The sequence below is a fragment of the Ostrea edulis genome, chromosome 1, assembly GCF_947568905.1.
Source record: "Ostrea edulis chromosome 1, xbOstEdul1.1, whole genome shotgun sequence".
Taxonomy (NCBI): Eukaryota; Metazoa; Mollusca; class Bivalvia; order Ostreida; family Ostreidae; genus Ostrea; species Ostrea edulis.
This window is the reverse complement of record NC_079164.1, coordinates 24,400,561-24,527,363: the sequence shown is the minus strand read 5'-3', so window position 1 is coordinate 24,527,363 and position 126,803 is coordinate 24,400,561. Positions and strand designations below refer to the sequence as shown.

Below are 126,803 nucleotides of genomic sequence, written 5' to 3'. Positions count from 1 at the left end.
CGGAAAGGTCTTGTCACAAGGAATACTGGTGACATAAAAAGTTAGCTTCAAGCCCTGTATATAGGGAGTAAAAGATGCTTCATTTACCTCCCCTACTAGATGCTCTCTGTGATCTGCTGGATCTGGTAAAAACAATGAATCTCCACTTTCTTCTGAATGCTTCTCACAGAGGAGCTTTGATATTGTTTTCCTTTTCCAGATAGAGTCCGTTTCTTGAATCTGAAGACAAATATGACACCATTTTAACATGTCTCAGTAGTCCTTAAAAATTCCATTAATTAATTCATCACTAAATGTTTTAACCTCTAATTGGAAATGATTTCATATTTGAGTCTTTGCAGGGGTTTTCCTACCATTTTCAAACTGGGTCCAGAGTCCGTAGAATTGGGAAAATTGTCACATAAAATGTTCAAATTGGGAAAGTATGAAAAGTATTAATTACTTTGTGCTTAGATACGTATAAATAAAAGAGAAGAAAAAAATGTTTTCACTCAGCAAAACATGATATATATTCATAGCAAAATCTGTGTCAGAGATCTCATTCCTTTCTGTCTAAAAAAAATTCTAATTATGTCTCCCCTCTTCCAGGGGGAGACATAGTTTTTGTACTTCATCTGTCTTTCTGTCTGTCACAAAATCTTGTGAACACTTCTCCTATATGGCTTATAGGATAGTCTTGAAACTTTGTGCAATGCTTCATTCTCATTTGTAGATGTGCATATTGGTGGGACAGGATGATCCAATTATTTTCCTTAAAGTTATAGTGGATCTAACAGGGGTGGAAGAACAGTGTCATTGTTACATAAGGGTCCAGCAAATGAAAAGACCCAGTCCATATTGAAAATTCCCTCTAATTAGATAACAGCTAAACTATAAGCTGATTTTCATGGTGTACAAAATGCATACCTTAAACTCTGGATATTTCAAGACAGTCCTCAAGGAAACTATTGTGAGGTAGTCCATCTTCTTGGAAGGCTGTAGTGATTGTCTTTTTTTTGTGTCTAGCTGAATTCTGCTGAAAGAATTTATTAGTCTCACTATCAACCTTGCCATGCATTAATTTTTTTAAAGACCACACCTGTAATCAAAATCAAAGCATTACTTGTTTCTAAATATATACATCAGTATCATCACCAACAAAGACAGCCTTGTCTTGAAACACAAGCTTAGTATAACATGAAACCAATCATTACAATGACCAATGTTTCAAATTTATTTATATTAACAGTCCTTGACCAGTCGAATTTGATCAATATTTTCATTAGTTTGTCACTATGAAGATACCGTAATTTTCCAACTCAGTCTCAGATAGACATACACGGAGAAAATTTGTGGCTGGATCGGGAATTGAACCTAGGGACCTCTGTGTAAGATTTTACCAGTTGGTGCCATGACTACTCTTGTCCTGCCAGGGTTGAAATGAATCTGGGTTGTGTGTCTTCGACGGCAAAAACAAATTAAAGGGAGGAATTTAGTAGTTAGGGCTACACGGACCGTGGATATCGACCTGGATAGCTCAGTGGTTAGAGCACCTGACTAGTAATGCAGGGATCCTAGGTTCGACTCCTGGTCCAGCCAAATATTTTCTCCTCCCCTATACTGCATTCCGTGACGTAACTTGCGCAGTGTTAAGTTTATACGTGTATCAAATTAAAAATCTAGGCCCACTGGCCTTCATTGTGGAATGAATAGTAGGATTGTTACATATAATGTCCGAAATTACAAACGTTCACAGAAAATACCAAAGATATGACCGAAATTAAAAATTATTGAAGTCGTCAAAGGAGGGACCAACATTTTTAATGTGAATATGATAGTAAATGTCATGTATTACTGAGGTAATTTTAGCTCCTCTCTCGGTAATTTTTGTCATTTTTTTGGTAATTTCTGTAAATGGTACCGTAGTAGGCTAGTTTTGGTCATTCCTGCGCTGCGGAATGACTTACCACGTGCCCTGGCCTTGTGCTTGTTTAGCCTATATTGAATATACTTACCGATCTTGCAAAAATCTTTTGATTCCCGGGCAATATGGTACTAATATCTCATGTTTTATAAATTAATATACCTCGCGGACACTACTAAAGACAGAGATATTTCCGGCAACAACGGTCTCTTCGTAGATATGTTTGGTCTATCGTCCCGCTTTCCCATATTTGATATTTTCTATCTTTTTTTGCGCAAGAGTTAGCCTATTTTAAGTACAACTTAACAGATGAAATACAGGGGCAATTAACTCATTGTATAGGGGCAGGTAACTCGTGGTCGCCGCCCTGCAAGCGGTACCAAATAGCGTTAACCTAACTGGATACAGTTTTTCCGGGAGTAGGTGGGTGGTTATGATATATGGTGATCAGGATCAATTGGACAAAATGTCTGACAATGAGTCTGAGAAAAAATATTTGGAAAAAAGTCAGCCGTAAGTAAAGTGGGACATACTGCCTTATATAGGCGAGTCGGTCGATCTACCACATACTTAGACAGGCGAGTCGGTCGGTCTATCACACATTGTGAAACGGATACGTCATACTTCGTAGGCTCATGTACATCGATGTACAGATGACCCCTACTACTCAGCGGGTCAGTATTTGCAAGGTCAAGGTCGTCACCATGCCAGATAGAACTAACTGGGGAATGCTAAACACCTAGTGCACATAGGAGACATATTTGAAGCCCTATAAAATCTGTAAAATCCAGGAGCTTCCGGGGGCTTCGCCCCCAGACCCCCTGCCCCACAAAGTTGCGGCCCCCTGACCTCAATTCGTGGATCCGCCCTTGACTTTTATTTACGACAATCAGCTTCGATAAGGTGAAAGCAAGGAAAACTATGTACTGTAGAACTACGTATAATATTGAATAGTCAAATATTTCTTGGATCTTGGGTTTGATCACCGATGGCCAGTTAGCGCAGTTGGTAGAGCACATGACTAAAGATTAAGGGGCCCGGGTTCAATCCCGGTCTGGTCCGTTGCATCCCCCCCCCCTTCCTGTTACAAGTGTAAACTGGAATTTGGGAGAAGAGGATATTTACAAACATCTTTTCTTAGCCATGATACATTTGGACAGGTATCGGTTTAAAGTACATATTAGTAATTAGATGCATATGTTTCATATTTGTTATTAATGACAATTTCATTTTAGGATTACATTGTGTCAATTAGCGACAAAGAAATACAGGTTTTTGATTTTGAATGTTAATGAGTAGCGAAAATAGACCAATAGAAAAACACCTACTTCCAATACCTGGCCGCATGAACGGAACCATTCCCCGAGCCCTGAGTCATTATATAAGAGTTAATCATTAGGCGGTAATTAATACCACACACAACATTGCATGACTATAGAAATTAAGGTTAATGCTTAATATGCATGGATTAAAAGAAAAATGCAAATATGATAGTGGGAACATGGACCAGTCATATGTGATTTCATATCGTTAAATTCATTTTTATACTGTTTACACATTTGAATTCATTGTTTTCAGATATGAACAGCGCACGTGTAAGCTTATAAATTCTCCTTTGATTGGTGTAGGTGTAAGAGGGAAATATGTCGCTTCTGATTTGATACATCAAGGCCAAATAAAGATTGCAATTTTTTTTTTAAATCCTGAAACCAAAGAGATATTGTAGAGCAGATATGACTGTTTGGTTCCTCGTCATATACAATGCAACATAGCAGTGACGGATTTGTAGTGACGCCCCCTTTCATACGCCCGTCAAAAATGTTCGGACCTTGTAGGCAAAATACAAAATGAGTTTTAAGTTCCAGGATCTTACAACTTGGTATATTTGATCACCATGGTGATTTACATACTCCAGAGGCTAAAGATCAAGGTCGTAGTATCACTTAATAGGAAAACCTTGTATACAGACCGAACCTTTGGGGCTAGGACTGTCAAACTTGGTACACATACACCTTATGCAAAGCGGAGGATGCCTAGTATTTGTCAAAGTCAAAGTCGTAGTATCACTTAGTAGAAAAACCTTGTTTTCGTTACGGATACAGATATTGCCCTGAAATTTAGTCACGATTTTCCTCTCTGAGGAATATAAGTTCACTTTGCATTTCAGCTGAATTGTTGCACCATAACCTACTTTAGGGGTTAAAGTAGGTCAAACAGTTATCCTGATTTATTTTCGTTATGAATAAAGGTATTGCCCTGAAAATTTGTCACAAACTCATAATGAATTTACATTTCAACTTGATTGGTGTACCGTCACTTTAGGGCTAAAAGTAGGGGTATGTTGTACCGTCTGCGGTACTCCTGTTTATTACACACATATCTCAAAGTTACCCATTAATCACCTTTTCAATGGCCCTAATTAATCAATTTTAAATCTTATACAATTAAAGTACCGCTCAGAATTCACCAGTTTGTTTCATTGCAATATTCCTCTGGGACGAGCTTCTGAAACCCGTGCACACATAATTATTTCGTCTTTAATTGTTGTCACCCTTTGGAAAATCTTGGATCCGCCAATGTAAAGTTATTATAAAACATAGAGATGGCAAATGCATGTGTATATATGTACATGTATATTATGTATTAGAGATAGAGGCGTGGTTGCGGAACACAGTGGGACATTATGATATTTGATACATTCTATCAGCTTCACGTAGATTTATTTTGATTAACTGTCGGGTATCAAGGCTCCATGAGCTGTGTATGAACTATTGCCATTCCCCAGTGCCTGGTAGTTACTGTTGATTCCGAGATAGAAACTCCGGGCAATGACCTCTAATGGACTTAGCAAGCTGTTTTTGTACAATCCTATCCAAAAGGCTGCTCAACATCCATTCAAAGTTGAGAATACATAAAGGTTGGCTTAGTTTAAAACATTATTCGGTGTTTTGTTCGTGATTCAGAAATGTAAAGTGAATACAAGAATGTTAGGTTGAAAGAGTGTGAAATTGAATAGTTTTATCAAATGTTTTGCTTTAAGTATGTGCATGTCTATGGGTGGAGTGCAATGCCTCAGCAAACTGCTGATGAATAGACTTGTGGATTCTGCCATTGTCTGTCGATTTAGACAATAGGAACCTGAAACTTTGTACCAGAACGACCGCCTGCAAGGGTCACAGACCGATTTGCATTTTTTTTTTTTAGATTGTCAAGATTTAAATTTTGTTTTTAAAAAAGATAATACAGGGGATAAGCCCTAGGTGGTCGGTTAGCGTGAATTATTGCAACAAGAATGCATGCAAAATTGTTCCTTAATTGTTGTTCCGCATTCGTTAATAAAAATTCAAATTAGATTACATTGATGTCTTTGAAATGTGATTTATAGAATGATGCATAAAGCAATATAGATTCCCTTCAAACTTTATGTCATGTAGGAAATGCATGTCGGGAATAAGTAATTGCTTTTTCTCAACAGTTTATGCTCAAAGGTCCTTATAATATCAAAAACTGTGCGAGGTCCTTATAATATCAAAAGCTGTACAATTTTATTTGGAAAACTGTATGCTAGACCGAAGCTTCTTTGCTGAAGATATATAATTTTATCTGTATCCCATACTTGTTTACTATCATTTTCCCCTTTAAATGTTTAATTTGCGGATCAGAGGGATGAAATGATTGATGTATCAAAGTGTCCTCGAAAGCCGACAGTAATGATTTCTTTGGGAACAAACAAAACATCATTTGAAAACACGTAGACCGAGTAGGGCGATTTTTTGTAAAACATAGGCAAACCAGCTAATAATATGTATATTGTATTACATGCACAAACGATGTGTCAGGCTTTTTTTTCTGTCGATCCTTTCATCGAACTGAAAAATGTTATTACTATGCAAATTTTTAGAGGGGCGCAGCGGAAGTGTTGATTTACTACATTGTACCCTTTGTTTCTTAGATAAGTTTCGCCTTTATCCTCGTGCATTGCTACAGCCAAGTTTTAACTATTTCCCGTATATTGCTACGACCAAGTTTTGACTATTTCCCGTGCATTGCTACAGTCAAGTTTTGACTTTTTTTCGTGCATTCTACAGTCAAGTTTTGACTATTTCCTGTGCATTGCTACAGTCAATTTTTGACTATTTCCCGCGCATTGCTACAGGCAAGTTTTGATTATTTCCCATACCTTGCTACAGCCAAGTTTTGACTATTTCCCGTGCATTGCTACGACCAAGTTTTAACCATTTCCCGTATATTGCTACGACCAAGTTTTGACTATTTCCCGTGCATTGCTACAATCAAGTTTTGACTATTTCCCGTGCATTGCTACAGTCAAGTTTTGACTATTTCCCATGCATTGCTACGTCCAAGTTTTGACTATTTCCCGTGCATTTTTTCAGCCAAGTTTTGACCATTTCCCGAGCATTGCTACAGTCAAGTTTTGACTATTTTCAGTGCATTACTACAGACAATTTTTGACTATTTCCCTCGCATTGCTACAGTCAAGTTTTGACTATTTCCCTCGCATTGCTACAGTCAAGTTTTGACTATTTCCCGCGCATTGCTACGTCCAAGTTTTGACTATTTCCCGCGCATTGCTACGTCCAAGTTTTTACTATTTCCCGCGCATTGCTACGTCCAAGTTTTGACTAATTCCAGTGCATTGCTACAGCCAAGTTTTGTCTTTATTCTCCTTCATTACTTCGTCCAGATTTAGGCCCTACCACCATTATAGTGGTTATCTTAATAATGGAAGCCTTGGTTTAGGGAAGCTCAAACCATGACCTTCCAGGCAAGTATTTTACCTCATATTTGAAGGTCGAAAGTTTAGATATAAGAACATAATGAATAAAACTCTTTAGTAGCATTGTCTCCTCAAAAACAACAAGAGTATAACTGTCAGATCAATATGCAAATATCTTCATATATCGTAGATTCATGTTTCTTCAAACTATGGCTCCGTATGTGATGTTGGAGTTTTACAATGTAATTTATTCCAATGTAATTTGTTAGAATAATATCCAAGAATCCTTTCATACTGCATAAATTGTGTTCGAATCAAGGACACCGTGTGTCACAACAAAGGGTCCTCCACTTCATTTCTCTGTGCGATCAAGGCAACTCTGATTAGCGTGCATTTTTTGTTCTTTTGGAGATGGTGTATGGTCGTTGACACTACAGCCTTGACGTTCTTAAAAAAATCAAACTTGACAAAAAGACGATGATTTGAAGCAACAACATGTTTATGGTTCTGGTTTATAGGTAGCCGATGAGGTCTGCGTCCTCTGATCTGCAATGATATAATGACTTGGGACAGTTGCATATAAAATCATCATAATTACGCGTTTACAGCATGCTAACTGCGCATTTTCTTCCTCAATAGAACGCAGCTTGATCAAAAGACTTACTTAAGATATTTACAACAAAAGCAGTCTTCTAGTAATGGATTTATTAAAAGTACCAATAAGTACATGTCAAGAAAAGATCCAGCAACGAATACAACAATGCTTTAAATTGAATATTACCTCCTTAGTGTTTTTAATCTAAATAAATTTTTCCACAATTTTTTTTCGTTCTAATCGACAGGAATTCTATTCTCACGATCAGTCAAGGTGTAATCAGTCGAACATCTCTATCAAACGATTAATGAAAATATTTATAAATCACATGGAAAGATTTTGTGTCTCTGGTCAATATGCCTTAAATTAATGAAATATTTCTATTTGCAATATTTGTGTGTGTTCTAGAATTCAGTGATGTTGGGATAAGCCTTTGTTCTGTTTGTGTGGTTTGTGCCTTAAACAAGCCGTAGGTGGCGAAAAACTGAGAGTTTTATGACAATATTGGGATTAAGGCTTTAGAAAACCTTAAATGGAACCACATACCACCAAACGTTTGACCTCGATAGAGGATAGAAAGGTCACTCAAAGACCATCAACATCGAGTTCAGTAGGTCAAAACTGCTTTATAATTTCGTATCTTACATTTCCTTACCTTACTCTCCGAAATGAATTTGAGGTAGAGTTGTTTGGAAAAAAACAACTGTGTAATGCTGTTCAATTTAGTAATGCCATATGTCAGCGTTTTCACCAAGCAATATCTACTAAGAGGGTACGCTAACCTTTAAGAAGTGCATATGAATTATTAATGCTTAAATCAGACACTTATGTGTGTCAGTGTAGCATGGACAAAGGTATCGTGTAGACTGTACTACATTATGTATACAGCAGATTATTAAACAATGCATTGACAAAAATGTAGGCCGCTGGTTGCTGTCACGTGATCGACCATATCGTGTACGAAAGTGTTTCTGCGTGTAACATGCTACATGTACATTTAATTTACTATGTGTTTGTAGTTTTAGCTAGTTAGAACAATTTGATCTGTAGTGATTCTTTGGCTGCCTGACGACCAATATGCAACTTAATTAATACTGTATACGTATTTCTATATAATTCTTTTTTCCAACTATCGTGTGTTTCTTTTCAAATCAAGTCACAATAATGTGGATTACATTCATGTATTAATTACTGTTAGAGAATTTGTTCCTCTTTATATACATTAAAAATCAGACTACATGTACCAGGTGACTTGTTTTTATACAGAGGAAACAATTGTAACATTAAGGATTGTTGAATCCAGGCCATCAACGTCTCGAGTCATCTTCCCAAGATTCCCACGATAAACGTTTATGTGGAGCGGAGCGGATCAGAACCCCTTGACTTGGGAAGATGGTCTCGAGTCGAACTCAACGACTGTTTCTGACTCAAATCTGAGGACTTTTCTCAAATTGCAGAGTTGAATTCAATAAAATGTGCCACGAAATTTGAGTCTTACCCAAGTTGAGAAAATGCTTGGAATGTTGTTACTCTGCTGAGTTGAGTAAGATAAACGTTCGTGGCACACTTATAAAAAAATTATTTTACTCAACTCAAATTTGAGTTGAATAAAATCTAACATTCGTGCCCCCGAGATCAGCTAAATGTGAATAAGAAGACAAATCCTTCCAATCTTACTCCCTATAAATCTATCTTTATTTCTTCATGTCTGCTTTCTTTCTTAAAAAATAGAGCTACAATGAAACATTGAATATTGTACTTAGATAAGCATATGTATACTTGTACTTTTGAAATAAGATATTATTGTATACCTCTTCAAAAAAAAAAAATAAAAAAAAATAAGATGATGTTTTCCGCGAGCCTCTTATTAAGCTCAGCTGAGGATTGAAACATGCATAATCACGACTTAATCTATCAATTCCAGTCCGTTTTAGAATTTTATCACACTCCTTGTGAATAGTTAACCTATTTAAAAATCGTTCATTGATACACAAGGCAGAAAAAGGGAGACTTGTGGTCGTTGTTTTCTCTCCAGAGACCCAATTTGATAGTGGTGGACTTTAAGGTTATTGATAGAAAATTTGAATTGTACGTTGGTAATTCATTTTTCAAAGAATTTCTTGTATGCCAAACAGGTTAATCAGATATGGGTGTAGTTTGTGAAATGATTATACCTATCTGTTAAATTCCCTGGTTATCCACGATACTAAGCACTGTTTTCACAATTTCTTTACTGAATGTTTGAATATGTCTGTGGACCAGCTGTGGACGCTCTCGTCTATTCTTTCTATCTACCCAAGCTTGCCTTGGATGCCCAAAAAAATAATCTCAAACTTAAGAATTTTCTGTTATTTGAGCAGTCAAAAATTTGAGTAAAATCTCAGACTTAAGAAGTCCAAGTTTCAACTTAAATTTCTTTCGAGAAATCCGGGTCAGTCATAACTATCAACCTAATGCATTTCTAACTAGTAAAATTTCAACTTTCAAAAACGTATCGCGTGTAACGTGTAGTATTAACGCCGTAAGTTATACAATCTGGCCGCAAACTTAAAAACAATTTGAAAATATATATGTGTTTGCATTTCTATTCTCAATCTATGTACGGCAAAATCACACATCATTTCAGTTTAGATACAAAACTCTTCCTGATCATGTAGGTTATCAGGGGCGGATCCAAGAAATTTTAAAAGAGGGCGAGGGTTGCGAGGTAAGATGGTATATTTTCTACAGAACCCCAAAATGGCCAAATATGACCATTTTGTTAAAGAAAATAAGACTCCTCTAGATCCGCCATTGAATCGGATGAAATGAATATCTAATGTTGGCAACTGTTTTTTAGTACTCGCAGAACCGTACCCATACAACAAGTACATTTCGTATTGAAAAAATGACACCGTCCTATATTTCAAGTCAAACCTTGCAATATTTGATTTTTTTCCATTTGTATGACAACTAAATAACTTTTCATTCGTATTCTATATTTTTTTCCCATTTGCATTGTATATTTTTTTTAATTTATATTGTATATTGTCCATTTGTATTGTAAATTTTTCACTTGTATTGTATAATTTTTCTTTTGTATTGTATAAGATTTCATTTGTATTGTATATGAAGAATTGTGTACTTTGATTCGTTATGAAGGACTTGATTTGTCAAGATTTACTGTATCGTGTTGAAAACGAGCGAGAAATCACAGGATAAACTGGTCCCCTATTTCCATGCAGGACTATATAGCTAAATACAAGGTTAACAAGCGAGGGAAAGCTCAGTCAATCAATCAATCAATGCTTTATTCTCATAAACGTACAGTCATACATTACAGACAGGAGGTTGGAAAATACAGAATACTGCATATACGACATGTACAGGAAATAAATATTTTTATATTACTATTTATATAGTTTCAGTAGAATGAATCTACGTTAGAAATAAATTTCATTTTTGAAAATAAATGAGGTATGAACTGCGATGTTTCACGCTGGTATACTTCATGAAGCGCATTGGCATTTCCTGCAAAATGTGCCTGCAGTTCATACTCTCATGCAATTTTCAAAACTAAAATTCAGTTTGTATATTTACATTCTACATGTACTTTCACTTCAGTCGGAATTCCCAGTCATTGAAATAGACGTAGATCTACTTTGTTTATCAAGCTTCATACACGTATTGTTCACAACTGCAGCACATTCATGAGGAAATGGCTATCACTACAATTTGTAGAAGAAAAAATGAATCCAATACTGGAACTGTCAATATTTATAGGTAAACAATAGCATGGAAAAGATATAGTATGTGGTTTGGTAATCGAACTGTGATTTAAACCAATGAAATCCTTCGAAAACAATCCCTCGGATACAATACAAATGAAACATTATACAATGAAAATGAAAAATAAATGTTTAGAATAAAATGAAAAATATACAGTACAAATTAAATATTATACAATATAAAAGAAAAAGATATACGATAAGAATGGACAATATACAATATGGAAGATTTAACAATACAAATAAATATCATTTCAATACAAATAAATATCATTTCAATACAAATGGAAAAGATGAAATATTGCAGCGTTTGACTTATGCTAGTCTTGTTTGACTATACCCGCTACGTTTCCTTGCTATGTGTATGTTTCTTGGATATAAAAACCTATTGTTATCGTTGTTTTGTCACATTTCTCATCTTATTCAATGAAAGTGTATAATTACAATGTTAATTTTTATCTATGAAAAATCTTCTAAATGCAATTGCCACATACCAGTATATGTTTTAGTAACTGATACACTGTGTATATGTATATGAATTCGCTGTGCCTTCTATTACATACATGTATGTAATTACATGTACATGTAAAATATAAATGTTGCGTGTTTGTGGAGTTATCGGGGGGGGGGGGGGGGGGGGGGGGGGTCCTCACCATATAAAGAATACATGCACTAGACTGTATACTGACTGTTTTCTTCGGTACATGTATATGTACGTTGCATGACCTGCTTGATGGTGTCTGTGGAACCTTATTCAATGGTATCAAGTACCTGAGAAATTGTTAATCAAATACGTGTCAGTGAAATGAAATTGAAACGTCGGTAATAGTTTCAGGAAACACCGAGCGTCATTGGCGGGGCTTTTATTTCATTGAATCTACGTCATAAGAATGAAGAATGCCCCCCAATTGCTCTTATTAAAACCGTGAAGACAAACATTGACACCGGGCAACAGTTCCCCAATGTTTGTTTAAAGTGCCTTATTTTGGTGAACTTTTATTCTTTGCTCCGTGATATACTTAAAGTGTGAAGAATTAAAAATAGCATGCAAGTATGTGTGGAATCTCTCAAGTTCAAAGAAGTCTTTTGTATTGAGATATTGACCTATAAGCACATGTACATATAAAAAACAAGATTTTATCTGCTGGATTAACTTCTAATGAAAATATTATCTTTTTTTGTCTTCTTATTAGTTGCATGATGTTGAGTAAACTTGAATTACACTCCAGACAGACGGTATTACATGTATGTTTCACAACCATTAGTTAAGTAGCATTTTCTCAAACTGTTGAAATAAACGACATGTTACTCAGACACATATCGGGTAGAAAGAGTTCGTGGAATTTCTCAGCTGATTATTAAGTGATAGTGGCAGCACTTACCTTACAAACAATATAATTAAAGCTTTGTTGCGTGGTATTGTGACGGACAAAACAAGCTTTCTATAATCGCCCTCTGGCGTACCTTTTTTGTTACTGAGTCCCGTGAAAACAACTCAACTCAAAAAGCAATTCAAGCCGGATTAATAGTCTATTAACATTACCGAAGATTACGACACCAGTCATTCATACCCACGAAGTCCTGTTCTAAACACGAACCTGTAAATTGTAAGTACATGTACTTCGTCTTCTTTAAGTATATTGATGTACATTTGATAAGCCATGATTCCTGGTATCGTAAATAATGTTGATTAATATATTTAAGTTTATTCCAAAAGAATGGACTCGCAGAGGTTAGGATACATGTACATATGAAGTCAAAACAAAAAGAAATTAAGACACCTACATGTACGTGTGTCTCTATAATGGAAATAGATTTACATATATCAGTGAGGGATTTAAGGGGGCGCAGCCAGCACCCCCACCCTAAAATTTTCAAATTTTCAAACCGCTGTCTCTTGTTTGAGAAATGTAAACGATAAAAGAAGCAATAATGTCTTTCACTCTCGGAGATAAAAATGATAAAATCTTTTTATGTATTGAAATTTATTGAGAGAACTTATATTTTTTCCAAAAACCCTTAAAATTTGCATCATTTTATTAATTCTACCTTATTAGAATTGACAGAATATTTGTAAGAATGACTACATAGGAGACATATTTTTTAAGCCCTGTACATGTAAAATCCAGGAGTTTCTGGGGGCTTTGTCCCCTGAGCCCCCACCAGGACTTCGCCCTGCACCCACTGGGGCCTCAAGGCGTCCCCAGGACCCCCTGTCTCATAAAATTGCCCCCCCCCCCCGTCCTCCATTCCTGGATCCGCCCTGTATATATTGTATATGTACATATAATGCAGTTTCTATGTTATGTGGTATGATCATGTATATTATTAAATGAAAAACTGCTCAGTTTGTCTGTATTATGAAGATGTAGAAATGAGAGATAACATTTCGGCCCAGACACTTCAGCTCACAAGTTGGATACCCGGTTCTACCTGATCGAACATGGACGGTCATTTTGGGTGACCTTTTGAATTAGAATACTTCACTTTGCCATAGAGATAAATGCATTAAATTGATAAGGGGGGGGGGGGGTCTGAGAAAAGCTTTTTTTTATTATTATTTATGTGTGATATGATTTACTGTGATAAAGCTTTTTAGAGTAAATAACAGTAGGGAAGAGTGTTTCAAATTTGATTTCATATTTCGAATTTCATATTGTTTTACAAATGTCGCATTGGGTGGGGCATTCATTTCCTATGGACATATTTCTAGTTATTTTTATACATATATCTTTATTTTGTCAATCCTTTTAGAATAAATTCGGTTAAATCTGTTGTTAATATTAATATATGACCTTGAAATGCAATGTAACGCGAATAAGAAGCTTATATTCGACATCACTAGGTAATACCTCTCCCTCTGGTAGGTGAGGTGTGGAACATTTGTAAAAAACCGCGATATCCCGGAACGGTTAACATAATACCCAAATAGGATAATTCAGGATTCGACATTTTTGTTGACATTTTAACAAAAGTACCACAATACTGCCTTACTTATGTCTTCATTATCAATAAAACATTTAAATATGAGTCAGAAGATGTTACGATTTTTGGGGGAAATTTCTGTTTTGAAATTCAGGAATCAGAATGGATTTTTTGAATTACCTAAAGAATACCAGATTAAAGCCATAATCTTCTTATGGTTTCGTTTTTCATCTTGGTGCTGAAATGTTTAACCAGTTGTTATCCTGATAAAATGAATAGAAATTAAAGTTGGAGGAGATTTGACGTAACATTTCTGATGAAGCATTGCGTAACGACGACTACCAAAAACTGTCCTTACTTTCAGTTTTGTTTTAGAAGTCCCATTTGACGGTACATGTAATTAAGAAAAATCTGCACCAAGTCTTATGTATGATGCTTGGAGAACATTTGTGATTCTGTTACTTCGATTAACAATTCACTGTTGTATGTACCTTATTACAAGTATTGCTGGATTTTCCCCTTATTAGTCCAGTGTATGACAACAGCTAGAAATTTAAGTAATTTATAAACACCAACAGCAAAACAAATAAATGAAAAAATGTAGATCAATTAAAATTATCCATGCCAGATGAGATCTAATTAGGGTTTAATTTAATTTAAACAATATTTTATTATGAATAACATAATAAGGATTAGGCAGCAGGCAATGCCTATATAAGCCTTCTCCTTTAAGGTACAAGGTAAAGTCCACATAATTAGGGTTCGAGTTTTCAAACATGGAAATGAATCTTTCATAACAAAATCTAGTTGTACGGTAACATATCACGGGCTATACTGTAAGAACATTGCACTGGGTAATTGATTGAGACTGTGTCATATTCACGAAACTGTCGGAATTTTGGCAAACCTACATTTTACTTATCTCAACATGAAGTGGGCTTCAAATCAATACCCCAATGACCTTATTCCAAATCACAATACAACGCTGTAAATTGTTTCGTGATTGGCAAATTAAAGTGTTGAAATGTGTAAAATTCTCGTTAAATGATTTCATGTACCAGTATATTTCATAAACATCCTTAATAATGCATCACAATTTAAAATATATAACGATTTCATATCATATATGTAAATTGCATGTGATTATGAAATATTTTGCTAACATATCTGATAAAATATCCCCCATTGCAAATGTTTTACAATATCCTTTTACTGCTATTGTTAATATGGAAATGCATCTGATGGGAACGCGAAGCCTTTGTTGATTCTAAGTGAAACGAATCCGTATTGATTAGTTCTGGATTTTTTTTTCAGGGATTGTACACAGAAATTCTAACCTGAATTCCAAGTATTCGCTACCTGTGAAAACTGCGAGTGATCAGTAAGGAGCGACAGGTAACTCCGCCTCCAATCCAACGGAGTGGAAAAAGTTTATTCACTAGAAATGACTGATATAGTATTTGTAAAGACCGATTTACGAGACTTGGAACAATATCAAATCGCGCCGCTCTATAGGTAACTTAATTGTAAAAACGTTTGGATCGAAGCGGCAGTTTACTATTTGACGAGTACAGAGCAGGTGTGTTTTACACCAGCACGTGCGAATATCAGTGACATATTCTTGAGCAACTTTTATTTGTTTTGTGTATGAGGACAATATCTGTGTGAATAACTTGTAAAATATTGGATTTTATTAACAATTTCATATCTATTATCTAGTTCATCATGTCTCGATTCTTCGGAAAAAGCAAGGAAAAGGACAAGACCCAGAAATTCTATGTTGAGTTCTTGGGATGGGTTGAGAGCCGGGGACTGGTGGGTGAGAAATACACCCGACCGATTGTGGATGACCTCAGGAGAAAACATCAAAAATGGAGGAATGCTCCAAAACTCACACTACAGGTCAGTAAAAGCGAACTGAAAATATCTCAAGATGTTACCGAGAAGAGCAAAAAGAAGTCCAAAACTATTAAATTTCCCATCATTCCGGTTGAGGATGTCACGTTCGTTTCACAAGCAAGGCATCCACTTACTGGCCAACCAGATGATATTGTCGCCTGCATCTACCTCGGTTACCTCCCCAGGACCAAACGTAGCGTACACGTGCACGTCTACAGATTTGACTCGGCGCAGACGGCTACCAAATACGTTGGGATGCTGCAAGGTGTGATGGGAATGGATGAAGACCGACTCAGACAGGTGGAATTTAGTTTGATTGCCCGTGGGGAAATTGAGGATCCTATCAACACCGCATACGTGTATCGACCCCGATCAAGCCCAAGGGATCCCGGAATCGGATCGTCCGATGGAATGAGTGAACCAAGAACGGATTCAGCCCCAGATTCCACGGCTGCTAGTACATGCAGCACTAACTCTTTCCCCTCAGACGAAATTGAACCCGATCTTATTAGTTTGCGTGACCAAATGCCTTTTGAATCCGTTACTGATGAACTTAGACAAAAGTTGAACGTGTCAATGAAAGAGGGGAAACCTTTGTTGTTACCACCTAAAGACTATGACACCATTCGACGAAAGCAAGGAGACTTAAATAATGTTGACAACAGAAGATGCTTAAATTCTAGCATTGTTGGCAACATGCCCTGGTCGTCTCCGCGTTCTCGAAATGTCTCAGACGAAAGCGGAATCGGAATGGAAACTCCTTCACCATCAGAGGAACAAAGGAAATTCGCAGATTTTGATTTTGATGAAAATCGTGAAAATTCTCCACCTTCAAGTGCTAGAAGCTACAGAGATGAATTTGTGTACCCCCCTCAGTCTGCCAGGAGCCCAATGGTTACCAGAGATCACCAGGCATTACTACGACAACCATCTTTCTCATCAGCATACAGCAGCCAAAGTTACCGCAGCGGGTCTTCCTCTCATTCCAACAGTTTCATAGAAAAAGACAATAGCACAATGTATACAGGCAAACGATTGGACGTGGAGATTCCTCCAGCGGACTATGATGCAGATGACGTCGTTGTCATAGAAAAGAGCATACGAAGAGCCCCAGATATGACAGCTAGCATGCCTGCCAGCATGTTCCCGCAGGATAGGCCAGAATACGCTTTTATTGACAAGAAAAGAGCAACCTCTACGAATACTCCACCGCAATTTTCGGAAATATACTCGCCTCGTGGAGTTGAACACCGGGTGCGGCGGGTAAATTCGATGTACAAATGACATGTTACACCCTTTAACTTGTATTCTCATCATAAGTGTTGGGATTAATTTACGCTGGCAAACTCTCCCGTGGGTTCAAGCGGATGCCGAAGTTTCGCCATCTCACTGCCGGAACAGAAGGCGCGTTCAGCTGAATGTGGAAGGAAGCAGAATCTGTGATAGTTCGTGAGGACATTGTTATTTGACAGGTGATGAGAGTTGTTTGGTGTCTTAATTACCTGTATGATGTAATTGTCCAATATTTCCTCTGGCCAGGTTGTCGCATAGCATAATACAGTAAACATTGAGCAAGATGACACGAGATCTAAATTTCTTTTCATTGATAAAAAAAAATAAGCCTATGGGGAAGGCAACATTTTTCAGTAATTTGTTTATTGACATAATATCAAATGTCAGAAATGGTGCAATGTTTGTCAATGATTGTTTATTCTACCTTTTGTTTTCATGCATTGACAGTAAGCAGTGGCTTCAAAGTATCATGAATTCTTACTTCTTTGGTCTATATTTCAAAATACCTTTAATATCTTGTAATATGCTTTATTCATTCAATTGCATGTGGTAGTACTTTAACTAATCTACTTAGTTGGACGGTTTTTGTGGTTCAAACCAAATTCCATAACTAAGCTTTATTGTAGACTCTCTCAATTGCTGTGAATGTCCAGTGTAAAAAAATAAATAAATAGGGTTCCAGTCCGTGGCTAGTGTGCCGTGTCCCATCCATTATCATAATGTATAATCTGATCCTTGCACATGTCTATCAGAACTGAAAAGTAACAACAGACACATTTCAGTTTTACTGGTAAATTTGGCAAAGTTTTTCGAAGATAATAGGAAAGAGTATCAATATTACCGGGAAAACAATGGGCAGGTGCGCGATTAGGTTATCCATGGCCGTGTTGTTACGCTCGAAGAACACCCAAAAGTGTTAAGTGATCGAAGTCTAGATTCTTTAAGATTGTATTTTTCTATCTTCTTTGCAATTATGAATTCTATCTCTTTGGGCTATATCTACAAGAATGCATTGTATTGATTTTAAGTTGGAAATTCTCCAGAGTATTCCTATTCAGCAGGGACACCATCTTTAAAACACGTAACCAAGAAACGACACGCTACACTTCCCGCAATATACAAAAAAAATAAATAAATGTATTCTGATCTTTTTTTGAGTTTGGCAACCATTTGATATTAATGATTTTCATTACCATATACCTTTTGGTCTTTATCAAATCAAGGTTCTCTGATTGATTTACGATTTCCATGGTTCCCGTCAATTGAGGGCGACACGGTGCGCTTTGATTTTTAATCGCCACTATTTTCTTTACTTTCTCGGCAAATCCTTGTCGTCTACAAACTTATGATACAGGTGTGATTTATGACAATATCAATTGATTAGGATTGTTTATTAGGGCATTATGAGACTCGCTATCTTCATGATTTCTTGACAAAAGGGTCTTTTAATTAGGACTTGCGCCAATAAATCGACAGTTTTTGATAATTAAAGTGATAACCACAACAGGTGCTCGATGATAAATTGTGTGTACATGCCTTTTCGCTATAGGTGATTGTGACCAGATGATTATTTTTGTCTTTTTCTTTGTACGAGGCACAAATGACAATTATTCGGTAAAAAAGCAATGAATCATTATTTTCTCATTATATACAAATATACGCAGCATATGACTATTTATCCTCATCTAGATACGGGTACTCCCAGTTCCATTTCTTTTCTCTTATTTGTGTGTGATTATCCTGATGAAAAAAGAACGGCTTTGAGTATGCAATCAAAACTATCTATGTGTGCATTTGTTCTTGCCATGTGTAGTATTCTAACAATCCGGAAATGCTCCGTCATGGAGTTAAAATGTGCACAGACAACCCTGGGATTCCCGGGTAACTTACACGTACATGTTTTATAGATTCTAACACTTCAGTGACGTAATAGCAAATTGTTTCTAGTTAAATGTTGCAACGACAACGTACTGGGTACGACTCTTCAATGTTCACTGTCAAGACTAACATAAGCTGCCATATTTGTTTCTAGTACAATGTAGTAGAACTGGCATTAAAAGCACTGTTCAGGGTGAATACACTTTGAAAAGAAATTGTCTTTAGAAACAATGGGTTGACTTGCATTTATCAAATGCCGTGTACATTTGCTGTCTTGTATATATCTATTTATCATATGGTCATGTACATGATCATTGTAAATGAAACTGAACAGCGAGTTTATTACGATGTATCAAAAGAAATGTTTTGTTTATAAAAATGCATGTTATTTTATTTTTTGTACAAAATAAAAAGTTATTTATATTTCAAACTCTGTTATAGTTTTATGAAGTTAAATTTAAATAAAGGAAGTGGATGAAAGCAAAAATCGACGGAGGACAGTGTGCGAGAGTATGGAAACAGAATAGGATACAAAGCCAGCTCAGAATGCTGCTATATTCACAGCCAAAAAAAATAATAATAATAAAAATGAACAACTTCAATTTCATAACATTCAATATCGAGATGCAAATTTTGTGTGCCGAATTCAAAGTTTAGGTGAACATCAATCGATTTCTGAACACCGATATTTGAGGTTTGTGTGCCAAATGCAGGTGATTAGGAAAATGCATTCAGAGCAAGAAATGCTTCATCGTGTAGAAAATGAAAGAAGCTAATGAGGCGCATATACATAAACATTAAAAGAAAATATTACGATTGTATATGTTTGCTTAAATCTGAATATGGCACGCATTGTTAGTCCTGAGTAAATTCCTTGCGGGAAGTTGTATATGCAAAGTGCCAATTACAACATTGTACAATTCGTGGACGTTAAACAGACTAGGAGATCATATAATGCACATTTAAAGCCTCATAAAACTAATTGAAGTTAAAGCATAATGCATGCGGTTAAGCATGTCGATTTTTCGGATTAACAAGTTCAATGAGATTCACAGACCCCTTGAGGATTACCCAGATTATCATGTACAAACTGGGTCATCGCCATGTCAAATCTTTCCTGTGGTCCGTTTCATGGAAACCACAGAAATTGGCAACATATGGCCATAAAGCCCTTTTAACTGTCTCTGACGCTAATCTGAAAAGAATACAAAGAATGCAATATTACTAATTCATTTGGGTTCAAATTAATCTACAACACGTTTCCCCTTTAATATTCGTGCACGTGTATATACGTGATACTTTATATACATGTATGTACATACATTATCAATGTCAAATGCATGCATGTATCATCACGTGTCTGCATGTATTTTGCGTGTAATTTTATACTACCTGACCATCTATAATCATCATGCAATATGGATCGTAAAAATCAGCTCTGATATGGGTATATTGTGTCGTCTCGTGTATTACAGATGCATACGTATGCAATTAATACATTTTCAATCTTTAGATTAGAAATGTATCTATAAGCACACCAGAGAACGGTTTTATGTACGAAATATCAGGTCTGCGCCATTACGGAAAGGAAAGGTCAATAACAGAATCCATGATGGATGACAATGCTCTGTATAGTGGGATATGTTGGTATTTATCATGATAAAAACATCTGAATGCACATGCTGTTCTTCAGGAATTCGACCACACCACTGAGTTATGCAATCCTGTACAGAATATGCATTTACTATCATCTATATGATAAGTTGAGGTGGTGACTGCACAGTCGTGCCTGGATTACAAACACGTATATTCCGTTTTATGAAATAGGTGGAAAAAATGAATGTATAGGGTGTGAGGAATTTAACTGTGACGTACTTCCAGTAAAGATTCGGAAATGTTCAAGGTCGATTTGGTGGGATCCTACAGACCATGAATTTAATTAACATTTTCTTTGCCCATCAAGAATTTTGTACGCAGTGTTGATGATTGTTATAAAAGTGATACTTAATTAATATCAAACCATTTAATTTTCTTGCTTTCATCCGTTGCAGCTTTAATTGTTTTGGTCAAATAGACATATACTTTTCCAAATAAACAGTAGATAATACTTTGTTGGTGATTTGAACTTTCAAATTCAACATAGGTGTTTACGTATCCAGAACTTGAAAAAAAAAATTAATCTTCTATTCTTGTGTAAATGTGTTTTTTTTTTCAACAACAGCTATGTGTCAACGAACTCCTTTTAAAGTATTATTGTGTTTAGGAAAGATTTGCGAATGTGTGAAGATAAAAAGAATTATCGGACACGGACCGAATACCATTAGCGTGTGGGGACCCCATAACTATTGCTTCTAGGTACATTTATATATACAACCTATCATTGGGTCAAATGCTGTCTGACTTGTTTCATAACGATTGTTAGGCCGTTCTTGGCACACTGATTTTGACTACGCATAACTCCGTTAACATGATCAAGATATAGGGCTCACGGCGAGTGTGACCGGTCGACAGGGGGTGCTTACGCCTCCTAGGCACCTGATCCCACTTCTGGTATATCCAGGGGTCCGTGTTTTGCCCAACTCTCTATTTTGTGTTGCTTATAGGAGTTATGAGATTGATCACTGTTCGTTACCATCACCTTTCATGTATTAAGTGTTAAAAAATCAAAGTTGGGTAATATGTGGAAATATTTTCATTGTGCCTTAATTTACGTAATAATATTCGTATATTGCATTCACTGTCTATAGAATCACCACTGTTATATATCATGTCATACTATTGTTTACCTGTACTTTAATTGTATAATGTATGTCATAAGACGTACGTCTTGAGCAATAAAAGAACATGATATACATTAGTTTACCTGTCAAGGAGTTGTCGTTCTTTGATACAGCAGGTGAATACATAGCTGCAGAACTGTAGCTCTCGGGAACAATATTGGGGCAAATCTGAGAGCTACGGATCCACCCCTTATAAAAACCCTGCAATTTACGGCGCAGAGAAAATGCGCACAGTTGGGGCGTTATATCGCTGTATTCATGCATCGTCATCTGAAACATTTAATATCACAAACTTCCTAACATATTTTCCTACTATATTTGTGTACAAACTTACATGTACCTTCAATCATTCATTAAAACTCCTTGCGAACCGAAAATTCACAGCTTCAAATGATTTCGTTTGTTGACGTAACCTTGTTGGGTAGCCAGTTAAATCGATCCCGGTTCATTTCCATACTCATATAATCTTTTTAAAACAATGTACATGTATATATATATATATGACTAAAATTCCTACAAATATTTACATTAAACATTTTGGATGGAATAATCTCAGTTCGGTTATATAATAATCATTTTTAAAAGGTTTGATTATTGACTTTCATTAGTCTGGTCCCCATCCCAGCCACTCGGGTATTTTATTACACTCCGCTATTAGTGGAGGGACGGGGACCAGACTATAAGGTTTCAAAACATACCACGATTATAACTTTTCAATGGGCAAAAGGAATTACTTTTTTTATTTTTTATTTTATTAATTATTCATGTTTATGATAAATGAAGACCGAATACATTCATCGCAAAGGATATTAAGAACAGATACAAATTCAACGAGGTTCGCATTGACTGGCTACCTAACATGGCTACGTCAACAAAAGAAATTATTTGAAGTAGTGAGATTTCGGGTTGAGTATTTTCAAAAATGAAATCTATTTTCTATATTTACATTCTACTTTCACCCAGCCGTTAAAATAGACGTACTATATTTATCAAAATTCATACGCGCATTGTTCACAACTGCAACGCATTCATGAGGAAATGGCTGTCATTACAATTTGTAATGGCATCAAAGGCAAAAACATTGGAAATGTGAATTTTATAACATATATTATACATGTAGTCGTATAAAACAGTATAATTCGTCCTTGTTTCAAACGATTTCAAATAATATACTTGCATTTTACTGTAATAATACCTTATTATATGAATTATCGGAATTCGCGTTTTCGACGACCCGTTTTTGATAAATAAGATTTTATATTCTCAAACATACATTTATAATTTCCCCTATAATGACCTAGCCTCAACATTGTAACTAGAAATGACTGGTTTTGCATCCTCTGATCAGACACGGGTAGGATTACAGGTCTAACCCCTTTGCTAATTCAGTTTTTGTTGTTCTCCTATTACTCAAAACAATCACGTGTCTAACCCCTTGCCAAACATTCTTGAACAATAGTTCAGTAGTTTCAAATGTCAGTAAACAAGATAATCAGGGGACCTTGATCACTAATTTCTTTAGCACATTTATAAATGTGCAGCACTAGCTTATATGAAGGTCTTAAAAATGGTGCAATTATACTGAAACAGGCTTAAGAGAGCAATCAGCGGTTGGCAGCTTTATAAGGATAGCTGTTTCTGTGAAATGGTCCCAACACTCACAAAACAACGCAAATCAAAATATTCTTTTAAATCATGTGTAAATGTGTGTGAATCACAAAGAAATAAATCTTTGAAAATTTGAAATCATATATGATATGAATGACGTGTTAGCGTGTGGTTTTTCGATTACTGACGACATTTAGTCATCAATAGATTAAGTGTAAAGATATTGAACAGATCAATAACGATCGATCACCATTTCTTGATTTCCGACATGTAGAATACTTTATACAAAACGACATACAGAAAATACAACCATTTCACAAATTTTTATTTCCCTGTCCTTTTGACCTCTGTTTTCGAAAGAGATTTTGTAAGAACATTGACCACATGGAAACCTTCCTATACTTGGAGTTAAGAGTACTTAGAGCGAGTAGAGAATCGTGAGACAGGTTAATACCTGCTGATACTTTTCACGTGCACAACAATCACGTGTGCAACAAAACGTTTGTTGTTGTGGATACCTTATTTTTCGCTTTGACAAAACCGCCATTTTCCCTATTGTTACGTGTATTAAGCACTGTCCGTAATATCATGTGAAGAGTCATCACGTGGTTATTTATCAAGCCCTCTCGGCAGTTTCTGGCGTTAAATTCCCGACCCTGGCGGCCGGGGACGATCCCCCACCGAAGACAGTGTCAGGCGGGGAGTTTGACTGGGGCGGTACATCTGTCTGAAATTAGTTCGAAATCACGTCACTTGACGGAGAAACTTAAATTACAATGTAACCATATGTTTAAGAATCTGTGCACTGCTTTCTTTTCCGAAACAAATTTTTGTATCTATCATGTTGATGACACATTAATTATAATGCAATATATGATGTACAATTTAGATCGTACACAAGTTCTAAATTTATGACACAAAATGATATTGTACTGATAAATGGCAGAATTACGAATACCGTACCAGTTATAAACATACCGACAAATCTCGAGTTCGTCGTTAGCATTGGATTGTTGTAAACGAATGTTATTGGATTCTTGTAGATTAATTCTCATTAACTTTTGTAGATAAATGTCATTTAATTCTTGTTTAATGAATATCATTGAATTCTTGTAGATAACGTTGAATTCTGTAGGTGAAGTCATTTAACACTTGTAGACGAATGTAATTGATTTCTCACAGAATACCGAAGATGAATGTCAATGAATTCTTGTAGATGAATATCATCGAATCCCTGTAGACGAATATTATTGAAAGTTTATATAGATGATTGTCATTGAATTATTGTAGATGAATATCATCGAATTATTGTAGATTCTTGTAGATGAACATCACTTAAATCTTGTAGATGAATATCATTGAATTCTCGTTGATAAATGTCACTTAGATGTCATTGAAATTGATCTAATGAAAATTGAATGCAGTAAAAACGCACAAGCACTGTAGATCGAGAAAGGGTATCAGTTTTAGCTCACCTGAGCTGAAAGCTCAAGTGAGCTTTTCTGATCGCCTGTTGTCCGTCGTCTGTCTGTCTGTCCGTCTGTAAACTTTTTACATTTTCGACTTCTCCTCCAGAACCACTGGGCCATTTTCAACCAAACTTGGCAGAAAGCATCCTTAAGTGACGGAATTTCAAGTTTTTCAAATAAAAGGCCATGACCCCTTCAAAGGGGGAGATAATAAAAAAAAAATGAAAAAAAATAGGGTGGGTTCATTTACAAATCTTTTTCTCAAGAACCACTGGGCCAGAAGAGCTGAAATTTACATGAACACTGCCTGACATAATACAGATTCAAGTTTGTCAAAATCAAGACTCCCGAGGTAGGGTGGGGCCACAATCGGGTATCACAGTTTTGTATACAAATATATGGGTTACATCTTTGAAATCTTATCAAAACCCACTGGGCCAGGAAAGTACAAATTTACATGACAACTTCCTGACATAATGCTGATTCAAGTTTGTTAAAATCATGGCCCCGGGGGTAGGGTGGGACCACAATAAGACATCACAGTTTTACATACAAATATATAGGGAAATCATTAAAAATCTTTTTCTGAAGAATCACTGGGCCAGAAAAGTTTACATTTACATTAAAGGTTCCTGACATAATGCAGATTCAAGTCTGTGAAAAGCATGCCCCCCTTCTGGCGGGGGACGGGTGGGGCCACAATAGTGGATCAAAGTTTTACATGCAAATATATAGGGAAAATCATTAAAAATCTTTTTCTGAAGAATCACTGGGCCAGAAAAGTTTACATTTACATTAAAGGTTCCTGACATAATGCAGATTCAAGTTTGTGAAAATCATGCCCCCTTCTGGCGGGGGACGGATGGGGCCACAATAGGGGATCAAAGTTTATACAGAGAAAAATCTTTAAAAATCTTCTTGTCAAGAACCATTAGGTCAGAGAAGTTTACATTTACATGAAAGCTTCCTGACATAGTGAAGATTCAAGTTTGTAAAAGTCATGACCCCCGGGAGTAGGTTGAGGCCACAATAGGGATTAAAGTTTGACATACGAATATATATAGGGAACATCTTTGAATATGTGCCAAGGTAACTCAGGTAAGTGATGTGGCTCATGGGCCTCTTGTTTGGTTGGTTCAGGAGCTTTTGGAAAGCACATGCTCGAGGTCCTGTTCTGTAGGAGGAGAGAAGGAATTAAGTAAGTCAAATTGGTTAGTTGGTTATTATCTCATAGCAAAAACAGGTATATTAATGATGTGTGAATTGTTTTGTTTTTTTCCAGAAAATATTACCAAACACTTAATTTCTATGTTATGCATATTCTGAATAAGATAAAGGTGTTGAGGAAAGAATTCATATTCCCCACAAGAACAGTAATTTCTATTTTGGATGTTCAAACATGACTGTAGACCTATTAAGAACTATATTATCCTCCTCTCTTTCTATCTACACAAAATCTGATCAAAAATATTAACTTAATGTATTTCTGACATGTAGAAGTTTAACTTTCAATCATATTAAACATATACAATTTATTATGCACATGTTCTTAAAAGAAGTGCATGTAAGTACTTACTTATATGTACTTAGCTTATTCTGTTGAGGTCATCAGACAAGTTTGACACCCCCACCTGTGTGTACACCCCGCCCTCTGTACCCCCCCCCCCCTCTCCCTGTGAGATAGGCGTGGTGATTAGATGATAATCGTCTCTGAAAATTTCCCGTCTAATGGGGATAATAACAGTACTTCATAATCCTAACAAATCAATATCATGATATATTAAAATTCCAACGGCGACTAGATAAAATACATGAAAGATTTCTAGATCTGTGGCTTGTTCCTGAAAATAAAGAAAAGTGACATTGGAGATGCTTATGAAGTTTAATCTTTGATAAAAATCAAGATTATCTCGATATCCGCGATCTTGGTGACATCGCAATGATACTGGGTACGTAGTTTGAAATGTAATAATTTACCGTTAAAATCTTTATCTGTCCAATGAGACAGCCTCTGAACTTTAAATGATATTTATTAACTCGTACACGGTAGATTTTACCCACTAAACAGATTAAAAACAATTACAGCCGGCTACCGATAAACGAGAAGACTAAATATTGGTTAGAAATCAATAATGGTTGATATGATCGATCTAAGTACACATTGCATAAGAATTGTCATCACAAAGACTGCACGAAATGAACCCCATTAGTGTCTTTATTTTGTCAGTAAGAAGCAGGTCCGTTTGATGGGAATAGGTCTCTATCACACAAAGAAGGAATGTTTCTCAAACCTACCACCATCATTTGTCTTACCATGATTTCTGTGATTGATGACGTGTAAGTACCAATATTCATGAGACAAGTTTTAAAATGTTAAATTTTCATGGCATTTATATCGAGGATGTCTTCACATGATACTTATGGTCTGAAAATATTTTATTGTATTAAAAGTACGAATGGGTTGGAAACTAGTTCCTATTACTTTTGAGTTCCTCTCCACAAATATTCTGTACACAATCGTCGTAAAGTTGGGAAAAGTAGTATATGAAAGGCGAAGACCACGAACAGTGATCAATCTCATAACTCCTATAAGCAATACAAAATAGAGTTGGGCGAACACGGACCCCTGGATATACCAGAGGCGGGATCAGGTGCCTAGGAGGAGTAAGCATCCCCTGTCGACCGGTCACACCCGCCGTGAACCCTATATCCCGATCATGTAAACGGAGTTATCCCCAGTCAAAATCAGTGTGCCAAGAACGGCTTATTGATTGATATATACATGTAAATATTATCGGAAATAAAAGAGTTGAACATTTACATGTACATACTAAAGAATCTTCCTTTTTATATATATAGGACAAAATGCGTACATTCACACCATTCGGTAATGCCAGGTTCCCCAAAAGGATAATACGGTATCAACTCTTTCCAATTTACTACAATGTTAGCAGGTTAGAGAAAATCGTGTCTTTCAAGAAGCATATAAAAATTTGACCTTGACCTATTTCTGACTATTGACGTTTTATGGATGCAGATTTGGCATAACAAATGTAGTCTGAATCACGCCTTATTACAAGAAAATCACCAAGAGTTGACCTAGAAAATCCGTAATTCATTCTGGGGGATAATAGTAGACACATGTGGATTTCTGACCGCATATTCAGATAGTACTTTAAGCGAAGTTTTGCTCGTTAAGGTAGATTAGCCTATTTAAATGGGGATCAGCCTGCAAATGGGATCTAAGTCCTACTTCTGATACAAGGGAGACATTGTTTTTATGTAACATCGCAGAGACGGGGCTGCTCTGTGGGACCAAGCCCAACTTATCCTGAAAAAGTCAAGGGATTGTCCCAATCGCCTTTCAGTAAGCCGAAATTCCCAGACCAGTGCCAAATGAATGCGCAAACTCTTAGTTTGTGGCGGTCAAACACTGAAGAATCGGACTGAAAACAAACAACACATGTACATGTAACAGTGAATCAGCTGATTGTTGTTTGGAGATTGTTGTGTCTACATCTATGATGGCGGACGATTTGGATTAAATATTTGTCTTGCTTACCATTAAATAACAGTAGAAGGTTGTCACCTGATAGCAAACCTTCGTAAATGTCTTTCTTGGACCCCAGTACAATCGTGTAACCCTGCACAAAACTCTAATTTATTCATGTTGCTAAGTAATATTTTCATCGTTGAGAGTTTTAGTTTGCTAAATTATATGTTTGAATCAGTTTGGTTATGATTGCCCAAGGGAACAGTATGAAGATGGAGTAAACTAATATACATGAATAATTCATTTCCACAGAGCAAAGAATTCACCGTCATTAGGAGATTTTTGAACGATATTTAAAAAAGAAATCCTTAATGAACACATAATTCTATTACGGAAAACATCATCGGTTACATCTTCATAGAAGCGATATGAAATTTTATGTATATGTACGCAATACAAAATGTTTGATAATTGAAAATTGTCCAATTTTGTGTATTCAATTTCTTCAATAAAATCTCAGTGACGCACCCAAATTTTACGTTTGTAGTTGTTCGTTCATTGCCCCTGGCTTAGTGCTCTCATTTGCCGACACATTGCAAGGAGAACCAAGAACTCGCTGTGTTATATACAGATGCTTTACAACCATCTTCAAAACGTTTGACAGGTGTAAATATACATATTACCCACAAAAGCGCACGGGAATATTTTGATTCCATTCATTCATGGTTTTGTAGACCTCAGGTCTTTCATATAAAGTGGCGCAATTATTACACCAATTATTCACAGTGAACAGAATGCGAATTTCTTTCTAAATATTTGAGCAAGGACAACCGTATTGATACAAATTAATTGGTTAAAAATATTTCAAGAGGGTTTTAAATCATTTTTGAGCATTAATTGCATGTTTTTGGTCTTTCTAATAATCTAATGGACACAAATGTAGTGTCCCCTCGACGAGGAACTGGTCAAAAGCGTAATAATTACCATATGGTTCTAGACACTGCAGTGTCGGCTCAAAACGGATCATTTTCTCACAGCTTTGTTAATGCAAATATTTTCATTTGCCAAAATCAACAATGCTTATACAGGTAAAGTAGGTAAAGAGAGAAAATATCGGAGAACATTAAGAAATTCCAGCAGGTCACTTACGAAAGCGTGAAATGAATTTTCTTTACTTGGCATTTAATCAAAAGGTTCACCATCCCATTTGGCGCTTCGTTGACATTTTGCATACACCTGCATATTTCCGATGACTTTTGGCAATCTATAACCAAATATAACAAACACGACACTCTATTGTATGGTTGACCTTGCTGTGAATTGATAATATTTGTTGATAATAATGCACAGGTTCATCTTGCGCTTTGATGCACATGTTACAAACTCACGTTAATACACAGATGTAATATGCAAATTGAGTACAGTAGTTTAATTCGATGTCTATAAACACGTGAAATCTGTGTTAATTAATGGGAAATTAAAATCGGCTGTTGTCACGAATGTTTTAAAGAACATCAAAGTCTTTTCAATACCGTCCACAGTATAATGGTTTTGCATAGGGTACATATTTTTAACCATAATTCATTAAGATATTGTTGTGTTATACTAATTAATCTTTGAATATACGTCAGCTGCACGGACAATTAAACCTTGCCATTGATGAGAATGGATATAAAAGTTCATTAACCACATATGAATATATCTCGACAATCGGTTAAAAGCCTGCAAATTTTGTACTCTCCATTCACAAAGTCTGGGGCTGGCGACATTAGAATCAGGATAGATGTCGGCACCACAGTATGCTCACATTGACTTTCTTTCTCTCCATTCATGCTTTCTTACAAAAAGATTATACCATTTACTGACGACCGGTGGATTTCAAAGGATTAAATCATCCTTAATTCTTCATCAATAGCTTTCATGTAAACATTATCTTTTGACTGATTTTTATCAAGCGATATTTCAAACACGACAACCGACCTCAAACTGAAAAAAAAAACCTATCTGGCATTAAAATTAATTCGCCTATTTCATCATTTCATCAAGCATTTCATGTATTTGTGCGTTTGTATTTTAAATTTTTTAAAAATCAATTTGAAATTCTATACGAATGACTACATGTTACTCGGGTGGTCCTGGTCTTTGCATAGGTTATTCTGGTTTAGTTAACAATGTCACCATTATTTACAGATTGATACAATCCTATTTTTAATGAGGTGTTAAAAGGAAAATGGACATAAAGTATTCTGTATTATTTGATCATACATTTCGCATTAAATATGCAACGTTTGTTATCCCAAGAGGCCAAAGGAATTTCTCAGTTTCCGGTTCAAAGATGATTTCCTTTAAAAAAATGGTGAGAGTGGAGTTTTACCTCGCGTTTTTGTCTGATTATATGATAACAAATGAGCGGTTGAGGGCTTAATGTTGCAAAACCAATACAATTATTACCAGAATGTTAAGCATCTAACTCGCTCTGGTGGTCTTCATGATACTTTCTAATAAATACTTTAGCGATAGACCAATAAGTACATGTAGCATTATCTACCTTGGTACACATTTCATTATCTGTAAACACATACATGTACTTGTTCTAGAAATTGAATATTTCTAGCATTCCATTATTTTAAATCTTGAATTTAAGTACAGGTATATTTTTTCAATCTCGTTCCAAATGTCGTCATCATCCTTATGGATTTTTTCACCATTGGATAAGACGTTAGGAATGATAAAGGTAAGAAGAGATAGGTGTATTTCTAGGTAGACACCTGAAATCATTTCATTTTACACTGATTTTGACTACGGATAACTCCGTTTATCTGATCAAGATACAGGGCTCACGGTGGGTGTGACCGATCGACAGGGGATGCTTACTCCTCCTAGACACCTAATCCCACCTCTTGTATATCCAGGGATCCGTGTTTGCTCATTTCGCTATTTTGTATTGCTTATAGGAGTTATGATATTGATCGCTGTTCGTTATCTTCACCTTTCATTTTACAGTTGTCTTTTCAATGTGTCGATGTAGCATTTCAAGCTATTGGTGGCATACTGAATGAATACAACAATGACAGCTTCCGTTGCTCTAATACATGCATGTACCGTACACGTGAATCATCGTTGTTAATTACCTGTACGTGTGTTTTCTTTATAAACCATACGTGTAGGGTTTTAATTCGCGATATCAGTATCACCATGTCACATGTACTATATTGCATAACTATGGGGAAAATATGCATGAAAATCTTTGTCATCGCGTATTTAGTGTAATTAATCTGCGGGTGTAAATTTCCACGTGTACGATATCATTCAGGATGGACAGGTTTAATATTGCGCATTATCTAATGTATTCAGATGAGGTTTTCGCAATTTTGTCTTTGGTTTAATCCTCTTGGGATCTGAAAAGTTTCCCATTTCTTAATGGAGAGGTTTTTGTGTATTGAGAGTAGCAGTAGTTTACACAAGTATTCCACCGTGCTGTGAGCGAGTCAATATTGACCGTGCCCTAAATATTTGGTGTACTTTAACTCCAAAGTTCCATTCACAAAATTAACAATTATCAATCTCTAAGTGGGGATTTAAAACCGCAACACTTGTTGTCAGCGACCTCTTGGTTACCATTCATAAATGGGGGTTTGGTACGCAGTAATTGAGATAAAATGAGAGAAAGAAAGATGGAGGGGGGTGGGTCTCAAACGAATCCGCTGTCAATAGTAATTCATTGGACGCAGTTATCATCTATCTAGGCTTTAAGAGATATTTCAAAGTAGAAGATACATATATATATATATATATATATATATATATATATATATATATATATAAAAGAAAACGTATATATGAAATATGTTTTAACTCTAGAATTTGACTGTAGAACGGTTTAAATGTTTTTCTAAAAATTAGGTACGGAATAAATTATGTAAACTTCTGATTCAGATATCAGTTGTGTAAATCGTTCTACAGAAAATTTCAGCAATCCTTGTATAAAGAATTCTGAATAGGAAATGCTGTAGTAGATGTGTACGTCATCAATGTTTGGTTCGAGTCAAATCCTTTTTTACAACGCACAATGCAAAAGAGTTGTGTTATATTTGTCAAAAGTTACATATCTAGACTTCAAAAGTAAAACGATTTAAATATTTTTGATGAATTAGACTTTTAATTAATGAAAACTCCAATGAAATAAAGAATATACATTTGCATGCACAATGCATCTGCAACATATTTCCCATACACAGATATAGAAACATTTTATTACTTAAAAATGTCACTCTCGGTCCTAAAACCTTTCGTAAACTTTTCAATGATTAGTACTCCAACAGATTCTAGAGTTGTCTCTCTTTCATAATCGAGATGAGGATTTCCCCCCGAACAATTTTGAATTGTCTTTCTTAACCTGACTTTGGCTACTGAAATATTTTATTTTAGAATGTCATAGAATGCTTCATTTTGCTGTCTTTGTGGGATTTTCTATCATTTGGTCAAACAACAATGTAAATCGGTCATTAAAGGGGCATAGACAGAACTAAATATGAATGTATCAGATTTTAATGTTTACAATGCTCAACTAAGGTATTTCTAATGGTCAGCAAAAAATTGAATGTCAGTTGTTGGGTTACAAGTGAGATACAGCACTCACAATTTTTTGTTATGTAAACAATGTTTTTGTTTATAACTCGAGTCATAAGACACCACATATTCCCCGATATCTGCTTCGTACATATTTTGCCGCTAATATTAATTTTCCGTAAAATATCTAACAACTCAACTGTATGACAAACGGGTTGATTACAGGTTCTACATCGTCAACTTCCCATATTTATGTAGCAATATTTAATTATCACCTGTATAAGGTGTTTATGGGGAAAGAGTACCAATTCATTTCCCATAGACTTTGGCCCTCTCACTAATTAACTATATTAATTTTAAACAAATGACTGCAAACATTTCAAAGTTCATTCCAAGTGCTGATTAAAAAACGACAAAAATTATATAGGGTCCCGTTGCTTTTATAGGCCAGATTTGTACTTTTTAACAACACATAGCAATCTGCAGTAAATTACACCCTTCATTGTAAGCACACCCCTACCATGATAATTTCCTCAGGCATTTCTCGATTTTGTGCGATAATTTTTCATCCTGACAATTATTTAAACCTCTATAATATTTCTTTCAATTCCAAATAATTTTACTCGTGATATTAGTTAATCACTCAACACCTAGCTAGTCATTTATACATCCGCTCAATCTTGGGGTAAACTGCGTCCGGGTTACACATCCGGGGGTTTGGTACTCTCATTCCTTATATCTCTCAACTGATTCGATACGCAAAAGCTTGTTCTGCTTATGATCAGTTTTTAAATAGAGGCAGACTATTAATAAACAAGTTGATGTCACAGGGGTTTCAACAGTCTCGTTTCAAGTAGGCATTTCGCAAATTCTTTGGTCGTTATAACGATGTAGTTTGTCAATACATGTACAATCTGTCATTGGGTCAAATGCTGTCTGACGTGTTTCATACCGATTGTTAGTCCGTTCTTGGCACACTGATTTTTACTACGGTTTGCTTCGTTTACCTAATTAAAGCATAGGGCTCACGGCGGGTGTGACCGGTCGACAGGTGATGCTTACTCCTCCTAGGCACTTGATCCCATCTCTGGTATATCCAGGGGTCTGTGATTGCTCAACTCTCTTTATGGGAGTTATGAGATTGATCATTGTTCGTCATCTTCACCTTTCACATACATTGCTTGATAGGAAATATCACATTTAAAACAAAATGAAATGTGACATGCACTAGAAACTGTTTAACTGAATTCATATTTAACTTGTAATTGAAAAAAAACCCGGCTTTATACGACACTTTTACTACATGTAGTATATTTAACCTACGTAAACAAAAAGATGAGCCGAGCCTTGTTTACATAACAAAGAATTGTGAGCTCAGTATCGTAAGTGCAGAGTTAGGAGAAGAGGATTGATCGAAGTGTAGAGTTAGGAGAAGAGGATCAATCGTAAGTGCAGAGTTAGTAGAAGAGGATCAATCGTAAGTGTAGTTAGGGAAAGAGGATTAATCGTAAGTGCAGAGTTAGTAGAAGAGGATCAATCGTAAGTGCAGAGTTAAGACAAGAGGATCGATCGTAAGTGCAGAATTAGGAGAAGAGGATCGATCGTAAGTGCAGAGTCAGGAGAAGAGGATGGATCGTAAGTGTAGAGTTAGGAGAAGAGGATGGATCGTAAGTGTAGAGTTAGAAGAAGAGGGTCAATCGTAAGTGTAGAGTTAGAAGTTAGAAGTGTACACAGCAAGGGGGATTCGTAGATTTCCAAATTCAAGAACTACAGATAAATGTTTTTATAGTTATACCCGCACTTTCTAAAGAAAGTTCGGGTTGTTACCCTGGTCTGTCCATCCGTCCGTCTGTCACACTTTCTTCTTCCTCAAACTGCTCTCTCTCTCTCTCTCTCTCTCTCTCTCTCTCTCTCTCTCTCTCTCTCTCTCTCTCTCTTTTCCATGGTAGGCAGTTGAAACTGTATGTAGTGAAAATGTAAGTTTAAACAATGAATTCAGTCGTGTTTTGAAGATTTGGTATATCGAGGTTTGGCTTTAAATACGTACAGTACTTTGTTTTAATAGCGTTAGGCGTAGTTGTCAAATTACTGAGTCAACTTCTCCATCCCCTTTTGGAACTGAGGATGCAATGACATAGCCAAATCACACTGTGGCTTCTTTGCTAGTTAAACATTATAGGATTCAGCGATATAAAGGGGAGGGGGGTGTTCCAGAAATCCAAAATAAAATAAAAAAAATAACGAATTGATAAAAATACTATAGTAAATATACGTGTATAATCCAGTGCTAGTTAATCTTTTATTTAACTTGTACATTAAAAATAATTGCCTACAAATATTAGCAGTATCATATATATATTTTTAAAAACTACAAAGATGTCCCACAGAAAGGGAGGGGGGTGCCAATCCCCGGATTCCCCTCTGGATTCGCCATTTGGACGGAGAGTATATTTAAAGGCAAACACTTACGTACGGGTATTACTGTCTCATGACAGCATCTAGTTTTATAATGTGAAAATGACTCGTTTTAACTTTCATCAGCAATGTTTGTGTAACATCTGATTGAATACTTATCCACACGATTTAAAATGTCCAAGAAAAATATGTCACGTGTGTCTCCTATGCAGACTTTACACCAGATATCCTGGATCCACCACACCAGCAATTGTCTTAATATGGCAAACGGGTAAAAAAAAATTTGAAAGTCATCGGAGAATACATCTGATAAAATTAAATTTCATTTTTCTTCCGCTTGCTTCCAAAAACATCAATAGCCATACTCTATTTATAGAATTGGGTAATCAATCAATTAATCAGGTTAAACTCGAATTGGAGTAAGCCTTTTTATGGATATTGATAGAAAACATGAGACAGGGAAGATAACTTTCATCTTATGTGCAAAACCTGCACCCATAGCACATGCGCTTTGGGCACTTCCTTTTCAATCTTCCGTCAAGCTACAAAATTCAACATTCCTCCTCCCAATTTGTTATTTTAAGTAAATCATCTTTTCTGTCTAAACAAATTAGTGTTGTTGCTTTCTGTTGTTGGTTGATGGGTTGTTGTTTTTTTTCAGTCAGAAACTTGCTGTCTCTCGACCTTCCAGGGGATAGTCCATCCGCGTCATAGATCTTCTTGTGAATGTTGTTGACACGGACTTTGTGCTGGCCGAATTTTGCCGGAAGCGTGATTCCCCAGGGTCTGTGGCTTCTATCATTGTATCTTTGTGTTGAAAAAGTCGATGTAGATCACCGTCTTTGTAACATAGACCATTCCTATTAATTTACTTATCGCCAGTCACTTATCATTGCATATCATTGCACCTATTCATCATTGTTTATCATTTATTCATTATTCATCTTGGGTGCTTCCTGGTATCATTATTCTCATCTTGCGTATTAGTTGATAAAGTCATGACAGACACTACCAATCAACGTCAGGCTATTTTGTTGACACAATGTTTGTAGCTGCTGCTAATGAAACGTCTAAAATTGTGTGGGATACATACAAGGAAATCCGAATCAATGGCGATGAGCTATATAGCTACTACTAATATATTTATTAGTCATTTTCTACTCTCTGTAATCTTCGAGAGGACCACTTAAGAGATACTACTATATGTACGTACATGTATGTTAGTATCTCACAAGTGGTCATCTCAAAAGCTTACACAAAGTAGAAAATGACTATTGAGAACGACTAACGAAGTTGATCGGCGGGAAATCATATAATTTGGAAAACTTAATGGATTTATTTTTTTCATTGGGTGCAGAGGGGGATTTATACATAAGATCTGTATATGCTATCCGCGCTTCAGATGCCTAAGACTATTGCTTTGAAGAGAGTAAAACACACAACAGGAAAACATTTATTTATTTTTTTGCAAATGCTTCTCGACCAATCAGATTCGAGTACTTTTAACATGAAAGTATATTCAACATGAAATAGCTTTAAAAAAAACCCAACAAAAACAACCCCCCACACCCACATATAATGTCTAAGATTTCAAAATTAAGGATTATCTCCCTCATGCATAGCTCTTATCCTTAGACGAATTTGGCTCCACTTTTTTGGCACGCTGTTTTTTGCTATATTTAGCTCTATTACTTCAGAGTTATTTCGGATTTCAAACATTTCGGTTGAGCATCACTGAAGAGACATTATTTGTCGAAATGCGCATCTGGTGCATCAAAATTGGTACCGTATAAGTTTTACACTCTAAGAGTACAGTACTAGTATGCCCCCATTGTTGATGAATGACCTTTGGTATATTAGGTAATTCAGAAGAAGTAATAATAGTGCATATCTGTATTTCTAATTTTAGATGTTTTGGTGGGGTTTTTTCAGTCAACGAGCGCTTTCGTCTCAATGTAGAGTACTTGAGAGAGAGAAAATAACAACAAAACATGAAAAACAAACAAACAAACAAAAACTCCGATAGACCCAGTCAGATTTATGTAGGTACACTTGAAAACTTGCAAAAAAATTACAAGAAAAATGACCACTGTCTTATTTACTGCGCTCTATGCACATCTTAAGAGTTAATTCAAATGTTTCATACAAATCAAACAAGACTTCAATTTCAAAAATTACATCGAATGAATTCAAAAATGTCCCTATCAAGAGAACAGTTTTTATGTATAGCTTGCTTCAAACCGTCCGTGTGATGTCGTAAAATATCCATTCCTATCAACCCACGATTGAATTCGCTGTTGATTGCGCATGTTTCCCTCCAGGTTTCATTCTTTTGATAATAAAGTCCAGATTTAGACCTTTAGCAATCAGTTCTCCTTAATAGGGAACCGATTGAAACCGAGAATTTTACTGCATTTTTCTCCGCAGATTTAGATTGAATTACTTCAATTCATTTAGTTGTTTACAGCGATTACGGGCTACATGGCGTGAAAATAGCCGTGAAACAGAGAGCTTCCTCTCTGATAACAATAGAGAACAATCACAGCTCTACAGACAGAAGATTTCTGCTTGTGTTCAATCCTCGATTTTGATTGATTTTTCACCTAACAATTTCGCAGTCACACCAGACATCACGACATTCCCTCAGTCGCCTGTTCCCATCTCGCCACGTAACGTTCTGAAGTTTTATATGACTGATTCATGCCTATCACACTTAGTTAATCTGGTATGTTTTTTCTCATTTCTTCAATTTTATGTTAATGGATTCGTATTTACACACAGTATGGATTCACATATATCGTTGTCTTATTTCATTTTTTTTTCAGCCAGTTTGGGTGTCATAATACAAGGAAAACTATATGGAAATGGTATGTATAATATTTAGATCAAATCTAAGGATAAAAGATCTCTGTAATGTAAGTGTTCTTGTATTTACAGTATCTACGTGCAATAAATTTGCCTACTTTTTATAAAATGAAAAAAAAAAAAGAAGTTTTTTTTGTCAATCTTCTTTTAAAGGGTGAATGATTTTGAGACAGTGTAAAAACTTGTTGCGATGGCGACGCAAATATTCAGTTTCATTTCCAATTCCTCAAGTAACCCTTGATGTAAAATTTCGGAAGTTTCTTTGAATTCTTTTGATATTAAGTACATATATATGTAAATAGAGATACAGAGTGTTGAACATAGAGATAATGTGAAGCCATTAAAACACCATTAGTATCATAAATAGATATCTCCTATCTTATATACACAAGAGAATTTTTAACCGATTTGTGCATGTGCAAGATTATTGTTATTTGATGTCATTTCAAACTCGTTTATGGGTTGTATTTGAAAACAGAATAGACAACCGTGTTACTGAAATCAATTTATCTTTAATTTATTGCCCGAGTAGGCGAGTCAAATATTCCTCATTTTAGTGTAAATTGCAAGTTGATGGATGTATGTCTATATTTAAATTTTATTTATAAGTTTCATTTATACATACAATTCGATGAGAGATATTTTACACCTAAATGCATTTTTATAAAATTGAGGAGTGAATAATGACATATCATCCTAATATATTTGAATCATTTGATGCTGTACCATGATGAGAGTTATAGAATGGGTTCTATGATACACTGTCTTTGCATTATCCATCATAAAACTTGATCAATGTGTAACATATTATAAACTTAAGAGTCACCTTAGCAGGCCTTATTCCCTGTACGTATTACATCAAATGGCCACGTTAACAGGAGGATTCTATTACTTATAGAGATAAATGACTTGTGTGTGCTGCTGCAATGGTTACCACGTACGAGGGTATTTAAATCGTAAGAATTGTAGAAGTATCTTCAGAGACTGTTTAGAATGGTCAAAATGCGTGACTCCGACTCTGAAGGACAGGAAGATGTGTGTGTGTGTGTGTGTGTGTGTGTGTGGGGGTAGGGGGGCGTGCATGCGTTGTGGTTTTGACAGACGGACTGACACAATTTTTAGTTTTAAAACAGAACTACACCCGACCTGCTGAACAGAGTAAATTGTTTTGATTTTGTGAGTGGCACCTTATTGCACAAGAGGAAGTTACAAATCATCAACCTATCCCCTCACTACGGCATTCTTAATCGTCACCCTATCCCCTCACTACGGCATTCTTAATCGCACGAAATCGTCACCCTATCCCCTCACTACGGCATTCTTAATCGCACGAAATCGTCACCCTATCCCCTCACTACAGCATTCTTAATCATCACCCTATCCCCTCACTACGGCATTCTTAATCGTCACCCTATCCCCTCACTACGGCATTCTTAATCGCACGAAATCGTCACCCTATCCCCTCACTACAGCATTCTTAATCATCACCCTATCCCCTCACTACGGCATTCTTAATCGTCACCCTATCCCCTCACTACGGCATTCTTAATCGTCACCCTATCCCCTCACTACGGCATTCTTAATCGCACGAAATCGTCACCCTATCCCCTCACTACGTCATTCTTAATCGCACGAAATCGTCACCCTATCCCCTCACTACAGCATTCTTAATCATCACCCTATCCCCTCACTACGGCATTCTTAATCGCACGAAATCGTCACCCTATCCCATCAATACGGTATTCTTAATCGTCACTCTATCCCCTCAATACGGCATTCTTAATCACCACCCTATCCCCTCACTACGGCATTCTTAATCATCACCCTATCCCCTCACTACGACATTCTTAATCATCACCCTATCCCCTCACTACGGCATTCTTAATCATCACCCTATCCCCTCACTACGGCATTCTTAATCGCACGAAATCGTCACCCTATCCCCTACGGCATTCTTAATCGCGCGAAATTTATTTACGCGTAATTTTGCAATCCATCTATCATGAATTCAGAAGTTACGCTTTTGTTATTCATTTCTTTCATTTCAATATCAATCATCACTAATGATTTCATTGATTTATGGCTTTGGAATACATGTAGCTTATAACGATTTCATATAATTGTTGCGATTTGATACATTAAGACGATTTCGCGGAAGTGTACACATAATTCCGTTATAGGGACTCCTCTTCCCCGCCTTTTTTCTGCGGAACTCGTGTTATATCGAGCTTCCGAAGTCCTGATTCTGCCTTTCATTTGTTTTACTTATGCATATGCGTCATGTTTAGCAGACGACCATGTCTGGCCTTGGGGAAGGAAGCAGATGACGGGGTGATGCATATATTTACAGTCACCTGATAATTTACATTCAGAACACGCGTGCGTTAGCTGCATATTGTATGCACATTTTATCGCCTAGGACAGATATTTTTGAGAATGTTTCACGAAGACAAAGAATCAAGTGTTTTCCAATCATCTATATTCCTGTATTATAATTCAGTCAGTCATGACCATTGTGAACTGAGAACATATTGATCTTAAATTAAAAACAAAAAGTCTTTTCTAGTACAACTGTAAAAAAAAAAAATGAATTGCTCAATATCTGATTAATTGATTTACTTTCCGATTATTACTTCAATATGATTTGGATGAAATTCCTCAAAACCATGCTTCAGTTTTCGACACATTTGGTATCCCAGTCGCTGGGTCGAATGAATATGAGTTACCGTACCTAAACTGGATTCCTAAACTACATAAAAACCCTTACAAACAAAGATACATCGCTGGATCCAGTAAGTGCTCTACCAGGTCAGTATCTTTGCTCCTCACGAAAATATTAACAGCTATGAAGGAGAAACTTCAAACTTACTGTGCGACTACATATGCCAGAAGTTGTGTAAATCAAAGGTGGATTCTAAAAAATTCTAAAGAATTTTTAGCTACCGTATATACTCGCCTATAAGTCGGATTTTTGGGAGTCAATTTTTGGCCCCAAACCTTATGTCCGACTTATAGGCGCGCCCTAAGAAGATTGGTATTTTTCTGGGCGGCGAAATGTAGTGTTTTTTAAACAACTCTGACGATTATCATGGAATACCACACAAATGATTATTGTTCACAAATATCTAGACATATTGTATTGTTTGTGTATTTTAAAATCATGTATAAAGTACAAGTATTTACATATTTTTATCTAGTTAAAACTAATTTACATACCAATAACTAATACTTTCAATTCAACTAATCTATCATTTATCTTTAAAATTGAATTACGAACTCGATTTAATATTGAAATATTCATATGTATACCGGCTGAAATATATTTCATAACAGATTGAATATTGTTAACAGATAATTTAGATCATCATTCTTGACTCTTAAAAACTCTATTGTTGATACAATGAATTATACGGAATCTCACAATAACAGTTTGCACGAGGCGCGTGCCACTAAGTAAACACGGTGTCAGGTACTGGTAATTAGACCATAATTGCTTAGGTAACAAGGGATCATTGCCCATAATAGAACAAGGGTTGCGTTTAAACCCCAAATAGATATGGCTTGGATATTGAGCAGATCATATTTATTAATTTCTCGAAATATTTGTTGAAACATAGGTAAAAACACTAGAGCATTGACTTGAAATTTTCAACCGAATCTGACAAAAATTTGTACCGACTTATAAGCGGGTCAATGGCAAATTCCTACAAAATAACCTTAAAAAATACAACCGACTTATAGGCAGACCGACTTATAGGCGAGTATATACGGTAACTTGAAATTGCAAAACTTTTCTCAGATCAACAACATCAAAATCTATGACTTTTCAACACTTTACACGACAATTTCTCACGATAAATTAAAGACTAGACTTTTTGAAATCATAGACAGTTGCTTCTTCAACAAAAATGGAAAACGGAAATATTCATATCTAGTGATCAGTCATCCTAAAAATTACTTTTTAAACACCACTCTGATTCCACGCACAAGTACTCTGAAGTTGAAATAAAAAATATGCTAGAGTTTCTCATTGACAATATCTTCGTGGTCTTTGGTGATCAGGTCTTCCAACAGTCTGCCGGAATTCCCATGGGCACGAATTGTGCTCCTTCGTTAGCTGACCTGTTTTTATATTCATATGAAGCAGAATTTATTCAGAAACTTCTACGTGAGAAGAAAATCTCTTGCTGTGGCCTTCAATTCGACATTTAGATATATTGACGATGTTTTATCTAAAACAATAATAACTTTCATTCATATGTCGATTCGATATATCCCTGCGAGCTCGAAATAAAAGACACCACAGAGTCGTCCACTTCTGCTTCATACTTAGATATTTTATTGAAAGTAGATATTAACGGCAAACTAACGACTCAACTTTATAACAAACGGGATGATTTCAGCTTCTCCATCGTCAACTTCCAATATTTATGTAGCAATACATGTATTCCATTATCAACTGCATATGAAGTTCATATCTCTCAACTGATTCGATATGCAAGAGCTTGTTCTGCGTATGGTCAGTATTTTAATCGAGGCAAGATACTGACAAACTAGTTGATGGTAATGGGGTTTCAACAGTCTCGTTTAAAGTCAGCATTTCGCAAATTCTATGGTCGTTATAACGATCCACTTTGCCAATACAACCTATCATTGGGTCAAATGCTGTCTGACGTGTTTCATACCGATTGTTAGACCGTTCGTGGCACACTAATTTTGACTACGGATAACTCCGTTTACCTGATCAAGATATAGGGCTCACGGCGGGTGTGACAGGTCGACAGGAGATGCTTACTCCTCCTAGGCACCCGATCCCATCTCTGGTATGTCCAGGGGTCCGTGTTTGCCCAACTACTGTATCTATTTTGTATTGCTTATGGGATTTATGAGATTGATCACTGTTCGTTATCTTCACCTTTCATCTTACGAAATACCTGCTCGAAATTTCCCAATTTTATCAGATTGTAGGAGGTACAGTATTGCGATCGATCCTGGTAGGGGCAGTGAACCTCCAACACATAATCGCTTTTGAAACATTTAACAAAAAAAGGTTACTTTGTGCCGCAATGGGTGCAACACCCCCTTATTGAAAATTTACTTGATCCGCCTCTGTAGTGGTAGATCTAGGATATCACGGTATTTATATTGAAAATTTAAAGTTAAGATAATGATACACGAGTTGAATTTGAAAAGGGAAGGAGGAATCAGCAAAATTGGACAGCTTATGACTGCATTTATGTTTAACAGTCAATCCCCCACAGGGAATATAACCAACCATATGCCCAGAATATTACATTATATTCCAGGTTTTATTGTATTTATCATTCAACTAAACATAATTCATAAATGTTTTATCATCTTAACGTTCCCTGGGTTTCAACTAGAATTTATAAACCAAATACAGTGAATCATGTGCCTGACTTCATTTCAAGCATATTGATTGTTCGTGTTTATTTATTCTGGATGTATCCACACTATGTAATTTCTATCACATTAAAGTGTCATGAAATTAAAAGATCTGATCTGTGAAAGAAAACATCCCTGGAATTTTCATTATACCAGTCTGGATAAAGAGAGTAAATTGGGTGTTAACTGGCTATTATTGTTCTGAGTTTATTGCCATATATTCTGCATAAAATTGTCTGATCAGGCGATCTTTGGCCGATGTAAGCTTTTTAATAGCCAGCTGCAAGCTGATGGCATACCGTGAGCGCAAATAAACAAAGAAAGGGCTCAACGCCATCCGATCTAGTTGCTGCAGACTGGTAGCAATTCATGGTACGGGACGATATCGTCCGTTGTAGTTGCTGCAGTCTGATAGCAACTTCTAGTACTAGACCGTACTGTATGTTTTGGTTGCTGCACTCTGATAGCAACTTCTAGTACTAGACAGTACTGTCTGTTTTGGTTGCTACAGTCTGACAGCAACTTCTAGTACAGTGTACTAGACAGTACTGTCCGTTTTGGTTGCTGCAGTCTGATAGCAACTTCCAGTACATTGTACTAGACAGTACAGTCCGTTTTGGTTGCTGCAGTCTGATGGCAACTTCTAGTACAGTGTACTAGACAGTACTGTCTGTTTTGGTTGCTGCAGTCTGATAGCAACTTCTAGTACTAGACAGTACTGTCCGTTTTGGTTGCTGCAGTCTGATAGCAACTTCTAGTACTAGACAGTACTGTCCGTTTTGGTTGCTGCAGTCTGATAGCAACTTCTAGTACTAGACAGTACTGTCCGTTTTGGTTGCTGCAGTCTGATAGCAACTTCTAGTACTAGACAGTACTGTCCGTTTTGGTTGCTGCAGTCTGATAGCAACTTCTAGTACTAGACAGCTGTATTGTTCGCTTTGGTAACTGCAGACTGTACCAACTTTTTATACTGAATAGTACTATATTTGACATCGAGAACCATTGAAAGTGACTCACCAGAGATACCATGTTTTCCAGAAGACTGCTCGTTATCACTGCATGTTCTTGATTTATCATCATTACATTGTTTTACGGTTTAAGTATATCGTCAAGAGATGGAGAAAGATCGTTTCCAAAATTATTGCACCAACAATATAAAGTCTTTCTGTAAAATAGAATACCGGGTATATAAAATGGTGCATGTTGTATTCAAAGAAAGGAGGATTTAAAGTGTTAGTACTGGAGTACGTTTTTTTCATTATGTATGAATTCGGCGTAGTGCACATTCCAATCCTAATGGCATTATGTATGTACCAGGTTTAATACAGACCCTAGGGGCATCTATTTTTTTTTAAGCTGACATGCGCTAAGGTTTCCAACTTAATAAATAATTTGGCCTAATGCACTTAAAATGTACATACAACTGAGGATTGTGAGTTCATTATGCGTCCTCATCGACCTTTTCACAGGCGGCTGGTGAATGTTCGCTACAGGTCGTTAGGAGTTTGGTTTTTCAATATTTACATTCCAATATGATTTTGCTATGAAAAATTTTAAGATGTGCAGTGGTTCACATGAAGAAAAAAAAAACCCAATTGGATCGTAATTCCACTCTACACAATTCAGAAAGCGTTGATTTTACAATTATGCCAATCCGACCAACTACGTTGAGAAAGTATATACATGACCATTCCATGACTGTTCCAACATGTTGGCTGACGAGCACGGGGGATTCTAAGAAATGGGATTTTACGATTAATCATATTTAAATTTGATGGTAATATAAGCATTAGGTGTTTATTTTTTAACATCTTTTGTGCTGAAAATATTTAACGATATGCAGACTGCAAATACCCTAACTCTGATGTATAGAAACAATTAAACGCAAATTCCTAAATATTATGAAAGATTACGAACACAACATTTGGGAATATTTGTCACGCTCTCACCAAAAATATATCTGTGTAATAAAATTACGAATAAATGCGGGTACCGGTACCTGTAAAGTGCGAAACGAAATCGAAACGAAATCTACCGAAACAAAACGAAACCCACCGAAACGAAACGAAACCTATCGAAACGAAACGAAACCTACTGTAACGAAACGAAACAGATTGTATAACCGAACTCTCTTTTAATTATAATAATTAAAAATGGTGTATCAGGCCTCTGTGAAAGTTACCACTTATAAATAAAATTCGCCTCCCCTTTGATGTAGGCTTTCTGCTTGACTGATACAAAGTTTTAAAAGTTGGAAGGGGGGGGGGGGGGGGGGTGAGTAAGCACAAAGTACATATCCGAAGTTTCGTTTCGGTGGGTTTCGTTTCGTTACGGTAGATTTCGTTTCTTTTCGTTTCGATCTTTACAGGTTCCCAATAAATGCAATCTTGATCAGTTGGTGAGAAATGAGCCAAATGCAAATTTAAGACAGTGGGGTCAAGGTCATACAAAAGGTCAAGTTAAAAAACCCATTGGGTCAAATGCTGTCTGACGTATTTCATACCGATTGTTAGGTCGTTCTTGGCACACTGATTTTGACTGCGGATAACTACGTTCACCTGATCAGGATAAAGGGCATTCTCTACCCAGAGTCCCGTGCTCTCCTCGCACTACACCTCTGTCAACGGTTTTTTACAGAAATCTTGTAAAAGTTTCTAATATGCAACATTTATGTTTTTGACTAAATATTTAGTCATATTATGAAATGCTTTTGGTACAATTAAATTGATGCTTACTGTAAATTGTTTAAAATCGCCGTTTTCTGATCCTAAATTTGGAACTACTTCGTAATATGCGCATGAATGTAGGACATTCACATGGTGGAGATTTAAATGTAAACATGGAATCAATAGTAAGAGAGGCTGTACAAATACGATAAATATGAAAAGAGCCTGATGTATCACCTGTTGCCAGAACTTTTAAATGGAAAGGAAACCAAAAATGATTGTTTATATCATGTGATTATATTGTCACGTGATTTCAAGCGTTGACAGAGGTGTATGTGAAGCTTGCGTAACGCGCCCTCTGGTGAGAGAATGGATAAAGGGCTCACGGCGGGTGTGACCGGTCGACAGGGGATGTTTACTCCTCCTAAGCACCTGATCCCACCTCTGGTGTGTCCAGGGGTCCGTGTTTGCCCAACTATCTATATTGTATTGCTTATCGGAGTTATGAGATTGATCACTGTTCCTTAACTTCACCTTTCATGTACATGTACCATGATCTCACCGTTCAAGATATTTCTGGATGTGAAATTTGATGAAGATACATGTAATTCCAAGGTCAGAACGAAAAGCGGAGAAGTAGGAGGAAAGAGCTATGAGAAATACACTGTACGCCGTATTCTTTGGTTATCAGCGTAGGAATAAAAAGCATGTATTTGTTTTTATTTAGCTATATAAGTTATACGCTTTCTGCAAATTATGCAATTTAACCCAATGGGATTTATAAGTAATCTTGTTAATTTCCTATTTAATAATGTATTCTCCGAGTCGGATAGGGATATAGACAGTCAGACGGAATTAAACATGGTAGAGGAAACACGTTTGAGCAATAGAAGGCGAGTTAAATTTTATGTTTAACATGAAATCATCATTCAGTACGACTATATACCGTACATGTAACTCCCATGATGTTTCTAATAATATTTTTCTCGCTCTCTTGCGCACAACCACCATGAACGTCACACCTTCATAAATATGCACTAGAAAAGTACAATTTTCTCCTTACATTCAGTAGAACAGTACTCCTTCAATACCCGTATATAATTTGTCGAAATTGTCAAATCGTATGATTTTTTCATAGTTGGCAACATTTATTGGAACAGTTATATTTCTCTCACAATATTTATAAGAATAATTACATGCATATCACTTTTACAATATCCATAGGAATAGTTACATATATATAACTCTTACCATAATTATAGGAATAGCTATATAACTCTTACCATAATTATAGGAATAGCTATATTACTCGTACAATAATTATAGGAATAGCTATATAACTCTTACAATAATTATAGGAATAGCTATATTACTCTTACCATAAATTATAGGAATAGCTATTTATAACTCTTACAATAATTATAGGAATAGCTATATTACTCTTACAATAATTATAGGAATAGCTATATTACTCTTACCATAAATTATAGGAATAGCTATTTATAACTCTTACAATAATTATAGGAATAGCTATATTACTCTTACCATAAATTATAGGAATAGCTATATAACTCTTACAATAATTATAGGAATAGCTAAATGACTCTTACAATAATTATAGGAATAGCTATATAGATATAACTCTTACAATAATTATAGGAATAGCTATATTACTCTTACCATAATTTATAGGAATAGCTATTTATAACTCTTACAATAATTATAGGAATAGCTATAGTAGACATTAACGGCAAACTAACAACTCAACTGTATGACAAACGGGATAATTTTAGCTTCTCCATCGTCAACTTCCCATATTTATGTAGCAATATTCCATTATCACCTGCATATGGTGTTTATATATCTCAACTGATTCGATATGCAAGAGCTTGTTCTGGGTATAGTCAGTTTTTAAATCGAGGTAAGCTACTGACAAACAAGTTGATGGTACAGGGATTTCAACAGTCTCGATTGAAGTCAGCATTTCGCAAATTCTATGGTCGTTATAACGATCTAGTTCGTCAATACAACCTCGCATTGGGTCAAATGCTGTCTGACGTGTTTCATACCGATTATTAAGCCGTTCTTGGCACACTGATTTTGACTGCGGATAACTCCGTTTACCTGATTAGTGGTGAGAGAATGGATAAAGGGCTCACGGCGGGTGTGACCGGTCAACAGGGGATGCTTACTCCTCCTAGGCACCTGATCCCACCTCTGGTGTGTCCAGGGGTCCGTGTTTGCCCAACTATCTATTTTGTATTGCTTGTAGGAGTTATGAGATTGATCACTGTTCGTTATCTTCACCTTACAATAATTATAGGAATAGCTATATAACTCTTACAATAATTATAGGAATAGCTATATAACTCTTACAATAATTATAGGAATAGCTATATAACTCTTACAATAATTATAGGAATAGCTATATAACTCTTACATTAATTATAGGAATAGCTATATAACTCTTACCAAGAGATGAAGGTGTTCTTTGCAGTTAATTCAGAAATGAGTTAATTAAGGCAAAGCTATTGAAGTGAATTCAGAAACACAACATGCTACTATGTTTTCGGACACCGTGTATTCCTGTTTTATTGGAAACTCTTACCTTGTGTCCAGCGTGTGTTTATGATACGTCACAGTTTTATATTGGATTTGGATTATACGAGGAATAACACAACCATTATTACAACAAACTTTAATCGCCAGGGCGCCTCAAGCCCGTGACATAACGCTACCCTTTGTAAAAAGACTTGTAAATATTGGACAGACGGGTTTACATGAAAATCTTATTCAATTCAACATGTAACGGTGGCACTTCAGTATTATCAGATGACATTAACTGAAATGAAAAAATAATAATCACTCAGGCAGGTTAGAGATTACATGTGAATCACAAACAGCTTTTCGTGGACTGTGGAACTCTTTTGTGTAATCGACAGGTAGATTTAATCGACACTCCAATCAGCCAGTTCCCCTAAACAGTAATCAGCTGATCCATGCTTCAACATTTTTTTCACGCTTCGCTTGTCATTCAAACGTAAACATTTAAGTGGCGGTTTGGCGCTGTTTCAGGTGTTGTAAGATGTGACGAAATGGTATACAACTGGTTGGCAAGGAAGAATAGCCGCAGCTTTCGTAAGTACTTGTTCTTCCTTGGTTTTAAGGTTAATTAAATATCTCTTGCATCGCAGATGATGACGTGAAGTATCGAGGTAACATGTAATCTAATAGTAATTCTCTGATGGCTAAGTTCGATAAATGAACAGTCGTATATTGCCAACGGCGTTTATTAAAATCATACAATATTGTTCAATATATTTTGTTTTTCCGAGTCAATGTCAATAAAATGGAAGGGAGATATTAAAAATATTCAACGTGCAGTGGCCATGATTCTCATTACAAAGTGTTGTTTTCTGAGATCGTAATATGCCATTTTAAAAATAAAATTGTCATTCCTAAACTGTAGCTGCATTCATTATCTTGGTTTTAGTTTTGCGATGCATTAGGCGTTGGTTATGTATTATAATTTATTTTTTTAAGTTGTTTGTTACGTAATCACTGTGGATATTAATCACGATTTGTGGAATACAGAATTAACCGCACAGAACTGTGGTAGAATTTTAGATGGATGGTCGTTTTCTCCAATAAAACCGGTCTATGTCATACAATGCTGAAACTTACGGTTAAGATAGCATATTTGTGTTTTCTGAAATAACTTGTACTATGCTATACAATGTTGAAATCAATGGTTAAGATTTAAAGTTACCATCTATTGATCATTTATCCGTCATTTACTGGTTTGATAAGACAATACAACATATCAAGCTTTAATGAACTTTTTACGACATCGTGGAAAAGGTAAAGAACAACCTGATAAATCCCATAAATAATTCAAAATTGGGAACAGGACAAACGCCGATCCCTGGAAACACCAGAGGTGGGATCAGATGCATAGAAGGAGTAGATATTCCCTGTTGACCGGTCACACCGGCCATGAGCCCTCTGTCTTGATCAGGAGTAATCCGTAGTCAAAATCAGTATGCAAAGAACGGCCTGGTAACGGATAAGAAGCTACGTAACGGTTAAACATTCAGTTCTAATGTAGATAGAATACACGTGGCCATACGTGGTTGTCCTGATACCTATATGTTATCCCCAACTTTATAAAATTCATTGGATTTTGGGGTCCCTTGCACGAGTCAAAATTAGTAAGCACTGTCAGCATACATACCTGTATCACGTGACGTGTATAGTGGCTGAGCTGTCGTGGACCAGTGCCTCGACGAGATAGGAAATTCCTTCTTGGACCATCAATGTTAACCAACATGTACATCTACATGTAGTTAAGATATTAATTTGTTCGACGATTAATTCATTTGGAATGGTGTTTTTTTTGTGTGTTTTTTTTGTTGTTTTTTTGGTTGTTTTTTTGTTTTTTGTTTTTTTTTTTGTTCTCTTAGACTTTTTAAAAAAAAAAATTATGAATACATGTAACAATTTAAGGTGTACAAAAACCATATCAGTTTTGAAAAGCTAGTACTTCAATAGAATTTCTATAGACATATTTTTTGGATTTGCTTCATAAATATTACAGGTGTATTTACTGTAAGGCTCTCAGCTGCATATCCGCAAAGAAAAATACCACAACAGCCACATTAAGCATATTCAATATTATTTTGGTACTCTTCCAAAATAATGATTATATCGGAATGCAGAATAATCCTTTAAAAAGTTGATCGACTTCATGGCAATTTTTGAATAATTTACTCGCCAGATTTGGGTACATGTATTACGCATATGGATTCAAATGAAACTCTTTGGCTTAGTCTAATTGCAGTAATACTCCAAACATTCTTATTTCAAGTGTTGCACAGTTAATAAGGAGTCATAAAAACTACAGTATATATACCTAAGTCTAGTCAATAAATACATTTGTAGACATTGTGTCCATAAGTTTTTTTCAAAAGCAAAATGTTCAGACATTTATATATGGTTGGGTTAGATACATGGCCTTCCTACTAGCTAGCTTTGGCTAGTAGGTTAACCCTTTATCCTCTATTATGGTCTCCCTACTAGTTCTAGGTTTCACTCTTTATCCTCGGTTGTCCTCGGCAGAATCCGTTACATTGCTGCTCACGTTTGGGTCCCGGGTACTCTTTGGCGCGTTCGATCTTCAGTTGAGACTGCCTCCGTTGCATCAGCTCTGACTAGTGGATTAACCCTTTAGCTTGATCGATAGAAGACTAGTCTATGGTGCCAGGGGTCTCGGGATCGGTAGAACACTGGTCTGTGGTGCCAGGGGTCCCGGGATCGGTAGAAGACTGGTCTGTGGTGCCAGGGGTCCTGGGATCGGTAGAAGACTGGTCTGTGGTGCCAGGGGTCCTGGGATCGGTAGAACACTGGTCTGTGGTGCTAGGGGTCCCGGGATCGGTAAAACACTGGTATGTGGTGCCAGGGGTCCCGGGATCGGTAGAACACTGGTCTGTGGTGCCAGGGGTCCTGGGATCGGTAGAAGACTGGTCTGTGGTGCCAGGAGTCCTGGGTTCGATCTCCAACAGACATATACTTGACTCTGGGTACATATAGGAGAAAACGTCAAGTTCTAAGGCAATTCATAAATCTATGACAAATTGTACTATTTCTAAATCATTTCCTGATATACGGTTAGGCATTGTCAAAGAACCAAACATAAATAAATGGACACAATAAATTAAAAAAAGACGTGAGACTATGACTTTTAGTTTATGAAATTCTGTTCTAGAAATATCTTTCTTTTTTAAGTTGCACATTCGTCCACCACTGTTTTTGTATTTTGTCACCATTATTTCATTAGTAAAGCAAATCTAAGTATTGATCATGAATATCCATATTGTGCTAATAAAGCGGAACGATGTGCAATAAATTGAATGACACTCAGTATGATAATTTTACCTGCACAACTTCCATTTGCTCAATGGAAATCAAAATATGATAATTTAACTCTTACATGTATATTTCCATTTCCTCCATAAGATGCTTGAATACTCGCTTATACGTATGTGAAATTGACAGAACAGCAATAATACTAGATATCGGTTTTAACTGTTAAACACAAGGATCTCTTTCTATGCAGTGTTTGCATTGTTTAATCCCCGTTTTCTCTGGCCCCGGTGGGGGTGGGGGTGGGGGGACATTGTTTTATTGTGGAATAAAACCAAAAGTAGTTTAATGTGGAGGGATTGAGCACAATATATAGTATTCTCTTTAGAGAAGTCGAGAGGCATAGCCTTCATCGACTTCTCTTCGCAAGCATTCATGTTTTGATTCTGGAAAACGTGTAAATGCCGGAGTCGGTGACGGTTAATGCTTCGACCGACGTTTCGACTCGGATGTGCCTAAGCACTAAACAAGTTGTTTTCAAACATTTAACAGCAATGCACAAAACTGTCACAAGGAAATCAACACTTACTTGCTTTTAATCCATTTTCAACATGCCCCTGTCCCGGGTTTAAATCACAACTTTGATTACGTCAGCCTGCTTTTCTCTTAACTGGTCCCCTGTTGTGACAGCTCCCAAGACCAGTTAACGTAAACCCGGGACAGAGGACGGGTTGAAAATGGATTAAAAGCAAGTAAGTATTGATTTCTTTGTGACAGTTTTGTGCGTTACTGTTAAATGTTTGAAAACAACTTGCCTATTGCGTAAATTTAGGCACATCTGAATCGAAACGTGGGTCGAAGCATAAACCATCACCGACTCCGGCATTTACACGTTTTCCAGAATCAAAACATGAATGCTTGCGAAGAGAAGTCGATGTAGGCTATGCCTCTCGACTTCTCTAAAGAGAATAAATATATAGTTGAAATGCTTGTATTGCATCTCTAACATGTATCTGTGGCAAATAAAACAATGCTTATTAGATAGTATTTTATCTATGCCATCTTGGTCTCCCGCTTCATCATGCTGGATTTGGCGACGTGTCCGCATTCTTGACTGTCTAATGTCCAACGGGGTGGACAAAATGCGCATATCTCCAACAAAATCGCTCTCGTTTTCCCATCTTAACAAAAGATGAGTATTCTATGCAGCTTTTCAGTGATGTGAACTCTTGAACCTTTTTATATGACAATATTCGAATTTTCATCTCTCACTATTCATGATAATTTGGTCATACTTTCAGTTTTATGACGGACCGCTGACGACCCATGAAAACAACATTAGAAACCCACTTTTGCCTGAGATTTATACTTCTTATCTTGAAAAATTCTAATTTTCATAAACGTCATCCCTTTATTTTTAAATTATTTATGTTGAAGTTCTAGATCTTTTTTTTTTAAATCCGTCCATGTTGGCCATTCCTCAACAAACAAGAGATTTATTGAGACATTTCGCTGCTTTGAAGTTCCTTTAAACTAAATGAAAAAATAAATAGGATGTTGACATTGTATTGTATTTCAACAAGTCTATCGAATTTCAATTAAAAACGTGGAAAACGGACAGCGTCCTGTGTGTTTGGCGATTCCACCTCATGTGATGAATAATAGTCTTGCTCAAAAGTTGTTCAGAAAGTAATTTTAGATATCAAAATCTTTTGCGAACAGTAAAATATCCTTTAGGTGCTTCAGCCGGATTTAAAAGTAGATAAACAAACAAATCAGAGCCATTAAATGATTTTTTCACATTCAAATATTTAAATCCGTTTAATAAATGCATGTACTCTACTCGTGATATAGAGATATGTCATTCCCCTAGGATTGATATTACATGATATAGCATGCAATATTGATTTTTAGAGGGATAGTAAGGGTCCTTTTCATGTCGAGGTGGTCCAGCTTTATACTGTTGATTGAAGATCTGTCAGATATTTTTGGTTGACAGGATGTGGCCCACATGCTGGAAAACTACCCAGCCTATCTCCTGCGCATGTCCACTCAAAGTCAATATTTTAAATTTTAAAAAAAAATACTGTTTACTCAGTCCCATCAGTGAATGATTAGTACAGAAGCCCTGATCGCGAGTGTGGTATACATTATCTATTGAAACTGATGGATAGAAGGAATTTAAAATTCAATTTTTGGAGGCGTTATAGATTTCAACGAGTAAACGATTTTCACGCCTTCATGTTGCATTAAATTTAGAACAACTGGGCGAACTCCGGATATTGATATTGCTGTCCGGAATAAATGATGCTCCTTTCGCAGTAAGATTAACTTTATAAACCATCTCCACCAAATGCTAACACACTTAACACTTGCAAATTCTTGTGCTAACCAAATGACATCATCAAAGGAGATTTTCGAGAAATTTCTTTAGGTTTTTTTGCCGCATCATACACGCCCATGTGTTAGACTTCAATTATCAACAAGATTTTAATGACGAACCACGCAAGATGTTTATGTTCTTACAAATTCTAACATCACAGAGGTGTTTAATCGCAACATGGCTCAACACTCAGTTTAAAAAGAACTAGACCAGTGGGACCAGTAGCTTACACTTTTATTAGACCTGGCCTGGAGGTTATAAAACCTTTTCCTTTTTTATACTCCAACTCAGCCATATTCGTTTTGAGTACAACTCTGAGCAAGCTTTGGAAAAATACTCGAAAACCCTTGAGCATGTACTCCATTTGAGTGTGAGAATGATTTTATAAAAGTTTTATAACCTTCACTTTTGAGTATGAGTACGAGCACATGTTCGAGTTTGAAAACCTCCTCAAAAAGTTTTATAACCTCTAGGCCTGACCCCCCCTCTCTCTCTTTCTCTCTCTCTCTCTCTCTCTCTCTCTCTCTCTCTCTCTCTCTCTCTCTCTCTCTCTCTCTCTCTCTCTCTCAACTTCTGTAGTAAAAATTATGGTATTCTTTTATGACAAATTTTCATTCCCTTACAATTGTTCACATTTTAATAACAATTATTCATCTTTTCAATCAAACTTTATAGTTTCAACAGTCTCGTTTAAAATCAGCATTTTGCAAATTCTATGGTCGTCATAACGATCTAGTTTGCCAATACAGCCTATCATTGGGTCAAAGACTGTCTGACATGTTTCATGCCGATTATTAGGTCGCACACTGATTTTGACTACGGATAAATCCGTTTACCTGATCAAGGTATACGCGGGTGTGACCTGATCCCATCTCTGGTATGTCCAGGGGTCCGTGTTTGCCGAACTCGCTATTTTGTATTGCTTATAGGAGTTGTGAGATTGATCACTGTTCGTTATCTTCACCTTTCATTTTATGATATGTGGTCAAACTATTATACAGTATTTACAGGATTTTACCTATGTTCCTTTCTAACACAGTTGTACTACTGTGCAAGAATAATTTTCATGAAAATTGGAGCAATTCAAACCTGTTTTCTTTGTTTCATTACTTCATTACTGGTCTTTAAAAAATAATATTTTAATAAACACACTGCAAATCTCCTTTCTTCCTTTTGATAAAGAGGTTTTAATCGTGGTATTGATATGGGGAACAATGGATTTTGATTAGCACAAATACCATTAATATTTAAGGTCATACTTGTGAAGAAAATCATATACAATAGGATTCAGGATACTGCGTTTGTAAGGATATCCTTTTCAGCATATTTCGATAATGAAAACAAAAAGATACACTCTTTAAAGTTGTTGCTAAAGACGGCAAGCTTTTTTTTTTAAACTATTGTCATCAGAATGATGAGTATGCCTGTATCTTTTTAGAATGAAATACGAGATGATTTTTTTCAGAATAAAACAGCCTATCATATTAAAAAGATCTGTGCTATATTCATTCTGATTGTTGCACATGGGTGTGTTCGCCTTCTTTTAATAATAGCCTTTATGTATCCAGGATTATACAAATTAGCATAACACTAGTTTTCATTGCTTCTGAGTTAAAACACGCTGCTTTTCATTTCTTTGATGGTACCCTTATTTCCGCCCGAAAAAGCGACATTGTCATTGTAGACAAATTAATATCGGGAATCGGTAGAAATTGGTAGAAATGTATAATAAAAAACAACAACAACAACAAACCAACTAAAAAATATATACCAGTATATTATCTGTCAATTCCATTTATATTCGATCGGAAACTTTTAAGGAAACCGGTATTAAATCCAAACTTATTCTTACAGATTTCTTTATTGTTTTTGAATGAATAGAATACCGCACAGCTGTTGTCGTAAAGAAAATTACTGGTAATATGCCACCAGAGGGCGTAGTACATGTACAACTCTGGGTAGACTGTCGAAATTTATTGAAAACAAAAGCGAAAAACTGCATGCGATAAGTACTGTAAATTAAAGAGTTACTGTGAACGTGGATTTCGGTTTTATAGTTAAACCTGTAATAACTGATCCGACCAGTCGGGCTACAAGCTCTACATTCGGATGTGCGTTAGTGTTGAGCTCTAGGATTCACAATTATGGAGGATGCACGAACTATGTGTCAACAAAATGTATATAAGTATTCTATACGTACGTATCTGGCATATGTATATCGTAAATGTGACTGGTTCCTATACTGTGTCACCAAGACAACATTGAAATTTGCATGCACTATATGTAGATTGTAAAATACTTTAATAAGTCACATGACGTTTGAAGTATTGTTTCTTGTTGATGTGTAAATGAATATCAATTTCATTTAACATTGGTACAAAATATTTCCATCCAAATATAGTAACACGTGTTTATAAAATGCAAAATCACATATTTTCTGCGTCTTTATCAGTTTATAACATTTTGTAACCCAATGTAATGGGTTTTTTTTTAAGTGGGCGAGAAAAATGCACCCACATATTTATGAACTATAAAATCTGGTTTGAAACCTTAGAGGCCTTTATGTCATAGATTCATTAAGAAGAAACAAGTAGGCGTTCCTTGGTGTAAAACTATACCGAGTGTGGAATGGATGTGCAAATACAGTTGCTTATATGCATATGATTTTGTATTCTAATTATAACAAGACCTGTTAATCATGGAATTTTATTTATACTTTTGAGCTTTGCACGTGCATGCAAGTACAATTTAAACTATTTAATTAATCAGCTGACAGAAATATACCGATTAAATGCTGTTCATTGGAAAACGGTTTTTAACAAGGCATTGATGGATGAAACATATACAGGCAAGAGAATTATACATTTAAAAAGAATCAACCAACCTCAAAAACACGAAATCTGAAAAAGGTCTAGTAACTAATCGACAGCCATTTGATTTCACCACTCATAGGGAAATTTAAAGTTTTTTGGGGGTATATTAAGGGAAGGAAATTAGCCATAAATCAATCAAATGTTCAAAGATAGGTCTTTCGCTTTCTGTATAGTTATGGTTTAAACCGTTTTGGATCAACAAGTCGATATTAAAAGCAAAATTCCTCAGCAGATTGATATTTTCGAATATGATATTTAACTTTAGCATACCTGCATTAAAACCTTTAGAATATACACATGAAAAGTATTTATCATGACAGGCTCTGTAAACGAATGTGTTTGAAAATTAAAACAAGGGAATGAGTTGAAAGTGGTAATGAATTATCGTGTATTGTAAACTTTTGAGCCACACTGTATGACTCTTATGAACAGACCACCCTAATGAGACGGGTACCATTATTCTATTATACTGGAAAGTGTTAATCGAGACGATAATTATAACGTTCGAAATAGCTGAATCCGCCCACTTATAGACCTGTACAGATCGGGGAATTCGATGTTTAGATGAATTGAATAAAACATATTTTTATTGACAAAAGAGCCAAAAGGATTGGACACAAGTTCTTTTTTTTTTTTTAAAAAAGATTTAAATAGTCCCCTCCTTGATAAAATATGTATAAATAGCCATACACTTGTGTATTTGTACGTTTTCTTATTTCCTACATATGAGATACAAATATACAGATGTTTGAATCACTGGTAGATATATGTATTAAGTTTACACGTGATAATGAAATTATTGTGTTTGTTTGAAGATTACACACTGATGTAAAAAAAAAAAAATAAAAAAAATTGAACTGTGCTAGATAGTTTAATATTTTGATCTACAAAGTCTCATCCCAAATGACTACATGCACATCTATCATATGCAAGACAAAAGGTTATCCAAAGGTTATCATTTTTTACCAAAACAAAACAAACAAATTTTTTTTAAATTAGTGTGCATCTTCTAGAAGTCCATACGAACACTTTGGGTCTGAGATAATGTTAATGTTTTGATAGTTCGCACTTGTAGTGCACATTTTAGAAAATTATTAATTGTGAAAAAAATGACCTTGAGTTCCTTTTTAAATGTTTTTCATCGGATTGCGATGCAATGACCCGTTAGTGTATTTTTTTTCCTAGTGATTAAATGACCCACTTCAATACGAGCTGAGAACAAAGACCAATTCTTCTTGCTTTCTTTTCTAGATCTTGATACGTAAGGTACTTATTTTTCAGTGCCCCGGCGGGTTTTATTGCAGGGTGTCCCCACAGGAATTCAAAGCTTGACAGACAGATGACAAAAAGAGCCAGGTCATTCAGACTATCTACAATTCCATAAAAACACAGATTTCCTCACGATAGTCTTTCAGAAATTGACTTTTATCATTGAAATCAAACAAACGGTTCAGCACGGAACTTTTGACATGAAATTGTCGTTTTATTTCCCGATCAACAGAAACAAGACTTGACCTACTGGTGTGCACTCATCGCATTTTAAAGTCTTAAAGATAAAGTACATTTTAAAGGGAAATTTCTAACAGGGCCGTAAGTAGGGTTCTAAATCAGGGGAGGCAGGGGATTGGGGGCCGCCGATTGACTTTACGACTGAAAATGACACTTTTTAAATCCCAATTTATCATGTTTGTGTTTCATTTGTACTATGTAAAGAATCGTAATATGGTGTCAAAGACAAAGGTGCTTGTCTTCATTTTAAACATATATCCTATAATATAACATTTATATAATTTTATTTTCTTTTTTGCCAAAAAATCAGACGAGGCAGTTGCCTCGTCTGCCTCATCGGCAGTTACGGCCCTGTCTAAGTAAACTCGTGAAATTCCACGCAGTTTTTAAATTTGCCATCCACGCGGTAGGCCTTTGTAATCGTTGCGCCAATTCAATACCGGTTTAACCTGTACTACAGGTTAAAAATAAAATAGCATTTTGGAAATCGAAAGCGAAAATAAGCTTAATACTTACGCAAGTTATGAACTATTGTGATTTTGTTATTCTGTATGCATACAATAAACACGCGTTATTTCCTTATGAATTTTGAAATACAGTAATGTCACGATTTTTTGATTTAATGAAAAAAGTCTGCTGTTGATAGTTTGACCATAATACCCCTTTCTAACAGCTGTTCGAAATACATGTATCATTTCAACTCTGGTAATATGTAAAATGTTAAATTCCCAAGATGGAAATGAAATTCATTTCGCACGTGAGACAGGATTTTATTTTATTTTTAAATAATTTTCATATACGCCATTTTTTTTTTTTTACGTTCATGCTTCACTCTCTTAGAATGCCAACCTGGTAATGTTTTGCATATTACAATACGATTCTGTGTGTGAAATGCACGAAGGTCTTGACCTGATAATAACACTGGAGATATAATGCGCATGCGAATATGACGTTTTCTATGCGTCAAAAACTAGACACCAAAGCATGCATAGTGCTATTATTTCTTCTTAGAGGACATGTGAATGGAATGGCTTAGTCTCTGTTAGGTTTGCAGACAAGAGTGCACGAAATTTAGCAGTATGGAATGGGTGCTGATTGGCTATGTAAATAAATCCACCTCTGGTTCACGTTATTATAATTGAGTGTGTACTTATTGGTCAATCCGTTAAAAAGAATGATTGGACAGTTTCGAAATGTTGACACCGAGTAATAATAAACTGGACGGTTCTGTTGCTTTGCTAAATCCCATGTACAATGTAAGAGAGGTAAAACATGACATACGTGCAATTATATAAAAGGCTGTTCTAAGTAAATAATTACCTTAATGCTAATAATTGCCACATCTACCGCGTACAAAAGTAAGCTTAAAGTTCCACAAAAGTCAGATTGGCTAGGTTCCTTCACCGGCAATGGTGAGTCTCCATATGAGTTAAACAGTGGGACGTTAAACAATATAAAATCAATCAATCAATCAATCTAGTGCATTTTTCTTAATAAAGCTCCTGATGAAAAGGCCTACGACTGACCTCAATTAAAAATAAAACTGAAAAAAATATACCTTGCATGATCTAATGTTATTTTTTTTATTAGAGATTACAAATGGGGTCATTTTCTGGATAAAGCTTCATTGACATGTACAATACGGATGAAATGTCTTTATCACATATTTTCAATGAAGTATTTTAACGAGGTAATTGTATTTCGTGAACTAGGTTGGTAACTAAGAATCGGCTCAGCAACCCAGACTTCTTATTGTCTGTAATGACAGTACACTATTAATGTCCCGGTCCTGCGCACTCCAGAAATACTGTTAGACTGACTGACACAGCGGCAGAGGTTTCGACCTTTTAAAGCCTCATCAGTTCGGGGTCCATTTTGTATTTGTTATTGCACATACAAATAGGATCTTCTTGATTAAGGTTCTCCCTAATTTAAACTGGTTTGATCTGTTCTAAAGTCCAGTGTGTAACTTTCTGTAATAAGTTAATGGTTTATGCTATACGTAAAATGCGCGTCTTCATTTCAAGGCTGTAGCTCTCAAATAATGAAAATCAAATCAAAACAACACCAAAATTTCCAAGAAATGTAATGATTTGTCTAGACATGATTGATTGGAGTAGAAATGAAAAAAGAAGAAAGTAGTTAATACATGTATATTACTTTTATTTCCAGTCATCATTGTGAATCAACATTCTTTTTTCCCCATTATTATTTTCATTCATTTGAAGTTGAGTTTTGCATTTGACATGGTTCCTTTATGTTCATGAAAGGAAGACAAACATTTTCACATATAACACGCAATGCATACTTGCTACAAAGGATTGCAAACTAGAATAAGAATTCAAACCAGATTGATATAGAAAGAACCTTGGTGAAAACAACTATTTTCCTATCAAAATACATTTTGTGAGGATTGGACTTTTGCATAAAATGGTTTCATCGAAATTCTACAAGCTGCTGTAAGTGGTTGAATAAAACGTTATACAGATAATTAGAATTAAGGACATATGCGACGTTTTTTCAATCGTGTATAATTTTTCGTGACATTCCACGTACAATTCACTTGCGCGTTATCTCGTTTCTACAAAAAATCTTGGGTTATATGTTTATTTTAGATTCATCACATTTTTGGAACAATCGGGAATCCAACCCGGAACCCTTGCATTTCTAGTTAGGTGATCTAACCACTGAGCTACCCAGGCCGTTATACAAAGTATGATAATACATGTATTACCACAATATGAAATTTCAACCTACGCGTATTTCAGAAATCATACAAGAACTCTTCATATTGAGGAGATAAAAAAATGATTTTAGAGAAAATGTCGGAAACGTCGCGTATGTTCTTAATACAAAGATAATTAGATTAAGATCGATGAACGTCAAAGTGCAATGCCACTTGCTGACATCTTTTAAAATGCAAGTTACGATAAGATATTGATTTTGTGTAACCAAGCCAAAAACAAAATGATAAGGTAAATCAAAAGCAAATAAAAATGAAAGAAACACCCCCCATCCCCAAAAACCAGAAACAAACAAACAACAACAACCCCTCCCTCCCCCCCCCCCCCAAAAAAAACGGTAAAAAAAAAACCCAGTGAGGTTAGATTTTTTTTTTTTTTTTTTTGCAAACATGTAAATCATGATTCTATGTTCCATGTGCAAGTTCATTTTTTATTTTCATGACTACGTCCAAATACTGGCCAACCAGATACAGAGATTTATACCGGTGTATTGAGGGGGTGACATTGACCAAGCCTTAACAGCATCAGAAACAGAATACATACATTGATTTCTATTAGGTTGCAAAAAAACCCACCAAAAAACGCTTGTTTCAGCTTTTTAATGTAGCCAATAGGTATGGAGTTCTCTTTTTATTCCCATTGAAAGAGGTCAATATACACATGTATAATTAAACATCGGTGGATAATTCATCAGCCTACAGTTGGTGGATTTTGAAAAGCGACAAAACATAATTTTATAATAAAAGAACACGTATTTTATTTTGCAAAATGGCATCCAGAGCTGGATTTTGTTTCACTCCCTTTATTGCAAAGCTAACACTTATTTGACTGTTGACAATGTATAAATCGCCTTAGCGAGCAGGTATTTGATAAAAACCCACGTAAAAGCTCTGCCCAATGAAGCGAGTCCTTGCTACTGCCTCGCAAGACTGGAAAGTAAAGACTGAATGTTAATTTTATTTCTTGCATAAATTGACGAACAGTAGTGAATTTTCTCGCTTCACTGACTTGTGATTTTCCTTTCGAAAAAGGACTTTAATATTGATCAATAATGTCAGTCCCACTGTGAAAACCACACGTGTTGGAAAACATATACCTCTGGCACAGGACGGTTCAAGGTGTATTTGTTATTAGGTAATTTTCAGTAACGTTGAACAATAGCATGCGGACATATTTGCATTCTTCCTCACGGAAATACACACTGTGGCCCAAAGTGAACCTCCTCCGCAAGTGTAAGGGTAGCTCTACCTTTTCTGTCAATCAAAAGCTGTTATCCGGATTTAATTCAAAACCGGTTTTGATGAATTTCAAAACTGTGCTATTTATTTCTAGATCATAGACTGTTGTGGCGAGATGTCTTTGTCGAAAGATGAGCAGAGTGTTTATTTGTCTTATAAATATCTTTACAGAGTCTGACTGTAAGAAGACGGGACTTATTGGAGAGCCGTGTTTCTCGTAGTTAGATCCCATCGTGTCCTTGGTGTCGTTGTTTGGACAGGAAAATATAGAAGCATCGACGGATCATTTCACATCTGCGACAAAAGTTTGAAAATATAGGAATGGATAAAAATATTATGAAAAAAAAGGCCTGGTACCTTGGAACATGGCGTCAAAGTGTTCTAGCGGACAATGTGATCAAACAAATTCAGCAGCTGGTGGCCAGAAAGAAGGGAAACTCGGTAAAACTGTGCATGGCCAGGGACGGGATCCGTGTTTTTGTGTCAAATCTGCTTCAGGGTAAGGTGCTATTTGATCACATACCCTTCACTGACTTGTATTTTATGACTGTTAATCAACATAACCCTCAATGTTTACTGGTGATTGCGAAAGACCCAAGATACAAGTATAGAATTATCGCGTACCGCTGCGAAAATGCTCTAGATGCTGGGATTTTTATACAGCATTATAAGGATATACGAAAGTCTGTTTCGTCAGTGGAGGGATATAACATCGAACTGAAAAGGTCAAACGAAGGAAACTGGACTCTGAGGTCTAAACAACAGGAGGAAGACAAAAGGCAATTGAAAACAATTGTTAACATGCGGACACCGACTGTGCAACAGAATGGAAATGTACAAACCGCAGACACTAAGGTATCAGTCATGAATGGAGACTCCAAATCAGATGGAAATAAAAACACGGCAATGATAATTCAGACTCGCGTCGAAAATTCGCCACCATCTCCAAGAACTAAAGTTACCTTGGAAAAGATTTACCGAAAGGGTAAAACTCAAAACAATATCGGAATTCAAGCTGCCGGAACTGGAGTGGAGCGGTATTCTGACAATGTGTCCGAAACATCTGAGTCAAACCAATCATTTCAGAATGAACTAAATTACTTATCTACTGAGCTGCGAGAAATAAAGTTCATGCTAGAGAAATCCACAGGAATAAGCGCTGAAGTCTATCATGACAGGAATGGGAAGGAAATTCGGACTGAATCCGCGGAGACAGAAACAGAAGTGCAAGTTATCAAGGCATTGGAACCAATAGATGCCATTGTCAAAGACGAAGAGGAGGAAGAGGAGGTCAAACTGAGAGAAGTTCACAACGACGACGACGACAGCCAGAAGATCCGCGTGTCCGTGCCCGACTATCGTAGTCTCGGAGTGCAGGCATCATCAAAAACTCTACCCCCACCACCAGAAAAGCGCTCTGCAACACTGCCAGCTTCCTTCAGAGAGACACAACCAGACGGACCAGAATTGCTACGCGCAAGTACGACAAATTACCAGTCTTGGAGGGACGATGTGGTACTTCGTGGTCGAATAGGTCGATCTGCAAGGCCAAGGACCGCCTTATATAGCACCAGCAGTTATACAAGTACAGATGGAAGCATGCAGGGAAGTTTACGGGGGGCTCCCAATGGCGTCCATGTTCATTTCGATCAACCGGTTCCAAAAGGATCCGTTGTATACAGAAAGAAAGCAATATCCACAACTGTTCAGAAGCCTATCGAGAAGGTTTACCAGCGTCCACATTCCGTTCATTCCTCCAGTCGCCCTTACGTTGTGCACCATCATCACCATCATGGGGTACCAGTTTATCAGACGACCGTACCAACCACACTCGACCTTAATCAAAATAAGGTGAACGGGGTAGTGATGACGAATGGGCATTCTCCCAGCTCGCCTCGATCGTCCAGTGGATTCTTCATCCGAACATGAGTGTTTCGTAACTGCTTGCACCTATCTGTAAACAGTGCGCATAACCTTCGATCTTACATGTGATCTATTTAAAAACAAGAACGCTTTTGAAAGGACTGTGCATTATAAACTCATTATCGATGTACACCGAGCATAGTTCATGTATTAACTAGTATTTACACATGTGGTGAGATAATGCACATTGTGTTTTTGTGTGATCTTACTGTCGCTGAAATATGTTATTGGAATTTTAGCTGTGCAGATACATTGCCGGGACTTTTGTGGCCAGTCGTGTGTTTACATTCTGATATTCGATATTAAAACCAAAACGGGCATTCACCCTTTATGATTCTTGGTGGTTTCGTTACTTGTACATTCGGGCCTCCTTTAAAGGTGCATACAATTTGTAAATGTTTGTGTACACACACTGCTGGTAGACTTGCTGTTTGTGACTGTCTTTTCATACCAAGAGAGATGTGATATTGTTCATATAAAGATATTTGTATATTGTTTGGACTCCGCAGGTGAATGGCCACTTGCTGGGTAAAGATTAACCAAGATTTTGCCAAATCATGCTTTACTATACGAATTGTACAAATGTAACTTACTACGCTGAATAGAATTTAGTTATATCGCTATGAGTTGTAGTGCAAAATAGGATATACTATAATTTACTATACAACAAGTTACCCTATAAATATGCCAGCATGTAGTATGTGGCTGTTGTTTTTCTTACTAAAGTCCTATAAATCTTGTGAGAAGAGGATTGGGTTCTTTGGAAGCATTAAAATTCCAACAACAGAAGATTTTTATTCCTAATTCGTTAGCTAATAAGCTTATTGCTAATACACATGCCCACTATTGGCACTCCATAAACTTTAATTCATTTGATTTTAAACATACACTCTCGTGATATCTGATGAAAATATTATCAAAATGTGTACATGTACATTTATTGCAAATTGCTTTGATTTTGTAATCTTGATATAACATAATCTGTACTCAAATATATTGGGGTTTTTCACATGTGCGGAAGATTTACATTAAATTCGTACTTAAGACAACATAATGTGTTAATTTCCAGTGTAATGCATGACAAGGTGATAAATATTTTATTAGTCACCATTTTGACATTGTTCTCATATCTGAATTATCAGCAGGTGAAAATTATTCTTCAGGTACATGAATTATTACACTGTGTGATGTGCATATGAAATGAGAAGTTCATTACTCAAACCTTATGATGAACAAATTGTTTTGGTATCTATGAATATTAAACCAAAGAACAAGTTTGTAGGCACTTGCTACAAATTTTTCTACCTCCTATTGAGTTTAAAGTTTTACAGTTTTTGACAAATTTTGAGAATGTTTCAACGTTTCCTTACTGCAGAGTATTTATTGATAAGTTATTTATCAATATGATATAATTTTTAATTAATGTGCGAAGAGTTTCTCTATATGACAAAGCTCTCAAAACAAATACCCGGTAAACACTAATAATTTGATCAATGTTGTCATTTGTACATGCTTTGTATATTCACATTTTGAACAGAAATATTTGAAAACAAAGAAGTTTGATTTGTTTGTAGCAAGTGTCCTCAAGCAGAATTTGGATTTCATTCAAATTTTAACAAAAGAAGGTTGGATGACCGACAAGAGTTCATTAAAGTTTTGGAGCAATCTGTAGATTAGAGGTGTTTTTCAATCCGTAGGGTGGTTTACCAGAAGGGTGGGTATTGGTTTACTACTTGCTACCATCACTGATCATGTCCGTTGTGTATATACCCCGGTATAATGAATAATAGTACATGTATTTGCACTAGCTCTGAATAGAAAGTCTAGTCTCTTGATATATTTCAACAGCAAAACGATTGTAAACTTTCTAGAATAGATATCTGATGGCCTTGATAGCCCTGTACACGACTTTCAGTCTTCAAATGGATAAAAATATCTGCTCTCACTCTGCTGAGTATTGTCACAATATCATGATAACCTCTCATTACAATATGAGATGAAGCTACACGTCAAATAGAAATCGATACAATGCAGTACCTGTTCCCTAATTCTGCCAGATAATTGACGTAGACACAGAAATTGGGTGAACAATCGTGTTTGGTTCGATCTTTATGTACATGTACCTCTTCATCAGAAGCCATGGACACAATCAGACCTTTCAAATTTCATCGCAGGGGCATAAGCTCAAGGAGCACAAGCGATATGATGTGTGAATATCTAAATATTCCTGTTATTTTTACCCGAAACGGTGGATGCAGCAGGACTCATTTTACCTCACCTGAGCTGAAAGTATTCTGATCACCTTTTGTCTGTCCGAAAACTTTTCACATTTTCATCTTCTCTAGAACCACTGGACCAATTTCTATCAAATGTGGTACAAATCATTCATGGGTGAAGGAGATTATAGTTTGTTTAAATGAAGTGGCATGCCCCTTCAAAGGGGAGATAATAACGAAAATGTAAAAATACGATGGGGTCATTTAAATTTTTTTCTAAGAACCAGAGTTAGAAAAGTTTAAATTTACATGAAAGCTTCCTGACATCCTGACATAGTGCAGATTCAAGTCTGTTAAAATTATGCCCCCCCCCCCCGGGGTAGGGTGGGGCCACAATATGGGATCAAAGTTTTACTTGCAAATATATAGGGATAATCTTTAAAATTCTTCTTCTCAAGAACCACCGGGCCAGAAAAATTCAAATTTACTTGAAAGCTTTCTGACATCGTGAAGATTCAAGTCTGTAAAAATAATGATCCCCGGGTGTAGAGTGGGGCCACGATAGGGGATCCAAGTTTTACATGCGAAGATATATGGGAAATCTTTAGATATCTTCTTCACAAAAGTCACTGGGCAAGAAAAGTGGAAATTTACATGAAAACTTCCTGGCATAAGTAGATCAAAGTTTATACAAATCATGGTTGCCGGGGTTAGGGTGGGGCCACATTAGGGGAGCAAAGTATCATATGCTGATATATTGGAAAAATCTTTAGAAATATCTCTTGAACTTCTTAAAGCTTGGGCTTTCCTGTTTTGTATATAAATTCTTTACGGAAAGACCTTTCATGTAATACAATGGTTAGTGTGATCTTGTGCCCTACTTTTAACTAGAGACTGCTTTTATGAAAACACAAATGTCTCCCCAGCACCCCCAAATTGGAAGTGCTCCAAATGAAACCTCCTCCCTTTAATGTACTGCATGGTATGGAGGACAAAGCATGAGCTGGAACATAGACAATATGAACTCCGATAAGTCACATTGGAGAAGTGTTCACAAACTATTTTACACCCTCCATCCCTCAGATCTACTATAACTTTAAGGTCAACAATTGGATCCTCCTCTCCCTGCAAAATGCACATCTACAAATGGCATTGAAGTATCGTACAAAATTTCAAGACTATCGGATAAGCCATTTAGGAGGAGAAGCATTCACAAGCTATTTTAACATCCTCCACCCCTCTTAGATCCACTACAACTTTTACGAAATAATTGGATCCTCCTGTCCCAACAATATGCACATCTACAATTGGCAATGAAGCATTGTACAAAGTTTCAAATATATCCAATAAGCCATATAGGAGGGAAAGTGTTCACAAACTATTTCACATCCCCCACCCCTCTTAGATCCACTATAACTTTTACGAAAATGATTGGATCATCCTGTCCCGACAATATGCATATTTAGAAATGGCAACGAAGCAATGAACAAAGTTTCAAATCTATCCAATAAGCAATATAGGAGAGAAGTGTTCACAATCTATTTTACATCCTCCACCCCTCTTAGATCCACTATCACTTTTAGAAAAATAATTGGATCCTTCTGTCCCGACAATATGCACATCTACAATTGTTAATGAAGCATTGTACAAAGTTTCAAGTCTATCCAATAAGCCATATAGGAGTAGAAGCGTTCACAAGATTTTGTGACAGACAGACGGACGGACGAACGGACAGAAAGTACAAAAACAATATGTCTCTCTCTGAAAGAGGGAGACATAATAAAATCTGATAATAAAAATTTGACCTATTCATTATGACATGAACTATTTAAGGTAGATCTTTCATATTATGTATGTATATTTCTTATTGCAAGACCTTTCATTTCATATCATGACCTTTGACCTTGAACATGAAGTTTGACCTATTTTTAAGAAAACATAACCTATCAAATATACCCGGAACTATTTTAGGTAGGGCTTTCATTATTTGTATATAGATTCTTTCTGGCAAAACCTTGTACACACTGATGTTTGATCATTTTGTTTGTAGATTCTTTATGGTGAGACCTTATCATTTCGTGAAGTTTGACCTTGTGACCTTGACCTTTGAGTCGGACCTGGACCTACTTTTCTAATATCTGACCTATTCAATAATCTGAACAATTTATCTTTTATATTTTGTACAATAATTTCTTATGGCAAGACCTTTTATTTCATACTATGACCTTTGAATTTGACCTACTATTAAGAAAAAGTAACCCGTTAAATATCTTCGGAACTATTCAAGATAGGACTTTCATATTTTGTATATAAATTCTTTTTGATAAGACTTTGATACAATCGTATATGATCTTGTGATCTTGATCTACTTTCTTAAAAACCTGACCTATCAATATCTCCTGAACTAATTAAGGTAAAACTTTCATATTTTGTATATACATTCTTCATGGCAAGACTTTGTTATACTTCGGCCTTTGACTTCGCGACCTTCACTTGGAAATTTGATTTACTTTCAATAAAAATCTGAACTACATGTATTAAATATCTCCTGAAGTATTTAAGATCGAGCTTTCATATTTTGTTTATAGATTTCTTATGGCAAGATATCATACAATGATCTATGACCTTGTGACCTTGGTCTTATCCTGAACAAGCAAGATCATGTTAGTCATATTGGTTGGTTGTATAATGTTTAACGTCCCGCTCGAGATGGAGACGTCACCATTGCCTGTGAAGGGCTGTAAAATTTATACCCATGCTCGGCGCTTAAGGCCTTTAAGCAGAAAGGAATACCTGCTGTGATACGGGGCCTAGGTTTTTGCAGGCTGATTCGAAGGACCGCACCATTTAGTCGCTTCTTACAACAAGCATGGGGTACTGAGGACCTATTCTAACCCGGATCACCACGGGACTGGTCATATTGATGTTGATGCATCTCTGTGCTATGTGCATTCATTTTCAGTTATGTTGTAATCCTTTGGGACGAGGTTGGGCCTTTAATAAAGGTTGACAAAAACTCTTTCAAAAATAACAACAGCTGAACAACGGCAGGGCCAAGGTGACTCGGGTGAGCGATGTGATCAACGGGCCTCTTGTTACTGATAACCTGAATACATTAAGATACCATTAAAACCCTTAATTTTCACCTATTTCTTGTGAAAAGGTATTCGAGGAGACTCGATACACTGCAAGAAAAAATACCAGAGCTAATTTTGAGGGATCGTATTTAGAGGTTTGTATATAGAACAATGGCCTTCACGGTTCAGACTCGGAGATAAACAGCATCAAATTACCCAAATCGTACACGAAAAGACGTTTACAAGAGCAATACACCACTGTCCATCTGCTCTGTACACGCTGAGTGAGCTAATAAGCTGTGCACAAGATATGACATTCACTTCATAAAACGGACGGGATCAAAGAATATTGATAATATATTGTAACAGATTTCATGCATTTTCGTTGAATGCAAAATTTCTACTAAGAAGAAGCGAAATTATAGGACTTGCACGAAGAGGCGATTTAGTTCCCACTGAACTTAATTGAATCCTCACACAGCGGGTTTGAGCTTTCATATGAAGAACAACAATACAAGTCCAATTTTAAACCCGTTGAACCTTTTTTCCACCCCTGACTCATCAGATAGAATCTCTTTTCTTAAGTGTCAGCACACCCCTTCCCAAAATGTTCCAGTCAGCATCGACAGGTGGTCTCATATAATGGCCAGTCAAGATAAATACTGGACCTACAGGCTCAAGGTAGGCAACAAAACAAAAGCACGTGCGGATAATTTGAAAGATAAACAATTTGTTAAACTTCAAAGCAGTGGGTTTCTTCTAAATTATCCATAGACACCTTGATAGACGATATTAGTGCTACTTGAGTTATCCACATTCTTTTTGTTTTCAGGACCATCATTAAACCTTCACTGATACATGCTGAAATAGACGATATATTGAAACAATATTTTGCTTTTTCAGAACGAAAGGAAATGCATGCTAAGCTTCGTTTATAAATATGCAATGCATTTAGTGGTTTTGTTAAACCACTCCGTTCTCTGTGGCTTCAGTGCATTTGGAATTTAAAGTTTCTTAAATGCCATAAATCTGTTACACCTGCTGCCGCACCTTCTAGTCTGTCAAACAGGTCAAATCGTGGTCAACTATCATTATAAACTTTTCCATCTTTGAAAATAGATGTACTCCACGTTGGTTTATGTACAATGTACCATTTGCAAGAAAAGAAAATTGCTTATTTGTACATGGTTTCCAAACAATGTATATGTATATTGCACTAAAAATGGCACGTATCAAATGAAACGTATCGATAGAACACGAGCTTGTACATAGTAATGTTGATGAGCGCTAATTTATAGAGAACAAAAATGAACTGCAGATAAACACATGCAACGATGATATATAATTTATTTCCTACTGGAAAAAAAATGTGCTCATGATGTAAACCCAGGGTCCCTTATCAACAAATTTTATTCGATGGAAACATGCTTAATTTATTTTATCATTTTGTCAAATTCGTATGAGTCTCAAACTGCCATCTACCGGTCAGCACCAGCCCAACATGTGTGTATGCATACAAATATCCTTGTCTAAAAATGTCAAAGAATTTTGCCAAGACCCATCGGGAAATATTCTTTTAAATTTTGACGAAGTTCATGTTTATTTTTTCACTCAATGTAACTGTTCATTTCATATCACAAATGTTGCCCAAAATGAGACCATTCTAGTATATATATGTTACGCTCAAGTGAGCTTTTCTGATCGCCTGTTGTCTGTCCGTCTGTAATTTTTTCACATTTTCATCTTCTTCTCCAGAACCATAAATTTCAACCAAACTTGGCAAAAAGCATTCTTGGGTGAACGGCATTCAAATTTGTCCAATTGGAGGGCCATGCCCCCTTCAAAGGGGCGATAATCACAAAAATAGGGTGGGGTCATTTAAACATTTTCTCGAGAACCACTGGACCAGAAGAGCTGAAATTTACATGAAAGCTTTCTGACATAGTGCAGAATCAAATATCTTAAAACCATGATCCACCGGTGGGGGAGGGGGGGGGGGGGGGTAGGTTTGGGCCACAATATGGGATCAAAGTTATACATGCGAAAGTATAGGTAAAATATTTGAAAATCTTTTGAAGAACCACTAGGTCAGGAAAGTACAAATTTACATGAAAGCTTCCCGACATAGTGCAGATTCAAGGTTGTTAACATCTTGCTCCCCGGGGTAGGATCGGGCCACAATAGGGGATCAAAGTTTTACATACAAATATATAGGGAAAATCTTTAAAAATCTTTTCATTTACATGAAAGCTTCCTGACATAGTGCATATTTAAGTTTGTTAAGATAATGGTCCCCGGGATAGGATGGGGCAAATGGGTTAAATCCATGATCCCCCGAGGGCGGTGAGGAGGAGGGGGGCACAATAGGGGATCAAAGTTTTAGACGCGAATATCTTCTTTTCAAAAACTACTGGGCCAGGAAAGTGGAAATTTACATGAAAGCTTCCTAACATAGTACAGATTCAAGTTTGTTTAAATCATGGCCCCCGGGGGCAGGATGGGGCCACAAGGGGGGATCAAAGTTTTACATAGAAATATATAGGGAAAATCTTTAAAAATCTTCTCAAAAACAACTGGGCCAAGAAAGTGGAAATTTACACGAAAGCTTCCTAATATAGTACAGGTTGAAGTTTGTTAAAATCATGGCCCCCCGAGGATAGGATGGGGCCACAATAGGGGATCAAAGTTTTACATACAAATATATAGAGAAAATCTTCTCGAGAACCACTGGGCCAGAAAAGTTTATATTTACATGAAAGCTCCCTGACATAGTGCAGATTCAAGTTTGTAAAAATCATGGCCCCCGGGAGTAGATTGGGGCCACAATAGGGATCAAAGTTTTACATGCGAACATAAAGGGAAAATTTTTATATGTGAGCCAAGGTGACTCAGATGAGCGATGTGGCCCATGGACCTCATGTTGATGGTGGATATGAAAAATCACGATCTTTGTGTTCCTGCTATTCACCTGAAATTCCCGGTGTTGCCTCATTGCTGTTCAGCTGTTATGTCGTGAATCAGTAACCTGTACATGTATCTCCACATTTCCCAGTCTTTTGTCTTCATAAAGTGAAACAGCAATCTAACAAATCATTGCCGTCACCGCTAGCAACTTTATCACACTGTTCAGATCTGTAAGTATATTTTGGACTAAGCCGTAGATGACAGAACCTAATCGCATTTCATGAATAGTTTATGAATTGCAAATGCAGGCACTTTGACCATTTTTTGCTCTGTTTATTTCAAATAGTTTTTGTAGTGACAATAAAAAAAATTGCTGTCAAGAATTCAAGCTGTCCCTCCTAAATGGTCATGAACCTTGTTTTTAAAACGTTACCACAAGTGATGTATACTAGTTAAGATGTAAACTATAATGTTACAAAGGTCATAAAATTGTCCAACTTAGGTCATAAATTTTCCAAGATGAAAAACAAGTAGACTTATATCATTCCAACCTCTGTAATCTTTATCATGATCCCTCGGTGTGGAATTTCTAATTAATGAGAAAGGGCGAAATGAAATTAATTAATGAAGAATCTCGGCTAATTTAGCCCGGTCTACATGTAGAAAGTGTGACTTTTCAATGTAGTGACTGTTTGGATGTTTCGGTTGTTTTTGGTTACTTTTTTATCACTTGTTTTCTCTCCTCTCTTTTTTTCGAAGTTTTTGAAATAAACTTTTTCTTCTCCTTTTATATTACTTTCTGCTAAACAGAAATAATAAAAGCATATTTTAAAACATCAAGCTGTGCATTTTCAGTGGCTCGATCTAAAAATATTATCGACACTATTGAATACAAATGCCCTGGTAGGGGTGACAACAGGTGCCAATATATCTAATATTGTAGAATTATACAGCGATAAATAATGTCCTTCTGATATCCCGTGTGTCATCTAAATGATCGGCTTACCTCATATCTAAACATAAATAGGACCCACAGATATGAAACAGTCGGCCAAAGAATGGCGACCAGTCGCTGACCCTGGGTATTTAGATATAAACTTTATAGCTCTGTTAAATGAAAAATAATCGTCCGGTGAAAATGTATAAATTTCTTTTCATTTGATTTTTACCGGCTTAAGCCGGAACGTCTAACACGGGTTTAAGGACCTGTTTCAGACTTGTTTTCATTGTGTTTGATATTTTGACGGAAACCCGGAAAATCGGACATGTCAAGGATTCAGTAGTTTCTGCGTTGTTGTCTTCGTGTATGTTTATACAAAGACTTCTGTTGTTTTCATACCCCTATAACAAACAGTCTAGATACAGAAATTATTTAGAACAGTGGGATCCACCACTCTTATGACGCAGTACAGGAAATGCCCTAAATAAGATGTAATTGGTCATATCTGACAATTTGTTCCTTACTGCTAAATTTGGAAATCTGTAACACATGTACAGAAATAGAGACAAGTAAAGTGACGTTCTAAATTAATTATTAAATTAATAAATTCTAAATTAAAGTTTAGAATTAAAGAATGGAATTGGACAGACGAGTTCCTCTTATGAGTGTCTAGAGCACGACAATTATGGACAGTACAATATATATTTCCGTTGTAAAGATGATTGAAATCTCACAGAATTTCATCAGGTACGCTATTATTATTCACTGTTTGTCGCATGTTTACAAAGGTTTGTATCAAATCAAGCATTGGGAATATGACATGAAAACTCTGGTTTGAACAAACTTTATTGTACATTCTTCTACATGAATGACATTGAATTCTAGTAGAAGAATATCATTGATTGATTGATTGATTAAATATTGTTTAACGTCCCTTTCGATAACCTATCACTCATACATGTATGGAGACGTCACCATTGTCGGTGGCTTGACTTATTTCCCTCTCTCCCTGTAGAGAATAGGACCGTGTACAATTCCTCTCCATTCTGTCCTTCGTTCTGCTACCATGCTTGTCTCTGTCTAGGTCTTGAATCCAATTTCATTTCTCTCTTTCTCTACTGTTCTTCTCCATGTTTCTTTGGGTCTGCTTCTCTTTTGCTTTCCTTCAGGAGTTCATGTGAGTGCTATCCTAGCGTACTTGTTCTTGTCCATTCTCAAAACGTGTCCTATCCATTTCCACCTCCTTTTCCTTACAATACTACTATAAATGGCTCTATTCCGGCTCTTTCCCCTCACAGTCACGTTTCGTACCTTTTGAGGCCAGTAAATCCGCAGGATCCTCCTTAGGCTCTTGTGTAGGAAGGTATCTAGGACATTGCCTGCGAAGGGCTGTAAAATTTAGGCCTATGATCGGCGCTTATGGCCATTGAGAGAGGATGGGATCTGTATCGTGCCACACCTGCTGTGACACGGGGCCTTGGTTTTTGCGGTCCCATCCGAAGGACCGCCCCATTTAGTCGTCCCTTACGACAGACAAGGGGTACTGAGGACATATTCTAACCCGGATTCCCACGATTGTCATTGAATATTGATATATGACGTTTTATTTTAAATTTTCGTAGATGAATGTCAGTAAATACTAGTATGTCGGTGAATATCATTGAATTCTTATAGATGAATATCATTAAATTCTTGAAGATGTTTATCATTAAATTCTTGTAGATGTTTTCGTATGGATGTATGTTATTGCATTCTTGCAGATGAATAATATTGAATTTTCGTACATGAATATCAGTGAATTCTAGTAAGGCAATGGCATTCAATTCTTGTAGATGATATCAAAGAGTTATATGAGCTATGGATGAACCTCTGTGAAACCGCACTGGTACTGCTTTAATTAATACATGTGTACGAGATCGAGAGAGGGCACTTGTTTTGTGTGTGTGTGTGTGTGTGTGTGTGTGTGTGTGTGTGTGTGTGTGTGTGTGTGTGTGTGTGTGTGTTTTGTTGTTTTTTTTGCTGCATTGTTTAGTTGTTGTCATCTCATGGCAAAATATATGCACTGTATTAACAATATATGAATTGTGCATTCTGAAAATATTATTAAACAATTAATATTTAGCAGATACATAATATTTACGCATCAAATTTACACATGAAAGTTCCAATACACATACAAAAACAAAAGTGAGGGAAGTAGAGGGAGTAGGAATGAGGCTGAATAGCAAGAAGTGCAAGACATTGAGGATGAATGGGAAGAGAGGCAAGAAAAGGTGGAAGACGTGGGAGGTTTTGTTTACCTGGGAGCAATATTAACAACATCAGTCAGTTTTTAAATCGAGGTAAGCTACTGACAAACAAGTTGATGGTACAGGGATTTCAACAGTCTCGATTGAAGTCAGCATTTCGCAAATTCTATGGTCGTTATAACGATCTAGTTCGTCAATACAACCTCGCATTGGGTCAAATGCTGTCTGACGTGTTTCATACCGATTGTTGAGCCGTTCTTGGCACACTGATTTTGACTGCGGATAACTCCGTTTACCTGATCAGGATATGGGGCTTACGGCGGGTGTGACCGGTCAACAGGGGATGCTTACTCCTCCTAGGCACCTGATCCCACCTCTGGTGTGTCCAGGGGTCCGTGTTTGCCCAACTATCTATTTTGTATTGCTTGTAGGAGTTATGAGATTGATCACTGTTCGTTATCTTCACCTTGCATCAGGAGGAGGATCACAAAACATCAAGAGCAGGGCATACAATGCAAGGACAGTACATGGGAGGCTCGGGGGTGGGGGTGGGTGGGGGGTATGAAGTGGAGCAAACATAGGAGTTAGAACGAAGGTCAAGCTATTCAAGGTCAAGCTATTCAACTCGCTAGAGAAGTCAGTGCTGCTACATGGAAGCGAAACGTGAAAGGTGACAAACACAGAGAAGAAACCAGATCAATTTCAGTTCAAATGCTTGCGGACGACCCTGGGGATAAAGTGACAGCAGATGGTGATGATGACAAACAGGGAAGTGGCAGACAGGGTGGACATGAATGCAATAAGCGTTAATCTGAGGAAATGGCGATGGAACTCGATAGGACATGCTATGAAGGGTAGGTGACAATAAATGTGAGACGGCGAAGGGAAAAGAACATGAGGAAGACCGAAAGCAACATCGAGAAGGAATAAGTCTAGGAAGCAGAAATAATTCTTGGGTGGAGAAGTTGGAATGAGGTCAAGATAGTAACAAGAGGCACAGGGTGGTTTGAAAAGAGTGTCGCGGCCTTATGCGACTCTTGGCGTTGAGAAAACTAAGTGCTAGGTAATATTTAGGTTATGATTTATAATTATGTTGGAGAAGAAAAAATAATGATAAAAACATCCATTGTAAACACACAGGACTGTTAATAATAGTGTCCCTTTAATCTACTTGACATTATTATCTTGTGTGAATGGTTGCTTCGTTAATTATTTGTCCTGTCGATATTTTTTCACTCATATTGAGACGTCGCTAGTTGTAGGTGAAGTACCGCAAAGTTAGACCTATGCTTAGCGCTCACGTCCGTAGCAGTGAGGGTTTTGAACGAATCAAAGCCTGTCGCGACACTGGACCTCGATTTTCAAGGTCATCTCAGAAAGACCACTGATTCTCACTTCTAATTGCCGAGCGTTTGGTGAAGGGGCAATCACTACCTACATGTTATGATGTACATGTAAAAGTGATATAAATTCATGGTTATCTACCTTCCATTTACGTGGATCTATTCAAGACAGCATAACCACATGGGAGGAATTTGTTGGAAAATAACCCCCGAGGCCGAGAGAGCGTTTTCAAAAATAATAGTGAGACACGAAGGTCGACTTTTTTTTTATTTGCTTTTGTTTCTATTTCCGAACAATATCTTGAGACTGGGGGATATAGGTCGAGAGAATGTTTTTAAAAATAAAACCGTAGCAATGTTCTTATTTCCGAACAATATCTTTGTTACAGGTACAGTTCCTTTTAGCTGACTTACATATGTATAAATTTTACCCAGCTGACTTACATAAGTATAAATTTTACCCAGCTGACTTACATAAGTATAAATTTTACCCAGCTGACTTACAAAAGTATAAATTTTACCCAGCTGATTTACATAAGTATAAATTTTACCCAGCTGACTTACATAAGTATAAATTTTACCCAGCTGACTTACATAAGTATAAATTTTACCCAGCTGACTTACATAAGTATAAAGTTTACCCAGCTGACTTACATAAGTATAAATTTTACCCAGCTGACTTACATAAGTATAAATTTTACCCAGCTGACATACATACGTATAAATTTTACCCACGGCTTACATGTATATCTAGATTACGTTCACTTTGTTTATTTCTCTACACTGTAAATCAGTTTAAGAGAATAAAGATATTGTCATTGTCAATAAACCTCTTGATACAAGAATGATGCTGGTCACTCTCTAGTTTAAGGTCCCACGTCTCTTCCTTTACACGCTTTATCTCTCTTTTTACTAGTGAGTGCCTGTTAGGTCACCCTCTGCTCTTGGATTCGTTCTTCTATAGCTTCTTTCTAAATCATAAAAAATGGATTGCATGAATTCATTGAAATTTCTATTTGTAATGAGCACATACAATGTACTATTAACCCTCTAAAACAATGCATACAACTTTCTATAGATAAGCAACTTGCACAGTGCACGAAAGTATTGTATGTAAGTAGTTAGACTGGTTTCATCGTCAGTCCGAGTATTCCATCACGTTGTTTTCTTTACATTAATTTTACGCAATACCACGAACAGATTTTTCTATGATTGACAGAACACAGGCCCTTAAGTATAGGAAGAAGCATCCTCCCTACCTCGCGCGCGCGCACACACACAAACCAATTGACACACAAACGTCACCACCTCGTGGGAGAGGGACACTGAACCAGAACAGGCCCGTTATCGACTGATTTCGTGTACTTGACTTTTGCATACTCTAAGGGCAGAATTAGAAGCATGTCGAAAATATTTTTATATAAAATAAACTAAACCAATAGGCATTTTGGAATGTTTCCTTTTAATTGGAATAGCTTAGCATTAATGGACTATGCCTATTGTAATTATTAAATGTGCTTTACAAAAATGTATTCCGGGATAATTTTGCTAATACCATGGGTGTCATTCACCTGACAGGATAGATATTAACCTCTTACAAAAATTATAGTGGAAAAAAAATGTTTTGAAGTTCCTAAAAGTTTTGTGTAAAAATTGGAAACATTACTCCTAGCTGTAGGAAATTTGAATCCCGTGTTTTGTATATCAACAAATGTAGGGCTTCATTCATTAATTCCCTATGAAAATAAAAATTGTTTTATCCGAGAATAAGTAGAGTATATTCTATAAATCACCGGCGTGCACTGTCAAGCATCTTCTCGCATTTTACCTTGTTCTGTCGCAACTTTTCCATCTCCAAGCGAAGAATTTGGAAATGATACTTGTATGTACATGTATCGAAAATAGTTTCAGATTGGATTCTATGAAATAAAACTATCAGTTTTGCATTTACTTATTTTTAAAAAATGAGAAATTGAAAATCACTAGTATTTCATCGTGCATAGTCGTGTCGCGCTTTTCAAAGAGAGGTAACTCAATTTAAATTTTCATACCAGTTTGTGTAACGTAGATAGAGTTACCCATCTTGTTTACACACGGATTCTCGTGAGACTCGCAATATGAGGGCAGACGATAAGATACATCTTACCTGTGTTGTGAGGAAAAAAGTGTCCTTCACATTTACCTCCCCCATAAACGTGGCAATCGGTGTGGGGAAATGGTCCTGTTGATATTTTCTCTGATAAACATTTTTTCACAATTCACAATTCGAAAGTAATGAATAAACTTTGAAAGGTGTTTAGTTTACATAATTTTGCGCTGATTGCCTTTACAATAAGATTGTATAGATTGTGTGTAACACTGTGGGGACGTCATCACGAAACATGGCAAATAATAATAAGAAAGAAAGGCAGAGCAACCCAGCAACCCTTGTGTTGTGCTAAGGTATTACACACACGAGTTTACTTTCAAACATCAAGAAATCTTTATCCGACAAATCAAAAACTTTTTCAATGTAAAGAAAATTACACCCTTCATATCAGTATGTAACTGGTATTATCCTCCGAGGGTGCCAAATGACACTCACACAAAAATCCCACTGTGTAGATGTATGTTTAAATCAAAGTAGAAGAGTTGTTATTTCATTTCAATGAAAATTTCTGTTTTGAAAAAAGAACGTGATTATCATACCATATTCAAATGATACATGTACAAAGCATTTAGAAGGTCATTTTCTTAAACAACAGGTTCTTTTTAAATTTCTATTATTCATGTAATTATAAAATAAGTTTTTTCAACAACAACAAAAAAAATAAAAAGAACTATCCTATGTGCACTACATACATGTATTAGACTCCTAAATTCTCTGTAAATATCGGATTGTTTATGTTACAATCAAAATGGATTTTAAAATAATGTTTTCAATTCTTTCCTCTATATAGGTGTCTGCAAATGCTCCCTTTTTAATGTAATGTATGAATACTACACACAAGGTTTTGGACCATGTCTGAAATATCGGGCTGCTAATCAGTCGGTAAAAACATAATAGAACGTTTCTGGTTCACGAGTTCCAGGTCCGGAGTATAAATATTACATTTTTTGTCGGAATATAATAAGCTAACTAATGACATTTACTTCAAAATGATGGATGACCACTTTCTACTGCATTTTACCCCGCAGGACTATATCCCAACAAATGACAGCATTAAATCATCGAGCAACAAAATATCTGCGTATTGTTCATACAATCAATCAATAATACATATCGATTTCGCTACCTACTCTTTCGTGACGGGAAAACAGCTTGTTTGTCAAACGACCAGCGGTGGCAGTGAGACAATTATTTGTCGGGGTTTTGTTCAATTTCCTTAAATTCAAAAGGAGATAATTTCCATTCTTTAAGTGCCATGCCTGGCTGATCGTGAAGTTGTCTAAATATAGTCTACTCCAAGCGCAAAACCGGTTCTGAAAAGATTTGCATAGCGTGTCATATTTACGGTCGGACCCTTTTGCATAACAATACCTGGAAAGGTAAGGTTAGGGGATATTTAGGATAATTCCTCGGAATGACCACTCTGCTGTGATTTGTCGTGTGGAACTGTGACAGTTTGTTTATTTACTGTAGGATTAACAATATATTCGGCGTTTAAAGACTTACAGACACAACAGGAACAGAAAGTTTGACAAATGGTTCCAGATTGGTGCTCCGCGTAAACACAGGTATGGTTTTTACATATTTAACTGAAACGAATTACGTGCGCCATCCGATCGCCGTTTACTTCACGGGTGAAGTGAGCCGTACACATGAAACTCCCCCTTTATTCATAAAAATTCAGACAGAGTCACTGTATATCAAATATCGTCACGGACTGTGTGAGAATTTTAGTTTGTGAATTTCATTCCTTCCTCTTAACCGTGTGCTTTTTTTTTTTTTGTTAACCTTAGATCAACAAAATGGTCATTCAACGGGAGGAACAGGTGCTCGTTCGGAAACGGGTTCTGTACATCGGAAGCTCCGTCCCCATGGAGACTACAGAGGGTCTGGAGGCCGTTCAGCAGCCCCTTCGTGACAGATATCCAGTCGGCGACAACGCCCAAATCCAGGGTATCGACACATGGATTAGTATTTTGCCATCTGGATTACAAATTCAATACGTTAAAGACTCGAACACTGTTATACTGTTTCCTATATATGCCTTGACATTATGTGCAGGAGTCCGACAGGTGCGCTCCGTTAATGGTGCAACGGGAGAGATGACGTCAAAATTTGTTTCGCTAACGTCACAACAGGCAAATGGTTCGTATACCAAGAATCCTGCCGTCTTCACAGCAATTACTCGCAGGACAAAGGGGAAAAAAGTGTTGGAATGCCATGGTTTCTTATGTGCAAGTGATCAAGATGCTTTGGAATTAGTGAAAGCAACCAAGTTTGTTGATGCTAAACACAAGCAATCAGGAAACAAAAGCAACCGTAACTCGTTTGTAGCGCCGTCTCAAACACAAATTCCACAAAGTACCCGAATTGAACCGGCTATCAACGGAGGTATTCCAAACGGGATTAATGGAAATGGTAGTGTCAGAAAAACTGATTTTGGTGCACCAGGACAGGGTGAAGTGCGTCTTCAAAGCGGCGAAGCGGTTGAAAATGTCAGAGATGCTGCTCCGGAATTCTACGACCCAGTCCCAACCCAGGGATACTTCTACAGCGGTACTAATACTGAGGTAAAAAAATACAACCTCGAAAAAATAGGTGAAAAAGCTTACTCTGACATTGGACCTTCAAGAACACCTCGCCCGATGCCCCAGCGTCCACAGCACCCTACTATTTCGGGGCGAGGTGGACCTGTGCCACCACCAATGGTCATCCCTGGTCCTCGTATTAGGGGTCCACCTGGGAGACCCCCCGTTATGATGCCAAGTCGACCCATGATGGTCGGTCCCAGACCAAGATTCTTTTCACCACCGCCTCTGATGCGGAGACCAATGTATGGTCCTCCACCACAAATGCGCATGCCACCCGGAGCAATGATGTATGGTCCACCACCGCCGCCTATATATGTCAGGAGACCGAAACAACGTCAGCGATCCGGAAGTCGATCTAGCTCTTCATCCCGAAAGTCCAACGCTGAAAAAGAACCAGATGAAACTGCCCCTAAGAAAATGGCAAATGGGGATTCGGATTCCGGTAGTGATATTTCTGGATATAGACCACCCACTCCACCCCGCGATTATGAGATGAATCTCGAGGACAAGAAACGGGAGCGTTTGAGTAGACGTGATATGCACGACCGCAGACATCGTCGTAGTCGATCTCCTGACAACCAAAGTCCGCCTAGAATGATGTATCAAGGATATCCACCAACCCCTTATATCCATCCCGTGTACGGTCCCATTTATCCAACACCCTTTGGCTATGGGAGGTCAAGGTCAGTCCCACCTCCGATGCGATATCCTACTAACGTGAAACCAAAGAAAAAGGGGAAAAAGAGCAAGAAGAAAAATCGCGATCACGGCCCTCCCATGGAAAATGGAATGACGGGTTACAATTCTGAAGTACCCATTGGCGCCTACCCACCACCTGGAGAATTTGATTCTCAGCTTCGTAGGCCACGCGACTTCCGGCGAGAGGAGAACCAGTTTTTGAATGAAAAGTCGTTTTCTAAGAGTATGCAACAGCAGCATCGTGCATCTAAAGGCAGGTCAGGCGAAGACTACTACCCTTCAGCATATGAACTGAACACCGCGCTGAATGAGGACACACGTCAACTGGAGTCGGAATTCATTTACTAATTCGTGTTTTTGGTGATATTAAAGTGAAGTTTTATAGCATGGATATATTAAACAAAACACGATACTGCTAGCATTATCATTCAAATCAGTTTTGTATAAAGTTCATATTTTATTTTATTGACACTTTATTTTGTGCAATGTCGTTATGCTTCAGTTGTGCCCCGATTATGGCTGAATTCTTTCTGGTATCAAGATAATGTTTGGTTTTTTTTATTTTTTATTTCTGATGTCGCAATTTCAAGTGTGGAATTTTTTGACATTAGATTAACTGGGGAGGGATATTGAATGTCTACACTCTTTTAACAGCAAGCGGTCTTTGTTCATGTTTTAAATGTAGTGCCTTGAGTCATTTATCACCCATCTCTGCCATCGAGCGTGTGTATATACATCGCATAGTTGTGTGTGTGATATTTTTACAACACATGCCATACTTTGAAAGCATTCTTGAAGCATTGTATCAAATAATCATTCCATATCTTGTTAAATTGTTATTCATCCAAATCTTGGAAGTTCTCTATATGTCTATAAGCTGTGTAAGTTTATCCAATCACTGTTTTAATGTATACAGACGCAAAGTGAATTTATGTACATACCAGTGTTTTCATTATATTCGACCTGATGTATGCTAATTAATTTTATAGAGTGGCTTACTTCTAATGCTCCACGATATATAACTGAGACAGTTGTCACTAAAGACTTGAGATTTTGCGAGGCCATTTACCTCAACTAGAACAATTCGTTACAGTGACATTATATTACACAATTCTGAGTAATGATATTACACCGATATCAAATAGTTGTATATCTGAACAGACTGTGAGTTACAAGCCATATAGACATATAGTTATAGGATTATAGCAGATGTCATTAAATGATGTACATACAGCAATTTTTCCTTGTGCTTTTTGTATAGAACACAATGATAAATGTAGTTATCCGGCGTTCCGTATGACTTGGTGTTATTTTGTTTCATGTACAGATGTATAAGGTTTTGGTCTTCCTTTTTAATATTTTGTTGTGTTCTCTGCTGTTCAGCACACCAAACTTTGCGATTTGTTAGTATGAATTCACGGGTACAAATTCAACCATTCCCCTAGCTGGTTCACTTTGATACAACGAAATAGCTTGGATTCGGTATTTCCTTTTATTCATCCTCGCGTGAACTGGGGGGGGGGGGGGGGTGGTTTTGGCTGATTTTCCCTCTTTTTATATTATTTTCATAGCTAATGTTGTTTTCTACTTTTTTGTGAGAATACTTAGGTTATGGTGTATTGTTTCTTACAGGCTTTGAAAATGAAGGAAAAGTGTGTCCACTTATTCACAAATTTTCTTGGTCTGTTGTGGACTATTTTATTATTTATGTAAACGGTGTACTTTCCATTTATAATATAGCATCGTGTTTTTAAAGGGCTGGATGTTGGTCTGGGTGGTGTTTTTTCTACCATGGTTATACACACATCAAACATTGGTTTAGGAGAGGGATAATTAAACAATTTCTTTTGGATCCTTTACTGAATAGTCTATTTATTTTACCGACAGCCGGGAAATAGACCGTAGAACTTTTATGTATGTAACTATCTTGTGGTAATGAAAACTTTTGCTTTACGTTATTTAGCGGGAAAATTTAATTATTCTTTAGTAAAATCATCGAGAGAGAAATTGAATTCCCCATGGGACTAAATATAATGTCTTAATCCATTGCAGGTATGTTTATTCATGTACCCGTGAGGCATTTTCTTTTGAAACATTGTGGCGATGTGTTACGTGTGAAGCTTGGCTAACATTGCATAATGCCCAAACAATCACCCCCTCCAAAAACAAAAAAAAAAAGAATTGCAAAATGTTACGAAATAGTCACTCTCAATAGTCTGTGTCCGTAAATGTAGAGATTAAGGGAACACAATGAAGGTGCTGCTGGCTATAATTGGGTGGGTGTCAACCGCGGGTAACAGGTGACTGCTTTCAGGTTTATATCTAGAGATCAATCGTTGACGCGAGCCTCTAATTTTCGAGGTACCATCTCTTTGTAAAACCCAAAATGTAGTCATTATACCCTTCAAAGCACGGTCCATGTACGTGGGCCCATGCTCAGGGTTTCAGTTAATTGTATGATATAGATGTCGGGTTTATCACTGCACTCCCGGGAACAAATGCGAAATCTATCGCACATACTGGACTCGATCGCGTATGACGAGACATTTTGCAGAAAGTCATTCAGATCATTTGTTCAATTGCTGGATCCACCATCAAAATATCATATATATATATATATATATATATATATATAAAATATCATATATATATCTGTGTGTGTAATGTCTACATTAAGTGTCCATATGGTGACATAAATAGAAATCAATAAACACCAGATAACGTCTCATTTCGTCGAAACACAGTTCTGTGATAGGTGTTTGTGATCGACTATCGACATTCTATAATAAATCTGCCCTATTCATATATCGGTCGTTCTGTACAGTCAATGTAATTGTCCATGACCAGATTTCCGATCGAAGATTTGTAAATCGGATATAATCTTCACAGACAGTTTTTCCCCCCTATAATAATCGAAAGTATATGGATTTATTTTGTTTGAGAGTAATGCGTCGAAAGATTTCAATTTAACATGCATCAAATCACATGAAGCTAATTTAGTCTTATTTTGTGTCACAAAATATTTTTTTTAGTTGAATGTGATCCCCTTCACCAGTAGTTTCTGTAACATTCACCATTGTCTCTGTATCAGCAAAGTTCAAGTTGTAGAGTAGATGTACCGTGGCAAAAGTGGGATGTTGTTGTCATCTGTCCGGGTTCATCAAGTCTCACCATCAATACACGGAGTGGTTTGTACATTAGTTCTGCTTTACGGCAAGATCAGACTATTTGGGTATCTGTACGTGATGGCCCCCGGACTGATACAATGACAGTCAAGATTGCCGCCGTGTTGAATGCGATATTTAAAACCACACAACACCTCTGGATATAGGAATATGCGTGGTTGACTCGGTAATTGTGATATATTACGGTTTATTAAATTAAATGCGAGTCTATCAGCTTGTGGTCTACATTGTAAAGCCAATGGCGTGACAATAATTGACAGCTTTCTCATCTTGACCACAGCCAGTGCTGGTTTATTTTCTCTTAATATGCTATAGGTGTATAGGATTTGGGAATATTTTTATGACATTCAAAGAAATTGGCACGCTTTTGTCTTTAGTACTTTCAAAATTCCATGCTTTTCTCTACAGCCATGTTAAATGTGCAGATAAGTACGCTTTATATACAATTATATACGTTACGACCCAGATCTATAAAATATCAACCTCAGTAGATTTTGCGCTACACATCTTACAAAATATACCAACTTTTGAATGCACCAGTAGAAGTACAAGGTTTGTCCAAAGTATGACGAAGCTTTGTATAATTAGAACTCGGGTACTTCATGTATAGTGAGAACTCGAGTACTTCATGTATAGTGAGAACTCGAGTACTTCATGTATAGTGAGAACTCGGGTACTTCATGTATAATTAGAACTCGGGTACTTTTTGCACAAATAGTGAGAACTCGGGTACTTCATGTATAGTGAGAACTCGAGTACTTCATGTATAGTGAGAACTCGGGTACTTCATGTATAGTGAGAACTCGAGTACTTCATGTATAGTGAGAACTCGAGTACTTCTTGTATAGTGAGAACTCGAGTACTTCATGTATAGTGAGAACTCGAGTACTTCATGTATAGTGAGAACTCGAGTACTTCTTGTATAGTGAGAACTCGAGTACTTCATGTATAGTGAGAACTCGAGTACTTCTTGTATAGTGAGAACTCGGGTACTTCTTGTATAGTGAGAACTCGAGTACTTCTTGTATAGTGAGAACTCGAGTACTTCTTGTATAGTGAGAACTCGGGTACTTCTTGTATAGTGAGAACTCGAGTACTTCATGTATAGTGAGAACTCGAGTACTTCATGTATAGTGAGAACTCGGGTACTTCTTGTATAGTGAGAACTCGGGTACTTCTTGTATAGTGAGAACTCGGGTACTTCATGTATAGTGAGAACTCGAGTACTTCATGTATATTGAGAACTCGAGTACTTCATGTATAGTGAGAACTCGGGTACTTCATGTATAATTAGAACTCGGGTACTTTTTGCACAAATAGTGAGAACTCGGGTACTTCATGTATAGTGGGAATTTGGGTACTTTCTGTATGGTAGAGTTTTGGTAATTTTTAACATCGCATCTGTACATTCATCATTCACAACATATGATATATTGTACGGGTGGTGTTTTTTCACAGAGAAGATCGTCATTACAGAGTGTACATACACGAAGGTTTCATTATGTTACTTTTTCATCTCATTAATTTTTCCAAAATTTAAATGTACGAGAGGTTATTGTTTGGCACAATGGTTGTGGAGTAGCTGTTGATGGGGGGAAAAAAGCTGATCACGCGGAACGTCAGCCAGTTCTGAATTGGTTATGGAAGTCACAAATCACGAATTGTACTGACTTATGACTCTCTAGTTGTATACATTTTTCTGTCGAATGGAGACCCTACATGAACCGGAGATTGATTGTATATTGTTTAACGTCTCTATGGAGACGTCGTGAATGGCTGCAAATGGTCTGTAGGTCTCGTTTGGTTTCACTTTCTTTTTACTACTTCCAGGTACAACAACGTTTGGAACATATGCAGTCATAACAGCGAGTCAGCGCTAATATGTAATTTGGTATAATTCCAATGTTATTTATTACAATTGTTTTGATTGGACAAAAATAAAGCTGAACAAGGGTTTATACATCAATAAACCCGAAAATGCGATGTATTCATACACGCCTGAAAACAAATAACATAGTGCGGGGAAACTATTCAAATTTTTGCAATTGTTAATAAAGTGAATGAATTGGAATTATAAGAATAAAACATTCTTTTTGAAGAATTTATCGATGTGTAAACTCCGGACATTTTACTCACAAACTTAACATAAGTGTTTCGCATATATATATATATATATATATATATATATATATATATATATATATATCGATTTTAATTGAATACAGTCAACCATCGTTATATGCATGTGTTTAAAAACACATTACGCACAATAATGTCCATCACTCTCTTTGCGCTTGCACAAATGATGACAAAGCATGTTATGTAGACACACATCTAATATAATATAAACCTGAAGATGTGGAAATATTGAAGGGCGGCAGAAGGACATGAAAACTTAATTTTTGTGCAGTAAGACTTTGAACATAATTTCAGTCGCATTACGCTATTCCCCAATTATGAGTTGAATACATTGGTCGAAAGCAGCAACATTTGTACGTCCTTGTGCATGTCATCAGGGAATAGTGTTTCGCATATCTGCATTGTGTAATGGGTAACCTAAACTTCTGAGAATTGTTTACCGAGACGAAGTAAACAATTATGTCCGTTTGCTTTGTGTGCCTTTTTAACTTCCTGTTTCAGGATTGTCAGATGTTTTGGCGATTAAATTCTTGAATCTAATTTTTAGCAATTTGGATATATTTGAGATCCATATCAGCTGCAGCTAGAAGGGTTGGCTCTATGAAAGCAAATAAAAGCAATCTTCGATATATCTAACGCACACAAAGGCGTTTACTTAGCATGCAGTGGGTTATGAAGCATCGGTACTTGATTCTGTCACGAAATGTGGATAAAATAGAGCAAATGAAATGAAATAAGATATCAGGTGGCAATCATGTCTGTCATACATAATGTAAAGGGGACAGTGTTCCAGGGTCTCAACAATATTTCAGATTGGGCAATGTAAAATGAGACGCCATAGGGGTACAGTTACATTATTTGCATTAGGTTTTTAAAAAGGAAATTGGCATGGTTGCTCAATATCAGCGGTATATGATAGGTATATTTTTCTACCGATAAATGACCCGTATGTACATGTATATCATTCTTGATACTGATTGTCATTTTCTTCTCTTGTAACTACAAAACAGAGACTGTACACACATGTATAATAATAATAATAACGGGTATGATAAAGAGTCATGAACTCAGAACATTCGAATGAAATGGTGAAGGTACGGATGGGATCACTCTGAGAATTCCTATAAAGAATAAAATGTAGGGCAAACACGGACCCCTAGACACACCAGAAGTGGGATCAGATGCCTAGGATGATTAAGCATTCCTTGTCGACCGGGTATAGAATAACGTATCGATATTTTCTTCCTTCAAGAAGAAGGGGTTTGATTTCATTTCCTTGTTTATCTCTCTTGTTCTCAGTTATGTGTGGATTTTCAAAATGTTTTGTTTCTAAAGTTGACCTACAAGTACGAGAGAGGTTTGGTGTATATCTAAAAGGAGAGATCTGGGCGTGGATCCAGGAGTTAGCCGATCAGCCTTGGAGGTATGCAGTCTCTAGATAGTCTTGTACCATGTTGGTTTTAGTTACCACGTTAAGAGTTCGACAACGCCTACTTATTCACATTACGGAGCTTAAGAATACTTGATTCTTCAAAACCTGTTTGCGAGTAGTTTTTCTGGTCTGTGCACTAGACTGTCTATTGTGACATTATGAAGTGTGAAGAACTATAGAAGATTTTTTAAATGATGTTTTGAATAAAGTACACAATGTATTGTACAGATAAAACTCTATCAATCTACATAGAAGTTGTAATCAATATGTAAATTCGATACAATACACTCTTTTTGTACTTGCTTTTCTTTTTTAAAATCTCTCTAGATATGATTCTATGTCGAACCCAAATTCAGCCGCCAGACTAAGGATGCGCCATTTGTATGTCCTTAACATTCTGGCTGTCAATGAACAGCGATAATGCAATGTCAAAGTATCCAAAATGTTCTACTGTCACTTTCAGTTAACTTAATTGACCCGTTATAACTATCATCATCCAATTTACAGCTTTATTTTTTGTGTATTACGTACTCCATCAGAATTGAAGTATCGAGGTCCGAATTTCGACAATTTTTTTCCCACCTTGTAAAAACGTTGTTAAATCATCGGACGTACGTATTTATGAGGCTGCACGGCATGGCATACGTTACTTCACCTGTTTCAACAAGAACTATTTGATTTTAAATCGGTGTTTACAAACAACATTCACTCGGCCTTTTCAAGTCACAGTCACGTGATCATGGGGCTAGTTATAGACGCGAATTTATGCGTTCCCGCTACTTTTTCTTTTTTAAAATAATCTTTTCACTGTTTTCTTTTACATGCAAATGTTTTCAAACATGTAATTAAGGGAAAGTTAATAACTTTCAAAACTAATTGATCTGCTTTAAAGTAATTCTGTACAAAAATAATACATGAACATCGGATCATACAGCTTTAATGTACTTTATGAAATGATTCAGGTGTATGATGTTTCCAATCGACTGTCGTTTTATACAGGGCATACCAACATCTGTTACATATAAATTTATTTTCATTGATTGAATGTGTTTTCTTCCCGCCACCCACTCATATTTTCCATGCTCTCGATTTTAAAAATATTATGACCGTCTACCGTCGAAATTATCGAAAGTCTTGGCACAGTATTACTTCTGAGGAGAAATGCACAGGATTCTGTGAAAAAAATCAGAGAATTGTTATGGAATTGTAAATTATTGTATCATCATCACAATGAAAAGCACTTTTAACACCCTCGGAACATCTCCGATTTACCCATTATTTCTACAATCCCCTTCATTCGCATGAAAGGTGAAGATGATGAACAGCGATCAATTTCATAAATCCTATAAGCAATACAAAATAATGAGTTGGGCAAACAGGGACCCCTGGATATACCAGAAATGGGATCAGGTGCCTAGGGGAGTAAGCATCCCCTATGGGCGGGTCGCACCCGCATCTGAAATTTCGTGCATAAAAGCAGAAAGTATTGGTCAGACATCTCTTATGGTATACAGAGTGTACATATTTTCTCATTCAATGGAATGTCATGTCATCTCCCTGTCTCTGAGGAAATTTTTTTACTAATATTTTATGTACGAAATTTCGTATATATTTTCCATATTTCACCGGTAAAGAATTTATATATTTCTCCACTCAAAACAGAACAGTTTCCTTTTTTTGAATTAAAATAGTATGATTGAAATTGTAAAGGCAAAATATGGTATTATGTAGATTGTAGAATGTTCTTTTCCTGAAACATGATTGGTTTTCTTTAATAAGATTTGACTTCCTCGTAAGTTCAGCTCAAACCAATTGCCTGCAATCAAAGTAAAACGTTTACCTAGGGAACTAAGTATAGATATCGGGCAATAATTTGCGGGGAACACACCATTTGGATCACCTTTGTTCTTCTACATCAGTGCTACATGTACTATGCGTATTGTTAAAAATCATGTTTAAAAAACTTCTTAAATACAGGTTAAAGATTGACATTGTATTTGAAATATGCTCATTTACAATAAGATCACAACCTGCGGCTCTAACATTTTTAAGTTTTCTAACAGCCGCTGTTACCTCTTCTTCATTAATTTCACAATTTAAAATCAGTTTTGTTTGCATTGTTAATATCAGTACAAATGTCAGCGTCAGTCATATTTACACAATTATCAATACCAAATTCCTTCATAACCTGTAAATAATAGTACATATCATTAATACCAATCCCGTTGGAATCCGAGTGAGAATAGGTCCTCAGTACCCCTTGCTTGTCTTAAGAGACTACTAAATGGGGCGGCCCTTCGGATGAGACCACCAAACCGAGGTCCCGTGTCACAGCAGGTGTGGCACGATAAAGATCCCTCCCTGCTCAAAGGCCGTAAGCGCCGAGCATAAGCCTAAATTTTGCAGCCCTTTTTCGGCATTGGTGACATCTCCATATGAGTGAAAGATTTTCGAGAGGGACGTTAAACAATATACAACCAACCCACCATCCAACCATCAATACCAACAGCACATTTTCTATGTTTTCTTGATGCATTCAAACTTTTCCAATAATCTTTTTGGGTTCGTGAATGGCAATCGAACCCTATGTAGTTCATGGTTTTACATATTCGTGAAACTACCAGTATATCAAATGACAAAGTTAAGCATCTTTAAATTTTACTTAAGTATAGTTTACACTGGTAAAATATAAGTAAACCACCGTTAACAGGTGTCAACCACTGCCGTTTATAAGTACAATGTATTAAGCAATTTACAATTTAAACACAACAGGTATTAAACGCGTTAAACATTATAGTTTACATACATTAAACATTACAGTTTACAGATATTAAACATTACAGTTTACAGCTGATATTAAACATTACAGTTTACAGATATTAAACACTAAAGTTTACAGATATTAAACATTACAGTTTACAGATATTAAACACTAAAGTTTACAGATGTTGAACATTACAATTTACAAATCTTAAACAAGCATAACAATTTACAGGTATGATAAAATGTAAATTAATGCTGTTAACTTTAGTTTACGAAATACTTATTCTAGTAGTTCACAGTTGAGAAACCTGCTTTATACCATGCAGTGGCGGCTAGTTTAAATGACTGTCCAGTCTCCCGGATATTTCCATATCAAACTGTTCCGGAATTTTTCAGGTATTCAGTTAAGGTCGGATTTCGAATTGTGAATACTCTTACCACATTCAATAGTATTGCACAAAAATTATGGGACATTAAACTTCTTTTTAAAAAACAAATACGTGAGGGTATGAAATGTGACGCTTCACGTCGGGATACTTTTATTAAAAGGTGTGAAGGGTTGTAGTTTCCACCCTCATGTATTTTTGAATATGAAGTTTATTTCATATATTTACATGTAGATTCTACTTTCATTTCTCAGTCGTTATAATCGACGCACTATATTTATACTCCTCCTAGGGATCTGGCCCTACCTCTTGTATGTCCAGGGTTCCGTGTTTACCCTTCTCATAATTTTGTATTCTTTGTAGGGATTATGGGATTGATCGCTGTTTTTCATCAAGATTCATACGCGCATTGTTCACAACTGCAACACATTCATGAGGGAATGGCTTTCATTACAGTTTGTAAAGATATCAAAGCCAAAAACATTGGGAATGTAAAAAAAAAAAAAAAAAAGAACTCTAATTTCAAATGGCCTTCCCCAGCAAAACATACGTTTTTAAAAATTCTCGCCCAATTTTCCGCAACAGACGTTGCATCTGTACATCGTGACTATAGTGAATACTGTGTTAAGACCAATGTAGAAAACGATTGGTAATCTACGTGAAGGTAAGATGAAATGACAAATGCGTTTGCAGAATAATATATTAAGAACACAAAACGTTTCATTAGAATTAAAAATGAATTTAATTAAGTGACTTCAAGTTTTACCATTTTGAAATCTACAAGTTGATAGATCGTGAACCTGATAGATAACCTGGGTCACATAGTGCACGCTTTTAGCAGTAGACATGGCGATTAACACTGTGAATATTAAACAACTGGTCTTATTATACTAAAATAGCTCTATTCATAACCACATTTCCTTGAGTTTACTTTACAAGAACCGCTGAATCAGCGTACTTGCGATTTCAAATATATGCTGGTTAAAACGGTCTCAGACTGATACAATAATGATGAAGGGTACTTGAATTTCCATGAATAATTCAGAGAACGAATTAGTTTGATGGTGTACTATTTCCCTCTACCAGCTATAGGTAGAGACTTGAATTGAGTTTATAAAATCAAAACTTGCATGCAAATGATCGTATGTTTGTTGTTGAATTGAGTTTATAAATTAAGACTTGAATACAGAGGATGGTATGTTTGTTGTAGAATTGAGTTTATAACATTATAGCTGCAGAACTAGCTCTCTGAAAAAATATTGGGACGGAACAGAGGAGTTATGTTTGTTGTAGAATTGAGTGAATAAAATTAAAACTTGAATACAGAGGATGGTATGTTTGTTGTCGTGATGACCCGGAGGTTATGGGTGTTAAAGCTCAGTATTTCGACATCAACATTCTTTAAAGAAACAAAAATTTAAAATGGACACACCTGATATATCAAGAAAAGAGCCTGAGTCATTTGAGTGTATTTAGGGAACACCCTAGCCAGATCGATTTCGCAAACGCCAATAATTTCTTCCACAAGGTCACAAATATCCAAGTCGGGTGGTATGATCCTAAACTTCATTGCTTTGAGCAATGTTACATTTGGGATAGTGATACTTCAGATATTATCCACAAAGGTTAATATACCGTGGCCATGCCACCGTATTTCTCAGTGACATGGAAAGAAAGATTTGTCTGGCCTGAATTGCCATTGAGAATTTTTGTAGTTTGTAATTAGAAAAGCGTGCGTCACGAGGTGATGAGCTGGGTTAAAAACCTATCAGGTATTCATATATGCCTGGAAGGTTTAGTACGGTGAAAAGAGGAATAACCCCTACTGATTACGCCCAGTGTTTGTAGTACCGGAACAACTATATATTTATCTGTCTATCTATGTATCAAACTAAAATGTAATAATGTTCAATATCTTGTAGATTCTTTTATGACTACACCTTATTGTTTTTATGTAAAAGGAAAATTGTTATATTATCATAGCAAACAACTGTGTAAACATATTTATATTGATTGTGTCAGGGGAGACCACTCATTCATCAGATTGAGGGATTTTATCAGGGGAGACCACTCATTTATCAGATTGAGGGATTTTATCAGGGGAGACCACTCATTTATCCGATCGAGGGATCTAAGAGAACTCAAGATTGTTTATAAGTTTGCGCATTGTGATCTCCCATTATGTTTTATGAATATACATATATGTACTGTCATTCGATAAATGACAAATTTTCCACCCAAAATTTATATTTCTTTGGTTTCTTCCCTTACTACGGTAGCCGGCTAGATCAGGTTCTGACCTTCAATTCCTTATTTTTAACCATAATGAGTATTCCTAAAATTGCAATTATCATTTGACCTTCAAAACTTTCAAACTATGTTAAAACATTATTAGAAATCATTACATGTACAGATTTATATAGGTCTCTCTCTCTCTCTCTCTCTCTCTCTCTCTCTCTCTCTCTCTCTCTCTCTCTCTCTCTCTCTCTCTCTCTCTCTCTCTCTCATATTCTGGTTTCGTTTAAGGGGGTGATAAAAGGGGGGAAATGTATTGACCTTGAAAACTAGTATATCATAAGTATATCATCTTTAGACTTCTAAACTATGACAAAACATTATTTTAATATTCAGGTACGGATTCATATAGCTCTCAATATTTTGATAAAGGAATTTCAGGATTGCGGCTTTTTGTTTAACCTTGAAAAAAGGACAAATTTAAACGTATTGAGCTTGAAAACTAATACAGCATCTTTTTATTAGACTTCTTATTCACTCACCTTTTGGATTGATTTTAGTGCGAGATTCATTTGTTTATCAATTGGTTGTGTTGACTTTGTATTTTAATCAAGATTATTTGATTTTATATCAAATAGTCAACTATCAATTTAGTACAGGTTTCCACCCGGGCTGTCACCCTGGGCGTATCTTAGTAATTATACTACAACGGTATTACCTTACGACTACGTTATGGTACGACTATGCTACGGTATAAGTTAATTAACAACAAACAGTCCCCGGATGTCGCTCTCTTTTTCAGAATCCACCGAACAAGGAAGACGTTTTTCCTCAACCCACCCACCCATTATATTATTAGGGCATAATTCTACTATCTGCTTTGCTGCTTTCTTTTCTTTCTTTTTTTTTACATTGCAGAATACCACGTGCCCATCCTAGCGGAGAAGAATGGAACGCAAGCCATACCATGCGAACTATGAATGTCATAGCTACCTTTCAGTGCCTCAGACTCTTGTCAAAACCATTTTCTGCAGGGAATATACATTATTATTTTTATTTTTTGTTGTTGCTTCTATGGGATCAATTAAGTGCCAAAGCTAACCACAAAAACAAAGTATACTTGATTGTCGCAATTCAGGGTTTGGGGGGGGGGGGGGGATTGGGGGATACCGTAGTGTAGACTGGGATCAAGTGGCCCCATAACCTGGTGGTCTCCCCACCCTGCATACAAAGCACGGGGGGGTGGCTCAAAGTAACAAATGTGTAGTTGTGCAAATATGGTAACAATCGTGTGTCATGGCCTGCCAGGGCTGGTCCCACCTCCACCTCGTTCAAGCGGGGGGAGGCCACAGTCTGGTAAATGTAAAACCAGGTGGCGCTGGAAACAGGGAGAAGGGCGGTCCCACTTACACTGGTCCAGAACGCGGTAATCGTTCGTATCAGGCACTTGTGCTTACACTCGGCCTCCTTTGTGCCCATACTGCCTTGATACAATTGTATGTATCCCCCTGTCCCCCACAAAAATTGCGGCCTTTTCCATCCACTTGCAAGCCTTGTTCCATTCCATGTGTTGTATCGTGTAAATTGTGCTGTTGTACCTTTTGAAGCATCAATAAAATCATGTTCATATTCACAGGTGTTATCATTTCAAGGCAATGCTAATGCATTAAACAGGCTTGGATCCGACTTGTCCATCGGGCCGCATTTGGTTCAAAGATCGCCATATACTTTGCGCATGTCAAAAACAGTGCTTGAGCGTGCCCGAACAATCGGGCATGTGTTGCGGAATGCCTATCTCACTGGATCTAATAATTAATCATGTTCTTGCAGTAATCATATTATTATTTTTCGTTGTCGGCACTTTTTACCATATCCGAATCACACAGTGGTACGAATTACCAAATTTGTTTTTAATTAAAAAGTTGTATGGTCCGAATTTCGACAATTATTTTCCACCTTGTAAAACCACTGTTAAACTTTCTCACGCACGTATTCATGTGGCTGTACGACATGTTATACATTATTTCACCTGTTTTAACCAGAATTATTAGATTTACAAACAACCCTCACTCGGTCTTTTCAAGTAATAGTCACGTGTTCAGGTCAAACTTTCTGATCATCGGTGGTCTTATCTGTGTAAAGCTGTGTATTTTGTTACAACAGTACCGTGCTATAAGTTTAAAGCTGTATGACCCGATGTTCATGCATTATTTTGTACATAGTTACTTTAAAGCAGATTAATTACTTTACAAAGTTATGAACTTTCCCTTAATTGCATGCTTGAAAACATCTGCATATAGAAGAAAACAGTGAGAATATTATTTAGAAAGTAAATATAGTGTGGTACATATATAAATCATCCGGAAAACCTCGGGCCTTTCACCCAAAGCACGGTGTATTCGGTGAAAGGCCAGAAGTGTTCCAGATAGCGCATAAATTATACAGTGTTAGACGTCTATAAATAGCCCCACGCGGGAATCCCAACATGATGTATTAACTCAGACGCAACTGTCTAGTTTTAAGGTTGAAAGAGCATAAAACAACGAATTACTAAGAGGTATTTGATATTTTTATTTCTATTAAACTTATGGCACGGTACTGTTGTAACAAAATACACAGTTTTACACAGATAAGACCACCGATGATTTGAAAGTTTGAACTGGTCACGTGACTGACACTTGAAAATGGCAGAGTGACGCGGTTGTTTGTAAACACCGATTTGGAATTAAATAATTTTGGTTAAAACAGGTGAAATAATGTATGACATGTCATACAGACTAATAACTACATACGTGCGATGGTTTAATAGCGATTTTACGAGATGGAAAAAAATGTTGTAATTCGGACCATACAGCTTTAAGATAAATAAGACTATCAAATACCTCTTAGTAATTCGTTGTTTTACGCTTTTTCAGCCTTGTGTTTGATTTACACACGTCATATTGGGATTCCCCTAACCCGCGTGGGACTATTTATAAACGCCTAACAGACAATGTATAATTTATGTGTACCCGCTACTATTTACTTTTTAAATGATCTTCTCACTGTTTTCTTTTGCATGCAAATGTTTTCAAGCATGTAATTAAGGGAAAGTTAATAACTTTGAAAACTAATTAATCTGCTTTAAAGTAATTATGCACAAAAATGATGTATGGACATCGAATTGTGATGATGTATTATTTTGAAGTGTTTTTAAACTTAAAATAATCTAAAACTAAGTATTGATATACCAATTAAATACTTGTAAATAAATAATACAAATTTATTACTTATATAAAATACATGTACATATTACTAACCAGCACTGCACGTTTCTATTACTGAAGTATAACCAGAGTTATCTTTCTTTAGAATAAGAGTTGTTTTTAGTGTTTTATTCATTCAAGACAAGTATAGGCAGAGGACTAGTTTAGAGGTCAGTAGTCTTTGATTGGTCACTGTAAGTATTCCTGGAATTTTATTGGAAGGTCTTGAAGGTCAAAGTTCTTGAGAGTTTTATTCTGTAAATTTAAATCACTTTGAAGTTAGCTGTCAGAGAGATTGCCAGTGCTACATAATTGCCATTATTTAAGAATTGAAGGAAATCGGACAATCTTTTGAAGACCTTGAAAGTAAGTTCTTTCTTTGATAATTTCCATTAACAATTCTAGAGTATGAATGGAAGTATGAAAATGATGAGTTATAGTTATACATGTATGTATGAGAAAGAGAGTAGTGATCTAATATAAATGTATCAATAGTTTTTAAAGTAAATTACACTGATATAGAATTAATGCTATGTATCGGTAGATATGATAATATCAGCCTTGATGTAAGACATTATTATATATGTTTACATAAAGAGTGAATGTGTGTATTACTATATACAGGTCTGATGTGTTGTAAATACACCATGGACATGGTTCCAATTCTTTCTTTTGCCAGAATCCACAATTCGGTAACTATTGTAATTATTGCTTATGATATTGTATATTAGCATTGTATATATATTCATAATTGAGATTTATTATATTCAATCTATTTTGCTTGAGTAAAATAGAAGTTATTCTATTACATAGTGCAGATTAATTCAGTGTAATGAAATTATTTTATTACCTATGATAAATGTAAGATATTTAGATTTTATCATAACAATGTGATAATTTATTTATGTTGATACTGTAATTGATATGTTGTTGTATGTTTTGTAGAGTATATATACATATTATATTCATCTTCAAGATCGCAAATATAGAACCTAATGAAAAAATCAACTGTGTTGTGTCTGCATTAAATACCACACGGTTACAGAATCATACAGCTTTGATAACTCAAAATCATTATCTTTCCACCATTTTATTTTACAGTGACGTTCTTTTGGAACTTTTCTCTCTAACTTTGTCTAATTTTTATAATTTTGAAAAAAATATTTCTATTATCATCCCGACCCGATGATGGTACCAACTCTCAAATCATCATCATCTGTAGACACGCTTGTAACGAAAACGTAGTTCCACCCTCCTGTGACGTCATAAGATTTCGCAGAGTCAATGATTTAAAAAGATTTATGCTTGACAGAAACATAAATTTCGTTGGAGTCTTTTTCAATAGTTATTGTAAAAAATCTTGTTGACCATAAGATATTTCAAAAGTCTAACTTATATATGAATAATCAATCGTATGTTTCAAAATATCGAATCCAAGGGCAATAACTCTGTTTTCATTAAATCATTTATCAAGTCCAGTATGCGATAGATTTCCTTTATTTTACAAACAATTTGTATATTTTTTAAAGAAACACTTTCATGAAATTGTTATGAATAATATTATATCATTTTGACCAGTTTTCTTTTGGTGAAATTTTGATAATGCTGTTTAAGGAAAATTGCAATTTTCTGACGTTGATAACCAGGAGGTCGTGAGTTCGAGTCCCACTCGTGTGAAACCTAGGTAGTGATTGCTTCTTCGTCAAATATTCAGCATTTAGAAGTGATGATCACGCATCCTTCAGATATCTACATATATTGTAAATTAACAAATTTTGCCAATAAACTCCGAAAAGCTTGCACCTTTAATATTGTTTTATGTGGGAGGTGAAGTCCGTAAGCTATGATATCGTAAAATTAATTAAAAACCTACTTTCGTTTTCGATAAACTACCCTGAAATAGCAAAAATGAGAGCAAAGTGGCGGACACGCTTCAAGGCCAAATGGCGGATCTAAGCCAGTTTTCTTTCCTTTTTTATGACAACTTCAGTGTTTGTCTCAGATAAAATCATGCAAAACAGTCCACCAGCACACGTGACCAATCCTTGTGATATCGTGCATGGAGAATCACCTATGAGTGCTATCTCAATTTACAAAATATTTCAATGAAATATCCATGAATGTTATTTTTATACAGCGCCACCTATTTAAGGCATATTGGTCTCAATTACCAAGCCAAAATACAGCATTTTCACTATTTCCGATACCTGAAATCTAGATAACTGAGACAGACAGTCCAGTTCTGGACAGACTACGAAAAGTGGCGGATCTAAGCCAGTTTTCTGTCGTTTTGTTTAATGACAACTTAAGATAATAGGATATGAAGTAAATCCGTTGTTTATCGCTGCTTGAAAAAGGTAGGAAGGGGGACTGTAAAATTGTTCAACCAATTGTTATTTTATATAAGGACATGGAAATTACTGAATTTCTGAGTATTTAAATATTCCCTCTTTAATCAGAGACGGTTAATCATTCATAATCAATGCGATACATTCTGGCGTTCTTATCAATGTGTTAAGACGTCTCGAAAGGGAACTGGTGTTTTCTAGTTGTGTACAAATTTGCATGACATTGAATTTTACTCATATCCGAGTGAAATACTTTACAGAAGGAATGTGACTTCTAAGGGAGCTACAAACCAAAAGGTTTACATCTCAATAAAATTATTTCAGCTTTCGTGAAGACTACACAGCAGCGTGTAAGTCTATACTTATATTGAGAAGTATTCGACATTGCTTTACGCACAACAATAGAAAACACAAATAGACTATAAATCAAAACACATATAGGGTATATAGACTTATCTCTTGTTTGTATACCATTCAATATTAATGTTTGTAAGACCGCATTCTTTACTACAACACGAACGCTAGTGTTGCCCGGATGCAGCGGCATTTTCGTCAATAATGCACACTGTTCACACGAAAGATGAAAAAATAAGTGACAAACTTGCGAAAACATGTTTGATATTGAAAGATAACAAATTATCTCAACATAAAAACCCTCTCAGTAGCTGCACTACCTCAAGGGCTTACCGGATAGTTGTTTTAGCCAAATAAAATTTCTTGCATATGTTTTGAGAACATTTATAGAGAATAAAAATGTTACTGTTTATATGATTCAGTTTCTTGTTAGATTTTTCAAAGTGTCGGGAAAAAAATGTCGATACTACGGTATTCTAGGAATAAGATAAAACAAAAACCTCTATCAAATGTACATACAAAAAAAAAAACTACGTATGTACTGATAATAAAGAAAATCGCTTTAAAAAACAGCCTGTAAATTTACACATTTTCTTTCCGAAAGGAGCCGAGTGCTGACCACGTGGCTGTCCTATTTGTATACCTCGTGCTATTTTCCCAGCAATTCTTTGATCTGTGCATTAGTGTCTTATACAAGATCTAGCATAATGAATTTAGTCTGATAGGTCCTTGCTCCTATATCTACAGTCGATGAACTCGGTCTCATAACTTACCGATGCCATTGTTTTCTTTCCGACCACTCTTTAGATTGATTGATTGTATTTGTTTAACGTCCTTCTCGAGAATTTTTTACTCATATGGAGATGTCACCATTGCCAGTGAAGGGCTGCAAAATTTAAGCCTATACTCGGCGCTTACGGCTTTTGATTAGGGAGGGATCTTTATCGTGTAACACCTGCTGTGATACGAGACCTCGGTTTTTTCGCGGTCTCATCCGAAAGACCGTCCCATTTAGTCACCTCTTACGACAGGCAAGGGGTACTGAGGACCTATTCTAAACCGGGTCCCCACGAGAGGACTATGTAAAAGAAAACGCACACAATGCATATATTATATACAGATGTCGGAGAGCTAAATTAGTCAAGAATGAACTAAAATTTCGACCCATTTCAAATTTCAAAGGTGTACTTGCAGAAATTATTATATATCGCCATTATGAGATACATAAATCATGTTAGTCTGGAAACAAAAAGAAAAACTTTCAGTAAGTACATTGTATGAACCTTTAACTCTCTAGGATACCATGTCATAAGTAATAAACAAATTACACACAAATCTCCCGCTCATAGGTTTCCATGTACCAAAAGGAAATCGTATTTAAAAGGAATCATTATGGTTCAGATAAAGCAGCTGAACACAATATTTTGTATCAAAGTAAGCTAAATCTCTACAATGGTGGTCCAGATGGCACTATCCACATAAAGAGATTTTACATATTTCGACAAAACATTCACCATTTAATCAGATATGTATGCTTCCTTAATCATCTCTGCTTTGCACTAGCTACTGTAAACAATTTCCGCTGTAATTCAATTCAATTCAAATTATGGATCTCATCACCATTATGCAATTATATGCAGAGATATAACAAACAAAAAGCTGTTACATATACATTGATAAATGATACGTGTGTGTAAACGAGTATTTATCTAGTAAAAACAAAAACAAAAAACAAAAACAACCGTGTTCGGAAGTATGGACATTCTATAGGTAGGAGAGCACATTTTATTTATTTTCTTAATGAAATTACAGAGTATTTTATTGTTGGACATGATTTGTTTAAAAGTAAAGACATTTGTAATTTTTATTTGTTTAGGTGATAAAAATTTCATTCTTTGCTTTTGTATTGCATTACAGTTGAGTACATAATGAAATTCATCTCCAATCTCTTGTAAATTACAGCAGGTATGTATGTTGTAGCTGCAGAACTGTAGCTCTCTGAAGCTACGTATGTTGTGGATCTACATTTTGCACAAATCCAATCAAATATCGTAGAAAATTGTTGAAAATCCATACAATATAAAATATGAACACAAGAAATCACACGATTTTAAATTGTTACTGGTACAATGAAAAAAATAACTGAATACTAACTCTCTCGTAATCAACAATACGAACAAATTACCAAATGTTTTCGGGTTCCGTTAATTTGTGCAATAATTACACTGGTTAGACTTTGAAGAGACACTGAACTAATTTGTACAATAATTAGTAAAGGTCAGAGGAACGTAATAGACCATAACCTGCCGGAAGAAAAACGAAACGCCTGGGAAACATTTCATCAATTATACATTTACTGCCCAGATACACAAAACTGATTACAAACAAAATCAATGGTAAAACCCAGTCTTCCCTGGGTTGGATGCAACATAACCTAGAATGGGCAACATGTGGTAGCCACACAATGAGGGGTAATATAATAGGCCTTAAGATCAACTGGAAATTCTCATTTGTGAACATTAGCAGGCCTATTTAAAGTCAGATGAATTTTTCGTGGTTCAAAGGCAAAAAGAAGGAAAATAAACAACCAAAACGGAAGATCCGGGTGGCTTTTAGAGATCGTCATGGTGAAACCGGAAGGCACATTGGGATTCCATTTTTCGAACCGTCAGTGGGGTGTGATACTCCGCGCCCAAGAGGTACGACGGGTTTTCTTTGTTTTCTATAAGTATTGTGATGGAATCAGGTTTAGTTTAAAATTTTAGTCCGTATAAATAAATTTGTAGTCAACATCTATATAAATCACACATTATATCATAGATTACTTTCGAAGCATTAAACATTATTTTCGAAGCATCACTTTAGATAGTGAAGATTAAAAAACAGCTGCATATAAAAAGTTATGTTAGCAAAACAGTCGTCCTACTTGCATCTTTTAATTTACTCACATCTATGAATATATCGCATACCTTTTCCAATTCATATCAACAGTCTGGACTCAAAATTGCATCAGACCAAATACTGTAAGCTAACTTATTTACGTAGGATTCTAATTTTCGTTGAGTCTGTTGTATGGGCATACCCTCGAATTCAAATCCCATTTCAACAAGAGAAAGTGATTGCCATAAAAAAACGACAAAAAGTGGGCGGCCACCAAGAACGACAACTCTTCAACTCTCCACAAACATTTTGTTGGGTTTTTTTTGGGGGGGGGGGGGGGGTAATTCTGACCAAACAATGAAATTTAGGTCAACAGAAAAAGGCGAATTTACAGAAAATGAGGCACGAAGATAACTGCAACTTCTGCGTTTCCACACCCAAACACCTGAACGTCTGCTTGATCTTGAATTTCGTGATTACTTCACATATCTCGTATCCATGGATATATCAAAGGTATAGTGAAAACATTATATGATCAGAAAAGGATTATGAAAACATGTCTGAAGCCTATTGAGGATAAACACCATTCATCGACATGCCTCTGTACATAGCGACAAAAAACAACCAGGCTAACTTTATCGGTTCATTGTGTGTTTTATCGTAAGGAAAAGTGAACCGGAAACTGTAAGGGAATCCGTGCAAGATATAGGATCTTTTTTCTTCTCGTGTCGAAGAGCATTCTGGGGGGTTTTCTTTTCTTTTTCCCTTTTTCTTTCTTTTTTTCTTCTTCATGCAAATCACCTGATTATGGAAACATGCACAACCTTCTCCAGTAATGAAAAAATGCATTCATCAGATTTTTTTCCATTAAAGTGGACAAGATAATGAAAATCTAAAAATGGAAGAATTTGGGCGGATTTCGTTTTATATCCTGTACATTCGACAGTATCATAAGTATGGAGAAATAAATGGTCCAATGATAACAGATCTGGATAAAAGTTATGGCCATATAATTACAGTCATATTAGAGACGGAGACATCGCCGCTATAGAAATGGGTGTTATATAACAATCCCCTCATATTCTAATACCCGGCAAATCCTGGGATGTGGAGGATTCGAGAAAAATTTCCTGTTATTGTTGAATCCTGAAAAATTATATGTTAGATGTTGAAGCTGTAAAACGTCACAGTCGAGTACATGTAATTCTAAAGTTAGATCATTCAATGTAGACGAGTGAATTTATTGTCAATTTTATGTGGGGTTTCTCTCTCTCGGTTTTTATCCCCATTTATGTTTTGTATTTATCTGGTTTTTCGTTTAGTTGTTCTTTTTACAGACAGATTATGCTAAACAGAGAAGAAAATTAATACGTTAAAGACCATCGTGAAACAACCTTCATCCGATGTATAAAAAGTAAATACTGCCAATTGAATATATATATTGTCCCAGGGCGGCCGTACATCGTCAGGTCGATAAGCTATCTAATATCATAATTTTCCGCCTAAACACAAATCAATTTTTTTTTTTGGCTAATGAGGTTAACTTTCACCCGGTTGTGAAACTCATCCTATTTTTAATGATTTGTTGCGAAAGGCTGGATTTTATACATGTCGGGAAGGAAATGTTGGAAGATTTTTTTTTTTTTTTTAGGATTTTTAGGATTAACTTTCAGAGCGTTTGCTCTCGATCTTTTAATATGTTAATCAAATGGACTACCTCTCCGCAGGTGAAATGTGGTATTTAAAGCCCAGGTAGTCTGTATATACTGCATCCTTAAGACGCCATTTTTTGTTATTGTCGTGGATACTGAATGAAGTGTATTTTTTCCGTTGATGAAATGTTTAATCAATAAACATGGATTAAACGGAACTGAACACACCCTAAACAACCAAGTATCTGACAAGGTAAGTTTCTGACAGCACGCAGTTTATCAAAACCATTTTCTATATCAGGTGGCGCGATACAAAACCGTCAACAACCTATAAATATTCATTACAAAAATTTAAACGTCTGCTGTTGAATAAGTGACAAGGTCTTGTGAGGTTCTTTGCATTCCCCAGTTTCTGTCACGCGCCATATTTAGATCGTTTGATGTACTCTTCCTCTGGTCCCCCCACCATATGTAGAGAACTTCCTCCCGTTTGAATGGGGTTTTACGCTTGGGAAGTAACGCGCTATTTAGCAGTATAAACAAGCAGGTAAGTTGTTTAAATGAGCTTGCGTAATGAATAGTGTGTGTAGACATTGAATTATGTAGATCGTCACTGAATGACTGGAATTCTGTATTTAAAGGTTTCGTTATTTTTATACCTGATAATCAATAGGATGTCTACTACCATGCCCACTACGAACTGCATCCAAACAATGCATTGTTCTCCGTTCAAAAGACTCGACTAAACTGAAAGCGTGGACTATACTAAAAGCCCGGTGACGCTTCTTTACCTCATTGCTGGGGACCGGGCGAACTTCTGGAATGCTACCTTAATCTTACTTTCTATATTGCTGTAAATCTCTTCAGATATACTGCCTTTAAATTCTACCATATTTAACATTTAATGAGTGTGTTGGTTGGCCCGCTCAATATAGACATCCTCTTCGTGTGTCAATGCATGATAAAGTATAAATCTGGTCTGACTGAGGTGTCGTCTACAAGGTTTGAGACCTTGTTTCTTTCTTGTAAACTCCTTGTGTTTTATGGCAAGACATGTACAGACTTTTAAAATCTGAACAGGTAAGTTGTCGTGATAATTAAGATTGCTTTCTTGTTTTTCTACATTTTTGTGTCCTTAATGGCTTCTCTATTTTATATACGGCACATGTCATTTTTTTTTACTCACATTTGCATAAATTTAAGGTCACACAGAATATATGGGGAAAAAATGTTCAAGAAAACTGGGAGAAATAGTTAGATTTCCTTTATTATCTAGTCAACTATTTACTTGATGACAACGATGTGCTAGTATTCATACTTATATCCACCGTGTCATCGACTGGTCACGAATTCAGCTCCAGTAGTTTCTTGTCAATGAATGTCGATTTTTTTTAATGATTCCATGCTTTTACCGGGTTGTGCTTACGTAATTTCCGTGGAGCTCTTTGGTATTATACCTATACAATGACATGAAAGTGTTGGTTCTAACGCCTGGAACGCAAAGTCAACAATGGAACTCCCCTGCAAAGGACTGCATAATTTCCTGACTGCAGAGAATTTCTTCTTTTTTACTGCTATGTGGTTATACAAAAACGTTTATGCATTTTTAAATTAGCAAGCTATGGTTTCTTTTAAAGGAAATTCTGTCACACCCACAATTGCAATTTAATATTTCTTTTAGAACTAAATTTTCTTCCGGATTGGGGTTTTAACAGGATAACATAATCATAAGAACTGGCAATACAGACTTGTGCAAATGATTATTAGACGCCTCACTGAATTTGAATGAAACTGGTTTAGGCTCAGAAAATTGTATGTCATGATAAGAGAATATTAGTTCTTTTTTTTTCGGTTAATAATTTTGTAAAGCTATGTATAACTCAAATTACACACAATTTGAGCCATTGGATAAAGAAATGACTTATTTCAGTACTGTCCATGAATGGATTTAATTTCTGAGAAAACCCCTGTTATGCCAGTCCCCTATCTCATTTGTCTGTCTTGACTTTGTTAAAAATTACAGCCTTGGTTTTATTGCACACCTTGAGCGTTCTCTCAGTTTAATAAACTTTTTCACCTGTAGAAAGTCACCAGTAAACAAACATAAAGCTGATAGGTCAGGTCAAACTGTATTTTACATCGCACAAAATTGTCGAAAAGTTCTGTTCGTAACGGCTGTAAAGTTTGTTATAGAGGATTTTTATTACAGATGTGGTTGTGGGGTTCAATGAAAAACTTTAGTTTTCTTTGTCAATTAGGAATTCTGATTTGTTTGCAAGTCACCTTCATGATATATTCAGGAATGGAGTGTAATTAAATCTGCATGCATTAAGATATGGAGTAATGAAAAGGGAGGGTCCATAAACACTTATTTCGCGTATCCACATTGGTTTACGATAACATTCCAGTTGCTTATAGTCGTATAGTAAACGTACATATGAAAGCCGTGCAGGTCATCAAAAAGCACAAACTCTGTTTAGACGATTCTATGATTTAACGACACTTCATCGTGGACAAACGTCATTTGGATGCAACCATTCCTACACAGGATACCATCGTGCTTTTAACGCAGAGTACACGTACTACCAACGCCAACGGCAATTTACTATGGAGAGTGTAGACGTTGCACTTGCTACAGACCTTTTTCAATAATTATGTAATATGAAATCTAACTTGATGTTTTTATAAGGAAAATGATACAATTTACCGTATGGAGTGTAATTTATTACCATGGTTCCTCAATAAAACCAAAAACAATGGGAAATGTTTATATAGTTATATAGGAGGCGTAATATATTTCAACTTTTGAACATCACATCAATTTTACACGTTCCTTAATTTTTTAGGAATTTAAGCCAAGTAATGTATATCAACCAATGCATCGATCCATTTTTGACCTGAATCTGTTACCCTTGAAATTGAAATAGGTAATTACATCGTTACTTGAATGGTACATGTTTGATATGCCAGTTAAAATCAAATCAATGGTGTTTTGAAAAAATGCTTAAACATACAACGAATTCTAGACTTCTAAAATAGCGAAATTTTCATTAGCCATACCAATCCCTTTATCTTATGTCGTGTTAATGAGAACGGTAAGGTAAAGCGCTCTGTAGCCCAGGGGTATTGTGGTAACAAGTCAATATGTTTCTAAATGATGGTAGAAAGTTAGTTAGCCGGCATGTTTACATGTATATTGCCATCAGACTCAAGTGGAGATCGGGTGGGGTTCATTCTGATTATTTGGACCACAGGAAGTAGGCTTAATTTATCATGGAGATGGAAAACGGGGGTTCTTGGAATATCCGTGTTTATGATCAATTCTCGGTTATAAGGATGGTTCCGGAGTTTCAGATGCCTGGTATGTAGACCTAATCGACTGTTTTATATCGGCCCTGGTGGTACTTGTTAAATATAATTGACCAAAATATCTTCACAAAATTGGTCATTTGAGTTTCTTAATTTATCTGTAAATTAAATAATAGTGTACTTCAACTATTGGTTGTTTCTATGTCGGCAAAATATAACGTGTGCCTAAGATTACAATAAAATAATAAACTTGGTCGAAGTTGCATACTAGGGACATGTGAGAGATATTTTGTTGATGAATTAAAAACATGTATCTGTGGTCCGATTCCAATGATAGCTTATGATGTACATATATCACTCCAAACCACAGTTTGCTTCAAAATTTAAAAAAATTATAATATAGAGGTAATGATGCACGAAAATGCATTTCACTACCGCATTTGAATGTCTCAACTATTGAAACAGGTAGAAACGAAAATGTTACAATGATTACGTCATTAATCACAGGTTGTCAAGTGAGTGAAACTACTCCATTCACGAGTGACAATAACACATACACTGCTTACATCTGTTCACTGTCAAATTCGTCCTTTGTGTAGGGAAATATAAATTAAGTTATACGATATACGGCAAATACATATGATCGTGTCTATTATCTAAAAAACATATGCTGTTCTAGTAAAGTTTTATCTATATTTTATGATATTTCTTTGTAGAACCAGATGTGACAATTGAATCCTTGCCTCGGTTTTGGGATTATACGTCATATTTCATAATGGAGCCCCACGGGGAATTTGTGCTACAGTATTTAGGGAGCACCGTTCTCGCCAAAGCCACGTCGTCTGGACTAGGTACAATCCAGAAACCTTTACGGGACTCATATTTTGACTTCAAAAAGCAATCTGGGAAGAAAAGCAAATCTAAGGAGTTGAAAGAAGTAGCTCTCCATATTAACGGGAATGGTCTGGCCGTTATTGTTGCCGGTGTGCATCCCGGAAATGAACTTTTTTATGACATGCAGTCGATTTCCTTTTTTGAGGCTGTTCGATTCACAACTGTGAAAGGGCATGATAAGAAATTTCAGGGCGGATTCGTACCCATAGATATCAATCGTTCGCCTAATACAGGCTCTGAAAAACTGTTTACACCATTAGATAAGAAAAACAGTCACTTGGCAAAAGTGGACCACCCTCCCCTTCTCGCTCTTGTTATGAGAAGAAATTCTGGTGTGCGGGCACTGGAATGTCATGGATTTGTGTGTGATAACGAAGATCAAGCATTACATATTGTTTCTTTGATAGCTATGTTTCAATCTCGCTCGATGGACCCTGGACGACCGGAATTCATGAGACAACCCTCTGATCCAAACTATGAAAGAGAACCTCCATTACGGCGACCCGATCTTATACAACCCGCGGAAGATCAGCGACATATGCAGCTCACTGATGAGCATCTCCGTGGTCCTCGCCATGGAGAATGGGAAGATTATAGACCCGAAGGACCAGCTTCCGACAGATACACGGGAGATCCATATGGTCCACCAGGACCACGAGAGGGTTATCCATCAAACTTATCATCATCTGGAAGATTCGATAACAGGTACCCCCCTCAGAACTATGACGAAAATGTGCGTTACAGACATGAAAGAGAGCATTCGAATGAGTACAAAAGACCGCCATCAAACGAATTCCACCACGAACGGCAACCTTCTAACGAAATTCGTCGTGATCGACCCCCGTCTGACTATCGTTACGAAAGACAACCGTCGATGGAATACAGGCATGATCGCCAACCATCAAGTGAATTTCGCCATGAGCGACAACCTTCATCTGAATTTAGGCACGAACGTCAAATGTCGTCAGAATACCGTCATGAGCGACAAGGATCAGGAGACTTACCTAGGGGAGATAACAGATACTCAAAGGAAGGATATGACCCCGGTGGAAGGCAAGGACGACCGGAAGCGAGGCAGGACGATTACAGGCTTCCCCGAGTGATGTCACCTGGTCGTGTTCCTCCTACCACCGCTCCAAAACCGCCGCGTGCTATGTCACCCACACCTGGACTAAGAACCTCAATGGAAGATCGTTACATGGGCAACGAGCCTCCAGTAGTTAAACGAGGTCTTCCTCGAATTCCGACGACTTCCGATGAGCCACCATTTCAGTCGCCAACACGTGAACGACCTCCTTCCTTTAAAGGACCAGAATACTCTGCATCAAGTTTGGAAAGCAGACAGGATATGGATAATCAAAGAATCAAGCCCGTCGCTCGAGTGCCACCGCACCTGGTTGCAGGAGTTAAAGTTCTTCCCACGGGTTTTACAGCAGCTTTACAAAAGAAACAAGAGGAAAAAAAGTCACCTCGTAGTCCAAAACAAGAGCGTTATGCCGAGGAAGACCCATATGATAATGCAATGAGTAGAAAAGAATTTTATGAGCGAGAATCAAAGAAGGACTATAATCCTAGTGCTCCTCCTGACCTCGTCCCGAGGGACGATCAAGGACGGAGGTGGGAAGAAGATTACAATGATTATGACGTAGTGATTCGAAGAGATCAAGAAAATCATCATCAGAAAGGACCCGGAAATTACAGATACAGTGCTCCACCTGGAGAACTCGGCAAACCTCAAAAACCCTGGTCTTACGATGAACAGTTCCAAAAATATGCCCAAGAGAAAGGTCAAAGTAGGTCTACATCATCCTATGATACATCACGTGACCCGCAGGTCGGGGATTATAGACACGGAGAGATTGCTGATATGTTTTCCCAAATGAACGTTCAGAATCCTGTTAGACGACCAGAGGTCACCAATGACACAAATTTTGAGCAATCTCTCGGATATTTTCCATAGTGTCTTAACTTGTTTTTCGAAGGAAGTAAGCGTATCAGACATATAAGTTTCTGTAGTATAAACTTTTGAATTAGTTCACTTATCATTATGAATGTATCAAGGATTTTCACAAAATATATTTTTATATCTATATTGTACATGTACAACAAAGAGCAAGATCAAAAGGAAAGCAGGGGTCAGGGCTCTTGTGGTGGAGCTAGGGGTACTAATTCTATGATTATCAACTGTTAACATTAAGTAACAACACTACGAGCAGTCTCAGTGATCGGTGATCCTAAATCTCCTCAAAGACGGAACACTCGCCCACCTCTCAAAACGCTTGGATTCTAAAACGATTTGTGTCTCGTCACGAAACATGTCATGGACATGTACTAGCGGTTAAGAAAATTTCGCTAAAAAATCTATGAACGGTTTTATCATAATTTTGTTGACATAGACAATCCAAGTGTGTATCTAACCATTCCTGTATTTTTCTCAAGAAGACTTGTATCATATCTTGGTCAAACTGTACAATGTGAAAAATCAGTGTGGTGACGTCATCTTGTCTTTGCCGCATCTAATGTCGGCTGTGAAATTAGTTAATCTTTCTCTTTTGTGTTTAATGCATATTAGTTATCAAAATTGTTTAACATTGATACTAAAATTTCCAAAGTAAGCAATGTGGATGAGCAGTTCATTAGTGACCTATAATAACATGTAATCTAATTGTTACTAAATATACACTAATATTCAGGTACTTCGTTTGTTTAGACATGCGCATTGTTATACTGCATTTATCAACTCAATGTTTATTCTCAATAAACAGAAATTCATCGCATTTAAATTTTATACAAATATTTCATTCATTACACGTATCTTATCTAAATGTGGCGATGTTCTCATGTTGCATAAATTTGATTTTGTAAAATTTTACTATGTACATATAACAAAAATACATGACTTTTTTATTGTATATATTGTGCGGTTCGCTAATCGTCATGTATTAGACACAGTAGACCAATGGAAATCAATGTGCACATGTAGCAGCACCTTACGAAATATGATCAAGAAATGATATGATTGATTGATTGTATCTTGCTTAACGTCTCGCTCGAGAATATTTCATTCATTTAAGAAATAATGTGAACTGCGACGCTTCACGCCGGCCTATGTCGTGATGCGCTTCATGAAAAGTAGGCCGGTGTGAAGCGTTGAAATTCATACCCTCATGTATTTTTCAAAAATGACATTTATTTCTTATATCTATATTTCACTTTTATTTCTGTACTCATGAGACTCAAATGGCCAAAGACATCGGAGGCAAAAACATTGAAAATGTAAATATTATAATTGAATATACATGTACATGTAGTCAGAATTGAATTCCATACAACCTGGATGAAAAACAATTTCATTGGTTTGATTGTTATATGATACCGATAATAATCAAACCAAGCAATGTTGATATCCTTGGAGTTTATTTAAACCCCATCAAATACAAAAGAACTTGAAGACATAGCGTGTGACGGTCTTTTAGTTGAATACAACTTTATGGAAATCCTCTCAAGATTTCCACTTCTCTATATTTCCTCTTTTTGATGTACACAAATGCATAAGATGGCATCTTTCTTGAAACATCTGACAGGACGAAATAACGGTTCTTTTTCTGTATCAAGATTAGAAGCATGCTTCGGGTTGTTTTTGATCATGAGCAACAAGCTTCAAAATTTTGCAAGTCATACATGTAGCTGAACACTGAACAGCCATAATGCTCTATTGTAAGCCTGTGATTTACGACACAACTTCATATGGATAATATAAATTTTGGCCATGGCAGCACTTTAACATTATCACTTAGAGTTCAACAACTCCATACCTCACATATAGTTCTACAACCTGCCAATTACTTCCTTAGGCCAAACAATTGAGATTTTCCTTAAACTTTCCTTGTTCATGCTGTCCTGTCACCCTTTAAACTAATCGTGTTTCGCTTTAAATTGTCCGTATCTTTGAATTACCGATGGCTGATACATTTATTTTTCTACAATTACGTCAATTTAGTACACGTTTCATGTTCCTATTTATCCGAGCAATTGCATAGACTTAATACGGCAATACACTTACAGAAGTCCCGCTAACGAATATAGAACGGACAAAGGAACGAACAAATGCGCAAATTGTTATATCTCTCGGTAACTCTGTAGTGAGGGGATGATAATAGTGAATACCCCTATTAAAATGCACTTTCATACTTTTCATCTCAAAATACTCGTATACATGTAAGCCGTTATTATGAATTTCATTTACGTCTTTACACATGCTTATTATCTCGTAATTACGACTTTATACATGCTTATTATCTCGTGATTACGACTTTATACATGCTTATTATCTCGTGATTACGACTTTACATGGACTTATTATGATATTATTACGACTATTATCTCGTAATTACGACTTTACACAGACTTATCATCTCGTAATTACGACTTTACACAAGCTAACTATCTCGTAATTACGACATTACACAAGCTTATTATCTCGTAATTATGATTTTACACACACACTTATTATTTCGTAATTATATCTTTATATAGGCTTATTATCTCGTAATTACGACTTTACACAGACTTATTATCTTAGAATTACGACTTTACACAGAGGCTTATTATCTCTTAATTACATATTTACATATGCTTATTATCTCGTAATTACGACTTTACACAGACTAATTATCTCCTAATTACGATTTTACGCACAGGTTTATTATCTCGTAATTACGTCTTTACACGGGCTTATTATCTCGTAACTACGTCTCTGCACAGGCTAAGTATCTCGTAGTTACGACTTTACACAGAGGCTTATTATCTCGTAATTACGTCTTTACATATGCTTATTATCTCGTAATTACGACTTTACACATACTAATTATTTCGTAATTACGACTTTACATAGGCTTATTATCTCGTAGCTACGTCTTTACACAGGCTTATTATCTCGTAATTACGACTTTACACACAGGCTTATTATCTCGTAATTACGACTTTACACAGACTTATCTCATAACTATGACTTTACACAGGCTAATTACCTTGTAATTACGACTTTACATATGCTAATTATTTCGTAATTATGACTTTACACAGGCTAATTATTTCGTAATTACGACTTTACACAGGCTAATTTTTTCGTAATTACGACTTTACACAGGCTAATTATCTCGTAATTACGACTTCACACAGACTTATTATCTCGTAACTATAAGACTTAGCAGAACATAATAAGACCTACACAGTTACATATCATTTCGGAATAACAATTAATTATCTCTTAATTACGATTTAACATCTGATGATTAAAACATTTTATTTTTAAGCATCCCTCAAATGGATCTTAGATTTAGAGATTTGAGAAACGTGGTATTTTAGGTCAGGGTCAAAATACATTGTCTATTCATAAGAATCTCAATTATATGTATAAATCTCTAATGTCTCTTGATAAGAATTATTTTTAACTTTCTAATGCTAGAGAGTTTGTCCAGATGCCCTTCATTCAGAATTAGCACACAAGTCTGTTCCTCCACAAAGCAGCGATCGGGACATTTCAATACCAGTGAACCTTGACCTTGGCCAAATAACGTCATTTTCGGATTGTTACACGTCATCTGGTCATCAACGTTTATGCCTAGGATGAGCTTCTAATGATTCTTTACTACAAATTTGTGACCTATAGACTCAAAATGTGATACACCTTGTATCAAGGGGCTATTACTCAGGACTTAATTTCTTAAAAACATTTTTTTTTTTTTGCTAGTAAAGAAGATTTCGAAAGATTTTTTTCTCACTACAAGATTTATATAGTCCAATCCTGGCACCTGACCCAGGGACAGAAATTCCACAGAATTGGTTTCCAATCCATTATATCTTTAAAGTCGGTCTCTGTGTTAGACGTACAGGGGTATAAATAAGATCTTTAAAAAGCAATGCTTAAATATGATGAAGAGAACCGAATCCCGGGGTCTGACCTTCACAATATCAATAGGGGTCTTATTTTATCATACTCTCAATTTTTTGTTCATTATCCTGATCTGTATTTCTCGAAAAATTTCAAAGTATTTGAGCAGTCAGAATTAAGTTCAAGTTTCAACATAAGTTTATTTTGAGAAGTCCAGACCAGGACTCTAAATGAAAAGTCTTAAAAGGAATAATGCATTTATACTATATAAGTCATAATTCTCGCCTTAGCATGAAAAGTGAAGATAACGAAGAGTGATCAATCTCATAACTCCTATAAGCAATACAAAATAGATAGTTGGACAAACACGGACCCCTGGACACACCAGAGGTGGGATCAGGTGCCTAGGAGGAGGTAGCCTCCCCTGTCAACCGGTCACACCCGCTGTGAGCCCTACCAATCTCTACCCAGAGTTATCGTTCCTTGCTCTCACTTACACCTCTGTCAACGTCTCAAGGGTTTTACAAGATTTGTGTAAAATGGCACGTAGTGTCAAATAAAGTATGGTTTTGACTTCAGTTACAAAAATATACGTAAATAAATATTGAGCAGATGTCAAGTCTTTTGGGGACACAAGAAGCATTGATTTGGGTTGAAACGTGGATATTGGGTAGTTCTATTGCACCAGGCCTATACATAGGTACATGAAGAATATATAGTAATGGGAAAAAATCTACAAATAGTTGCTGGTCCTACATTTTCCCGATATTTTATAAAATAGTTCTTAGTTTTATTAGCTGTAAAGAAAAAAGTGGATTTACATGTGGAATAAAATTGATTATTTTGAGACGTTAACAGAGGTGTAAGTGAGAGTAAGAAACGACAACTCTAGATAGAGATTGGAGCCCTACATGTATAACCTGATCAGGTAAACGGAGTTATCCGTAGTCAAAATCAGTGTGCCACGAACGGTCTAACAATCGGTATGGAATACGTCAGACAGCATTTGACCCAATGATAGGTTGTATTGACGAACGAGATCGTTATAGCGACCATAGAATTTGCGAAATGCTGACTCTCAATCGAGACTGTTGAAACCACTGTACCATCAACTTGTTTGTCAGTAGCCTGCCTCGATTTAAAAACCGATCATACGCAGAACAAGCTCTTGCACATCGAATCAGTTGAGAGATATAAACACCATATGCAGGTGATAATGGAATATTGCTACATGTACATAAATATGGGAAGTTGACGATGGAGAAGCTGAAATCCTCCCGTTTGTCATACAGTTGAGTTGTCAGTTTGCCGTTAATGTCTACTTTCAATAAAATATCTAAGTATGAAGCAGAAGTGGACGACTCTGTGGGGTCTTTATTTCGAGTTCACAGGGATATATCGAATCGATATATGAATGAAAGTTATTATTGTTAATAGACAAAACGTCGTCGATATATCTAAATGTCGAATTGAAGGCCACAGCAAGAGATTTTTTCTTCTCATGTAGAAGTTTTTTAATAAATTCTGCTTCATGTGAATATAGAAACAGGTCAGCTAACAAAGGAGCACAATTCGTGCCCATGGGTATTCCAACAGACTGTTGGAAGACCTGATCTCCAAAGATTTAAATGTGTCTAAAACCGAAGCATGGTTTTGAAGAATTTCATCTTTTGAAAGGGCAGTTGGAGTATAAGTACGATTACCAAAAGTGGAATTGATGAAAAGTTCGTTTAAAATACTGTTGTAATAATGAGCCTTACAAACAAAGACAATGATGTTACATTATTACATAGCATCAAAGTCCTCGATTCAGGGGCCATGAATTTCACAATTTTTATAGAGGTCCTCATCATAATCATGTACTCAGTACCAAGAGTCAAGAAAACTTTTAAAGAAATAATATATTTTCACTACATGACATGAACCATAGAGCTCCGCCCTAACGCCATAAACCCTTTCCCAAGGGTCATAATCTCTATAGAGGATTCTCTCCTCATTATCAATGTGTACTACATTGTTTCGATATCCACAAGTCAAGGGCATTTTAAAAGAAGTAATTAATGCTTTCTCACTGTGTACGCCATTTAGATACTCACCCCTAGCACCACAACCAATGATTCCTCTAAATTTCACAATGTTAGTTAGTTTATTGCAACCTTGAGACACATCTCATTGGCATTGTACAATATACTAGTGAGCTATTTCATGTGAACGAAAGATTGACAAAAATACCAGTATAATATGTTTGATATGTTTACACGTTTCTTAGACTCACTGCCTTTATCAAAAGCCTTGCCATATACTGTTTTTCTATTTCTTATATTAAAAAGTTAAATTAGAGTAATAAGGACATGACAATACAAAATAATATTTGTATTCAGTTTTGTTATTTCACATTTCTTACATTAAATTCTTTGAGGTATTGTTTTATTTGAGTATCGACCCTATCAACACCGTTCTAAATTTACTTAGTACTGAAACAGAATTTATCTGGTAAACATTTTCGTATTAACGGACTTTGTTCCTCACAATTATAAATCAGTTGTCTGCTAATGTCTCGGAGAAAAGGAAACTTTGAAAGATTGCATCATTTTTAGCCCCAGTCTTCAGTCCAATTGGGGCAGGGACTAAGAAATTCACGATATTTATTTCCCTTTCCCAATACATGTACCAAGTTTGGTAAAGAGAGAGAAGAAAAAAAATGTACAAATTACTGTGGATGACATCCTAATCATCGCTGTTTTGGTCCTCGTTGTTCTTGTCTAAGTAGTGTGTATGTGTGTGTGCGGGGGGGGGGGGGTGCGTGCGCGCATGCGTGTGTGTCAAGCCAGTTGTCTCTCGTTGACTTTTACCTTGTGTACTTGTATTCAGTACTGAAATTACTCTATCACCAGACAGTCCCAAGTATCCTCAGTAACAGGGGAAGTGCAGCCACCAAAAGCTGCATTCACATCCGATGTTATAGGTAGATATATACTTAGCACTAGTAACAAGTATCGATCCAACCCGGAGTGTATGTAGCACGTGCGTGTTGATCTGTCGCGACCTGGTGCTATCGATCAAATGCAACAGACTGTCCGGTAAGATTATATATTCATATATATATATATATATATATATATATATATATATATATATATATATATATATATATATATATATATACATGTATATATTATTATTATTTCTTTATTTTTTTACGAGGATTGGGTTAATTAAGGACAGAATCTTATAAGCACATCCTATTTTTAAGTTCTTGTTGCCTGTGTGAAGTTATTGTCAGATGTTCTGATATATCAAGAAAGGTGGTGTGTGTGTGTTAAAGACAGCCACTATATGGATATTTCTCTATGAAAATACATAACTAAAATGCACATTTTTCAAAATGAGTAAAAACGTCAAGAGAAATAATGAGTTCATCAAAATTAGTGTCAATTACTGGATGTTAATGTACATTTTTTGTTCGCATTGCAGCACCAGTGCGGTAAGATTGTAAATTGCAGCACTTGTGCGGTAAGAGTTGTAAATTTTCATAAATATCTAATAGTCAGGCCCGCATTCAGTGTGACCTTAAAATGAACTTTTGCTTCAGGGGCAAAAGAGAAAAATATGATAAATTAGATCAGCAAACCCGCTGACTTTTATTGTAGTCATAAATGAAATCTCTACAGGTATAGATGCAGATGTTGTAGTGTGGTGCTCCTCTTAATCCTCTTTCCCCTCCCCCGGGAAAACTTCATATTCTAGCTATAATTCCTCATTAAAACGCATCTCTTAGTGCTTATTTTCTATTTCAAAATTGTTGAGCTCGTCGGAAAACTAGAGTTACTAATCTTTGTGTTTGATACAGAAGCAGGTACTTAACAATAAGAATCATATTCATGATTTCCGGATAAAATACAATTAAAATGTGCACTTTTTCATCGGATTAAAAAAAATCTGGGAAACGTCATACGTTTTCTATCTAGCTGTCTATTTATTATATCTAGCTATCTATTTATCGATATACATGTATAGGCCTAATACGTGATATTTAAAAAGCCAACGCTGTACTTTTCAAAATACCATCACAATTTATCAGCAATGAAAACAAATGCCATGATAATTTAGTTATTAACCACCAATATAAAATCATGAAATGATATTAAATGGGACAGTGTCCATGTTGAGCATCTACGGCAAGCTATTTTACTATTTATTCGTAAAATAAGATATCTCATTAAATAAGAGAAATATCTCTTTACACTAAAAGATATATCTATTGGCTGTAAATATATCTCTATAAATTAGATAGATATCTGTTTACGCTAAGGGGATATCTCTTCAACCAAAAGAGATATCTCTTTAAACAAGATATATCTCTTTAGTTAAAAACATATCTTTTTAAACAAAAGAGATATCTCTTTACGCTAAGGAGATATCTCTTTCTCTTTGAGAGATATCTCTTAAACTAGAGAGATATCTCTTAAAAAGAAAGAGATATATATCTAGCGTAAAGAGATATCTCTCTATCAATGTAAAAAGGGATATCTTTTTAAGTTAGAGAGATATCTCTTTAAATTTTCAAAAAGAGTTATCTCTTTAAAAAGATTTTCCCTGATGATCATAATGACTTCTCCCTGTTGCATCGCCATTAATATGATGTAACCCTATTATTTAACCAATCAAAATACTTCTTGTGTAAAATGGCGGAAAAGGTTGAAGAGGTAATTGGGGAAACATAATTTGATATAACTGTAAATGTAAATCCAGTCTGCTCACATATTTATCAATTTATTGTCTTTTTTTTTTCTTTTTTCTTTTTGTTACCTGTATACACTGCACATGAGGTAAACGCAAACCCTTTCCCCGTGATTACGGTCATCATGGTAAGATTTGCTTTGGCGGGCTTCCGGTTTAGGGAGTATTCAAACTAATAAAAAATATATCTTTCAGAGATACCTCTTTTTCAACGATTAAAGAGATATCTCTTTACGCTAGAAAGATATCTCTCTACGAATTCTCAGAGAGATATCTCTTTAAAGGAAGGAGATACCTTTCAGAGTAAAAGAGATATCGTTTTAAGAAAAACCTCCTTGGTCTCAAAATGTTGTTTGAAATATAAAAGCCTCGGCTTTTATATTTCAAAACAACATTTCTCAACCTCAGAGGTTATCCTGCAACATACACGAAAACATTATCATTATTTCGTAAATAATCGCCGGTGTCAAAATATGATTCTACGTGCTTGTGAGTGCATTAAGTATTTCCTTGAACCTTGGATATGTTGTTTAACTTGCTATTGAAAAGGCTATTAGAATCTACAGATTGTATGTAGCAGTTGACCATAAATGAGTTTGCAAAATGGCGGCGACGTTTGTATAAAGTTGAAAGGGAAATTAAATCCGTCGTGATCCAATTACATTCAATTTTATCCGAATGAAAGTTTTTAAATTTTCGCAACTGTTTTGTTTACTTGTATACCCCTTCGATAAACAAATTTGTCGTCTGCATAGAAAGGAAAAGAGTTGACCAGTGAGCAGAAAGGAATGAAATTTATATATCTGTCAAACAACGGTTAATTCAGGAGCTGACAATTGTAGAAATGTTCAGAAAGTTTTTGAAAAAAGAGTGCGCGAGAGAGGAAGCATACCTGATCCGGATATAGGGCTCACGGCGGGTGTGACCGGTCAACAGGGGATGCTTACTCCTCCTAGGCACCTGATCCCACCTCTGGTGTGTCCAGGGGTCCGTGTTTGTCCAACTATCTATTTTATATTGCTTATAGGAGTTATGAGATTGATCACTGTTCGTTATCTTCACCTTGCATAGACAACAAGCAGCGAAGCGGAGTTAAAAGAAAGACAACACCACGGGATGTCAGAGTGTGAAGGACACAGGCATTAAAAGACTTTAACGATAGAACAGGATGTAAAGTGCCTGATAGAACTATTAGAAGGCGATTTTGTTCGGTTGGCTACAGACGATAACTGTATTTCGTGTATACCGAGAGCATAGGACACGGTTTTATCAGCAGAAATTACATGACAGTTCGTGAACTTTGGTCTAAAGTCATTTTCAGTGATGGAAATAATAACAAAGCTTATGTTTAGAGGAAGCCTGGTGAACGTTTACGGCCAGAATGTCTAGGTGAGTTAGGAGAACAGGAGCACACCTGCCGGGTGTTCGTTATGTTTGGGGGAGGGGGGGGTTGAATTTCGTATCTGGCATGGAGAAGGAACTTTGTCACCAGCTGATGGTCATATAAACACTGATAGATATTTTTCAATCCTTGGTGAAAATATGTGGCCTGTAGTAGCGCAACACTTCCCAAACCGACCCTGGATCTTCCAGGAGTACAATGCTCCTTGCCATGTGTCACCAAGAGCCATGGAATGGAAAGCAGACAATGCTATAAACATTTTACCGTGGCCTGCCCAAAGTCCAGATATCAATGTCTGGAAAACCTTGCAAATCCGACATATATCTGAAATTCAGAATGCCGGTGATTTGAAGCGCGTTGTATATACCGTTCGGAGCCTGTATGACATCATTCCACAAAGAAGTGCTATACGTGTTAGAGGCCAAATATTTCAAAAATAGTAAGCGTTATATGATTTTGATATTAAAACTCATATTGTTATTAAGAGAACGAAGTGTGTTTACATCGACGACAACGCCATTTTGCGAACTTAGTCATGGCCAACTACTGTACCAACAATTGATTGATTGATTAATTGTATCCACCTCGAGAATTTTACACCCATATGGAGACGTCACCAATACGGTGAAGAGCCTCAAATTTAGGCCTTTGCTCGACGCTTACGACCTTCGAGCAGTGAGGATTCTTTAGCGTGCCACACCTACTGACACGGGACACCCGTTTTTAAGGTCATCTCCGAGGACCCGTGACATTCATACCTGATGACGAGCGTTTGGCGATGAAACTGTCACTACCTGTTTAAACGACTTAGGTCTTCACGGCCGGGATTTGAACCCCAGCCTTCCGCATGTGGGGCGAACGCTCTATCTCTAAACCACCGCGTCTCTATATGAGTGAAATATTCTCGAGAGGGACGTTAAACAATATTCAATCAATCAATCAATCTAAACCACCGCGGCGGTCTGTAAAAACGAAAATTCAAACTAATTGAAAATATCAACGTACACATACATAGTGACTTGATATGGATAATATTTAGAATATAATATATTTTTACAATTGTTATGAAAATAAATAGGAGATAACTGCTTTATAGATTTGTCAGAATAAAGACGTTCTAAAATGAGACGTGCCTTCAACAATTTCAGTTCTGGTATATGAAAGAGCAATAATCAAATAAAAATGTATGTTCAGCATTTACACCTTTGAATGGTTAGGATATTATGCCTAGTTTCAACATTGTCAATAACGTTTTTGACGTCTATTTCTCAAAAGAAAAGTGTACCCACCAAAACCGTACCTACCAAAAAACGTCTAACTGACATCGATAACGCTGCAACAAACACGCAACCATTTTCTGACGCCATAAGTCAGCTGGGAGATGACGTATAGGTGTTGTGAATGTCAATGAAGAAACTGTTTTCTAATATTTACTCACTCTGCTACCCATTTTGCATAAACATTGTTAAATTAAGTAACTATATATTAATAATAGATATTCTTACTTAAGGCATCTTTCTCCATTACACTCCATGCATATATGTCTTTCATTTTTTGAAAGTATACCTTCCTAACTAGTCCTTGTTGCACCCAGAGGCACATAGGGCAAGTACTAGTTTCCTCCACTGCTCTCTGTCTTTTGCCTTCTCTAATTCCCTCCGAGTTAGACCCATGTCCTTCATCTCGGTTTCCACGGTCCGTCTCCATGTGGTCTTAGGACGACCTTGCTGCCTTTTGCCTTCTGGAGTCCATTTTAAGGACACCCTGGTGATGTTGTCGGTCGGTTTTCTGAGGGCATTCTGAACGTGTATGATATGATGTTGTCGGTTTTCTGAGGACATTCTGAACGTGTGTGAGATGACGTTGTCGGTTTTCTGAGGACATTCTGAACTTGAATGAGATGCTGCTGTCGGTTTTCTGAGAACATTCTGAACGTGTATGAGATGATGTCGGTTTTCTGAGGACATTCTGAACGTGAATGAGATGACGTTGTCGGTTTTCTGAGGACATTCTGAACGTGTATGAGATGACGTTGTCGGTTTTCTGAGGACATTCTGAACGTGTATGAGATGATGTTGTCGGTTTTCTGAGGACATTCTGAACGTGTATGAGATGATGTTGTCGGTTTTCTGAGGACATTCTGAACGTGTATGAGATGACATACCTCGTGCCTCAACGTAACATGAATATTGAAATTCAATATTTATTCCACTAGAATTGTAAATTTCACTTACACATGTATCTCTAAACCATTGAGGCAATACCTTAAGCAAATGATTTAATCATGAATGACATTCTTGGATATTCATTATATATATATATATATATATATATATATATATATATATTACATACAACCATTACTCGGTGTCAAATGAGGTTTCGTACATTGGTGATAACACTCTTCGAACTCTAGGTTTTCCCCACGGCTAATGCCATCCTTAGGAAGAAATCGAAATGGCTGATAATTTTCTGCAGTGCTATCATAGAATGCATTGATTAATATTAAAGTTTAAATTATATGATATTTACATACCCAATATTTTTACCTTCGATACCTTTACCAATTCAAATCATAGTCATATCCTCATGAATGTACGTGTACTGTGAACAATGCGTATGCATATTGATAAATATAGTACAACTATTTTAACGACTGAGAATATTTCGACTGAAATAAAGTAAAATGTAGAGATAAAAAATATATTTCATTTCGAAAATATATGAGGGCAAGACCAACAACGTTCGACGCCAGTATACTTTTCATGCTGGCGTAAAGCGTCGCAAAGTTCATGCCCTCATGTATTTTCAAAAACTGAAATTTATTTTTTAAATACTCAGTATATGATAGTCGCATAAAAGTATCTTCCATAAAAATCCACGAATAACATCCCCGCTTTCTTATAACAAAACGGGCTGGATAAATTGTATACATGTATTTGACTTCTGTCAGCGCTCCGTGTTAAGGAAAATCATGAATTATACTTTTAAAAAGGATCCGGGCCTATGTGTGCGTAATTTTTCCGTTTGAATTTGATAGTTCACGCATGTCCAATTATAAAACCATCTGTTGCGTTACAACTTCCGCTATATACGCGATGGATTATGTGAATGACGCTGGACACTCTTAAGTACTCTAGATTTCCCACATCTATATCCTGAAGAGACAATGTGTGACAGAGCAGGGTTTATCAGTTATGAATGGATTCAATGTCCTAACTTAGGCAAGGATTGCTTTGCCAAGACCTCGTATGCATCGTTGCAGGAATATTGTAAGGATCAAAACAGAGAGTAGAAGTTTTAAACATTTGTACAGGTGATTACAATTTACTAGTATATCAAATGGAGATTTATCTATAATGTACAATTTAAATGAAAAATTCCGGATTAGTGAATGAAAGTTTGGTTCTTTCAATGTTAATCTTCATCGACAATTTCATTGAATCTTTATGCTGAGCTCTTAAAAGCAGAAGAGTCCGACATATGATATTGAATCTGTTTAAGTATATTTGTTTTACAACTTTCAAACAATTTAAATTGATGTACATTCAAACTAATTTAATGTGAATTTTGACAAAAGAGGGATAATTTGTCTGAGAAGTTCACACAAGATTAGTGGATCATAAAGTTAAAAAACGATTATCCCACGAGTTGAATGCACCGAGATATGTTTATATGTATATTTCCAGAATAGATGGCAATAGTCTACCATATCAAATAAGGTGTAAATAGAACGTTGCCCCATGACGTTAAAGAGGATGGAAACAAGATTGATGGCAGAAGTTTAATAAATACAAAAGTGTTTACCATCTCAGGCTGTACAAAAGGCCTCAATTATAACAGAAGAAGAAAAACAAATTGGTAATAATATTCTGCGGTTTTTATCTGCCAACAATCGATAGTATGTGGACAGACAGACGTGATGCCTCTACGTATAAAGAATAAGTCTCTGCAACAGCAGGAGTAAAATATACACATCACTTAAGGTAAGTCTATGTTTGAATGAATATTACAATCTGAGCAAGATAATGATAATTTTGATAAAATACCACTACCAAAACGTCATGATGGGAATTTAGAAAGCATTAACAGCAATTTAGAATTTACTTCAATATATTTCTATTTCTCTAGCGAGATTTTATTGGTAAGGTCTATTGCAAAGATCGTGAATAGTTTTAGTTGATTGCTGGACAAAACTAAATCATATATATAAGGTTGTGGTATAAATATGGTATTAATCAAGGATACAAGATAATAATATGCAATAATGACGACTTTTGTTTTAACGATGGTATCTTTTAATATTTGACTTTTTTTTTTTTTTTTTTTTTGTAAAATTTATATAGACAAATAATAGTTAACGAGAATTTGTATACTGCACACATTAACATTCACAGCAAATATTAACGATATCCTTTACAATGCAAACATTAACATACACCGCAAATATTAACGAGGCCCTATACACTGTAAACATTAACATACACCGCAAATATTAACGAGGCCCTATACAATGCAAACATTAACATACACCGCAAATATTAACGATATCCTATACAATGCAAACATTAACATACACCGCAAATATTAACGAGGCCCTATACACTGTAAACATTAACATACACCACAAATATTAACGAGGCCCTATACACTGTAAACATTACCTAGACTTTATACACTGCAAACTTTAAAAAACACCATGCACCGCAAATATCAACGAGACTCTATATACCACAAAGATTAACGGGATCTCATTCACCACACACATTTACAACACTACATACACCGCAAACATTAACGAGATCCAATACGTCATAGAGATTAACGAGACCAAACATCCTTTTTGTTGATGCCCTTGTGTTCAGAGTGATATCCTCGGGTATCGTTTGTTCGATCTAGATCATTATAACGACCATGGGATTTGTGAAATGATGACTTTCAACGGAAACGTAAAAATCCCTGTAATATCAACTTGTT

At 36.2% G+C, this 126,803-nt stretch overlaps 6 protein-coding genes and 1 long non-coding RNA gene across 20 annotated transcripts in view; 5 read left to right on the top strand and 2 right to left on the bottom strand.

Annotated features, from left to right (window-relative positions):
* Positions 1-2,290, bottom strand: part of LOC125646969 (uncharacterized) — a 202,350-nt gene extending 200,060 nt beyond the window's left edge. For 3 of the 5 annotated variants that reach the window (XR_008799729.1, XR_008799726.1, XM_056153125.1), the window contains exons 1-2: positions 907-2,290; positions 88-219 (exon numbers count right to left, since the gene is read on the bottom strand). Coding sequence is in view for 1 of the 5 variants with exons in the window: in XM_056153125.1 (XP_056009100.1) it covers positions 88-219; positions 907-1,053 (279 nt within the window). In the remaining 4 variants the exon portion in view is untranslated. The remainder of the gene's footprint in view (positions 1-87; positions 220-906) is intronic. The other 2 variants (XR_008799727.1, XR_008799728.1) reach the window with 2 other exon arrangements.
* Positions 2,291-6,741: 4,451 nt separating this feature from the next.
* LOC125663796 (uncharacterized) lies at positions 6,742-15,298 on the bottom strand. The gene is made up of 4 exons (XR_007365651.2): positions 15,266-15,298; positions 12,386-12,601; positions 10,816-10,943; positions 6,742-7,187 (listed from the first exon to the last, which is right to left on the bottom strand). It is a non-coding gene; the product is annotated as an uncharacterized LOC125663796 (long non-coding RNA).
* LOC125663779 (uncharacterized) lies at positions 12,498-19,428 on the top strand. 3 transcript variants are annotated; one of them, XM_048896147.2, is made up of 3 exons: positions 12,498-12,610; positions 15,243-15,323; positions 15,648-19,428. In XM_048896147.2, the coding sequence occupies exon 3, from the start codon at positions 15,654-15,656 to the stop codon at positions 17,109-17,111; it is 1,458 nt and encodes a 485-aa protein (XP_048752104.1). In that variant the 5' UTR covers positions 12,498-12,610; positions 15,243-15,323; positions 15,648-15,653; the 3' UTR covers positions 17,112-19,428. The 3 variants fall into 3 exon arrangements, with proteins under 3 accessions (XP_048752104.1, XP_048752105.1, XP_048752106.1); XM_048896148.2 differs by lacking the exon at positions 12,498-12,610 and having other exon boundaries at positions 14,726-15,323; XM_048896149.2 differs by lacking the exons at positions 12,498-12,610; positions 15,243-15,323 and adding an exon at positions 15,334-15,507.
* An 18,235-nt stretch (positions 19,429-37,663) lies between these two features.
* LOC125663776 (uncharacterized) lies at positions 37,664-65,850 on the top strand. 7 transcript variants are annotated; one of them, XM_048896139.2, is made up of 4 exons: positions 37,664-38,057; positions 38,158-38,199; positions 49,345-49,407; positions 63,050-65,850. In XM_048896139.2, the coding sequence occupies exon 4, from the start codon at positions 63,200-63,202 to the stop codon at positions 64,805-64,807; it is 1,608 nt and encodes a 535-aa protein (XP_048752096.1). In that variant the 5' UTR covers positions 37,664-38,057; positions 38,158-38,199; positions 49,345-49,407; positions 63,050-63,199; the 3' UTR covers positions 64,808-65,850. The 7 variants fall into 7 exon arrangements, with proteins under 7 accessions (XP_048752096.1, XP_048752097.1, XP_056009091.1 ...); XM_048896140.2 differs by lacking the exon at positions 49,345-49,407; XM_056153116.1 differs by lacking the exons at positions 37,664-38,057; positions 38,158-38,199 and having other exon boundaries at positions 49,229-49,407.
* A 14,944-nt stretch (positions 65,851-80,794) lies between these two features.
* LOC125663775 (uncharacterized) lies at positions 80,795-84,262 on the top strand. The gene is made up of 3 exons (XM_048896138.2): positions 80,795-81,058; positions 81,153-81,247; positions 81,473-84,262. The coding sequence occupies exon 3, from the start codon at positions 81,482-81,484 to the stop codon at positions 83,315-83,317; it is 1,836 nt and encodes a 611-aa protein (XP_048752095.2). The 5' UTR covers positions 80,795-81,058; positions 81,153-81,247; positions 81,473-81,481; the 3' UTR covers positions 83,318-84,262.
* An 18,520-nt stretch (positions 84,263-102,782) lies between these two features.
* LOC125663773 (uncharacterized) lies at positions 102,783-112,568 on the top strand. Of its 2 annotated transcripts, XM_048896134.2 has the most exons (4): positions 102,783-102,826; positions 102,974-103,021; positions 103,329-103,755; positions 109,614-112,568. In XM_048896134.2, exons 3-4 carry the CDS (start codon positions 103,599-103,601, stop codon positions 111,749-111,751), a joined length of 2,295 nt encoding a protein of 764 aa, XP_048752091.2. In that variant the 5' UTR covers positions 102,783-102,826; positions 102,974-103,021; positions 103,329-103,598; the 3' UTR covers positions 111,752-112,568. The 2 variants fall into 2 exon arrangements, with proteins under 2 accessions (XP_048752091.2, XP_048752094.2); XM_048896137.2 differs by lacking the exons at positions 102,783-102,826; positions 102,974-103,021; positions 103,329-103,755 and adding an exon at positions 106,227-106,668.
* A 12,351-nt stretch (positions 112,569-124,919) lies between these two features.
* LOC125663782 (protein ABHD15-like) overlaps positions 124,920-126,803 on the top strand; it is an 8,690-nt gene continuing 6,806 nt past the window's right edge. The window contains exons 1-2 of the mRNA XM_048896154.2: positions 124,920-125,142; positions 125,516-125,812. The gene's annotated coding sequence lies outside the window, so the exon portion shown is untranslated. The remainder of the gene's footprint in view (positions 125,143-125,515; positions 125,813-126,803) is intronic.

What these genes read in the sequence shown, in the direction of transcription:
- LOC125663779 (XM_048896147.2), top strand. Translation starts at nt 15,654, where the DNA reads ATGTCTCGATTCTTCGGAAAAAGCAAGGAAAAGGACAAGACCCAGAAA.
- LOC125663776 (XM_048896140.2), top strand. Translation starts at nt 63,200, where the DNA reads ATGGATAAAAATATTATGAAAAAAAAGGCCTGGTACCTTGGAACATGG.
- LOC125663775 (XM_048896138.2), top strand. Translation starts at nt 81,482, where the DNA reads ATGGTCATTCAACGGGAGGAACAGGTGCTCGTTCGGAAACGGGTTCTG.
- LOC125663773 (XM_048896134.2), top strand. Translation starts at nt 103,599, where the DNA reads ATGAATTTTTCGTGGTTCAAAGGCAAAAAGAAGGAAAATAAACAACCA. An exon ending in TGATACTCCGCGCCCAAGAG is followed by an intron (nt 103,756 to 109,613) that starts GTACGACGGGTT and finishes ATTTCTTTGTAG; the next exon opens with AACCAGATGTGACAATTGAA.